At 46.0% G+C, this 144,179-nt stretch overlaps 2 long non-coding RNA genes across 3 annotated transcripts; both read right to left on the reverse strand.

Moving 5' to 3' along the window:
* Positions 1 to 10,469: 10,469 nt before the first annotated feature.
* On the reverse strand, positions 10,470 to 13,341 carry LOC136301301 (uncharacterized). Its single transcript, XR_010723837.1, has 2 exons — positions 11,219 to 13,341; positions 10,470 to 10,908 (listed from the first exon to the last, which is right to left on the reverse strand). It is a non-coding gene; the product is annotated as an uncharacterized lncRNA (long non-coding RNA).
* Positions 13,342 to 16,636: 3,295 nt separating this feature from the next.
* On the reverse strand, positions 16,637 to 106,275 carry LOC136301306 (uncharacterized). 2 transcript variants are annotated; one of them, XR_010723839.1, is made up of 4 exons: positions 104,871 to 106,275; positions 83,339 to 83,419; positions 48,170 to 48,544; positions 16,637 to 16,972 (listed from the first exon to the last, which is right to left on the reverse strand). It is a non-coding gene; the product is annotated as an uncharacterized lncRNA (long non-coding RNA). The 2 variants fall into 2 exon arrangements; XR_010723838.1 differs by lacking the exon at positions 16,637 to 16,972 and adding an exon at positions 31,790 to 31,809.
* Between the last annotated feature and the right edge of the window lie 37,904 nt (positions 106,276 to 144,179).

Raw genomic sequence — 144,179 nt, forward strand, 5'->3', positions numbered from 1 at the left:
CAAAGGGCATTCATTTTCAGCACTTTAGGGCTACTTATTTATTCACATGGTTGTTCACTACACCATGCTGCAAACATGTTGCAAACACTTACGCAGCTCCACTAAGCAGAGCAGTTCAGCTATAGCATGGCACCTCAGCCAAGTTTCATGTCCCTTCAGGTCTAGTTTTGTTAAAAAGCAGGAGATACAAAAGATGAATGAACACAGAAATAGGTTCAAAGAACATTCGGGACAGACAAAGGATCATCCTATACACTAAGCTCTCCGAAATACCAAAATAATCCCTTTTGCCTCCTTCTTTGTTTAGACCATGTGTCTTATGCTCATGGGACTCCATTTTAACAGGACGAAGATTCACCAATGTGCTACAAACAGGCAGGACCAAGGTCCACCTTCTACTTTTCAAGCCAGGCACATTTTTAAGCTTAGTGCCTTAGCCAAAGACATGCCAATTCCTCTGGAGATAACCTCTCACATCGGTGTAGACAAGCAGAGTGCTGTCGATCTCTTGGCTGACCAACCAGGCTACTTCCTATGGTGAGACAACTGTGTAAGTTGAAAGAAGTTTTAATTTCCATTTATCTGACACTTGTGAGATTGCATCTGGAGCACTGTGTTCAATTTTGGCTTCCCCAGTATAAGCAAAACATTGACATAATGGGCAAAAATACATTTCATCCATAATTCATCTGTGCTGGATTCCAGGACTGCTGGTTTATGAAGGATGAGCTTTATAGCATTGAATCAGATCAATTTCAGCTGGAATTTTAAGAGTAGAAAAATAGTCATTTTGTCAACAAGCATGACCAGTTTGACTACAGTGGATGCTTTTTATCATTCCTAATAATAAAATAGACACTAGTACAGATATGTACAGACATAGCATAGACACTATTATGTGACATGCAAGACACTGCACAGCAGGTTGCATATCATTTGTGTTTAATATTCCCATAATTCTGAGCTGTCTTTCCTTCTGTGCCTTCTTCCTCTTCTCACAAATAGATACACCACACTTTGCATCATCAGCAATATATGAATCTCCTATAATTTGCCTGTAGACCAGAACAAAACTCCTCCCCAGTCATTTAACATTTCTTTCACATTATTTTATGTCTACCATCTGAAGTCCAAGGGTTTCTTCATTCCTTGCCATGTGAGAGCAATAACAGAAGTTCAGCAAGCACAGTATTTTCAAGAGAGACAGTATCTGAAAGCAGTACTTGAAAGTTTAATACAAATTGCAAAATTCACATCTGTTCTACCTCACCACTGAGGCTCCTTTGTTCCAAAATCCTCATCTTGTCCATACATGTAAATAAGACAAGTTGGTTCCATCCCTTGGCATTGGAACCAACTGCCCAGCAGCTCATATCCAGACAGCCAAGCCCTTTCACATCCTCAGAACAAGGTGCCTGCTGCCTAATTACTACTGGTGATGGCCTCTGGCCAGTGTGCATCCACAGATGGTGCCCAGGCACTGTCCGCAGAAGCTCTACCTGGGGCTGGAGCCGTGCTAACAGCTTACAGAACAGACAGGTATACAGCAGTGCCCAGGGTTATGCCTTGTCCCTATTTAACCTACTGGGATAAACCTGGCCACAACCTCCTACAGCTCTTGCATTTGCAGACTTTTCCTCTCCCTTTTGGCCATCACAGAAGAATAGCATCTGCTAAGGCAAAGCTAAACTGCTCGTCAAGAATTTTGTCAGCAAGGGCTGGAAAACAGCTGGTCAGTACATAAACTTTTCAAATTTATTGTTATTATTTATCACACCTGGCTGTTTAAGGTGTCTTTAAAGGGCTAAGGTGACTGTTGTTTTTTCAGGAAGCAGACTGGTAGTCACATGGGGAGGAACAGGGGGTAAAACCTGAAGTATGTGTCAAGTTCTGGAAATAAAATATTAGACAAGAGGTGACAGATCAAATACTGCATGTCTGTAGCAATCAGGTCTCTAAAGCTCCAAAAGACACAGCTCTTATTTTAAGGTCATGTTTCCACACCCTTCTACAGTATCTTTGCACAACTTGATTGAGACACATGCCTGAGGGGCCACCTTGTACACACTGGCCCTGCCTGCCATTTATCACTGTGCTGGAAGTGCTCATGAATTACTCTCCACATATACTGGTTTATTTAGAGATAATTTGAGTTGCTGCATGTGTGAACAGGGCCTTTCATTGAAAACCTGCAAGCAGCCAGACAGAGGGAGGGAGGGCTTGTGGGAGGACATGACAAAGTGCTTCAAGTAAATGACACCCCAAACTATTCCACCTCTGCTAAGCCAGCAGGTAGCCCACAGCATGGGGGAAACACCAGTGCAAATAGCTGCCACTTCTTGCTGGGCCAAAACCAGGCATTCTTTATGTTTATGTAGACTCAGCTGACTATTAATGTATACACACATAATACTGACCACAGGTGTTGCAATGACATGTTTCAATGTTCCAATGGAATCTTGTTTTCTATTGACCCTTTCCAGACAGACCAGAAACAGGTAATTCTAGTGAGGAGGGAAAAAAACAAAACAAAACAAAACAAAACAAAGCAAAACCAAAAAAAACCAACAAAACCCCAAAAAACAAACAAAAAAAACCCCAAAACCCCAACAACAACAACAAAGAAACCCAACCAGAACAGAAAAATTAGGAATAAAAGAACAGTTCCCTTCTTAGTATCTTGAAATAACTTGGGGTTGGTATTAACAGAGCCTGGGTGGATGCCAGGTTTCCACTCTCCTAAAGGGAAGGCACATAGCTACCTGCTCTGTGAATATTAATAACAGTGCTAAGCAATGTCATGTCTGTTGCCTTACAATTACAATTGTAATTGCAATTACACCTTAAAATTTGAATCCATTGGTGCAGAAGAAGGACACCCATGTGCAGCTGAATGTTAACAAGTCACTGCCTAGGAAGACAGTCCCATTCAGAGGCCTCACATGAACCTCCCTGGTCTTTCAACAACTTCCTATTCAGCCCTTGCTATCCTCCTCTTGGTCTTCCCAGAAGCCACACTGTGACCCACCAATTGATATATGGACTTGGGCACTTGTTGAATTGGAGCATAAAGACCCATCCTTTGATGGTGGTGAGAAGGTATTTCCTATGTAATGTGGTAATTATAAAAACGTAAAACTCAAGTTCCAATGCAACTACTATGGTATCATTGGATAACTCCTAGTATTTTGAAACTGGAAAGTCTGAGCTAAAGATGTATATCTTGTTTTGAAACATCGAAGAAGCATACAAGTCTGAGAGTGTATGTTGCTGTATATTGGGGTAATCATGCCAAATAACTGCATTGACTAAACAATGTATATATTGATATATATAATTATTGATATCAATCTAAGTCCAAAACTAGGCCACATACTGCTTGGTCTGTGCAAACTTCACACATTCCTTTCACCTAAAAGAACTCTACATCTCACGAGGTGAAAACTCCATCTAAGGACCCCATCATCATGGTACCAGTCAGCTGCATGCAACATCACAACAGTCCCTTGAAACCAAGCTCACTCTTTGGAGAGACCTGGCTTCCAGGTACTGGCAGACAGGCCAAAATTCAGACTGCTGAATGCATGCAAGACCAAAAAGCAGTCCCTGCTAAATTAAACTTGCAAGAGCAATATTAAAGATAGCTCAAGCTACACAGAACCGCACTTTAGTTCACCTAGATCTGCAGATAGGATTATTTCACCATCAACACGAGCACCATCAACATAAGCACCTTTAGAATTTAGGTCTGGGCTGATGAAACACAAAATGGCTGAGGAACTGAATAACTGTTTGGTTCAGAGGCTCAAAAGTTAAAAGGCTCAAAGTCATGTTGGCAGCTGGGCACAAATTAATTTCTTCTGGAGTCAATGCAATTCAGCTTTACAAGTGGTCTGGAAGGTAGGGTTGAATGCACTGTCACCAAATTTGAGGATGAGCCTAAGCTGGGTGAAGAGGTAGCAGTGCTGGAAGAAAAAGTCACCATATAGAGACCTCAACGGGCTGCTGAGATTTGGCCAAGAAGAATGAAGCTTAACATGAGGTTCAGGAGAGATAAATGTCAAGTCCTGAACCTGGTATGGAATAATCCCAAGCAGAAGCACCAGCTGGGCACTGGCTGGCTGGACAGTTGCTCTGCTGAAGAGGCACAGGGTGTCTTGGCAGACAGCAAGAGGAACATGAGCCAGCCAAGTATCCTGGCAGGAACGATGGCCAACACCATCCTGGGCTGAATTAGTGAGACTACTGCTGGTAGAGGAAGAGATGTGATTTTTCTACTCAGCCCAGCACCTGTTAGGCCATACCTGGAGCATACTGTCCAGTTTCTCCTCAGTTCAAGAGACAATGAAAGCCTGGAGATGGTCCACAGGGGACCAAGAAGATTAGAGGAGTGGAGAACTTTACAACTGAATGCATTTTGCTTGCTCAGATTTTAGCAGGGAAGGCTTAGTGTGGGGAAATCAAATCACTGCCTTCCAATACCTAAAAAGTAGCGCTGGAGGACACACATCTCTTCACAAGGATGCACTATGATAGAAGAAGAAGCAATGGGTGCAACTGGCTTCTAGGGAAGTTCTAGGGAAGTTCCACCAAAATTTTCCTGAGCTTTTCAATTTGGAGCAGTGAGCAGTAAGAATCCAACAGCAATTTCCTTCCATGGATGTCCAACATACAAAGATCTTTAAGATCTCTCACTAACTCAGACAGCAGCTCCAGCCCTCACACACCCAGACTTTTAATGCACAGGGTTGCACCCTAACCCGGACACCTGGCAGACACTCTCTCTGCCAGGTGTCTGCCCAGTCTAACCCTGCCCAGAGGGGCTGTGAGTCTCGTGCTTCTTGCTGGCCATGCCTCCCCAACCATGGTTTTGTTTTATGCTCCATGTCACGCCTGCCTAAAGCATGAGCCCTGCCCTTCACCTCATGGGCATGGTCAGGCACGCATGGCCTGGCCTCTCACTGGGAGCAGCAACCTCTCATGAAAGAGGAAAAAAAGGTAACTGCTACCAGTAAAGGCAAAACTGGCTGTGACCAAAGGTCCCACCTAAGAGAAACATCTGTCATGGCTTGAGCCATGAGCCTAAGAGACAAACTGAGCCTCACAGATACCCTACTCTAGGGAGAGCAGCCAAAGGGTTAACTGTGGTAGCAATAACAAGGCAAATGATTGAGCTGTCTAATTTTTGGCCAGCCACCTTTAAACTCACTCTCCCACCCACTGCCTCCCTGCTAGGATCCATACCAAGATGAGCATGATAAGGAAGATGGGTTTATCAGTCACGCCAACGTTTTCTTGTCTCACTTGTGGCAGACAAGCAAGGTAGCAAGTAGGCTGGCAGTGAGCTGGAGCAGTGCCGGGGCCATGTGGCTGGGGAGGTGTTGGGGCCACCAAGAGCTGTCACACACCACTGGGGATGGCTTCCACCAGTGTGAAATTGTCTCCATCATGGAAGTCGCACCTGAAATACCTCTCCAAAATTGCTTCTGATAAGCAGTGATTCCTATCCCGAGGAGTTGGAGGCATGTCTAACCCCAAACTCCTCCCTTTCCTGGCCCCAGTCACTAGCTTGCTGTAAATGAGCGTGATGCAGACACCTCTGTTGCTGTTAAGTACAGTGAGATATCTGAGACAATGGAAACCTACTCGCTGCAGCAGTCTTTGAGGTACTTGGGATGATGCCCAGCTGTGTTTTACCTGGCCCATCCACAGGCTTGCAAGAGACCCTGCATCACTGCTCCCTGTCCCAGTAACATGCCAGGGCAGCAACACAAGCTGGAGAGGAAAACAGGAACATTAGCAGCAGGGCAGGCAGCAGCCAAGCAGCCACCATGGAGCCACCTGGAAATTGGAAAATAGGCAACGTAGGCACCTATTTTTATGAAATTGATCTGCAATTAGATATTAACTGATACAAACAATGCACAGGAAGACAGCATAGGCTTGAAAACAGCACAACTTCACAAAGGCAGGAAACTGATGTATACTCGTACTTATAACCAGTTTCCCACATAAAAATATCCACACAACTTACGCTCATCCTCAAATTTGGTGACAGTGCATTCAACCCTACCTTCCAGACCACTTATAAAGCTGAATTGCATTGACTCCAGAATATTTGCTCTTACTCAAGAAAATCTTCCTGTGTCCTGTCATAGGAAATTATTTCAAATATTTCACCTATGATAAAGGGGGGAGTATTCTAATTGAAGGTTAAAAATGGGAATTCCTATGGCTGAAAGAAGAACATCCATCAAAAGGAGATACCACCTGCACACTGAGAGAAACAACAGTATCACAAGAATTGAGACTATTCAAAAAGTGCTATATGCTGAAGTTTTTCTTGGACTTGGGATGTTTTCTTCTTAACTTAGCAGACCCTGAGGTCCTTATCAGTGCTGGAAGCTTAGACGACTTGGCAATCCTCCTGAACATTTTCTTTAAAATGAATAAACCTGACAACCACCATATGAGTTACAAACTGCCTTGACTTCCAGGAATAAGAGGATGGTTCAAAGAATGCAAGCGTGGAGTCCGATAGAAAAAGAGCATATCTTACAGCAGAGCCTTCCCATCCCCACCCACATTTTTTCAGTCAATTTTCTACCCCCTGCACTTTCATTACCAGGCAGTTGGGATGTCTCTGTGCAGCAAGACTCATTCCAACTGGCAGGTCTGGATCAAAGAGCACTGGAAGCATTAATCAGTGTGCCTAATCATTTCCAATCACAAGAAACTTTTCTCTGACCTGGCATATAAACACCGAGTCATTTTACTCACTGGTTGACGGACCAGAAACCAAACAACCCTTATCATGCCTAATTCATCTTACTCCTGGGGGTTATAGATGGATCAGCCTGCAACCATCCAGCAGCAGTGGCAAACTTTAGGTGCTTTACTTAATCAAACTGATTAGCAACCTGTCTGTAGTGCCTTTTATCTGTTGATGGCCAAGCAGTTTACCAGCATTAAGTGCACCTAATTTTGTGATAGCAAAGCAAGACATGGTGACCATATTTAAAAGCACCTCCAGTGATGTGGGGGAGCTCTTATTTTAAGGGGGTGAGGACGTTCAAGGCAGCAAGTTTTGCTGATGCATGAAAACCACTTTGAAAATTAAATGAGTGAATGGCGGAGTCAGGGAGGGAGCCCAGGAATTTTGATTGCCAGATATCTGTGCTGCCCATAGTACCATATGGTTTGTTGCAAAAGGAAAGGAATAATCAAACCGGACATCTGTGCCTACAGCCTTATCTATTTGGGCACCATGCTCTGGACAGCCACACTCTGAGCACAAACAAAGAGTAATGAGATCTCCTCTACCCTTGGTGGATCCGCAGGGGGACGTGGTGCCTCCTGCACTGGTTCAGGTTAATGTGTGTGTGATTGCCACCTGTTTGGGAGTTTGCTCCCATGGTAACACTGATTTCTTACTTAATGCCAAGAGCAGAACAGTCTTTTCTTGTTGCAAGGAGAGCTGACAAAAAGCTGAGGTTGCTTTAGCTTTCCTCAGCTTTCACTCAGGTGTCCCTGACTTGGGGGAAAAAAAAGGCAGAAATAATTATGCCGAAGGTCAACCTGTTCCAGGGCAGTTTGTTCCCACCTTGAAGGAGAGAGATGTGAGGGGTGGCAGAGAAACCTGCTGCTACACCTGACAGGCTCTCATGGATAAGAGCTGGTGATGGAGCCCTGCAGAAGCCGTTTGCAAACTTAAGTGACCTGCCTTGAACCTTGCCTAAAACTATTCCATTATTTTCTTCAGTGCATGGTGCCAGAGGCAATCCAGCTCCCTTTCTGCTCTCTCCTGGACACCGAGAAGTATTTCTTCACCTTGAGGGAAGATGCCTTCAGGGAGAAGTGTGGGGAGGTGGAGAATGGGAAGAAATGCACAAGCGCATGGAGACTTCCCTCCTACATCGATGCAACCCCATCTGCTGTGGTGGAAAGTTAAATGAAGGATTTCCTGGTGCAAAGGCTGCCAACTCGGAGCTTGGAGAGCTGGTTTTCAACACCTGCTCAGCCACAAGCTGCCTGGCCTTGCACAAGTCACTCAAGACCCACATGTAAAAAGGTACTGACATATCTGGCTCCTGGAAGGAAGTCCTCGACACCGAGCTGGTTGGCTGCAGAGGATTAGGCATCTGTGAATAAGTTTGGCATGAGGCAACACGTCCAATGATGGCTGCCAACCAGGGCAAGAGGAGGTGCCAAAAGTCAGGAGCAAATCCCCTCCAGGTCTCTGCTGTTAGAATTGCACATCTCTGTGGGAGCCTGCTGGTGGGAGGGCAGCAAGGGGTTGGTTCACCCTCTGTTGATCCAGCACCTGCAGTGGCTTTGCACATTATCACTCCTTGCTCCCATCTTCCTGCCCCAGATTTCTGCAACCATTCACAGACCCCAAACTGTGCTTTATCCCTTTGATTCCCAATCCCAATCTGCTGCAGAGGTTTAATAAACATGACTGGACATGCAGGGGACACGCAGGACATCTGGAAACAGTAGCACTTCCACGAGCTTCAGGGAGCAATGCCAGGGCTGGTCCCTGGGTAACTCCTCTCTCTGCAGATGGCTGGGGATGGGGATTTTGTACCTCGGCTTGTCACCTGGTGGTCAGGCACCAGGAAAAGGGAGGCTTTGGATTTGGAGTTGTGCACAAACTCTAGGCAGCTCTAAAAAGAAGTCAAGCAGAGCTGTATCTCCCTCCAGTTATAGCAGAGAGTTCTATTTCTTGACCTGGCTGAGACAGTGTTAAATTTTGATAGTAGCTCATACCCTGGGGCTACAAGGTCCAAGGCAGCCAGGAGAGAGCCACTCCAAGAGTGTCACTGCCATGTTCTCCTGAGGCTGGGAACTCCCAGCAGCATCACTCTGAACACTGGGGAGCTATATCAGCATCCCACATCCCTTGGGTTTGCTCCCTTTTCTGTAGCTGCTCAGCCAGCCTGTTTCCTATCACCAAAATGGGAATAAGGACAGAAGACAGAGGCTATGCCTCAATCTCACAGTGAGAAACGCAGATAGGCAGAGACTGCAAGATTCCCACCTATCAATCATTCAAAAACCATTGCTTTTCATAGATATCCAGCTCACGTTGCATCTTTCTTAGACACTGGCTGAGGATAACAGTGACAAAGATCTCAGGAGATGCAACACTAAGACCACCCTTCCCTACACCTGACAAGTGCCAAAAAAAAATCAGGGACTACTGGAAGAAAAAGCGCTGCTGCTTCTGCTGTAAGGCCAAAGCTGGGAATGCCAAAGTTATCAGACAGTGAACTGTTTTGATAGTGATTAAGAAATGCCACTAAGCTCTCCTGAACCAAAGACAAACCATACAGCCTAGATCCATCAAGGTCCACGCAGAAGCACTAATTTCCTAAGGTAAATCAAATGTGCTTCTCCAGGAAGAGAGCAACTGTGGAGTTGACTTTTCCAAACCCAGAGGAAGTTGTTGGCATCCCTTCCCTGCAAAAGCAGACCTGTTGTGGAGAAGAGCAGCTTAGCAAAAGCAGACCTGTTGTGGAGAAGAGCAGCTTAGCAAAATCTTGGATAAATCATACCAAAGGTCCGTCCTCCCACAAGCCAGGAGAGTATGGCGAACTCAGCAGGCCCTGGGAGTACTGCAAGGAGTTCCCTGTTGCTAACTGAAGGTGATGTACCCCCCCTCTGGGTGAGGCTTTTGTGCTCAGCCTTGGCACTAATGGCAGGCTCCAGAGCTCAGGGACCAGAGCAAGCACCCTCTTGCACTTATCTGCACTGATGGGCTCTACACGAGAACAAAGTGCTTGATGCAGCTGCAGTGTTTGTTGGATGCACACTGATGACATCTGAAAGGGAGCCAAGGAAAATGGGGAAAGGAGCGCTGGGGGCTCCTTTTTCCTTATCCCCTTCCAATCACTGGAAATTTATTATTGGTGACATAAAAAATGTTGCAGAATACACTAAAACAACCCAGTCTGGGCAGATGGTCAAAGCAGGATTGTTGCTGTTCTCTCCTGTCCTGACTTGCTGCATTTTTGAAGTTCACGTGATTATCCTTCCCATTCTGTATGCATTTGCTAATGTGATTTGAAAGTGGGTCAAAATGAAACAATTGCCATTTTGCTGTAGCTTAAAAGGACAAAATAGGACATAACTAAACCTCAGTGTTTGGCCTCTTCACATCTTCACTTTTCTTTTGACGCTAACTAGTATATGAGAAATCATATTATAACTTGTGGAGTGAGTAAATATTTTGATCACCAAAAAACAAAAAAAACCCCAAACAAACAAAACAACAACAACAAAAAAAAAACAACAACAAAAAACCCAACACTGAAGAAAGAAAAGGGGAAAAATCACAGCTTTCTCAGTCCCATTAAATGCATCTCATTCATTCAAAATTTAGAATAAAATTCAGGCATTAAAAGTTTATTCCACAACCCCCACCACTGTCATGTTTTCTGTAAAAACTCACACTTTTCACATGGTTCAAAGATACATAATGGACGTGAGGTTTATAATTGCATCATCACTCTTTCAGTTAAAAATCAAACACAAAACCTTCTGCCATCCATTAGTGAATTAATGTCAAATAGGTGAAAGAGGATTGTACTTCAGACAGCCAAAAGAAAAAAATATGAAAAAACACCAGCAAATCAATGTGGTTTGTGTCCAGGGAGGAGGTAGTTTTTTCCCCTCACTGTTCTGGACAGCCATTCAAAGGCCCTGGAGCATCGCTCTGCCCGGGGAGTCTGGCCAGGCCTCAGCAGCCCAGGAAGTGCCAGAGCCTTGCATCCTCCCAGGGTCCAGCAAGGGCTGCAGCCAGCAGGATGGGTACACACAGGAAGGGGAAAGCTTGGTGCTTGTCTGGCAGCTCAGCAGCCCTTCTGAGGAGCACATGGGAATCATCTTCTTCGCAACATCTACCTGGAAAGGAGATATGGGTTATAGTTTGCGACAAATAGCCCACTGCTATCATCCTCTCAAAGCCCTGAGGTTTTGGATTTGATTTTTACCCACTGCTGTTTATCCACTCAGATGCCCTAATCTGAAGCCATGGCTAAGTGGTAACATCTCTGGGGAGCTTAGAGATGGGAGGCTGGGCACATGATGAGCCATCATGGGAGGCCATCCTGACAGCAAACTGGGACAACTGGCAAAAGACTCATGCTGCTCCTTGCCAGTAGCAAGAGCCCTCCCTCCATCCCTGCAAAGCACTCTAACCCAGGACAGTTACCATATTAGAACTCAGCCCTGAGGAGGAGCTCACAGCTGCTTCCCAACCTGGCATGTCTGGAAAGACTGGGATGGGACGAGCTGGGGTGCAGGGAAGACCTGGGAAAACATTTGATCAGGTTGAAAACAAACCTCTGTGAACACCTCTCTCTTTTCTGAGCACCTCACGAGAAATACTACAGAGGCGAGTTTGCTTTTAATAATGAACAAAATACCCCAGCCCTTTTTTATTAAAGACTTACCACTGATTGCTGTCCCCTGTACTTGTCTCTTTTTATACTGCTGTCCTTTCATTCTTCTGAAGGCAGGCAGAGGAGTGCCCGGTGCTGCACTGCTGGGGTTCAGCAAGTGGGTCAGGTTTGGTACAGGACCTCCAGGGACTGCTCAGCTGCAGAGAGCTGATTAAAGTTTCCATAGTATTTTCATCTCAGGTGGTGTCAGATGGTTCTTTGTTCCACTAACTCCTCATCATGCACACACGCAGTGAGAGGGGCATTCACCTTACACAGCTTCAGACATCCAAAGCACAGGAGCACAAATCTCAGCCAAATTTCTCGTCTCCCACATAGTTGCTAGAGGACAACAGCCACTACCAGAGGGAAAGTCAGATATCTTAGACATGTGTCTTAAGGTGAGATGGCTCCAAAGCATTTTGTCCTCACAGTTTACGCTATGCCCAGTGTTGTGGCAGAACTTCCCTACCCCAGGGGGGTAGAAAATGCCTCTCTTCTTTGAGGGAAGAAGGTGCTGGAGAGTACCAGAGCTCTGAGCATAAAGGCAGAAAGACCCAAATCATCCATCCTGCCTTCACTACACTTCATAGCAGTCCCTTTCACCAAAAACCTCTACATAATAAGCCAAATATTTTAGACTAAACCTGCAATGCTAGAGAGACATTCCCTCTAAAATCTGGAAAAGGACATAGAAATTCTAAGGGTTCCTCCTTACGCCAAACCTGCTGATCAAAATTTTCTTCCTCTAGATGTGGCAATCAAGTCACCCCCTTGCCAGCCTTCATCCCAATTAACCAAATACACTGCACTCCTCAAGCCTGTGCAGTCAAAGCAAACCCAAGTCATCTGTGGCTTTCCATGAATTCTTCCTGGCACTTCCCCTCCCTTCTTCCAAGTACTCACCCCTTTAAAAGGACAAAGCCACAAGTCACATCCCTGCTCCTACTTGCTCTGCAAAGTTGCAGGGTTCCTTTCTGTCTCACAGCCCCATCACGAGCTCACTTTCACATGATTACACATGAGGATCCCATGGACTCTGACACAGTGCTCCCCAGCTGGGCTCCAACGCTCTTCAGACGGAACCTGAATTCTTTGTTCCCAACTACACACATTTAACTGCCACAAGTGAGTGTGGGGCTGTTTTTTTTTCCACACTGTGCTATTTTATCAGATACCAGCCTACAAGGGCAGATTACATCCTTACTACTAAAGAGTACGAGGAGATATCCCCAGACAGTGTCTTGCTACAGGATCCCCCGGTACACAATTCCCATGGGCTATGCTGCAGTGATGAGTTGGTCCTCAGGTGTTTGTTAAATCAGGGCTGGCAGAAGGCACCATCCATTCCTGTGGTCACAGGAGGCCCATAATAACCAAGGTAGAGCTCCTTTGGCCACCCATACTGAAATTTAAATAACAAGCCTGATTTCATCCTCCGTATGGAACAATTCAAAAGCAACACAGCATGATGAAAGGACAAGAGAACAGATGAGTTTTGTTGTCTGCATGCTACCAAGGCAAACTTTTCATGGAAACTCAAAACCCCCCCTCAGAACACCCTGACTATGTGATTCATAAATTCTAAGAGCTGAAAGAAACCAGCAAAATTATTTTGTCTGTCCGCCTGCCTAATAAAGACCACAGAATTGCATACAGTGATTTCTGCCCAAAGCCCAGCAATTTGTGGTTCAAACAGAGTATCTCAAGCAGCCCACTGTCCAGCTTTGATGTGAGGATATCCAATGAGGTGCTAACCACTTCCCATGCTGTCAAAAACTGGCTCTTCTACAAGTTGCCTGCATCTCTTCACTACTCCATAATTTTTGTAGCCTTCCCAAGGACATTAAAACTTTTAAGCAATTTTGCCCTATCAAAATTCTCAAACCATCAAAAAGAGGGAAAACAGAGATTCTAAGGCACAAAACACTTAGCAAATACACAGAAAAAGAAGAATAACAGAGAATCTCTAAGTACTCTTCTGCTGTGATTAAATGGATGAAATCTATATTAAAATGCAACTTAAGGTCCACTCATTTTCCCACTCCAGATAACACAGTGGAAAAATTATTTTGGTACAAAACAAAACAAGAAAACTCCAAATGTACACGTGTGTGACTTTAGGGAAAGCACATTTGTTTGGTTACAAAAGTAGTTTTTCCTGCCGCTTATAAAGCTTGCTACAGTTTCACAGCAATAAATATTTCCACAGCAGAGACCTTGAGTAGACAGAACAAAATCCACTCCAAAGCCTATTCCTGAAAAGTCGGCCTAGTAAAAAGACAGCTCACTGCTAAACACCCCCTTCTGACTTTTTGTTTCCCAAAATCACACTGATGGGGAAAGAATTTTTTCCCCTTTTTCATGGAAACAAACCCAAAATGGCAGCAGTCCAGAAGGCTAGAAGACCAGATTCCTCTAAGATGAAAAATAATTATGTTGAGCACAGAATCAACACAAGCACTTCTTCCTTGTATCTTGTAAGTGCAGCACTTGACAACAACCCTGGTGATTAGGTTCCTCCACCCACAGACCCACAACAGCCCAGGCATCAGCCTTGAGACTTCTCTGTAACATCAGCCTATGTTGGAGGATGGGAGGGGGCTTCAGGAACCATGTCCTAAATCCACTCCAATTCCTGTTCACCACCAAGTAACCATATAGACATTTAATAAAACCAGGCCAGAAGGTTCATTCCAACACTGTCTCTTTTATTGCCACTTTAAAAGAGATGCTTTCTCACCCTCTGTCTGCATTTGGCTCCAGTCAAACTTGAGCTGAAAAGAAACTCTCAGGACGGATATCTGTGGTCCCGTGGCTCAGACTCTGCTGGGATGAGCCTGGCTCCATTTTCCACTCCCCCCACAGAGGGATTAGTCTCACCTGTAGAGCAGGTAAAGGTGCAGCTCCAGCTCGTGGAGGTGCTGAGCTGGCTGTGGTCAGCATGTGCTGCTAATAAAGCTACGAGTATTTGTGCTGGGTGTCTCAGGGGAGCTCAAGCCCACATTTCATTGCACAGTTTTACAGCCATACTTTTTGTAAGGTGATAGCATGACCTTTGGTCATGGCTTTGCCATCTGTCCGTGAGATCCTGCTACTACACCAGACAGAGGACTATGGCAACAGGAGCAGTATCCATGTGGAGAAGAACAGGACACATAGGCTTATGAATTAGACACTCACGTAACATGGCAGGTCTACACAAAACACCTAGTGTTTTACCGCATGTGAAACACATGTTTAAAGGAAGAGCAAAGGTGCTCTTCTTTAAGATTTCAGGCAGCACAACTTTGTGCATTGAAACTCTTACATCAATTAAAACTCGGTGTTAACGTGTACAGGTGCAATCCAAACCGGCACAACCTGTGTGGAACGAAAGTGCACCTGAAGCAGGAACAGCTGGGCCCCATTTCTGTACACACAGAGTTGCAGAAATCATCACATAAAGATGCTGTATGGCCACATAACTGCACTGACACTGAAGGAATTCAGACTTAACAATGGTTCAGCTGAAAAGGTATGGCTTCTGAAAAAACCAAAAGCACTGTTTTTTGACGTCCTGGGTAACCAACAGTTAAAGCTCTGCTTTCAAATCATCCATCCTGAAGTGGTCATAGCAGGTAAAAGTAGCAATCCTCACAGCACAACAGCGCAGAAGATGGAGTGAAACCCCACAGCCAGTTTTAAGTATAAGCCTCAGTTTCCATTACTGCTACTATAATGATTTTGCAACTCTCATTTATATTTTTGATCATTTCAGCTCCTAGTTTGTGGCAAATATTTGGAGGGGGAAAAAAAAGGAAAAAGAACCCAAAACCCCAGAGACTGCCCATCCTTGACAGGAACAGTTCTGGCATGCCTGGAATGTGTAAAACCACAAAAGAGCCATTTCTGTTCATATTACTCCTTATGAAATCCCCTTTTAAAGAAGACTCAGCACTGGAGGCTTTAGGCACTCAGCAGAGCCCCTATAGGATTGCCTTTTACTTTGAAATGTGACTTATCAGCCAAAGCCCAGGCAGGTTTGGGTATCTGACTGTTGTGCCCTTTGCTTTGAACTCCGGGACCGTTACGTGCACGGCCGCCAAACTGGTCAAGCAATTTTTCTCCCCTCCTTTGTTCTGAGGTTCGGGATAGATAAAAGCTGCACCAGGCCTGCTGCCTCACCAATGCCAATTTGACTGTTAATTTTACATGTAAGGAAAAAAAAGCGAACAATAAAACCCAACAGCACACACAATGATTATCACTGTTACCCACACAAAGGCCAGAACAACCACAGCATGATTCAACAAGGCCTGGGCTGCACTGGCTATCTCTGGACATGCATGAGAATGTTCTTTGGCAATGCCATTCTGCAGCTCTCTGACACATCCTTTTCTGTTTCTGAGTCTTTTTTTTTTCACCCTCACAGCCTGCCGTAACATCAGCAGGGTGGCAGCCTGGTGAGAGCAAGGCTTTGCTCAGCCCCATCCACTTATAGGGATGCCTACAGGGCACAGGCTGAGCAGATGCCCAGGGAGGTTATGGATGCCCAAACCTGGAAGTGTTCAATGCCAGGTTGGAAGGGGTCCTGAGCAACCTGGTCCGATAGAAGGTGTCCCTGCCCATGGCAGGGGAATTCAACTAGATGACCTTTAAGGTCCCTTCCCACCCAAACCAGCCTGTGATTCTATGTGAGTTTGCTTTGCTGGAGCAACAAGGTGATCAACTCGTATTACTGCATTAGTGCAGCGCTGCCCACACCATCTCCTGAGGTGCCTCAGGTCAAATCCTGTTCCTCTTTAAGTTACTAGGTAATTTTTTTGCTAACTTCTTTTTGTTTTTTGTCTCTCTTTTTTTTTTCATTCCTGAGGCTTCTGGGATCACCTTTCCAGGTAGATCATCACTACAGGCACGTGGCAATCTTAGTGTGAGGCTCATGTCTGGCTTGAACTTCAGAAGTCAGAAAACAGATCAATGCAAGATCAAGCTGAAACACAGGGACTGTTAACCCCAATTTCCAGCACTTATTGCCTTTTGTTTGTGCAGACTGACATGGAGCCCTGCAAACTGCAAGCACTGTAGTTCATAAGCAAGAGGTCTGGCAGGACAAACATTAAAGACTGTAAGAAAGCACAAGCAAAGAAGTATCTGGTAAAGAACTGAAAAAAAAAAAAAAAAAGATAAATGATAAGCAGGAATTCCCCAGTGGGCTGAGTTTATTGGTGTGATTGCTTTCAGGACTTTTTTCTTGTTGCACCACCTTGATTTGCATACAAAGCATCTCTAACAGGAAAAAGCATCTGTCCTGGAGGGGAAAAAAAAAAAACAAAACAAAATACCAAAAAAACCCAAGAAGGATAAAGCTTTTGCTGCCAAGAGTAAAATGTCTTTCAGCACCACATGACATGCCAGAAAACCTCTCTCCTCAAAAACGCAACTTGCAGTGGCACATCACAGCTCTTCCTCCTTGCTCTGTGTCCCATCCCAGGGGCAGCAGCACATAATGCAGCTCCTCAGGAGAGCTTCCATAGTTAGAAAATCTGAAAATGAAAGAAAAAACAAGCAGGTGAGTTGATTTGCATTCCAGATTCACAATTAACACTGCACGAAATTAGTTTGTAGGAAGTGGAAGAGCAAAAAGGAAAACCGCCAACTTGAAAATGCAAATCTTCACCCTTCTACAATCACACGCCGCAGCCAGGATTCCTACAGGCTAGGAAGGCACCAGTAAGAACCCATTTTTCACTACTTTTTCAATGTGGTCACTTCATGAACTTGACAGTGACTTGTGATATGTGGTTTCAATCCTATACCATATATAGCCAGTTTCATTTCCTGAAAAGAACATGAACGGAAAAGCAGAAAACCTTCAAAACGATAGTACAGGTCTTTCTGTCTTTTCTTTCTCCTTTTGGTCTTTTATTGCTACCTTCCTACACTAAAAAGAGACATTTATTAAATTAGTGCAGCATAAAAAATTGATCTTTTTCCAAGGCTCTTGGATCGTCAAGAATATACGTTGCTGCTTTGAAACTCACACACTAACTTGGCAGCACAGCATGGAATGGCAGCATTTTGTTTGAGAATGGTATACATACACAGATACATACTATTCCTCTGCACATGGCTCCCAGGGGTCGTGGTTCAAGCCCAGCGGTGAGCACAGTGAAGTATTTTCCACAGCCCTGTGTACCGGTATTGCAGGACCTCAGCTCTCCGTGGCCATCAACAGTCACAGCCCCACGGGAAGCATAGCAGCAAGTAAAATCTTGCTTTCCAGATGAGTAAGTGAGACAGTGGTAGTTAAAACACTGCACCTCTTTGCTTTTTTCTGCAGAACTCAGGTCATTGCCTCATATGTCTGGGCTATGTGTCTCTCCCTATGGGAGCCTACACCATTATCAGGGAGAAGTCTTTGCCACCCCAGGGCTCCTCTGTGCTCCTCTTCCCTCCTGGCTGCTGAGAAACACCCAGGTTTTCCAAGCACACTTATAGGGGTCCTATTTAAGTGATCATCTAGGCACAGCTCCATGTCACAGCAGCTCTGCCAATCTTCAAAGGCTGGGACAGTTGTTTGGACCACAGGCCAACTGGACCTTAGGAAAGAAACTGCAGCAAAGACCAACAGCAATACTGGGCTGCAGGAGCAGAAACAGCCAGGAGATCTCAGCATCCACTACACCCCATCTAGACACTGCATCTTGTTTTGGTACAAGAAACACATGGACAACCTAGAGCAAGTGCAAAGGAGGAGCACTGGTGGATATGCCCAAAGAGAAGAGGCTGTGGGAGTTAGGCTTGTTCAGCCAGGGTAAGAGATGGCTTTGAGGGGTGCAGCACCCCCAGCACCTGCAGGCAGGTGACTGGGAACACAGCCGAGTTCACCTAAAGCAGGACTTGACCAAAGTCATGAACAACGGTCTGATCTCACAGCTCACCCACCCAAGAATCCTTTGAGCCTCTATTATCCTACAGGCCATCCTCTAACTGCCACCAGTGCAAAGGCTTCAGAAGAAAGGGTGGGAATCACTTGGCACTCAAGGACCTCAATATCCCCCAAGTGAAAGAGTTAGAGAAACAACCACATCCCAAACCGATGAAGGCCCAGAAGGCACCCCTGGGCACTGTGCCTTATGTTCCTCTCAGGACATGAGAGACCCCAGTCCTGCAGGCAATTCCACAGTGGCCCACGTGCAACTGTTCATCTCAGTTGGGGCGTCAGTGGCCAAGGAATCTGTCTCCATGTCCCATCTGCAGCACTCTGCAGCATCTGCAGTCCATCTTTCTCCCCTCTGTATGTGCAGAAATACACACATCTAGTTACAGAACAAGCAGGATTCCCTAGGCCCCATGGCTAGGCCAATCACAGAAGGGATCTCCATATACTGCTGGAGGTGGCAGCCTCTATTCCACAGGATGGAGATGCCTCAAGAAGCCTTCCCTCTGCCCCACAATCTGCACAGTTTTGGTGCAGGATGACCCAGCTACACTGTCAACATAGCCATACCATCCCCTCCATCCCTTGGGTCACAAAGAGTATTGGAAAACTGTCTTCCTTTCAGTCAAAATAGCTTTTGTTGCTAAAGGACAGAAAATGTTCACAACTGAGAAGATGAAAAGGGACTTCACCAATAGCACTACCAAGTTCCAGCTTTTTAGAAGGACCCATACAAACTACAAGGCAACTGCACATGTGCTGGGTGGGCAGAAGAGGAGGAGGTGGAAAAGGAGAGGTTCATCGCCCCAGGCCACCAAGAAAGTCAGTGGGAGAACCACAAATCAACTTCCTCACCACTGGCCCTGAGTCTGGATGCTCCCGTCCTCTTCACACCTCCGCTTGATAGCCGAGCTGTGACAGGAGGTAAAGCTGCCCTCCTCATGTTGCACATAACCAAACTTCTTTTTGGAGACCATTGCGTAAGGGATGCCAGCTCCCCACCAGAAGTCAGCCCTGACCAAAAATCATCTTTCAAAAATGCAAACTTGCATCCACATTAAGAAACCCATCCAGCTTTGATAATATGCTCACCAACATTCTGAGTGTGTTCTGAGATGTGGTCTTGTCTCACAGGAAGACTCTGTAAGGGTTTATACACATGTGAGCATTTTCGTACTTGGAAGTGAGACCAGCAAGCATTTTTACACTTACCTATTCAAAGAGTTTTATTTTCAGTACAAAGAGGGTATCAGACCACTCAGTTTCAACTTCTGCTGAAATTCTTGCGTGACCCAGGACAGCTCATTTCAAGCAGTTCTGAATCCTCATAGTGACTTGTGCTAAACTAAATTTCTGTAACTGCACCAATACCAATGTCTGCATAAATCAGCAAGAAAACCACAACTTCACTTAAAATGAGTACCTTTGTACAGAAATAAAGACTGAAAAACCCCACCTCCAGCTCCTTGTTGGTAGGTAAGCTCTTGAAGCCAGATATACCTTCAGAAACAGACTCCCTCTCCTCTTTCCACCCTCCCATTCCTCCAGTCTTTGAGCTAGGCCTCAGGGCAATACTTTGCAACCTTGTCTGCCAAAGGAGAAGGATGCTTTCTGTCTGAGAAGCCGGGAAGACTGTGCTGGAGCAGAGCAGACCCCGGGCATGCAATTACCCAGGCAGCAGCAACAATATGTTAATTCACTGGATCACTCTGAAATGAAGCACAGTGCAAGTCCCTGGAAAAAGTGAAAAGGAGCCTGTTAAGGAAACTGTGTGAAGGCCTTGTGCACAGCAGCCCCTTGGAGTCCAGACAAGGATGGACTTTGCACAGACATCATTTTTAGACCTGAACTGGCAGCCAGGACGCCTGCTCTTCCCACCGCAGGGCATCTAATGGGAATGACGGGAACCACGCTCAAGGCTGACAGGGGACATCGGGCAACATCCTTATTTTTAAGAGCTGCAGACACATGAATTAGCCCCTGCAAGGGGCATCTGCGGAGCACTCATCCAGGGCAGATTACAGTCATAATGCCATGCACACACTCTGTCACTGTCCAGAGATTTCTCACACTTTCAGGAGAGCAGTCTCCTCCTTGGTGTCTGCAGCTGCCAAGTTCACATCCCAAGCTCAGCTCCTCTATTCAGTTGCCCAGAGCTCCTGAGGTAACTCCTGTCCTCCAACAAACAACAAAGCCAACACAGCAAGGAGAGGAGAAGGAGACTGAAATGGCCCTTTGGTGAATTTGTTATGAGAAGTCAATGCCCTCAGAAGGTCTGCACTGACTGGCTACCTCCTGGTGCCTCATCCTTCTCCCACTAATTCCTGTAACACATAGTTGCTAGACAGAAACTATGGCCTCGTGACAGCATCATGACAGAAGTAGTCTTGCACTTCTAAATCAGAAGGGGTGCCTTGCTGCAGGCAGGAAAACTGGCTTCCCTCCTAGGGAAAAGGGACAGAGGAGGAGTCACAAAGATCTCCGCCACCTCTGGGTTGGACAAACTGCCCACCTGCACACTATGAATACAGATTCCAGAGATCACAAATCTCCTTGAGGAGCAAGCAATTATTTAATCAAAGGCAAGGGCAGCTCTAAACCTGCATAGTCTCTTGTAGAGAACTTTCTGTTGTTATCCATACATAGATTAAACTCACCAAGTGGAAGAGTTGCACACCAAAGCTCTTTCTGCATAAGGCAGAAAGTGTTGACCACTGAGCTGATATATTGAGGTCAGAGGATCATCTGTGCCGACACACTTCTTGAGGAATGCGAGTATGGCTTTCATGCATAAATACAGCTGTTACCCTGAGGAGCAAAGGGTGACCAGTTAAATGCCAAGAAGTATAAATTCAGTTCTTATGTTGCACCAAAACTCCTGGGTTGCTGCAGAAATAGGATCAACAGCAGCAAACATCTGGAGAAAGTCTTCTGCTAGTTTCTGCTATGCACTGGCTTTTTTGGAGACAGTTTTTTGCGTGTAAAAATAAGACAAATCTTGTTTAAAAATGCATCTGTTTTGCACAGATTGAGTTTTGCTCTCCAAGGAGATGGGAAAAGTAAAACACAAAACTAAGCTGCAAAGACAACAGTGCCTAGCCATGAGCCCTAGCCATGAGAACTGATGGCTGCCCCTAAATGGGAGCAATTCGCTGCCAAATGACGTGTCCCAGATGAGTTTCCTGAAAAGCACTGACAACACGCAGTTAAAAGCTCAGTTCAGACAAGCAGCGAAATAAGTCTGTTTTCTGGTTTTTGAGCTGAATATTCAACTCTTTCCATGTTTGCTCTCTCACAGGTTATCTGGGCTGCACAATCAGCAAAACTGCAAAAACACTTGCTGGGGCTCAGCTACCAGGCAGTCTGTAATGGAGCTATTCTGGAGGAAAACAGAAGTGTTATTGTGCTCGCGGCTGTCCCAATACAATTAGTCATATGTGATGGAGAGATACGCGTCCTCACAAAGCTCTTACCACCTTGTCAACAGATGAAGTCAAAATGAAAACATCCTAACTATCAACAACCGACCTGAAAGCTGAATCATGAACCCTGAAAGCAGCCTCAATGCTACTGATTTCTTCTCTGCAGAAGAAGACAGCTGGATTCCTTCCATCTGTCCTCATTATCTTCTTCCCATGTAATTTCTTGACACTGCTCAATGAAATAACGTTTCTTCTTTCATCTCCCCACTCAAGCAACCCTTCTCTCCTCCAGCTGAGCGATGTTTTAGCGCCAGGAAAAGAAACCACACTTGAGGCAAGAAGAGGAAAAGGCCAGAGCTTGGGTGGAGGGAAACAACATGCCAGTTGTCTTCTCTGCATGACCTCAGACAACTTTCCCAATGCTGCTTTGTCTCATTTCCCCACTGAAATAGCAAGTTCCCCACCATAGTAGGTGACTACCTGGCCTGGTGTTACCCATCTCAGCTTAATACTGACAATAATCAGAGGAGGCTGATGGTGTGCCTAAGACTCCCTTACATGTCAGCATCTCATTCAGTCACACAGTGATATTCACCACAACCCAGACCAAGGTTTCACACAGGACTCCTATACTTGTGCACTTCACAAACACCTGTCAGTGTCTTCAAGCTCCAGAGGTCTTGGCAAACACTCCCTTATCACAACAGCACCACTTCTATGCTGCAAGTTAGGAAATCCACATTCTCTCTTCAGCACTTAACAGACATGGTTTGACAAGATATATTTTTGTATCTACACTAATGAGAGATGGAGAAGACTGCCAAACAAATGCGTGGAGTTTCGCTCACGGCTGGTACCAGGGGAAGAACATCAGAATGCCACTCAGTTGTTGGGACTTCTCTAGCTGGAATGTTATTTGTCCAGGAGGCACCACACTGATCTCAAAGGGATCCTGTGGTCACTGCAGGGAGGGATCTGGATCTACACATGCATTGCACGATGGCAGACCCAGGAGCAAACACCTAGCAGTTCCTCTTGATAACCATTACGGAATTCATTTAGAAACAAATTTCTCTTTCAGAAGCCTCTTTCCCAGCACGGACAAATCTTTCGAGATGCAATTTGCACTGCCAGGACTCCAGCAAGGTACAAGGAGAAGCATGTTCTGCTCCATGCTGAGGGTGGCCAGCAAGACAAGGTGCCATTCAGTGGCTCCACATCCATGTCAGAGCTCATAACAGAAAACAAATCTTCCAGATTCAGGTGATTCCCAGGCCAAGTCTCAACCAAACCCACACATCTGCACTCACACCAAAGAGCAGACACACATCAAGACTGAAGAGCAATTGCCATAGGTTGCCATGGCAGTGTGCATGGGTGATTTTATCATCCTTATCAGCTGCAACAGCATTTAGGCCCATTATCAGAGAACACTGGTGTTTTTTAAAGGGTGCACTAGGTGGGAGAAACAGAAAATCGGTGTCAGCCAGAAGACAGAAGTCAGCACACAAAGCAGGTGCCTTTGCTTTGAGCAAGCTGCCTCCCAAGGGCACACAGACATTTACCCAGCCCTGGACTTGTGCTGGAGATGACGGACAATGTTGGGCTGACCAGCAGCCCCCAGCCCAGTGAGCTCTCCCCTGCACAGAAGGATGCACAGCCCTCCAGGGAGCACAGCAACAGCAAGTGGAGGGCACTCGCCTGTGCTCTCCATGGAGCCAAGGGAAGTAGGTCAATCCTTCTGCTTTGCTGAGCCTTTTGGCAGGTCGGTGCTGCGCTGCCGTCACCGCTCGCAGCTCGTCACTTGTGCTGCGTGACAGCCACGTCGTTCAGAAGTTAACAAATTCAATACATCTAATTAAATCAACATTGGCATCCATTCAAAACTCATCTCGTGGCTTTTTGGGGTTTTTTTTCTGCCTTTTTATTCCCTGCTGTTGGTAGTAAAGAGACCCACCGAGGAGAGATGCAAGAGAAGGTTGCTAAGGAGCGAGACAGTTTTTATCTCTTTCTTTATCTCAATTTTTTATCTCTTCTTTATCCCAGTTTTTATTTCCCTGCTGCTCTCCTGTCACAGAATCACAGAGTCATTAAAGTTGAAAAAGACCTCCAAGATCATCAAGTTGTTGCAGAGATGCTTTGTTTTCCTCAAAGGAATGAAACAAATCCACAAAGCATCACTCCTTATGCCTCTTTCCTCCTACACTGCCCCAGACAAAATGACCTTTTCCATCTCCTTACAGGCTTTGCAAACAGAATCTAACACATCCTGGCAATCTTTTGGCTCTGCTGCTTACACTTGCCATGCTGAACATGGAGCTGGCAAGCAAGCCAAGCTGGCACAGCTGGCAAAGGGAGGGCACATCAAAGTGTGACCCACAGCCTCTGGCCTGGGCTGGACAAACTGCAAGGTGGGAGCACATCTTTCACCACCAGACTGAGCAAAGCCAGAAAGCAGCAGGGAGACCACTGGAAATGGTTCCTGCCAGCCCGGGTCTCTGGTTGCTCTCCCATGCAGTTCCTGACTTACACCATATGGCAGCACTGCTTGATAGATGTGGTCATGAACATGGATCACACTGGAGAAGCCATCCAAGACAGGCTAGTGGATGGCCACAGAGCTCTAGACAGAGCACAGGCTGAGGAGCTGCCATTTGCACGCCATGCTCGGTAACATCAGGACACACTGGTGAGATGCCCACACCTGCCCTCCACCACAGACTGACATGGACACTGGGATCACCCTGTCCTATCTCTCATGTCTCTTCACTACAGCAGATCCTTCCTCTTCCATCAAATCTCTTACTACTGCCACAACCTCCCTGCCCTGCGGCCATCACCTGGAAGTCAGGATGGTGACACAACCGGCTGCCTTCCTGTGCTGTGACTAACAGATGCCAAAAACTGCCATTCTCAGTTGCAGGAGTTTAGTTAAAGACATTTGGATCATCCCAGAAGAACAATCTTCTGGCTTGGATCCTGGGAGATAGTTTATTGTTTTTCCATATTCATGTTTTCTACAGCCTTGCTGGCCTGGGGAACTAGGACTAGGGAATATGCCAGGTGCCACCAGACCAAGCCTATGCTGTTTCTTTCAACCAAGCATTGTTTCCTCCTTAGATTGATGTGAAAGATCTCTCTGTCAAAGAGAAGTACTTTGTATCTGTATGGTGGCATTACACACAGAAATTCATCTGCAGTCTGTTCCCTGCTATCACCTCAAAGCCATACTTGTCCTGCCTGATCAAAATGCAGCTGCTTACCTTCCACGTCTGCACTATTTCCTCTCCTTTAATCCACTCTCCTTCAAAACAGCTCCCAAAATACTCAAAACAATTCTGGGTAGCTCTTCCTCCAGACTCCTGAAATGACACTTGTGCTGTGGTGCTGCTTTGCTGGCCAGCAAAAGTCGGTACAGTGGAAAAGCTCTGGCTCCCAGCGCTGCAGCTGCTGCAGTTGGGTACCGTTCTCCTGGCAGGAAAGGACATTTCATGCAAAACCTACTGCTCATCCCTTCCTCAGGACTATGAAAATAGTCTAAAAAGCACTTTGAACTCCTCTGGTATGAAAGGCACCAGAAGAGTACAAAATATTCCTCTCCCCCGTGGCAGAGGATGTCACACGAGTCTCTTCAAGACCACAGGAAGTCGTTTCTCTGCAAGAAAGCTGCCCCTCCTCACACAGGAAAAATGATGTGTGATGCTCTGCCAGGCTCAGGATGAGCAGTCCCCTCTGACCTCTTCCTTGCCTTTCGCATGGTGGCCATGCACGCCCCAGGCTGCATACCTCCTGGGTTGGAGGAAAGTAATGGCAGTAGAGGATACCAATTCAGGGCAATTACCTTGGCTACTGTGAAACAGCACATCTTCCCCAACAGTATCACTGTCTGTGAGAACCTCTCCCATGTGCTGACTACTTGCTCTGTGAAAAATACATTTACATTTCTATTTACATTTCCTTCAAACTGATCAGATTTGAGCATGGCAATTATGTGATCTTGTACAACAGAAGCCTTCCCAGCCATGTTGGTGGCACTGGGAGCTGTATGAATGCAGAGGAATGGGCAGCCTTGGAGGAGATGCAGGTGACCACAAGAGAAGCCAGGAAGAGAAAAACCAATAGTTTCAAGCAGTGGTTGCTCATGCTGCCCAATTAAGTTCCTTTGCAGAGCAAAAGTTAGTGAGAGATCCTGGTGGGTTAAAAAAGGGTGCATGATGGGAACTGCTCTGACTTCCAAACACAGAAAGAAATGGGGTAACCACTAAGGGCAGAGAAAACACCATGGTCTATGGGGTTCTGGGCTCTTTGCAGTGGGTTTTACAACTGGCTTTCTTCTAAGGATGAAGTGCAAGAAAGTTCCATCTCTGTGTCGCACGTTACTGCTCCGATCATTAATGATACAGTTTACAGTGATGTGGTTTGGACTGCTGAAACACATCAGATTCTACAGCACAGACTTAGGAGCTGTTGGAGCACAGACAGGAGAGCAATGATTTGCACTTCCAGGGTGAGAAAGAAACCAGAAGCTGCCTTTGACATTCATACACATACAGCCTGTTAGAAAATGCAAGAAGAACAGTGTCCTTAGAGGAAGAGCCATCAGCTCAGCATCATCTTTGTAATCAATCTTCCATATTTTCTCTCGAATGAACTTCTGATGCAAGAAGTCCAAAAAGATAAACTAATTCTAATGTATTTGCTCTTTCACAACATTTAGGTAGACGAGGGACCAAACAGTAGGACAGGTGAACAACCCATGTGCCCTTGGAACAAACAGCATCAGCTTCACCATCCCTTCAGTAGCAATTTCTCTTTCTTGCATCTTCCCCTCTCCCAGTCCTAAATGGTGGGTCCAAGGGAAATCACTGGCAGAGACAAGAGAAAAAAAACTAGAGAACCAGTGTTACCAGTGTTCCCAAATCCTGTGCACTCTTTCATGTCTTCCTGGTAACAAAGCAACTAACATCAGCCTGCTTCAGGGCTGGCCTGGGTCTCACCACGGCTGCTTCCAACCCCAACTCAGCCAGAACCAACCTGCATGGACTCCCTACGCTTCCCCCAGGTCCTGAAAAGGATCCTCATCATGCCCTTGAGCTCAGCCAAACCAGCAAAGCATTGAGACAAGTGAGCAGCACAGGGCAGTGTGAGCACTCAGCCAGCCCAAGGCAGAAGGCTGAGACATTTCACACCACTGCTGCCAATGTCTCCACTGCCGGCAGGAACACTGTGGGGCCACGACAGGAAATTGGGTCTTAATCACCATCTCACTTTTCATTCCCCACTTCAGTTCTGATATTTTAGCAGCTGCTGTGAGCTGGCTCCGCACTTTCAGATGAGCAGCCGTTGGGGCACAGGGTTTAGCTTGAGTGTTTTCAGGCTGCCACTCCAAATGCAAAGAGAAAAATGAAGCTGGGGGAGGCTCAGGGTAGTGATCTGACAGCAATCAAGGCTTTAAGACACAACCAAACAAGCACCAGTCTCTTGCACAGGCTGACACTGCCTGGGACATGCAGCCAGGCTGGTGAGGCTATATGGGCAGGACACTGGCACTGTGCAGACCTACTGACTGGGCTTGCTGCCCACTTAAGACAGCTGTGTGACATGGTCCAATGCAGATGTGTCTCCAGGTGCTTCCCCTCCTCCTTGTTCAGAGTACATCTATAGATCTACTGCAATAGCAGGGCCAGCTGTAGCAGCTTCCTGCTCAAGCTCTGCAGCAGCCATGGAGAACCCCTCTTGCAAAGGGGGAATCTGCTGCCACCATAACCAGCGCAGATGGCAGAGCCAGCCCCAGGCACCTGGACCAGGGATCATCTGGAAGGGAGAGGGTGCTGGGACCTGGAAAGAGACACAGCCAGAGTTCAGTGGCACAACCATCCCTGTGCACCAGTGTAAGAATGCTGACAAAGTGCCCATCAGCCTGCCTATACTCCCATGGCCTGTGGACCTCCAGAAGGCAAGTGTTAAAATTATGAAATCCTTGAGCCAAGACAGAAAACAACCTTTGCCACAAAACTAATTAAATCTTTGAGGAAAAGGACAGTATTTAGTGTCTCCATACTGCCTCAAACAACACTATTCCTGAAAAGATCCCATGTGCCATGGCCTCAAGTCCTACTTTGCCTCCTCATCACATCCACGAGTCACAGATGCAGTAGGTGCACAGACTGTGGGTGACTCAGCCACTGCCAAATTGCAAATGACCTAGAGGAGTTATCCCTTCTCCAAGCTGGCCTTCATCTGACCACCATCTTTATCAGAAATGGAAAGTTAGCTGCAAGAAGGGCCCACTGCCTACTAAACTTGCTTTAACACCTCCCTCTCTCCCCAGACAGCTCACCACAGCCTGGGGCATGAGCTCTGCTGCAGCAGGTGTAGGATTCGGCTCACCTACCCTAGAGCTATTCAAAGTATCGTACCTAGTCAGAGTGCGCTGGCTGGGGCATGCCACATCTCATCAAAGAAAGGTGTTTGCAGCCTTGGCATCCGCATCCAAACAAGTTGGCACCAGGTGTTTTTGCAGGTGATCAAGAATCTGCCACACAGCCACAGAAGATGAAGGTGCAATTTGTCCCATTCATCAGGTCCATCACACCTTAAACCCTGTGGACAATGTTCACTACATCTCCCCTGGCTGCAGCATAAACCAAAAGCTGCACTGCTGACCTACATGGGGGAGAGGGTGCCATGAGATGACTCCCACCTTGCCAACCAGTCAAATGTAAAAAAGCAGACACTTCCAGAGGGCAAAACTGCTCTCAAAGCCTAACTTCAGCACCTGACATGTCACTGCGTCCACCTCAGTGCACTTCCAGTCCTTAATCCTCCACTGCCTCAGTAAGGGGAGGCAGAATAGAAATGCCCCATTTCAGCTTCCCACCTGATGCTCCAGTTCCCCCAGTAAGCAGAGATGGGTTTGTGCTCATACAGAGCAAGGGATAAGGGGCAGATGCACATTAGCTCATCCTTAGCCCTGCCTCTGTGGGTAGCAGCTTTTGGCAATCAGGTAGGTTGGGAACTAGGGAACTAGGAGCAGCAATGTCTCAAACAGCTCCACCGGGATTCATTTCACATGAGGATGGTTATCAGAGCATGCAGACAAGTAGTACCTTCAGCACAGCTGTATTAATACATCTCAGTAAGACTCCCTGAGACTCCAAGACAGAAAATGCCACATGGGCAGCTAATTTCCACCTAACAGCACATTATCCTCTGGCAGAAGTTATAGACTGCAAGTGCTTCATGAGCCATTTGCAGGAACATTAGTAGGCACTATTGAGGAGCTCAGAAACTTAATTATCTCTTTTAAAATGACCCCTGTGATTTAAAAACCTATTTGGACTTCAGGTGCCCTGGGATCTGTAATCCCTGATCTAGTTGCTCAGCTGGCACAATCTTGAAGTTACCATACAGGCCACTCACATTGCTATAAACTGTTCTACCTACTCACCAAACCCTACAACATGGCCCCAAATCCACCATCCCAAACTGACAGAGAGAGAAGCAAAACCCCAACAACCACTTGCTTATCCACTACCTGACTGAGCTTCCCAAATGGTGGCAAGGGTACAAATCCTCTTTACTGGGGTCAGCAAACTTTCAGCATGAATAAATGTCCAAGCATCTTTAGACATTATATATATATATATATGTATATATATATATACATAGGGAAGTTATTATGCTTCTCGGAAACTTTTTGCAATACTCTTACCAAGGCTCAACAGCAGTTTTTAGAGCCTGGTGGTAGTTCACAGCTTGAAGCAAGACACACCACACAAAAACCCTATTACTAATAATGGTCTGCAGGGCTGGAAAGCCCCTATGCCTCTCTCAGCCTCAGTGCTGTGCTGAGGTGACACGCCTGGGTACTCGATTTGAATATGTATGGCTGAGACCACCCACGGGGAAGCACAGATCCTGCCTCCGAGCTGCTATACTGACCCCAGTGACACAAGGTGAATGGGGCAGGGGCAAGTGTTCTCATTTCTCTATCCCAAAAATATTTCCACCAAGTGATGGTTAAGAGCATTCATCAGAGATTCGGGGCTTTTTTAGGTACGTCAGTGCAGGAGGATATGCCCAAAGTGGAAGAACACGCTGGTAAAATTCCTGATGCCCTGACCCTTGCATTCACTGACTGATGCTACACGATCCCCAAAAGTCTAACTCCCACCCTTTCTACCAAGACCAACATCAGATTATCACTAAAAAAAATTTAGTCCTGAGGTATTTTCATAACATGTGAATATCTGTGACGCAGAGCCTAAATGGAGGAGGCCTTAAAGGCATTTTCTACTTTACGGGGCAGGGACCTAACTGAGACTATGTTACAAGCCATCATGCAGGGGGTTCTGCTGGAGCCAGATGCAATATATGTTTTTTATTTCACACATGAGCAGGACCCAGCTCTTTACTCCAAATTGCTGGAACATTCTGAAGAACAGAAGCTCCAATGAATGGATCAAAGTAACAAAATCACAGAACCACAGAATGGTTTGGGTTGTAAAGGACCTTCAAGGATCATCTAGTCCAACCCCCCTGCTATGGACAGGGACATCTCTCACTAGATCACATTGCTAGGAGCTCTGTCCAGCTTAACCTTGGACACTTCCAGGGACGGAGCATCCACAGCTTCTCTGGGTAACCAGCTCTAGTGCCTCACCATCCTCACAGTAAATGCTGAGACCCAAATCATGCTGTTGGGACACAGCACAGATCCTCAAGCAACGTTTTTTCATCCTGGGCTCTGGTTCATGTTTGCTGAGAAATCATGTGCAGCACCTGACACATCTCCACTGCCCCACTGGAAGGTCCTGACCGAGGCTACTGCTGGTGAAAGGGACATAGTGCTCAAGCCACAGCTTCTCAGTCATAGCCCAGCACCTTCATGGAAACCAAACATCCTCGGCCGTTTAAGGATGGTGTGAACCAAAGGTGATGCCCAGGAGTGTGGTACAGGCGGGGTCCCAGCCATCCCCAGTGACACCACCCACACACAGGTAGGTACATCAGGCAGAGCCACATATGCTGCCATCACTGTCATGGCCCACGCCGCAATGCTCCGTTGAAAAATTTCTCCTTTTAACTCCACATTTCCCTCATTGCTGTATGGTCCTTTGCACCCATCCAAGCTAAAGCCACCTCGATCCCCAGCCATCCCATGTGGGTTAATGCCTCCCCAGCAGCTCCATACTCCTCACCTCCACAGCTCAGCTCCTTTTGCATCTCCCCCAAGGGCAGGTTCCTTTGTCTTGCTCATCACTTCTCAAATCTCACCATCTACTGCTCACACAGCCTTGAAGCCAGTGGTTTTGGAAGCAGAGGGAGGTTCAGACACATGCTCTCAGATAGCCTGCAAATTCGTCCCTGAATGTAGCAATTCCAGGGCCTCCCATGGAGCTGAGTACCTTGGACACAACTCTCGCTTGCCATGGAGTCAATGTTTTCTTTCTTTGCACTTTACTGCAGACAGTATTCTGCCCTTAATGATTCAAAAGTAACATGCTTCAACAGCAGTTGCCTTACCTGTTTTTGCACCTTCTGGTTTATTCTACTGAAGAAGGGGTATAATGGCTCTGAAAAAACACAAACAAAACAAAAAGACCCAAAGAATCGAGGAAAGTCACTAATGGCATCTATTAAAAACACAAATATTGTATGTCCTGGAGAAAAGCTATAAAGCTGCAGCCTTTCAACACTAGCTTTCATTTCAAGGTGACATGAGCTGCCCCATACCCTATACCCCATGAGGGAAGCAAAAGTACCCCTGAAGTACCCCTGTGAACCCTTTAGATGGACAAACCTAGGAGAAAAAGTGCCAGAGACCCAAAGAACATTCACGGAAAAGCATGGATAGTGAAATTAAGGTTCCTGGCTCTTGGCATCACACTACAGCAGTTATAAAACAGGATATCCATCTCAGCAGCACAGCTATCAATACTCCAGCATGAGTCATCTGCAATACTTATCTAATGGTGAGTAAGCTGCTCCTGTCGGTCATACTTTCCAGATAAATCTGTGAAGAAAACAAGAAGGAAGAAAAAAAACTATCAGAATGTGTTATCAAAGAAATAAAATGTAGGGGGTGGTATCTGGTCAGCAAGACAGCACCCAAAGTGGCAGAGGGAAAGGTGGTTTGGGGGTCACTGGATGAAACATACACACCAGAAGCTCCAAGACAAATATTAGGGTCCATATGGAGTATGAGTGAAGTACCACTAAATCAACCATAATGTGATCCTTCCTGCTGGTGGATGCTTCAGCCAACACCTATGGCAGGGGCTGTACATGACACAGCTTTTTGGACTGGGACTCCAGCATGCAGACGTGTCAGTCTGGGGGTTTGTGCCCATCACTTCCTTGCTTGGCAGTGAGGGATTGTCCAAGTGAGGATACAGTGCTCAGGAAGAGTTGCTTGGGGTCAGTGTCTTTAGCATCCCCAACAGCAGGGAAACCCCAACCCAGCCACACACTGGGTGTAAAACAATCCTGAACATGGGGGATGCTTCCTCACCTCCCCTTGTTTTAACTAAAGCACAACTAAATTGCAAATAATTTAGTGATGAGAATAATGACAAAAAAGATAAAGACACCTTCTTTCAAGTCTGCTTGATGAAAGCAACCCTGAATGACCACACAGGCTCATTTGCACGCGACCTTTGTGTTCACTGCCTGCCTGTGCCTTGTAGACTCTGGTGAACCACAGGAGCTGAGGCCAAGCCTTAGAGAACTTTCTCACAGAGAAATTGCTGCTGGGGAAGTGGAGGAAATACCCCAAGGGTCTCCCAAGGGAGGATAGGTTTCTCACAGAGATTTCAGAGAGAAGCTGGGGAGCGGGGGCTGTGAGGAGGAAAACTCCAAACACCTCCCCAACTTCACATACCAGAAAGTGAGAGAAAATCCCAGGTGTGAATCACCCTGTGCTGGTATCTCAGAGCCACTAAAGTGTTTCACACAGGCTGCCATGCAGGCTCCTCCCAGAACAGAGGAGCCTATTTGCTGTTCTTGCAGCCCAGCTGTGAGTCTTAGTGGGCAAGGGGATCCCAGGGTGGGCACAATGCTTCTGTCAGCTTGCCTGCAAGTGGGGAGAGGCACAAGAGCATGGCTGTGGGAACCAACACAGATCCACCAAACCCCAAGACCTCCACACCCAAGAGTGAAGCCTGAGATGGCCACCTTTGTCTCCTCCTGCCTGGAAGGGATAGAAAATAAGAGCTCTTGACAGGGCTAGCATTTCATAGAATCACAGAATGGTTTGGGTGGGAGGTTGACCTTAAAGATCATCTTGTCCAAATCACCTGCCATGGGCAGGGACAGTTTCCAGGCACAGTAGACCAGGTTGCTTAAAGCCTCATCCAATCCGGTCTTGAGCACTTCCAGGCATGGGGTATCTACAACTTCTGTGAGCAAACTGTTACAGCATCTCACCACCCTCATCATAATAAAATTTATTCCTCCTGTCCAAACTAAACCCAGCTTCTTTCAGTATAAAGCCATTCCCTCTTGTCCTATCCATTCCTTGTAAAAACTCCCTCTTCAGACCTCTTGTGGCCCCTTTAGGTGTTCTGAAGTCTCCCCAGAGCCTTCTCCTCTCCAGGCTGAACGACCCCAGCTCTCTCAGCCTTTCCTCACAGGCGAGATGCTCCAGCATCTGATCATCCCTGTGGCCTCCTCTGGACGTGCTAAAACAGGCCCATGTTTCTCTCATACTGGGGACCTACTGCTGGGCCAATTTCACACTGCACCCCCAGCACTGCCTAGGGTGACCTCTGTTTTCCCGACCTGCCCTGGGGACAAAGGCAGGTGTCAGACAAATGCAGGAACTGACGCAGTCAAGAACAAGCTAGACTGTGTTTTTCCTCTGGGTTAAATTTTGTTCAAGTCAGTGCTGCAGTGCTGCAAGATCACGTGCAGCCAGGCAGCAAGAGCAGGGCTGGGACAGAAATCAGTTTGAGAGATTAAAGGCAGTGGCACTGGCACGCTCACACCAGGTGAAAAGGGCCACATAACCACACCCTCACATAGCCACTCTCAGCACTTAATTTTATCAGCCTTGGAATAAAAGTGATCCTTTCATTGGAGCACAGGCTCTGTTATGGGGACAGCCACTTAGGAATAAAACCAGGCCAACCTAATCTTTCCTGAAATCTCAAACTTGTTTTCATATACACATTTTTCTTCCCTTTTATTTTTTTTTTAATAGGATTTAGAAGGGACTCCCTGGCAGATGAACTCCACAAGCATCCACCTCAGGCAAACACATAATCCTGCCCAGAAACAAACCAAACACCTTAAACCAAACACTCTTATTAAAAATCTTCCCCAGAAATTAGAAACTTTCCTTTTATGTTTAGACTAATTACCACCATAACAGGTGAGATCCATTTGCTCCTGAAGCATCAGCATCCTTCTGTCTCAGCAGGTTGTCCATCTCCTCCCTGACACACGTACTGGGCTGAACAAGCAACCTGCTGCTCCAGACCTTCCCATCCCAGGTCTTACTGTCCACCTCTTCCCATTTGCATTTATCTGAAGAACGTAAGAACTGGACCCAGTAAGCACTCTTGGGGAAAGCAACTTGCCTCTGAGAAACCCTCATGTTTTTCTAGGCTCTCCTCTAAGACCTCCCTACTAGAGTTTTTTAATTCTGAGTTTGGGGCTTGGTTTGGTATTTTTTTGTTTCAGTTATGCTGTATGATCAAAATTGCCTTTAAAATGTCTAAACATGCATTTCATACAAAATTAGTATACATGGAAGAGGTGGAAAAACTGTCATATCTTCTTGCCAAGATGCAAATGAAGTGCTGAGTAGGAACTGAACTGGCCACAGATGTAACCTAGCCCTGTCACTGCTTTGGAGCATGTGTGATACAATATTAGACCCAAATTAGGAGATTCCTGCAAATGAAAACACCATTTTGCCAGCTCAATTTTTGGGTTAAAGAAAAAAAAAAAAAAAAAAGAGAGGTTTATTTGGTCTAATACAGCATTTAGCCTAGCCAGTTTTGTGGGAATAAAAAGAACAAAATCAATAATAACCTATGTAGCAACTTATTACAGTTCTGCACATTTCTATCAGTAAATAAACGTAGCTGTATTACAAGGATTGCCCATCTGTATTATGATACAAAGGCAAACAAATGTGCACTGCCAGCTTTGGACCAAGGCTCTGGAATTTACAGAAGCAAGGAAAAATCAACAGGGGCTTTGCCTGAATAAAGACCGCTGGTTTAAGCATACATGTCTTGTGCCAGTGTTCAGTGAACCAGCTTGGCTTGCATGCGTGTGTGCACAGTTAAAGATAACCATCACAATATATTTATATCAAAGAGGGAGAGCAAAAAAAAACCTTGCATGCAAAACATGGTGACGTTCACACAGATCTTGCAGATCAGGAGGCAACCGAGAAGTGCTCTCACAAGAGGTCACAGCTCTCGAGTTAATAGCCCTCTGACGTGGGCCTTTTCTGAAACTCTGAAACGGGAGCTCATTTGGCTGCCTCTACAACTGCTGTTATACACAGAGCTGGTGCAAAAGTCACATAGCAAGCATGCAGTGAGGTGATGCATAACAGCAGTCACCCAGCTCTTCATTTCCTGCATACTAGTGAACATTTCTGGGTTCCTTATTTTGGGCTTGGAAGTTTGCAGATTGGATTCTTAAAAGAAAATGTGTGAAAATAGTCTTCTCCTTACTACTAATGTGCCTGTTTGCTTAGGTAGCACCTTTGTGCTGGTACTGGTGAAGCAATTGTGTTTTTAATGGAGCAAAATTGCAGTCACTGGTGGAATTCAAGAGAACTGCAGCTCAGCATCATCTCCTCTGCAGTCATCTTCTGGATTTGCATCTGGTTTGGTCACTCAGCTCCATGCAGCTGTTCCAAGTACACAACTCAATCCCTACAGTAACTAGTAATTCTCTTGGGGTGTAAATATAGCTGTCACCTAAGACGTTTGCAGCCATTAATTAAATTTCCAGCTCTAGGTACTGTGAGATGTTATCTCTCTTCGAAAGCAGCAGCCTTGACTCAGCACACGCCAGAGAGAGGGAGAGACCTTGCTTCTTCACTTTCTTGAAAGGTCAGCAAGGGAACGCCCCGGAAACCCTGAGTAGTAACACCTCGTCCTTAACCCAAGTACAGGCGCTGTGTTTAGGCAGCTGACTGATCACAAGAGCTACAAGGACACGTGCCTGCTCAGCAGCAACCAACTGGAAATGCGGATGCCTTTTATTAGCCACCCTTGTATTTAGCTTGGCTCGGAAAAGCGTGCTGCTCCACTGGTGGGTCCTGCAGCGTATGGAAGAGCAGTTATTAGGGAAGCTAATTACAAACAACGTGGCTACTTAGAGGGCTAAAAATAGTGTGGTGTATTAATAGATGGAGTGAAAACTGGGACACGGAAGATGACGATTCTGGTCTCGAGCGCAGCAACATCCTACGTGATCTTGGGTAATTCTCTTCATCTGCGTGTTTTGTTTTCACAGTTTACAAAGCAGGCAGGAAAACCTCTTCTCAGAAAAGCTGAAGCTGAATTCCTCAGCATCCAGGAGCACTCAGAGGTCCTCTCTTGAATCTCCACACAAGTGGAAAACACTCCTGTGTCAGCCAAACTGGCTCCGTGACAATAATTTCACACCATTTATGTGGCAACTCAGGTGACAGTTCCCAGAAAGCTGTAACATTTACCTTGAATACTTGAGTTCACTAGTCACTGATCAAAGGAATGCAGCCTTTGGAAACAGTTTCCAGTTGACCTGGTGCTGTTGGAGCACAGTGGCAAGTGACGCCCTCGGTGCCTGCCACCGATCTGCAGACAGGAAGACCATTAGAAACAGGGAAGCGTCTGACTCACTTATTCCATGCAAACTTTAGCCAATTTAAAAATCTTTTGATTTGCATCTAGCTAATGACCAGAGACACAAAGACTTGTAATAACATCATAAACCCCTCTGCCTCACCACCAGACAAGCTCAGTCTCAGTCCAGCACCTGAGAGCACACACATGAGAAATCAAGCTCTTCCTTCCCCCTGGTCTGCAGCCTCTCAGGTAATCTAATAACAAAAGCAAACAAGGCCCTGACTACCCTCCCAGGCTGGACAAATACCACTGCTGTGCTGGAGAACATCTGCTGAACAGCAGGACAACACCAGCGATCAGAAGGAAAGGACGCAAGGAGCCACAGCTTGTGTCCCAAACCCCTCAGGTCTCAGAGAAGCTGCAGTGCCAAACCTGGCCAGTCTTGCAGGCACCACGCCCCATCTCCCCAGCTTCCAGGCCTTCTTTGAAACTTCCCAGTGCTGCTGACTACATGCAGGCTAGCAAGATGCGTGCAACCCCTTGTCCATACATGCAAAGCTGTATTTGTGCGGATCAATGCATTGCTCCAGGATGCCAAACTAACCCCTCCACATATATCCCTCTGATACAGCTGTTTCTATGAAAAATAAAAACAAAAGGTCTTCAATAATGATGCAACTGCTCTGTTACAGGAGATCTGCGTGACACCTAATAACTATAACGCAACATACCTTAGTGAGTAAGAAAAGGGAGTGGAAATTTAATGTGCATTTGCAGAGGGATTCATCTATTTATTTAAAACAGAGGGCATGCCTCTGAAATGAGACAATGCAATCCCACGGTCAGTGACCGTTCTACCTTTGCACTGATGTAGAAGAGATAAGACTCTGTGCTTGAGTGTTTTGTTACCTCCTGCTCAAGAGTTCAAGATGCTAAAAAAACACCCGCCAAAAAACAAACAAACAAACAAACAAACAAAAACCACAAAAACAAAAAACCCTACAAGAAAACATAAAAGCCACAAACCATACCAGTTTCAATACAAACAAACAGGAGTGTTTTCTTTAGCCTTTTCTACCATGGAAGGAGTGAGATAAGTGGACCTTTCATATGAGTGTTATGAAAACAGCTGCAAGAAGATAACAAAAATTGAAATATATGTCAGATGCAACTGTCAGCGACTGGCATCTCAGGCTGCAACTGTTCCCACGCTTAATCTCCAAGATGAGCAAACAAAAACATCTAACAGGGCTTCCAAAAATCAGCATCTCTCAGCTGCACAACTGGCTTCCTGACCAGGAGGGGTGGTGGTGGCACCTCCTTAAGTGGAGGTTGAGTCTCAGAGGCAGAGTGCCAAGCAGGAAGAGGAAGGATGGACAGGGGAAGGGAGATACAGGAAGGAGCAGCAGTCTCCTTCCTCCTTGCTCTCATGGTACTGAATTTCTCAAGGCCTCTGCCACCTATTGTGTTTTCTAGTGGACATAAACTCTCTTACCACCCTCAAGAGCAGAAGCTCAGTGAAACTCAAAGATGCTTCAAGTGCCAAGCATGGCCCGACACAGCCTGAGTTCCCCACTGAGCTCCAGCAGCCGCAGGAGAAGACCCAACCCAAGGCTGAGGTGCTGGAACTTCAGCAGGGCTTCAAGCTCCAGATTTACCATGCCGTAACCCTCCTTGGGTTTGGGTGAGGTGTTTTATCTTCCAAAGAACTCCACAGCAGGAGGGATGACCCACTCTTCTGCATTTTGCTACTCATAGGAACTCAGCTGCAGGCCTGCTGCAGCCCAGGACCCGGGCAGACACACAAGGACTGCCCAGCACCGAGGGTCTGTGCTGCTGATGGGTGCTCAGAGGTGGAACTCCACAAACCACCAATGGAAACACGAAAAGAAAGCAGCACCAAGTTATGACCGTGGAAAAAAAGAACAGACACACCTGGTGCATCCTTCTTTTTCACGCACACTTCTTTTTTTATTCTAACCTAGTATTTAATTTTTTTCTAAAGTATCCCCTTACTTTAGGGTAAAGCAATTTGTGGAGATGGAGATGCTCTCTTAAAGCCAATATCTACTGCACCTGTGACAGACCAAAGGAGTTTTATCTATTTAAAAGTAGAGTAAGATGTTTCAAACTGAAAAACTATACAAACTGTCAAAAAAAGTGATTTTTTTTCTTTTCTTAAATAATCACCTAAATCATAAGCAAAGTAAATTAAATAAGGAAGGGGGAAACTTCAGCCAGACATTGGGAAGTATTTAACAACCTCATGCATCCTCCTGTAGGGAAAAACTTCCCATGAGGAGGTCAGCGGCGGGGGAGTGAAGTCACCACTAGCTTCCAAGCCCAGGGCAGCGCTGCCTAATCCGGCGCTGGCAGCATCCTGAGCCACGGATGAGGGGTCATTCCACGCTACTTCCCAGCTCCCTGCCGCGGGATGGGTCTGCCTGACTTCATCGGAAGTGGATCCCCCCTTTCCTTGCTCCCCCTCCGGCCCCCCATTCATGTTGGGAAGGAGCCTGGCAAACCCTGGGGGGATTACAAGGCAGGGGAAGCAGGAGGTTAAAACGCTCTGAGGCCCCTTTCAGTCTAAAAGACAAAGTAATCTCGAAGCTAAAACAGATGCTTTGCTGAAAATAAAGAGTCGTTTACACAATTCTCAAAGAGAAGCCAAAAAATGATAATACTGTACAGTCCCGGGAAACTGAGAGCATCCTGTTCTTATAAACAGCTACAATACTCGTGTCTACAATAACGTTATTGCAGCATTTTGAAATGATGCTAAAAAATTACGTTTGTTATTTGAAGGATGACTTTGAGATGAGACCATGCTGCTGAATATGATGCAATGAAAGCCCTGAGTTTAAAAAGATATATATTTACAATTTACTTGCATGAGTGACATGAGGACTGACAAGACCAGCCACCCAGGCAAAGGGACAAGCAACTACCCATTTAAATGAGCTCTCCACAAACACAACAAGAGATGCCAAGAAAAAGCCATGGAGAGATTAAGTCAGGAAATGCCCCTTATAAATGCAATTATTGTTGACTCCTGTCACATTTGGTAGGCTGACCTGTTTCCCTGAAGAATCAGAGAGGAGTGATTTTCTGAGAGAATATTTCTGTAGGTTCACTAACGTTTGTCCAGAGCACTTCATGGTGCTTTGATCCAGCTCACCTGTGTAGGTGAAAGGATGCTATACTCAGGCTCTGGGCTCAGTCATTCCTCCACTTCCTTCCTACTGAACCTGCCACCTCTGAGTTGCAGCAGTTGCCAGCAGCGTCTTGGCAGGAGCATGTCTCTGGTGCTGAATGGACTGAAAACATCATGTTTCTTCCCTCTCAACTAACACAAATGGATCAACTGAAATAGGAGATCACAACTTCCAGGATTTCAAGAATCACAAAGTGGTTTGGGTAGGAAGGGAGTTTCAAAGATCATTTAGTTCCAATCCTCCCTGCCATGGGCAGGGACACCTTCCAGTAGACCAGGTTGCTCAAAGCCCCATCCAGCCTAGCCTTGAACACTTCCAGCTATGGGGCATCAACAACTTCTCTGGGCAATCTGTTGCCAGTGCCTCACCACCCCCACAGTAAAAAGTTGTTTCCTTATGTCCAACCTAAACCTGTCATCTCTCAGTCTAAAGCCATTCCCCCTTGTCCTATCACTCCACGCCCTTGTAAAATGCCCCTTTCTAGCTTTCTTGTAGCCCCCTTTAAGTACTGGCAGGCCCTGTAAACTCTTCCTAGAACCTTCTCTTCACCATGCTGAACAACCCAAACTGTCTGTGTTTTACCTCACATTAGAGGTGTTCCATTGGGACACCAGAGTAGATAAAAGCAGCTCTCCTGGAAGTGAACCCATCTCTGGAGTTTGGGTTCTATTTATTTATCTATTTGATCAACACCTCTGGCTGCTGCTTCAGAATGGCTAAAGGACTCTGATTTGTCTTCCTCCCTCAGTCTCTGGAACTCTACGTGAGGAGCAAGTCTGCCAAGTGAAGGAGCAACAAAACCAGCAAGATTTGTCTCTACACTGTGTTGCTTTCCAGAAAGTTTGAAACACCTGCGCAATTGTCCTGGGACCTGCCAGTGAAACTGTGCTGTAGCTGCTCTTTGGCTATTCACACCAGACCCTGCCTCACAGGTTGGACATTCACTGGCTACTTAGACTGAATTCAAGTGTCTTGAACTTGGGCATTTCAAGTCATCTCTCAGCCCACTACCAGCACAGCTTTTTCACAGACTTCCACTCTCTGTCCACAGGTGATTTTTCATCCCCAGGTTGAAGCCAGACTAGTACAGAAGTGACAACCCCTTTGTTTAGTTATTATGTGGTCAGAATACCCAGCCCTCAATTACAGCCAAAAACTGCTACCTGGGAAATGAGATATTCACTTTTCATATACAGAATAGTGGCAAACAGCAGAGAAGAAGGGAAAAAAAAAAGATAAGAAAAAAAAAGGAAAAAAAAAAAAGACCAGGAAAAGGAAAATAAAGGCAAGGGGCAGGGGGGAGGGAAGGAGACATGGAAAAAGGGATGGAAAGAACAAAAGGACTGTGTAGGATGACTCTAGTAGGGTTCAGGCACTAATCCAGGAGTTGTTCACCTGGCATACTGCCCATGGCGAACAGGCACTGCATTAGGTACCAGGTCTCCTGCACACTGCTGGCCCCAGGCTTTAATCTTCCTCCTGCACAGACGGCTCCATGATCACGTTTCAAGCCTTATAAATTATTTACATCAGATATGAGGAAGCAGAGACATTAGAGATGGAAAAGATGCACCAGCCCATCCCCTGGGGAAGAGAGCTGGATCCTTCCCCATGTCACACGAGCAAAGCCGTGATGCTCTGTCTCTCCTTAAGAAGGTGTTTTGCTGCTCCATGCCCTTATCGGGCTGAATTTCCTCATGAAGTCTTTGCATAAATTGCATTTATTTTGACCTCTAATCCTTTCCTGCTGGCATTACCACTGCCTGCACCCTCTGCAGCCCCCTGGAGTTGTACAGCATCACCAAGACACTTCCCTCTTGAAAGTTTGCCAAAGACATGAAATATCCTGCAAAGCCCAGTTAAAGATACCTCAAAGAATAATCCAGCGATCGAATACTTAAAAGAGTAAAAATAAAAGTCAGACCAATTTTGAAAAAGGAGGACTTTCACCTAGAACTTTGCTCTTCCTGCCTTCACTCCCAGAGTGGGAGGGCAGTTGCTAGCTAGCAATGTGGTCAGCAGGAAAATATTTCCTGAGCTGTGGACTGACTGCTCTGTAAAGTTACTCCTGCAGCACCAGAGTAAATAAAGGACACCAGAGCAGCTTCATCCTTCCTTCCACAATGGTCAGCCAGTTGGATTTTGTGGGATGGGGCAGCACCCATCCTCCTGAATGCTTGGCAAAGTCCAAAACAAAAAAGCACAAAAGCAAGCACAAAATAACTCAGTCCCCATCCCCAGCACCACATTTTAAGAGCTAACTCCCTCCTGACAACTGAGATAGAGTACATAAAGGAGCATGTCATGCTTTGAACTCCACGGTAATTCACCTCCTTGCCAGGATTTACACATTCTTTCTGTTGGCTCCAAGAGTTGCCAACACTTCCTTCACTTACAGAGCTCCATGCAGATGAAAGACTCCTGCTGAGAGTCGTCAAGATTTACTGCAGTTTTGGTTCAGATCAGGAAAGCACTTACGCATGCTCTTAAATAATGCCGAAGTCAAGGGCACCCGGCTGCACGCTCCCATACTCCAAAGCAATCAAGAGGAACCCCTTCTTTTTCATTGGAATAAAAAGGCATGTAGAATCTTAATTAAAGCTAGATGGAAATTACCTAAATGAGCTGCTTGTTGCTGTAACAAATCAGATGGGAAGATAATCAAGTACAAGACATGAGGGCAGAAACTGGATGGGGAAAAGCTGGCACTGAGGGTTTGCTTGAGCAAGCACAAGGTGCAGGACACATGGCTTCCCCACAGCACCTCTGAAAACAGGCTCTGTTTTCAAGACACCAAAGTCAGAAAGGAGAGGTTCCCATGTACGATTACTGAAGACTCCCCTTATAAAAGATGTATTCTAGCTTGCTCAAAATGGTAGGGACCAAACCAGTCTGCTCTTCCCCATGTATAATGCATCTCTGCTGGCTTGTCTGCTATGCTTGCACAAGCCTATGCCGGTACTGGGAAGCACTGAGCATGGAGCAGAAGTTTTGGAAGCTCTTCTATATTCCATACCTGGCTGGCAGCATCTATGATGAAAAGATTTATGGATATGAGTATTTGGGAGTATTTGGAAGTTCAGCCTGTTCAGTCCCCATTCCCATAGGGACACCTGACAGTCACCATCAACTGCAGAGCCAACAAGAGGGCTGTAGCTGCTCCACAGGCATCTGCCACTACATCACCCATGACTGCACCAGAACAGGACCAACACTAGGCACTAACAATGTTCCAGCCACATGTTTGAGCCACTTCAACCTTCCCATTAGGTGTGTCAGTCTAACCCAGATAATGGTTTCCAGTAAGAGCACTGCAGGTTCTAGGTTGACTGTGCCTTAACAGCTTCTAGAAAAAAAATTACCTCAGCTAACAAATAAAATGACAGGTTTTGCTTTTTTTTTCAACTGCAAACTCAGTATGGGAACTGAAAGCAAAGATGTGAGCTTGCATCACCCCAAGCATTGCCACCCAGCGCATAATCTTGACAAGCTTCAGTGTGCATGGAAATGGATGTGCTGGGTGTGTGGGGCACATGCCATGGGTACATGGGCTGCATGTCATGGGTGTGCAGGATGCTTAGTGTGTGTGTGGGGTGCAAGCTGTGTACATAAAGGGTGCACCCCACAAGCATCTGGGGTGAACTCTGTGGGTATGCAAGGTGCACACTGTGGGTACGCTGCCGGACTCCAACTCACTGAGGTTATCTGCAACAATTCAGAAATCACAGCCAGACATGATGCCTGACACCATGGTCAGACAGTGAATGCACTCAGCAGTTGGAGGAAACCCTTCTGCTCTTTCTTTTAACAAATCAAACATGATCCTGCAATTGTATTAAAAGCAGGCACCCAGCTGGACAGGCTAGGCTGACAACTGGGAGCTACCGGCTGGTCACCTCAGATGGTCACTAGTCTTAAACACAGCACTTCACCATAACCTCCCCAAACCCCCACTGAGGCAACCACCTAGTCCCACGGGACAGGAGAGCACTGCATCCAAAGCAAACAGTCAATAAACAACCACCTCAGCAGGAGTCAGGTAATGGGGGAAAGCATGACCGTGGTGCGCTGGCATGCAGACACAGCTGGGAGCGAAGCCCAAGGGTTAGCTGGTCATCCACTGCCCTGGAGACCTCCATCCCGACATGACCTCAGGGCAGTGGTTGCTCAACTGCTGGTGCAGGGCCAGAGGCTGATGGGCAGGCCTGAGGTTGCTCCACTGAGGTCAGGGTGACTCAGCATGATTCAGGGGGAGACTGGTAAAGAGAAAAGGTCTGAAGGAAGGAGGACCCAGCCCACATGTGACAGCACCTGCAGGTGCCTGGGACCCCCATGCAGGAAGCTGTGATAGATGCTGGGCTGCACCATGAGAACACAGGAGGAAGGACATTGAATAACCTGAAGATCAGGCTGTGGATGCTGTTTCAAGAGGAGGAAGATGGCTGCACATCCCCAGGGGTGTCATCCATGAGAAGGGTGGCACTGTCCTGCTCTCTGACCTCTTCAACCCTACTTTGGAGACGGGGCACCCTGGGGATGGTGCACCCATCAGCCCCAGCATCTCTTGACAGCTGCTGCAGATGGCAGAGGAGCCTCCCCACAGAGTCACTCACAGCACAGCCTTGGCCCACCGCCACACCACAGAGGGCTGTTATCTCTGGGCATCTCATGGGGCACTGCAGAAAGCAGTGCTGGTGGTTTGGCTCTGAAATAAAGGGGTCTTCCCTGGGCAGCATCGCTCAAAGATGTGTCCCATGTTTCCAACAACATGCCACGATTGAGCCAGGAAGGGAGCAAACAGTGGGACCTTCAGCCACAATGTCCTCACTGTACTGGGCATAGTTACCACTCTTACACTGATCTAAAGAATGGTTTCTGCTGGACACCCAGGACTTGACCGCCTGCTGTGCATTACATGGCTGCCACTGGCCAGCTTGGAGATATTGTAAGTAAATGGGAAGTGAAGTACCTTGCCATGGTCACAGATGAACTGAAAAATTCATCTGAGACCACTTAGCAGAAGAAATTGATTCTGCACAATAAGTCTCTCTCTGTCAAAGATGGCATTTTACCAGATTTACTTTGATCTGAGATGATGATCCTGTCCTTAGTACAACACTACAAGAGTATTGTCCTGTGGAATACACCCTTCTGCAAGTAAAAAACATGCTAATTTAGAGATACCTTTCCTAGGAACCTCTTCTGGGAAGTTTGACCAAGCTTGAGTGGCTGGGTGGGTAGCTAGTCTTGGTTCTTGCCCAGGAGGACTCCTAGGAACAAACCTGCCTTATGCGGACAGTGCTCATTTAGGGGAGTTCACCAAGTCCACTAGAGAGCCCCTCCACCCTCCATCAAGAGCTCTGCCCAGATGCACTGCAGAAGCTGAACATCCCATGCAATCAGTTCTGCTCTAAGAGGCAAAGACAAGGCAAAAAGAAGGCGCTTGGCCTTGGTGGGAGAAGCTTCTCTGTCTCTCTCCAACCTGATAAACACCGGGACAACCCCTTGACTCATCAGCAGCTACCAGGTAACCTCCAAAGACAGAAATGGAAAGAGAGGAAGGAAAATAACCTGTCCTTAAAGAGGTGGGAGGATGGAGAGATGCAAGCTCTAAGTCTGGAGAAATGCTGTTGCTGTCAGTAGGAGGGGATGGCTTTTCATACCACGGAACTGGAAGCAAAGCCTTTGTCTAGTGGGAGAAAAGAGTCCCTGGATGTGAAGCCTAAAGTTATCAGATGTGCATATGAGGACTTCCAAGAGAAGATGCATTTGCAGAGCTCTAAGATGCTCTGTTTAAGTCACATGAACAATCTCACTTCCCCTCCTCAATCCCACATCCTCCCAAGGCACACAGACAATCCTCAGAGCTTCGATCTGCAACAAAACCTTGACACAAGTACCTCTGACCTACAGACACAAATCCATTTATTGCTGGGCTGGGAGGCTGGACAAAGAGGAGTGGTGTCTCAGAGCTGGGTGCCAGGGCTACTCTCTGATTCAGCAAAGCCCTTGATAAGAAATGTCATCCTCCATTCAGTAATTTTAGCCCATGAGATAAGAATCTCTATCAGCCTCAAACATATGGCTGGCTGCAGTGCACGCAGCAAAATGAGACGGGTAATTTATTTGCTTGTGCTAAGAGCACTCCCAGACCCAGAAAAGCTGATGCAATGAAATAATAAGTGCCAAATTACACTCTATTCTTCTCTGGAGACCTGGAGGAGGCTCCTGTGAGATACAAGGGGCTGTATCTCTCTCCTTTAAGCATCAAGCCACCAAGGAAATAACAGTCCTACATGACTAACTGAAGATTGAGCTTCATGGGATTTTCTAAGGTCTGTTCTTCTCATTAAATCCTATTTGTCACACAGGAATTCACACCCACAGATATGACTGGTGCTCTCTATGAAGTGCCAGTAGATGCTTCCCAGGGGAAGAAGTGGAGGGGGTTAAATGACAGAATTACACAGGACTGAGGGTGAACTCCAAACTCCTGGTCATTAGAGCAGGATCATCAGCCCACCAGGTGCTGTGATGTCCCCTGGCCAAATCCAATTTAGCACCTCTGATTTAGGTGACCTTGGCTAATCCATATAAACACAACACTGGGCCAGGGACTGCATGGCTTGGGCTGCTTAGAGTAATGAGCTCAGTAACCTGAGCACGACAGAAGCATCTGATCCATGGGGACAAATGGGCATAAAGGACACTTCCAAGAAACACTTAGCACATTTAACCACTGGATTCTGCAAGGATCTGCTGAGGAAAGCTTCTTCCTAAACCACTCTTTCTGGTACTCTTTCCTCTCTTAACTATCACCAAGGGAGATATCAAACTAGAAGGTCTCGCTCTGTACCGCCACTTCTACTCGTTTTCACCTTTAACAGTGTGGCTGCTGTTCAGTGTGCATCACACATTTTCTCACCTCACCTTGCATTTAAATGGGGGAATTTCAAATGCAAGATTAACATCTAAACATCCACTCTGAAACAGAAACTTAGGCTTAACGAACAAATACTTAAATATGGTTCTTCCAAGGAACTGGGCCAGACCCAAACTTTAAAAGAGTCCTTCCTCTCTCTGATTCAAATCTGCTTTAGAAATGTAGCAGCTACACACTTAGTCATAGACACCATTGATGCTTCCTGGACAATGGTACCTTCCCATCACCATATCTACCCATGTCACTGGCATTCACACTGGAAAAATCAGCAGTTAAACCAACAACTGAATGAGTCACGGAGGTTAAAAACTTCTAATACAAAGTGATGGTCCTTCCAGCTCAGTGCTGAGACACAAGGGTGAGAGACAGCTGGGAAACCTCTGATCTGAAAGGGGGGATTTTCACCTCAGTGGAGTTCAGTTCACCTTCTTTCATCATTGCCAAATTTATTAGGCAATATTGCCATGACAGTGTAGGTCCCCATGCACACACACTGGCATGGCCTTCACGACAACATCACACATAACACACATATTCAGAGGAAGAGTCTGATGAACCCTTTCCACCCTCAACAGCACACAGCCTTCAGAGTGCACAGAGTGCATGAGGTGCAGCAGAGGAGAGCAGTATGCCCGTCAAGCCCGTGGAGTTGTATTGCTGAAACAGACCAAGCCTGACACCCCTCTGTCATCCTGGCTGGCCTTCTCCTCCAAGGAGTGCTTCCAGCACTCCAGAGCCCAGGGTCCAACATGGGAGGAGCTATGCATGGTTATGAGGAAAAAGATTTGCAGCAGGAAATAAGCTAAAAACTAAATCAAGCTTCAAGTTTCTTTTCCACGACCAATGTTTTTCAGTTCTCTGAAGGTAGTAAATTGAAAACAGGTAATTTTGCTCTATTTTCTGCCTTTCTCCTCTCGTGGCTTTAGACAAAGCAATATGATAAGCCAATACATTTCAGCTCTCTCTGTATCTCATCAGTTTGAAAAACACATCACTGTCCTGCTCTGGAGCTGCAGAGAGTGCAGTGCAAACAGTGTGAGGGACTTGTCATCTCCTCTGCCAACAACAGAGCAGCAAGTTCCTCAGGCATAAAGTAAAGGCACTAGTGCCCTCCAGAAACAACATGTTGTGTGTGTGTGTGTGTGTGTGTGCACGTGCAGAGATGTCTGAAAAATTAAGTCTTAGATATGTGGACAACTAAGGCAGTTGAGACTTGCTGTTGATTTTTTATATGAAGCCTGCTCAAAGCATGGGTGATGCAGGACACAGGAGGTGGCATGGGGAACAGGACGGAGACTAGGGGCACTAGGAAGAAACTATTCAATGCATGGACTCATCACTCATCTCATTTCCTGTCTGATGGATATTTCAGTGAGGTACAAAGGAAAGAAAACGCTTTGCATTTGTGGGTTTTTTTACCTTGTTACCAAGCTTCAGTCCCACTGGAGGTCAGGAAGCTGGCTTGTAGCATCACCTCTTCTCCTTCTTCCTGTATCTTCCCCTGGACACACTCTTCCCAGGCAAAATCTGTCTCTAAACCAAGATCTATATGCCAGGCTTTTCGGCTTTTGATCACTCCTTCCAAGAGCAACACAGCATTGATTTTCATTACTTGTGCAAAGCAGCCAACTCCATTCTTTCTCCTTGTATGATGCTGGAAATATAAATTTAAGCTCCTCTGTCCCCAAAGTCTAGGGGGAGGGTTGCCAGGCAAGTCCAGAACGTCTTCTGAAATACTGTAATCCAAGTCAAATTGCAGCTCATCAAGTTTTATCATCCAAACAGTGGATACATCTATAAAGAAAATACAGTTTTAGTATCTGGATCAGGACAGACTGACAAACCTTCACGTTTTATGCATGATTTCTACTAGAATCCAGAGAGTGATGTCTGGTTCACCCTTCAAAGGACACCCCGACCTTGCAGTACTGACAAAAGAACATCTTGTTGTTCCCTCAAGATTCAGCCAATAGAAGGTACTACTCAAACAGAGATGAATAAGAGATGTCAAAGAAAGCTGAAAAATGCAGTTCTATCATCCTTGTGGGATTTAAAGATCTTGATTTCTTTTCTGTACCATTCTGAATAAGTGGAAAGAAATATTAAAATCTTGAAATTTTGAAGGTTGCTGACTCGGAACTCATTTTGACTTGAAGCACTTTGTTTTAACAGTTGGAAAAATTCCCTTTGCAGTCAAAAACTTTTACATTTTGTATTATAACTTACATTAGAAGCAAAGACTCCTTTCAAAATGCAGACAGTGACAGAAAGTTTAGATGTACTGTCAGTAGCCAATCCTCTCCAAATTTTTACTATACTTTTCCCAAAAAGGAGGAGTTACTGAAGCTGTCTCCTGAGGGTGCATTCAACTGCAACACAGCACGGGATTAGTGACAAAGTAACAGTCAGCTCAAATGCTGACAAAGGAAACATTGAGCTACTTTAATCAAATTAAGTGGATTTTAATACACAATACAATACAGTTAGCTTTCCATGTAAATTCTACCCTAAGACAATGTAAGTGTTCAACTACAGACTCTCACAGACTACCAAAATGGCTACGCTGTATGTTGATTAATACTAATGCAGATATTGCTCTGCTGGGTATAACATACTGCTCCACTGAGCAGGCAGGAACAACTCCAGAAATCATATCTAGATTAAATTTTAACTTTTATCAAAAATGGCCATTTTTTTGTGTGTGCAGAGAGAAATGGAAACACAGCATCTAGGTACTTTATCTAAACTAAAAACTATCATGATGTCCAGGAGCTCCTCCACTGGACACTGGCCAGACACAAGCAGCCCAACATAATGGTCCTGAGAAAGAAACACCCCTCATCTGTGTTAAGGGGATATTTGAAAGAGACAGAAAATAAACACAATTGAGATGTCCACAAGATTTCTTTGAGTGGGAAGAGCTGCAGAAGAAGAGACCAGCAGCCCTATCCCATTAGGGAGGGGCTAAACTAGCTCCAACTCAGCAACTGAGAAGGATTGCCAGGGTGGGCTGGTGACATAGAAACTAACTCAGGTTTAGGAAGCTGCTGGGAATAACCTGTAATTTAGCTTCATAAAAGAAGAGCTCTCTTATATCAACAGAAGCTTGGTCCTACCCAGATTTAATGTTCCTAGTTACAAAGACCAACAGTGAAATGGGGCCCTCGCCCTACAGTCTTTTCCAGCCCAGGCCTTTCTATGATATCATTCTATGAGGAGCAGGAAAGCTGGTCTGTGCTGCTGAAGAAACTTCTTCCTTGGGTGCAGGATGTGGCATAGGAGGTACAAAGCCCGTGATGCTCACACACACCTTTGCTAGGGAAGCCAAGCACCATGGTTCATTGCCAGAAGAAACAAGGTCATAGCTGGTGTGGTGGAATGAAATGGCTCTGGCATGCCCTTGGAGCATAGGAGGTACAGCTAAAAAGATGGCAACTGGAAACAAGATGGACCCCAAGCCATGAGGGTGGCAATGCCATCCATAGCTCCAGAAAGGTGTCTCTCTGACCATCTCTTGCTGCTTTCTGTGTTCACGTGACAAACTTTTACAAGCCACGTTGTCTCTTCTGCTTCAAGACCTGCAGTGCTGTTTCAGGGTCTTTACTCTCTGAAGGACCACACACACAAACCAAGGGGCGGCAGGCTCCTCTGGGGCTGTACAATGTCCACCTCCATCCTGTGAATCACCCAGCTGGGCCACTCACTGACAGGTAACCAAGGGCCGATCCTTGGCCAGCTCATGGAGCTGTGTCACTCATTAGAGAGGAAGAGATAGGAATAGGATGAGATCTACACCTTTGGGCCATTCATCTCACAGGCACCTACCACACCAACATCTCCTCCTCAGAGAAGGGCTTTGCCACATCCAACCACATGTTTCCACCTTCTTCCCCCATTTTAACCTGCATAACCTCTAACATCATCCCACCATCCCTGGAGGGAGGCGACACAAAGAGCCTTCATACAAGGAGATGAGATTCTTTTCTTCTTCAAAGACCTTGTGGCTGCCATCACAAGACCAGGCGTCCACGTCAGTACTTGTGAGCACCACAAACTGGTGTGCTCTGGAGACACGCTCTCTGTGACACTGAAAATCAGCCACCAGCAGAAGTCATTGAGGAAGAGAGAGGGAAGAGCAGCGTGGTGTAAGGAGCTGCAGTGCTCACCAGATCTAAGTCCACATCGCAAGGGCTGTCACCCAGGGCTTGAAGTGTGCAGCCTAGAAAGACACTGCACATCTCAAGGCACTGGGAATGATGGAACGTTGTCCTCAGGCTGCTGGCAATATTCCCTTGGGCAGGGCACAACGCTGACACAGTGACATTAAAAGCACAGCTCCCAGCAGCATCCTGGCTGCCCAAAGCCCTGGCATGAGGCAGCTGAGCTGCCCCAAAGCTGACCCTCCCTGGAGGAACACCACATGCTGACAATCCTGACGCAGGGATTAGCAAGGCAGTGTTGAAGTGCTAAACAGATACAACCAGGGAGAGAAACAGCTTCCCACTAATGAGAGGACAGGCAGGAGTATCTTCTCACACATCAGTCGCTGCACAAGGAGAGCTTGCCCTGCTCTCAGCTGAAGTCGATGTTCAGACAGACAAATGTCTTGCCCACACGGCTAAGTTGCAACAGCACAGGTACACAGTGACCTGGAACCAGGCAAACCTGGGGCACAGTACTTACAATTACATGCAAGACTACTTCCAAACACCCTACACAAATGGTAAAAGCAAGAATAATTTGGGTTACAGTCTGGATTGCCTTCCTTTCCCACGCTTCCTTGGCAGCTGCTTGTCCTTGCTTCTGCTGCTAAACTTCCCCCTCCTCCATTTCTGCATTACTCATAAATTAGCATCACACACAGCAGCAGGCAATAAAACACACCAGCAGCACTGCTGAAGGCATTGACTTCAACAGTGGCTTAAGCAGATGTGCTAAGGAAACATCTGGATGTTATTACCAAAAAGCTTTCTAGGTTCCCCATCAGATCAACACCTCTGTTTCCTCTGAATCATAATACATAAGAAACAACATAGAACCAATAATAAAAACGCCTCAGCTGGAAATACAGTTAACTCTCTGTGTCTAGTATGTAGAAATTCACCAGCACTGACCCAAACCCCAATGGGAGCAGCCAGTCCTCAATCCCCAGGCAAGAAGCTTGGTGCTACACTCCATAGCCAGCAGTGACAGGTTTGACTGGCAGAGGGCTTGCAGGTTAACCATCTCCATGGTTAATCTTCATGGGAGAAAACAATCCATCAAGATCTGAAGAGGTCAAAAAAGCCTGCAGGACTTTGGAGCCAGTGTTATGCATCTGTCCTGTCCCACCATCGATGGAGACACATCTCAGTGTTATTTTCCTCTTGAGAGCTACTTACCTTTCCCCAGCACCATAAAACACATTCCTAGCAGCTCTCAGCTTTGTAAAGATTTTTGATGTGTGGCTGGTACAGGGAGAAAGGTTGGACTAAAACTCATTTCAGAATTCAAACCAAGGAAAAAAAAAAAAACCAAAACACATCAAAAAGATTAAAGAGACACTTGGCACATTAAATAAATGGGTGCGTGGAAACTTTTTAAACATACAGGACCTACAGGACTGGCTGAGGCAAAAGGCATAATTAGCCCAAGGCGAGCTCACAAGGCAGGTCCATGGTGCTTGGCTCCACAGACAATGGATGTCACGTACCAGCAGAGGCCCGGTTATCTTCGGGCCTTGGGCTGGCACGGCTGATGGGAGTGTGAGGTTTCATACCTGTACCCACACTTCAAGGATACTGCTGGAAAAACTGGAGAGAGTTCAGAGAACAACCACAAGAACAAACCTAGGCTTGTAGCAAGGAGCTCAAGGAAATCAATCAAAGAGAAAGTTAAAAGGCACTTTGCAGCCTGTAGGTACCTGTCAGAAGAGTGCTCTCAGCCTGCCAGACAAAGGCATAACGAGACCAAAGGTTGAAAGTTGAAGCTCAACAGAAAACCAACCAGAAACGACACCATTTTTCAACACTGCAGCTAATTAACAGAGAGAAAAGTCCTCCAATTGGCATGGCCAAGGATCCAGCATGAGCCATTTTTAAAATAAGATGGGATGCTTCCACCTTTCTTCTCTTGCTTCCCCAAAAATGTATGCTTGGTTTCATTCACAACTGCTGACTGCAGAGTGGAAATTAATTCAAGGAATCCCTGTAATACAGCAGGTCAGACTAAACAAGCACTATGACCTAAAAGCCTAGAAATCAATGAGGTACAAAGAAGAGGCTCAATTACTGGTGGTACCAAGAACTAGATGCCCCATTATCAGTGGTCAGGCTTGTCCTGCCTCAGACATCCCTGAACCATCCAAAGGTCCTCTGCATCCCATCACTACCCAGATGTGGATTTTGAAGTGCAGCAAAAGTGCCAGATCCATACCACAAGCAGCAGAATAAAATGCTGTTAAACCGAGAAACCAAATCTGATTTTTTTCCCAGCTAAAAAAACAGAAGAAAACATATACAGACAAAAGTGAGTAAAAAAACCCAATTACACTCACAAAGCATAAATGAAACAAGAAAGAAATAGAATAGAAATAGAATAGAATAGAATAGAAACAAAGCATAATGTAAGAAATAAGCATTTGATAGTGAGAACAATCAATCACTCATTGGAATAACTTCCTCAGGGAGATGGTGGAGTCTCAATCACTGGAGGTCTTCAAGATGCAACTGGACAAGGTTGCTACAATCACTTTGGCTCCCTTTCCCACAAAAGACTGAACCAGACGATCCCTTCCAGTCTGGGCCAGTCTGTGGCTCCACGAAAGGCACACAAAACTCTCCTGACTACAAGCACCTGAGCCAAAGGAATGAAGCTTCCAGTTCTAACACCCTGAAACCACCCACTGATGTTTATCATAATTATGCTAGCAGGTTCCTTTTGTGCTTCTTGATTCCAGGATACTCACATCTGCTGGGTTCCTCTAAGCCTCAAAAGCATATCCCAGGACATAGTCCCTGACTGCATTCTCTCTAGAAGAGCTGGAAAGCCCTCCCTGTGAACAGAAAGTAAATTTCAGCTCCTGTCTAGTTTTTTTTGAAGTTTTCATCATCATGGTACTGGTTCATGGTTGTGCATTTGCAATACTTTCCCTCACTCCTGCCTCTTCCTCCTGTAGGGCTTAAACACTTAAAATCTCACTGTGACAGCCACAGGATTAAAAGGATAACTAATCAGTGGCACAAAAATCAAGGAGCTGTTATTGCTCCCTAGGAAACCTGGAGACTGCAGTCAAAATCCAGCCTCCACCAACCCTAAATCTGTACTTGTAGCTGGAAAATACAGGGGGAACCAGGGATGGGGATAAACTTTGGGGGCTGCAAAGCACAGGAATCGCTCCCAAAGACTTAAGCACCATTGGGTCACTCAGTCTGAATCTTGCATAAGGGAGGTCACAAGTTTCACTCCTACCTTTTATTTGAGCAGTACTGCTAATGTTTGCCTAAGCCCCACCTTCCAGGGAGGCATGCAGGCTCCATGCAAAGAGCTCAAGATATCGAGATGGTAAGTCACCCTTTTGATGGCTGGCTAAAATACTTAAAAGCCTTTGGTATTTAAAAAAGGTACTTTAACTCTGATTTATCTGCACTGTATTTGAGGCCAGGGGTGCCTGTGATATAGCTGCTGGCTGCGGGAGGTGCTTTGCCTTATTTCCTCAGCTGTTCACAAAAACCATCTCCAGGAGAAACCCTGGGGCCTCTCTGCTCTCTTCCCCTGCAGACAGACTGTCTTCTGCCTCCACCCTTTTTTCTGTATTTATAATCGCCAAAGGAGAAGAGGAGCTTTCAAAGGATTTAGCACAAGTGCCTGTCAGGGAACTGCTTCTGCGGGTGGCTGGTAAGCAGAAGAGGGAGGAAAGGAAAGGCAGAGCAAACACTTTCATCCCCACTGTTTCCATTCCAAGGTGAATCCACACATTTCTCCATACACATTTCCCCCCACCCTGCCAAACATCTGCTCTCTTACCAGCTTTTCCATGTACTCACACAAATAAGGCTGCCCTTTCCCAAATATCCTCCTCAGATGCCTCACAACCACAAACTCCTATGACCCTGTGCCACTCTCCCACAGTCTCGTTAACAATAATTATTACCCAAGTTACTGAACCTGCTTCTCAGTGCTCACCTCTCAAAGGACAATTCTCAATTCTAACTTGGCTGGATAAGCAGCACCCACCACCAGACAGGGAAACCTGGGCTAAAGAAGATGCTCACATCAAATACATCCGATAGAAACAGGGATCACATTCCACTGCTCAGTGCTGCATCTGCACAGAGAGCTCCTCTCACCTACCCTAGCTGCCATCTGCAGCACCCTCATCCCATTTGCAAGGGCACAAGTTTCAAGAGCCTTGTACTGAAGCTTCAGCACTTCCACAGAGTCTTTGGTATTCAAAAGGCTTATTTTAAAATTGGGTCTGTTTATCTCTAAGCACAGATTCATTTCCAATTTATGTCAGCAAAATAAAGACCAAAATGCAAAACAAAAATGAAAAAAGAGCTTGCCTGACTTGGAAGCCTAAAAATAGACCTGTGTATTGCAAAGAGTGAACTGTCAGGTAAAGGCTGTGGATTGAAGGTTCAAATGAATAATGTGTTTGTTTTTCCTGCTTCAATACTTTCCTGCTGTTATCACTGTACAAATAAGTCAGCACACGCTAATTACTCTGATGGCAATTTCCTGGGAACTGATACTTAAGTATCAGGCCAAATTTATTGCCAAGCATCACAGACTAGTCCTCCCCCTGCACTCCCAAACAAACAAACAAGCCCAGCTGCCAAATCCCCGTCCTTTCCTTCATCACTGCAGACTCACCCCTTCCAGCATGGTCCCACTCCTGGCTCCAACCTAAACCATAGGATGTGCCCAGAGGAACAAGTGTTTCCTGACAAGCCTAGTTAAAGCTAAGATGCTAGTGCAGAATATGGATCTGGCAGTGCCAGAACCTGGACTTATATCCTTTAAAGCATCCAACATATGAACAAGTTGTGGATCCCAAGCAGTATTTGTGCAGTAAAAGGAGTTTAATCTTAGAAGCTGAGAGTACAAGCATCTTTTCTGCAAGGCACACACATCAAGAGAGAAAGGATGGTAAGTGAAATGTCTGTGAAGTGTTTTTATAAGGCACCAAACAAACCAGTCTCAAGCCCCTTTTAGCCCAAAACCATCCCACAAGGCTAACAGTTTATATTCATGGGTGAAATACATCAAAGAACCACCTAAACAATGCCTGTGGTTTCTGCTGCATTTTTTTCTCCTCCACTTGGTATTTATATAGCCATGGATTTGCACTGTAATTCAGTCAAACGCATTAGAGCAAAGATGAAGGGAGGAGAGAGAAGAGGGAAAAAATGCTATTACCTGTGTTACATCCCAAATGGCATTGAATTTCTGTATAAACCTTTGCTGCAACCTCAATCCAGATGCAGGCTGTTTGCTGAACATGCAATATAAACCCAGCATCCTCCTTTGTGGGTTTTTTCAGCTTTCAGGTTCTTTTTTTTTTGGAGGATGGATTGCTTTGGATTTATTGTATTATCATTTCTTTCTGCTTTCACTGTGAGGCAAAGGGTTAAGCGACCTTTCAGATCCTCCCTGGATGCAACTCCATGCATAACAAGAAAGCTTCCAGCCCAGTGAAAACAACTTGAAAGAAGGGCAGTGACCCAGCCACAGGCTTAAGTTTCAGGTCACAACACCCCTGCTCAAAACCATCCATCTTCTTCTGGCCACAAGTTTGCAGACAGTCACCTCCCATTAGTGCGATTTGTCTCCAGGATTTACAGGAAAACACCTTTTGGGGACCCAGCTGTTGTTAGCATCCTCTCTTGCACATGAGATGAGAGCTGTGAGCTAACAAGGGACACTGCAGGTACACACACTGATGCAACATCCCCTTGCATCCAGTAATAAGTGCTGAAAACACATGGACTGTTAGGGAAAATAAATAAATAAATAAACAAAACAAACTGCAGTTATGAGCTTTGCTTTCATTTACTCTCAACTTTTGCAAGGAAATGGGTGTTTACAGCCCCTGTCAACCTGGACACATGTGCACCACACTGCATGGCAAAATCAAAGTGATTTGGCTAGCACAGGAGCATCATGCTGCTCTGTTAAAAGCCCTGGATCAAAGGAAAAAGAGGGTTTGGTGTTACCAAACACTGAGCCAGGGAACAGTGCATCTCAGGAACGTTACATGCTGGAAGAAGGCTGTGGAGAGGAAGCATGTGCCTGTTCTCCCTTTCTCCAAAGGGGGTTCCCTCAGGCCAGCTAGAAATATTCACCTGCTGGACCACAGAACTGGAGATCATAGAATCACAGAATGGTTTGTGTTGAAAGGGACTTTTAACAGCCATGCCGTTCAAGGCCCCTGCAATGAGCACGGACATCAATGGCTCCATCTCCACACTGCAGCAAGGATGCTGGCAAGCAACCCAAGCTGAGAGGAGTCAGCAGAAAGTTCAAAACTCAGCTCCACATAAGCCAAACAGAAACATGGGTCCTGAGAGGGGCATCTTAGCTCATCTAGGGCAAGAAGGACAAAAAATGTAAGTGCAGCAACCAGCCCCAAGTCTGGCATTTGGCCCAACTCCTCCCAACCTCACATCTACATGGAGTGCCCTTGCTCTGAACTAATGCTAATAGAGAGTATCAGGATAGGAGACAAATACAGAAAAAGATGAGAATGTGAAAAGAGTTATCAAACACCCTCTCAACCTCTACCATTTTGTGCTGCTAACTCTAAAAGCAAGAGCACAAAGGAACAACCTGTGTGTGCAGGGAACTGGGTGCTGAGACTTTCCCATTTATCATCATCAACCACACCACCCTGGGAAGTAGGGCAGGCACAAAGCCCAAGGAGGTTCCCAGTTCAGCTGCAGCTCCCAAGTTTTCAGTGTGATTAGGCCAGTGACTCTCCCCCACAAGCTTTCTTTCTGGCACTGGGACCAGCCCATGATATTGCTCCCATTAGTTCTTCCCTCTCAGCCAGGCCAGTGCATGCCAGTTTGCCATGCGAGACTGCGAACTGGACTGGGGAATCAAATCTACAGAACAACAACCCAGGGGAGAGAAAAAGTGTCAGTTGGTAGGTTCTCTGTTGTGAGTGTGTTCAAACAACATCCTTTGTTGTCAGCACCCAGAGAGTGCAGAAGGATGGCCAGATCTTACAGTAACACTGCTCAGCTGCCGAAGGAATGAACCACCAAATGTCACCTTGGGCTTTTAGTTTTTTAGTGACTAGCTGTATTTACGTGTGCTATCAAAAAAACTGGACTGAATTTGGTGAAGTGATCCCATTTCTCAGCTGACTGACTCACTGTGCTATCCTGCAGCACCAGAGGAACCAGCCAGAAACATCAACTTGCAAACCCAAGGCAAGCTGTTTCTGACTAGGTGCTGAAGAGGGAAGTCCTTGGCTGAAGCTTGGTATACACAGGAACAATACAGGTATGAGCTGAAACACTGTCAAAGAACATGACAACTTCAACAGGCTCCCTGACCAACGAGCTATGCAGGAGTAACAAGATGCTGAGCCCTTCAAGCACAGTCATCTTCTATTGCCTTGCATATGTACTCATGTGGGATGGATAAGTGTATTTTAGTATTTGCTGAAAGTATTCACACTATGTCCCAAAAAATGCAAATATGTCCTTTGGTGCTCATAAAGGCATGTCTTGTGGGAAGATTAAAAAAACCCAAACTTGTTTTGCCTACCCAGCCTGTTTTCAGACTGACATACCCCGCTGTTGAAGAGCAAGAACGGGAAGGTCTGTATTAATTAGCATGAGCCTCTAAAAAGGTCCTGAGACACCCATTTAGGGAGGAATTTGTAACCGAGCAATGTGAGTACTCGGATCTCCCCTCAATGCATGTAACTATCCCTTTGTTGCTGGGTCAGCCTCTGTCCTCCACTCCTGCAGCTGCAACAAGGTCAGGGGGATGCCCTGCACGTCACCTGGCCCTCTGGATTAGCCAGGCTGGGGATTCCCCTCCTCAAAACATTTGGGTTGTGAGCGACCTTTAAAGACCATCTGCTCCAAACCTCTCAAGTGAGCAGGGACATCAACTCAATCAGGTTGGTCAGAGCCCAGTCCCACCTGACCTTTAATGTTTCCAGGAATGGCGCATCTGCCACCTCTCTGGGCAACCTGTTTCTTCCTGCCTTCCTCCTCCTCCTCCTTGGAGATGAGTGACCATCCAAGCTGCATCAGTCACTGCACCCTGATAAAGCCAAAGTATAAATGATGATGACACAGTCAGTGGGAAGATGTGGGGACAACAAGATCATGGTGTGTTACCCAGTAACCCCAGTAACGCTGGGTAGTGCCAAGGTGAGAACCACCTCTGGGGAGATTCTGAAGGACAGATCTCTTCACTTGGTTTGGAGACGGCAGAACAACTCACTCCTTGTTTCTGGCACACATCTCTACCCTTCTTCCACTAGCAAAGTACCCAGTTTGTGTTTTTGAGCTACACCAGGGCCACCTGCTCTAGGAGAACCCTGGGGAACAGCAGCACTAGAATTGGGGACTGTGACATTTTCCCTGAAGATGCCTTTCACTACCACAGAGTACATAGGGAAACCCAGGGCAAGGGATGAGATCCCCACCCCAAACCAGGGCATGGCTCCGATGGGGCACCTGCCCAGGGTCCAGCAGAACAGCTTCCAGCACACACAGGAAGGGCTCGGCCACCCAGGCACTGCCGCTGTGCCAGTGTTAATCACCATGCCATGACTGACAGGGCTGCCAGCCACAGCCAGCACCAGTGAGAACAAGCCCTGGGGAAGAAACACAGCTCTGTGTCCTGGCTTTGCAGCCCAGCTCCTACGTGGAGAAACATAAAATGAGAGGCACAGCTCACCCTCTCCAAGGAATACGCCCTTCCTAATGAGAGTCGACCCAGGAGCTATGCGGGAGTGGCGCCCATTCCCAGGCAGGCTTCAACGCCACTGAAAGCCAGCGATGGAGACAGGCAGCCTCCGAGGAAAGAGACAGCAGTGGGAAATTTTGCTTTGATGCCAGCTTGCCAGCTCGCTCCGGCACCAGGGAGGAGGAGGAAGGACTGCCGGCTCTCGCGATGCTCCTCTGCATGTGCACACATGCAGAGCTGAGCTCAGCCCGAGATCCTGGGAGACGGTTGCAACAACCGCAGAGCAAGTCACCAGCTGTGCCCTGCCTGACTGGGCAGCACATGGCTGGCACAGCCTGAGCGCCACAGTGGCAGCCAACCACCCGCCATCGGACAAGGGAGCCCACGGAGAAGAGCTGGCACTGCAAGGACGCTGCGAAAGGACCGTGTCGTACAACCATCCATCGTCCCAAGATGTCGGTAGGAAAAACTCCATTATCTGTAGCTAAATCTGGGCAGAGTGCAGTGCCAGGACCTCTTCTCATCCCAAAGAGGTTATGTTCCAGGAGACACAAATAATTTTTATCAGCCTTGCTGCTGCTGTTAGCACAGTAAATGATGTCAAGCATAACCCAGCAGCAAGAGCAAGGTTGAGGGTCCTGGATTCATGGCAGTCTTGATCTAGCTCTAGAAAGCCAACCGTAGCAGTGGGATCAGAATAAATACAAAGGTGATACGATGAAAAAGATTTCCCAATTGAATTCCTGACACTTGTATCCCTTCCCCCACCTCCTCTCCTTATCTTTACTTCTCTACCACAGATCCCAAAGCACTTAAAACTACTTAAGTACTGTTAGTGTCATCCAAATGGAGAAACTTCCACTAGGTTGAGCAATCCTTAAATTGCCCAACAACCTGTTGGGCGAGGAGAAAGCAAGACTGGTTGAGCACAAGTCTATCCATCCTTCTTCGCTGTCTAGCTCCAGGGTATGAGTTACTGGCAGGAAGGCAGGGCGGTTACATGGCACAGCCATTTCCCAGGACAGGGTGTGCCCCACCTTTACAGGTGCTGGAAAGCACTGGGCACCAAGGGGGTAGTTGGAAATACATCATTATTTTTTTCTTCTGTTTCATGTTTGTTTGTAGCTTTCCTCATTAGAAGTTTTCTGTGTTTAAAGCTCAGGAGTGCAGACTTTCTGCAGAGCGCAAGGGCTGTCAGGGCAGGTAGCACACGTAGCTCAGTTTCTCCATAAGTGAAGAAGATTGATTCCTGCAGGTGTTTACATGCGAGAAAAAAACACTAAAAAATCACCAAGGATTTTTGTTCTTACTGTCCCAAACCCTCTGTGTCCAAGGTCTGAGTTATACAACTACACATTATGGTGACTGGGAGAGGGCATTTCAGAGAACCAGGAGCTAGCAGGGTGTGGACCTTGCCATAGAGTCCCTATCAAAGCTAACAGGACCTTACGAGTTGCTGAAAGGTTGCAAAGTTGGATCCCTCCAGCAGCAGCAGACACAATGCCAGGGGCTATGGCTGTGATAGTGCTTGACTTTTTGAATCACTTGTACAGGTGACCATGGAGGACACCCCATGGTGAGCAATCCACCCTGATTGGAGGATCACCAAGACAGAAGATGATGCAAAGTATTTCTATCTGCTATATATATTCTCCAGTGTGCTGTCAAGCAGCTGCTGTCTCTCAGCCCAGGGCAGTGAATGTGTTAGGTGGAGAAAGTAGACAGAAAAGTCTCTCACCTTGCCACAGACTTATCTGCTCTTCTTTAATTCCTTCACTTGCTCTATTGGACCCAACTTGTCCATCCCATCCTCTAATCTTCCTCAGATTAACTCATCTGGCCTTCTTGTAAACTCTAAAATTACTGTACAAATGAACAATTAAGGGATTATCATGGTAGCAATTGAGGATATGTGTCCAAAGTCACACCTTCAGAGACGTCCAAAAGAGGAAACTGAATGGGAACTACCTACTGATGATACCCAAAACTGAGTCTCAAAACTGAGGCTGATACAGAGCATGGAAGACCACTTCTGCCCTACCTCTTGCTGTACAACTGTGGACCATGGGCATGAAGCAGTTTGGTGACTTGACCAAAATCCAGAAGTCGGGTACCAAAGCACTGCACCTGAGGACCCCAAACATGGGAATGGGGGGAGGGGGGGTGGGGGGGGGGCGGTGGGATAGGAAAACTCTTTACCACTTAACTTTCCATCGCCCAGTCCTACCAAGAGGGAGCATTTAATTAATGTTTCAAGTACAAGTGCAATTAATAGACTCTGTCCAAATGCGTCCCAGCTGCTGAAACACAATTAGTTTCATCTCAGCTTCTAGGAACAGGCTGTCTTCTCTTCAGCACTGTGCAGCAGGTGAAACCTTGAGGTGCCCAGCTGACGGCTGGGCCCCAGCTAATGAACTGAATTAGGCTGCTTCCATTCTCATTACAGACCCATCAAAACAGGGTCCTTTCAACAGAGACCTTGAAGCTACTTTCAATAAGACCTTCTCCATGTCTCTGTGCCTCAAATTCAACTGTACTGGCTTCTATTAGGTCAGCAGTGCTGTTGTACCCAGGGTGCTCACTTCGGCTGACAAATTCTCCAGCTGCCCAGCCTGTGCATCCACAGCTCACACACAGTACTCGTCTTCTCATTAGGGATCCAGTGCTACCAGCTCCCTCAGCTTCCCAGGCCCTTCATGTGAAACTCCAGCAGTAGAGCTGAAAGTGGTGAAGGCAGCAGCTGCTACAAGCAGACAGGTTATGCAGAGCAACACATTCCTACTCTGGGAACAGGCAGCATGAATAAACCCAAAATCCGATTTTATTGCATCTTTCAAATTCTTAACAAGCCAACAAAAATTACTGCTGCCTTTTTTTTTTTTTTTGTATTATTATTTCCCATTTTTAAAGTGACAGGGCTTTTAAAGTCAATAGTTAAATTTTAGATGCTAGGATACTGCTAGATGTATTTGGGGATGGTTAATCAGAGGCACTAAACAAATAATAATCATAACAACAACAATAACAACAACATGAATTCCCCAGCAGGACATGTAAGAGTGAGGGAGTGACTGTCACCCTCTTCCCTGCCCAGAGTCAAGAGCAAAAGAACCATAAGTCTCTCTGCCCGTGCTGGCACTGGGGCAGTCCTACAAAGGCAGGGAGGCCCAGGACATGCAGAAGAGGCTCTTTGGAAAGGTTGGACCATTCAAACCTCAGCCTAGGTCATTTGCAGGGCTGAAGGCTTGTCAGAGAGAAAGCAAAGAGTTTTTTTCAATCAGGCAGCTGCCCACAGCAGGCAAGTCTGGGAAGGGGTGTGGGTAGGATGGGATGCAAGATGGGATGCAGGGCGGGATGCAGGATGAGATGCAGGGCAGGATGCAAAGCAGTGGTGGAGCGCATCCCAGTGGGAAGGACAGCCCAGCTCCAAAGCATTAATCTAAGCTTTCCCAGCTCCAGCCTTCCTTCCCAGCACTGTGCCACACACATCTGTGTGGGGAAGGCCTGTGTGGCAGAGAGCCAACTCAACAACTCAAGAGGTGCAATTATCATTAAAGCCAAGCAGGCTGGAGCAGGGGAAAGGAGATGCCTCCCTGCCAAATGAATAGGTTTAATGCTGCTCACATTCCTGCATTCCTCTGCTGAAGTGTAATGAATAAACCCTCACAAACTGCTAAAAATGAGGTGGTTTTGGTTAAGCTTTGCGAGTGTGTGTTTTGTAATCCTACACCTTTGCAGACAGAGAGCCGTGCTATGCTGGTAATCTAGGAGCTGAGGTTTTCCAGAGCTGGCTTGTGTAGCCAGGCAGAGATATCAGCACATGCCTGTTTTATGGAAACAGCATCCCCATCTCAAGTGGGGAGATGGGATAGAAAGCACTGGAGCCAGACAGATCCCTTCCCAGGCACAAGTGCAGCAGGGGTCTCTGGCCAAAGCACACAGAGACACTTCTGATAACAGAACAGGATAGGATAGCACAGCACCAAACAGGATAGGATTAGAATGGAACTGAATGGAATTGAACAGAATAGAATAGAATAGAATAGAATAGAATAGAATAGAATAGAATAGACCAGACCATTTCAGTTGGAAGGAATCTGCATGTAGTCCAAATGTTTGGCTGCTTCAGGAGTGATCAACAGTTAAGGAATATAATCAAAGGCACTGTCCAAATGCCTCTTAAACACTGGCAGGCTTGGAGCATTGACTACCTCTTTAGGAAGCCTGTTCCAGTGTTTGAGCACCCTACTGGCAAAGAAATGATTCATAATGTCCAGTCTGAGACTTCCCTGATGCAGCTTTGGACCATTCCCACACATCCTGCTACTGGATCCCAGGGAGAGGAGCTCAGCACCGCCCTCTCCCCTTCCCCTCCTCAGGAAGCTGTTAGAGAGCAGTGAAGTCACCCCTCAACCTCTTCCAAACTAGACAAGTCCAGAGCCCTCAGATGCTCCTCACAGGACATGACTTCCAGCAATTTCACCAAATTTGTTGCCCTCCTTTGGGATGCATTCAAGGACCTTCACAACCTTCTTAATTGGTGGGGCCTAGAACTGCACACAGAGCTCCAGGTGAGGCCACACTAATGCTGGCGGAGTAGGATAATCACCTCTTTTGCCCATCTGGTTCTGCTGTGTTTGATGCACCCCGGGATGATGTTACATGCAAAGCTTTTCCCTGTCAGCACTGGTTTATCTGCAGAGGATCCTGTCTGGATCTGGAAGCAATAATACTATTTATTCATGATTCCACCAAAAAAAGTAGTGGCTCCTTAGCCAAAGGTCAGAATCCATATGTCCCTCTGCTTGGCCTTGGCTTCTCCAACATGCCTCTGTCAGCACAATCTCTCATCTCTCCCTTCCTGCCTCTTCATCATCCTCCAGTTCAACTTCAGATTTCTCTCCCCATGGGCCCTGCGGTTCAACCCATGCACCCATCCTTCTCTACCTCCCTTTCACCTCCACCAGAAATTTGTATGATGGTCTGTGTCCTCCTCCATGCAGACTCTCTTCTCTACTCCAGACTGGTTTCCTTATGTTTGAAATAAAATTTCAGGACATCTTTTGAATACTCTTTCATCCAGCATCCAAATCTGCCATTGTCATTGAAGCTCTTGTTTTTCCACATCACAGCCAACACCCACCCTTCCCTGAGACACCTAACTTCTCCTGACCAGCAGAGTACTACCACATGGGTCATGGCTTCTATCCCACTTCATTTTCTCAAGAATAGCCCCTTTCCGTATCCCATCACACAAGAGCTCTGTAACTCTCAATGCTTACCCCAGGCCCTACAGTACCCACTATTTGCTGTTGACTCTTAAAATGTTGACTGTTACTTAGGAACTTGGTCTCCTGAGCCAGTCAATGGAAAATGCCTTTGATACTGAATGACATTTTTTCCCTTCCTGCCTCTTGTCTGGTAGAAATTCATCTCAAATGTCTGCCAAACCACCTCAGCGACTTCATCAAAACTTTCCTTTGCGTGACATTTACAAGAAAACTCAATAACTGTGAGGCTGCTGGTGTTCTGAGGCAAGCCTGTCAAGATGATCAATAGTGTCCTGGCATTTTGATTTTACTCTCCCATATGCATGTACCAATCACAACTTCCTGACATTGATCCAGACCATGAGCTCCCTGGGGGGTGGACAGTCTTTGATTCAACATTTGTACAAAGGACAATAGGCTCTGGGGCACAGTTAGGGCTCCTACTGTCACAGTGGGGAAAATGACAGTTTTAAACACCCATCAAGGTCAAGAGATATCTGCTTGCACTAGGTATAATCCCCGGGCTTACAGCAGACAACATGACCAAGAAGCCCACCTGCATAATGTTGTCAGGAAGGCAAAAGTTACCTGAAGACACTTCACACTGCATTGAGACCCAAGTGTCCTGTTATTGCATCTACTTACAACAACATCCTATTTGTTCCCAAGCAAATCACAGCACAAGGTGCTTCCACCAGTTACTACCAGCACCCCTTGAAACACCACTCTTGGTAAAATGGAAGGCATCCCATAATGATTTCCTGTACATCAAAGACCAAAGCGTTACCCTTATCTGCAAGCACAAGCTCCATGTTGACTACTCAACTACAACCGCACTGCAGTGATGTTCTCTCTGCCAGACTGGAAATTGTGGAATAGACTGGGTTGGAAGGGACCTTTAAAGGTCATCACCCAGCCCAACCCTCCTGCAATGAGCAGGGACATCCTCACTTTGCTCAGAGTCCCACCCAACTTAATCTTGAAAATTTAAAGCCATTACTCTCCATCATTACAGGCCCTGCTAAAATGTCTGTCCCCGTGTTTTTTATAAGCTCCCTTTAAGTATTGAAAGGCCACAGTAAGATCTCCCAGGAGCCTTCTCTTCTCTGCACTGAACATCCCCAGCTCTCTCATCCTGTCCTCGTCAGGGTCACTCTGAGACTGAATGAGCTGGTCTGGATCCCTGGATCTTCGCCCTCCCTCCAACTTTTGTCACCTAAAGGTGACTAACACCAAGCACCCTTCACTACTGTTTGGCGCCAGGAGCAGGAGCAGCCTTGAGCAAGACCTCAGAGTATTCTGGTCCAAATTATGCCAGTATCTCCACCCTCAACATGTGCACTGGCATCTCTGCTATCCAATCAACGAGATGCCCAACTGGCCAGGAAGACAACTTGTGAATATCATATCTCACACCCTGGGCAGCTCTGACACAGAGATTCTACCAAATTGCAAGACATGGGAGGAAAAAAGCAAGCCCACATGGAGGTGACTTTCCCTCCACTACCCAGGAGACTTGCAAGGCAAGTTCTTCCACCAGGCTCCAGGGCTGGCCATGCCGTGGGCAGGGCTGAGCCTGCCCTGCCTGACCACCAGTGCCAGCAGCACCAAGCAGGACCCGCTGTCTGAGGAGTATCCACCAGCCACGTGGGACCTGTGCACTGCAGCACAGAACAGAGATGCACACACAGCAGGGATGGGTTTGCTCTCCCTTTACACTCATCCATTAGATGAACTTGACCTGAACTAATGCTGCAGTGACAGAAGCCAGGTGTAAACCACAGACCTTACAGACTTCAGACACACAGGTAGAGCTCCCCTGCTTCCTTCAGTGCTTCTCACTGGGGCTAAGCTGCATCTCTGCAGATCCAGGATTGATTTGCCCCATAGAGACGGACACCACAGCATCTGCACTGCACAACACAGGCCCTGCCTTCCCCACTGGGAAGCACTTCCAGTGCTCACATCAGACATTTTCCACATGTGCACATGGAAAACTTTCTTGGGCAAGAGCTTGTGCCTGCCACCTTGCAATCACATGTGCTGCACTTTTCATCAGGGTTTCTCCAAGGACTGCAAGGCTGAAAACACTGTTCTCTGAGAAACAGGCATGACTCTGCTTGGTTGAACACAATTCCTTTGTTTTTATTAATGTTACAATTTCACATCACATGCATTTTCAGGCTCCCTGTGATTATTTTGTATATACAGTGCTACACAGCTCACAGGCACAGCCAAAGACGAGAAGGCCCCTCCAAGGCTCAGATGAGCAGGGATTTCACATGACCCAAGTGGGATGTGTCCACCCAAACATGTGCAGACAGACCTGGGCTTGCTCTGCTTGTGTTTAAAGCTGACTGGGACTTAATCCAGCTTAAGACAAAAGCCACAGAGGCACATTAGTACAGCACTCTGCCCAAGCTCATATGACCAAAGTGGGCGCCCTGGGCAAACACCAAGACCTTTGATTTTGCTGTCCACAACAGTTATACGAGAATGGAAGGGCTATAAATCACCAAGAGCATAGAAAATTCCTAATAACCGTAACTGGTAACTACTAGAAAGAACAGATTTAAGTGAACAAGTGGGCTACACTACCCTGGCTGAATGATGGATTTCAAGCCATCTGGTCCTTGGGGAACAATGTTCCAAATTGTATGGGTCTGCAGAAAATAACACAAAAAATGCAACTCTGTTGTCAGAAGGCTTCAATTTCTTTGAAAGGATCCTACATCTTCATTAAAAAAGAACAAAAAAAAACCCCCAACAACATATTTAGAAACTCAGAAGGTGAGAAAGGCTTGGAAAACCAGTCAGAGGGTGCATAATGGAAGGAAATCCACCCTTGGGTGGAAAGAGCTCTTAAAAACCCAATCACCCAAACCCCTCACAACATCAGGGACCTCACTAGTATGGTTTGTGAGGAACAGTTTATTCAACAAAAAGGAAACTGTTCAGAAGGAAGAAAGTGAATTGAAATTTAGCCAATACAAAGATAAATGTGAATGTACAAAGAAAGGCTTTAATATCCTGAATGATCATTAAAAAGCACCTCCAATAACAAATGTCTCATACAGGTGGGAAAACAACCATTCCCTGCACCATTAATGTCCTCATGTACAAATGGCACTTGGAAGCACCCTATAACCCATCCAAACAGCCACCAGGCTCAATCACATTTAGCTTGAATACACCAGTGAACATAAGAACAAAGCATGTTTCTACGTGTGCATGGGTGACAAGACAACCCTACACTGAAATGAAAGGAGCTGACGGTCTACTAGGCTCTTCCCGTCTCTTGAAATAAAATTTTACTCTATGCCATGATTATCTGCAGAGGACCTCGGTTACTTTCAAGATAGTTTAGAGGAGAAAAGAAATCAATGACCATCTATCTACACCTCGGTGCTTTCAGGACTCTCAAAGCAGTTGACGTTTTTGGAGAGAGGGAAAAAAAATACACAAAACTTTTTCATCTCTCTAAGTGATGTGGATGCAGCCTTGATGAGTGAGGTGGACTGGGTTGAAAGCTGGACAGTGCATGCAAATCTAACACTTCATCACTGAAAAAGAGCAAGTAAACTTTCCTCACTTACTAAAGCCACTGCTGGCTCTGGTGCCCACCAAACATCTCCAGCTGATGCAGTTCACTGACCAGCAGGAAGCTCACCCAGTACAGACACAGGCTGACTTTCTATCAGCACAGTGAGCTGTGGGTGGATCAGTGCTGGAGCAAGCACAAGGGCTGAGGAGAGCTGGAGAAAAGAGCAGCGCCATCCCCATGGTGGCAGGAATGGTGACAGCCCAGCAAAGCCCAGCACAGCCAAGCACACAGCCAACAGCCAGCAGCAGAAGGGAGAAGCGGACAAGGAGGAAGAAGAAAAAGGGAAGATGGTAACAAATAAAACACTCGTTTTGGGGAAACTACCTATAATAAAAAACCCAAAGCAAACACAAACTTGGCCGCTGGAGAGAACAGTACCGGGTTCTGTTTTGGATTTGCCTGGCATTGATCAGCTTGGTTGGCAGGACACCTGTTAAGTAGCTCATCCTAAGGGAAATTCCTCTGATTTTCCTAAAAATTCCAAGCTGCTTCAAACAAACAAAACTTTGCTCAGGTATTGCCCATACCCAGGTTTCCTGATCAGATAAACACGTTTATCTTTGAACAAATATTTTCCCAATTCCTACCTCTGTGTGAAGAAACCAACTAAGGGAAAGGAGGATACCTGCTTAGTCCAGGAGAAGAGAATCAGAATATGCACACAATGCTTTGAAAATTGCACATAACACTCAGGTGGGAAAGAAAAGTAAGTGAACTGACAGGAAAGCTGCTCTTGGCCCTGGTACTGGCTATGGTACCATGAGCTCCGGTTGCTCCTGGAGGTTACCTACAGCTGGTAACTCCTGCCTTGCAACCTGTCTGTGCCCAATGCTGGGCTTTCTCTTCTGTTCACTAAACAACACTGAAACAACCTTTTCGAAGTGATTTGCCAGAAAAGGCTCTGACAGATTTGAGCTATGGCTCCAAGACTGCTCTGTCAATCCAAATTAGGGATGCTGCCTCCTGATTCACATCCAAAAGATGTACCACCTGTACAAGACGATGCTTAGGTTTCAGAGGACTCTTCTGGCTGTTTCTGTGCAGGGTGGGAAACACACCCCATAAAGAAGGTCCGCACTGAGAGAGGCACTGCTGGGTGAGAGTGGGTATCTATTACCGCTGCTATCCCTATCCCTTGGGATATCACTGAGGGAAGTCAGCATGGTAGAACAAGGCTGATGTGTGGCACAGAAGTCCATGATGCTCCTACCCAAATGTGTCAGCTGCAGCGCTGGGAAATGGAAAGCAGTCTAGGAGGAGGAGAGGGGACAGCATGCACAGAGGAAAGGTACAGCAAGTGGGAAATCTGGACCTATTCCCAGTTTCCAAAGGAAAGGGTTCAGACACATCAATACATGTTTCCCCTGCAGAGCTTCACCAAACTCCCAGCCTCTGCTGCTGATTGCCCCAAGGGGCTGCCACTGTGATGCTCAGCACTGCAGTGCCCTGACAGGCAGCAATACTTTGGGGCTCACGTGCATGCCCCAAAGTCCCTGCACCCACCACCAAGTAGTCTGCTGGACATCCCACTGCAAAAGTAACAAAGTGACATATGTGCCATAAAAATAGCTGAAATCAGTATTCCTACCCCTTTAATCAAAAATAACCTTTTTATTGCCAAGGTAAGACAGTACAGATGCTCAACAAGGAGTCATGCTTGAATGCATCAGAGGTGTGATAGGCTTTTTTGTGGAAATCTTCCTTTTTTCAACAAGTATCTTTGAAATCAAAAGCAGCCTGTGGGAAGACTTGGGAAAACCTGAAATAACAGCAATGATCCAACCAGCATGCACTGCTCAAGACAGCAAAGGCAAAAGCACTGAAACTCGGTGCAGTTAACAGCACACCTTGGAGGTTTGTAAGCAAACAAAAAGTTAAAGAAGCACAAAGCAGAAAGACCCAAAACTATCAAAAGAGATGGACAGGAAACAGGAGAAATGGAGAGAAGTTAAATCTTTCCCATTTGTACCAGCTTTTTGTATGGGGCCATGGGTACCATTTCAGTAACTTTTTCAAACAACAACTTTATTTCATGAATGCATCCCAGCGCACTGGCACAGCCCTCCCACCACTAAAACTTTCTATAAACCCCTGTTTCACCACACTAAATACCAGAAGTTCACGGGCAAACCTCCCGGCAGGCTCCTGCCCAGAGAGGAGCAGACTCAGCACTTTGTCCAGGGAGCTCTGGCAGATGTTCCAGCTGTGGGTCACTATCCTAACTTCAGACTCTTGGAAAGACATCAACCAGTGTAAGCAGAGTGTTGTAAAAAAAGCTGAACTCATCCAGGGAAGATGAAGCCCTTTTCAGTCTGGGAAGTCTCCCACTCTGTACTTCTAAATCACAGTCTTGCATGGGGAGGAATCCAGGCAGAGGGGTGGAGCACAGCTCCTGTGTGTATGCCCGTGGCTGAGCATTGTGGGGAATGAGCAACAGCCCCAGCAGCCTGTTACAAACTAAAATGGTAACAACAGAGGCGGGGATGAGGGTGGATTCACTGCAAACTAGGGTACTACCAGCCAGAAAGAAGGTACACTGTAGCTGCCTCCTACACACCACCGAGTACCCCAATATCATGCCAAACTCACTTGTTTGGATCAGTGATGAACTCGCTATGGAGGTCAGTGAAGGTGCAGGAGGAGGTGCTTCAGGCACCTGCAGCCTGTGGTGCAGCCCATGGTGAGGCAGCTGTGCCCTGCAGCCCATGGAGGACCACAGGGGTGCAGAGATCCACCTGCAGCCCGTGGAGAAAACCCACACCACTGCAGGTGGGTGACTGAAACCGGGCTGTGAACCTGTGCTGGAGCTGGCTACTGACAGGGACCTGAGGACTCAGGGAGAGAGGTGTCCACACTTAGAGCAGGTTTCTTTGTGGGATTTGTGACCAGGTGAGGTCCCACGCTGGAGCAGCCTGTCCCTGAAGGACTGCACCCCTCGGAAGTGCGGCCCACATTGCAGCAGTTTGTGAGGAGCTGCAGCCCATGGGAAGGACTCACACGGGAGAAGTTTCTGGAGGACTGACTCCCATGGCAGGGACCCCACACTGGAGCAGGGGAAGGACTCCTCTCCCTGAGCAGCAGCAGACACAGCCTGTGATGAACTGACTGTAAACTCCCTGTGCTGCCCAAGGGAAGGAGCTAGAGCCTGGGAAGGAGGAATTGCTGGGTGGAGGGTCTTTATAAGATTCATTTTACTTCTCATTATCCTGCTTTGATTTTGATTGGTATATTTTCACTGGTAATAAATTCAGTTAATTTCCCCAAATTGAGTCTGTTTGGCCCATGACAGTAATCAGTTGATGACCTCTCCCTGCATGTATCTCAAATCGTTAGCCTTTTGTTACTATTTTCCCTCCCCTCTCTGTTGCAGAGGGGAGTGACAGAGTGGCTTTTGGCATCCAGCCAGTATCAATTCATCACAATAATGAAGGTTGTATGGGAGATCTTGAAATGCTCTTCACCAAGGCACCCAAGTACCTCTGTGACAGCTGTGTCACTTCATTTACCCACCATGCAGTACTGTCTGTGGGCATTTGAAATTCAACTCTACAGCATTCCAGTTGGGATGGATAAGATGGATAAGATAGCTCTATCATGCTCAGAAAACAGCTCTGATCTAGCAAAACTTACCAGCCAAAAGTTTGGCCCAGAACTCTATTTTTAACCACAGGCTTCTTTCTTTCTCTTCCAAAACAGAAGCATAAAGTCCAGCCTAGGATGCTGAGCCTCTGCAGATGGGCAGAGTGAGGGATGAGGAGGAGAAGCATTTCACTGATCCACCTGGACCCAGAGAGAATCTCCTGCACTGTTACACTCCTGCTACTCCTCTCAACAACTTTTTTCACCAAGTGCAAGTAAAGCTCCAGAAGGATTGTCAGCACTGATTCAGAGCCTGTGAGGTATTTCCACATGATTTTATTTTTTACTGGCTGTGTATTTCTGGCTAAGTCAACAAATCCAGTCATGGCTGTTACACATTGTCCTCAGTCTGACATTTATTTTTGCTCATGGTAAAAGAAATTGCAGTTCTTTCTGATTAACTCCACAGAAATGCCTATTACTCAGACAGGAGTCTGAAAGTTGGCTTGAACTAATCAGCAAATTGGTTTAAAACTATTAGGTTTTGAGGATGAGCATCCTCTGGCATCCAAAATGCAATTCTCAGGGGTTTATTTGCTTCTAATGTTATTTTTTGTCTTACTGTCCCTATCAGGTTTAATCCCAGACAGGACAGAAACATCATCAAACCCAGGCAGCCCATTGTGGTATAACTCAAAATAGCATAATTAGCTTCCACAACGGGCTTCTCTACAGAGGCAACATATCCTGTTTCAGTCTTGGCACTTTAAATGCCTTGCGATTCAATTTTGAGGGGAAGAAGTTCACAAAGAAGCTGCATGAGTGAGTGCAAACCCCAGAAGAGAATCCTGCAAAAGGCAGTAGAGAAGACCCTAAAGGCGACTGCACAAGTCAATGTTTTGCCGTACAAATACAGAATCATGAACTGTCCTGAGCTCGAGGGGACCCACAGGGATCACTGAGTCCAACTCCTGACCCTGCACAGGACAACTCCAGGGGTCCCACCATGTGCCTGAGAGTGTTGTCCAAACATTTCCTGAACTACAATAGGCTTGGTGCTGTAACCACATCCCGGGGGGGGCCTGTTCCAGTGCCAAAACACCCTCTGGGTGAAGAACTTATTCCTAATAACCAACCTATCCCCCTACCCTCCTACTGCCCCAACTCAGCTTCATGCCATTCTCTCAAGTCCTATCACTGCTCACCAGTAAGAAGAGATCAGTGCCTGCCTCTCTCCTTCCTCAGACTTGCAGCAGGCTTGGCCAGCTAGCCAGGCACAGCTGTTTGCTAGTGATCCAGTCCAGGACAACTCATCCATTAAAACAGGATGGAGTTTCTGCAAGTAAGCACAGACTCCCTAACATAGGGACACAAAAACGCCCTAAGAAAGACTTACAGCACATAAAAAAAGTCAAGGCTGTCAAGCCAAAGAGTTGCTCAGTGCCCTTTCGTACACCATTCCCCTGTGTTTGACAACAGAAGAACGTGAAGCTGCAGCTGGGCTTTCATGGGAGCACAGTGCCTGTGCTGTTGGTTTCAGGTTGACTGAGGGTCAGTGCAGCTTCTCAGTGGGAAAACAGCCCTGAAGGACTCAACACAAAGCACAGTGACTCTCATCTTCTCTCCTTGTTGTCAAAGCATCACTTGAAGCAAAAGCTTGAAAATGTGTTACCTGGGAAAGCAAAGCAACCACATTAGGGAGAGAGAGCACAAAGCACACCATGACATTTACAAGTGAGCTTGAGCTCACTCATTTGTATTTCAAAGGCCAGGTTGACACAAGATATTTTTCTTGTTCTAGTTCTGGCTGGGAAGGGAATAATACACATTTTTGAGTGCTACTGCCACTGTGTCAGCTTTTCTGCAGAGTCAGCCTGCTTCGCTTGGAGAACATAAGGACCAGTCTTGGAAATATCCCCCTTTGACTGACATAAACAAAACCAATTTAGGAGGCTTGATCGTGTCCATACACTCACCAACCCATCCTCAGCTTCCTATGGCTCCAGCGAATGAAGCTAATTGTGTTGAGTGTCTCCCCTTCTTCAGTAACTTCACACTATGAAAGTTTTCCATCTTCAGAGCTCTCACCGACTGAGGGTGACATTTAGTGACTAAACAGGCTGAACAGTTTAACACCTTTGTGGCCTCCATCACATTGTGAAATGTACTCCATTGCAGGAAAGGGTCAGTATTTCTGATCCCACCACCAGCAGCAACCCCACCAGCATGGATCAAGCACAGCCCTCCTGGTGACAAGCCACAGTGCTCCTTAGACCAAGTGCTGCCTCTTCAGCCCAGAAAACCAGTGTAATACTGAATAGAAATCCAATTTACAGCCTTCCCTGTCATGCCAGACCCATCAAGACCCTTGTTGGAGGTGGCAGTAATCTGCTCTGGTATAATACCCACCTCAACTGACAACCTTGAAACTGGCAGCCAAGGTACACAGTGCACTTACCTGCAATAATTTCAGCCTCACGTCTTCCTCCTAATAAACACCCAACTGTCTCAAAGGAATAACCATCCTCCCCATTTTTCAACTCACCTATTTTATGCCTCTGTTTACAGGTCATCAGTCCAGGAACTCCAGAGCTTCTTGAAAACCTCTAATTGCATACAACAAAGCTCATCACAATTCAGCTGGGCAAGTATGTAAAACTGACAAAGCTACAATGAGCCAGGTCTCCATCCCCTTGGTAGAGACCATCATGACAATGTGGAAGCCTTAAAGAGATACCGTCATATAACAAAGACCATGAATGTCCAACCAATAGAGATCACCCTCTTCTAAGCAGGGCCAAAAGACAGGAACATTAAGTGGTCATGTTGCTCCACTGGTTCCCTCAAGTCAGAGTTGACCACAAAGTTTCACTCTTCCTCCATGACTGGATCCCACAGTTAACTCTGGCTCCTTTCCTGTTCCTAAACATAATGGCACTGTCAGAGTCCTTCTACGAAGTTTTTGGGTCCATGCATGTGACCCAAGCAGGCACACTAGGAAAGTAAAATAGCAAAGTAAGGTAAGTGTTCAAGAAACTACAGGGGAATCAATTTGCACAACTAATGATCTTCATATCTGAATCAGAATTTTCCTTTTAAGTTTGCCATCCAGTGCAGTTTCTCACAGTGATCTCCTCCACCCACCCACAAACTCCACCTCTGCCCTGGCTGCTGTCTCCAGCCCTCATCCATGCTTGTGACACACTAGTCATGGTCCAACACATCTCCCCCTCTATTTCAGGGCAGTTTTATCCTCACTTTTAAAGCCATTTTCTCCACATATACTTTGACCACATTTGCAGACCCATGCTCATTTGCACACACAGCTCAAGAGTGTGTGTAACTCAGGGATCTGGAGACTTCCACCCAGCAGCTCCAAAGCCCCACATCCCACACCTGCAGCCACCTGAAACATGCTAAATAGTTTGTGTCTTCCCTTGCCTGGGTGGAGCAATGGTCTTGTTTAGGGATGAAGGGAAGCAAGACAGACCTGGCAATGGACTGGTTGGACACAACATATCCAAGCCAAGATCCCACCACAAAAGTGAGAGTTATTTCCTTGTGACAGCACAGACAAGACAAGCTTTATGTAAGTCACATACAGTAATGCACACTCACACAGAGCTATATGTAAGATATATATATAGTACAAAACAAAATAACACCAAGGAGTATGGATGCCAAAGAAGGGGTAAAATTAGCTATTAGGGAAGTGGCAAAATCTTCTAAAAGAATTGAAAAAAGGCTTTTTTTGAACAGTAATGAACACATTTCAAAAATATTGGATATTATTGGCTTGGAGTCCTACATACCACAACATATAACAATCACATCAGATTGAAGAATGAGAAAAATCAGCCAGAAGGTCCACTGGAGACATCCCAAGAAAAACAAGGATTGCATGTGGTAGGGCACTGCAGCAAATTATTTCCTTGGCATCACGGAGTGCACCAGTGTTCTGTCTAGTCCAGCCCGCTGCTGAAATGCAACTTTCTGAAAGTCACACAGCCCTTACATGGCAAAAATTAGCATAACCTCAGAAATAATTTCTCAAAATCTATTCCTTGAAGGTTAATCCAACATTAACGAGACAAAAAGCAATGTTGGCAGGGAATACCAGGATGCCATCCTTGAGACGTAACCCAGAGAAAGCTGAAATGTCAATAATGTCAAATGCATACAGACTGGAACCAAATAATACTGTTGTTAGCTCAATGACCTCATAACAATCAAGTTAAGGAGGAAAAAGATGACGTAAAATGAATGAAAATGGGCCAGACAGCTTTTACCACAATTGGATAATGTGTCCAAGGGCATTGAAGGGGGCAAATGAGCATCCTAAGGTTAGGAATCAACCCTGGGACGACTTAACAGATCCTCTAGAATGGAAAAACCAATAAATGCAACATAGTACTAATATGTAATAAAGCCCATTATAATACTCAACAAGATTTAATTAAATTCAAACAAAGGCACTACATATATTGATCAATAATAAGTGCAAAATGTAATCAGAATCATAGCACTCAAAAATTAAGACCTACTACCGAGATGGGGGCAACCATGGTGCATTTGAAGACACATGTTCCGCTCCACTCTTTATGGACATCAGCGTTTCAATGCAATACCTTGGGTAAAATAACCCCCCAGCACTTTCTGAGGAGAAATCTGTGCTCAAGACACCAACCCAGCTCTGAGCATCATTTGCGCAGCTCAACTTACAGCAAAAAAATTTCCTAACTTTCCCATCCTTTTGACACCGTTTTACTGGATTATTTGGCTATAGGCATGAGGGATGAATTGCAGACAGAGAGTAACTCACTCCCTCTCTCCCTGGAGAAGTTCTACTGGCAGCTTGAAGTGAGGTGCTGACCTTGGTTACTTTACCCTGGTTTTTTTCTCCTGCTAGCAACCACAACAGAAACCTCAAGCAAAATTGTCCTAAACTCTCCTGGAGATTTGGAATTCAGTCCAACATGGGTGCTATTGAACTTCATGAAATGAACACCTTAAATAAAAAGGTTTGCGGTGGTGTGCAGCAGTAAAATTGATTTTAAAGCCTTAACACGTCAGCTCATCAAGAGAAATACAAGCACATTCATTAACTCCCAGCATGCTGGCAGTTTCAAAGATGCTACCTGTGGCCAAGATCAGGCTGTTATCCCAAACCCAAGCATTCATTTGCTCCTGTAACCAGGAAACAGCTCCAAGTTTTATATTTATTCTCTGTTTCAGGGAAACAAGGACTTAATACTAAGCTCATTTTACATACAAGCAACAGAAACATCAAGAAACAAGGTGGGACTGCTCTCTCCCTAATTTTAGCTGTCTGGAAATTGGGCATCTAATATAAGCCAAATGTTCAGAAAATTTCCATGACTATAGAGCATTCTGGTCTAAAGCATTATTTGTTCCCACTCTTCCCACAGAATGAAAGTGGTGTTTACATGGGATTTTTTATTTTTTTTTAAATTTCACACCCAACCTCACCTGACTCCAAACTACAGCTTTTCAGGAGCTGTGAAGTTCACCAAACAGCAGTTCAGACTGGCACAGTAATGCTGGTACAACATGTCCAAGTGGGGCAGCATTTTGGATGCCTAGTCAAACATTTCTGGTCTAGCTGTCTGATCTGCCCAAGGTCACTTGGGAAGTATGCTGCAACACCAGGATGCTTCACACTCAGGCTTGAGCTCTTCCTTCTTTTGGAAAATGAAACTGCTTTCATAGCCTTTGTTTGTGCTCTCAGAAAACACACAAAAATTAATCCCAAGAAGCATCATGCTTTTTGAAGGAGTTGTTTTTTTGTTTTTGTTTTTTTTTCTTTTAGCACAACTGTTAAAGAAATATGAAAATTCAACTCAACAAAATGATCCATTTTCCTCCATCATCAAGACATTTCTGCATGGGTAAGCTATGGGGTGTGGGATTTGTCAGCAATCAAACACAAGGAATGCCCTTTCTGGTTCTGCTCAACTGCCCAGCAGCCCTGCCCGCACCAGTGGCACCATCACAGCAGAGCACATGGAAAGGGGCTGCAGCCTCAGATGTTCATCCAAAACACCAAGGCACTGGGAATAATATAAAAGAGTCGGAACCATCCAATTCACAATCTTTGGGACTATGCCCAGTCAGGAAATCTTCCCAGGAAAAGATCATTAGTAAAGCACTATCAATGCAGTAAGGTCTAATGAGTTAATCCCCATCACAAGGTATGGCTGATGCCTTCCACAGAAGATTGCAATCCAGCAAGGACGTATTCCTGGCATGTCACTACACATTCTCAATTAGAACGAACATCAGCTCTCCCTGTCATGACCACAAGGAAAGACAAGATGGAAAACCACCATCCATCTCATCCCAAGTCAGCAGCTCCCAGTCTGTCTGCTTGGCCCAGTAAGGGAAACCCTTTCCTCCACAGATGAGCTCCCCTTATTGCTGTTAAAATCCATTTTTTGTGGAGGAATCCAGTTGACAAGTACAGGCAAACAGACCCAAACAAAAGAGAAAGGGAAAAAAAGCAAACCAAACATCAGCAGCCATTTGGCAGTTTGGATCCCTGTGTTTTCCTGCCCAATTTTTAATTCCCCTTTCCACGGGGGTATAATGGCATCACGTACCCAGCGGCTCCATCAGTGTGGACTCCTCATGCCTCTAGGCTCCAGCTTCCACGCCAGCTTCTCTAATGTGGCACTGCTTTGGCTGGAAGTCGCACTGAGGCAGGCAGTTGTGACTCAGGGTTACAGCTCTGTAAGAAGCATTACCCCCGGGGCACTGGGATGTCAGCAGAATACACCCCAGTCGCCATAACTAACCCTTCTTGACCTCAGCCCCCTTTACTCCGTATTGGTTTTCAATACATGACTTCATAATTCAGAAAACGAACACTGTTTTCTTCAAAGGGGTCAAATTTATTAAAGAAAAGCATCCACACAAGGACAACATCTCCCCAAAGGAGCCAACTCTGCAGGACATGCTGCAGATCAGACATTCAAGATAAAAATACAGACAATACAAACCACTTCTGAGGGCAGCTTTTTCATGCATGTGAGAAAATCACTCATAGACACCGTTAACTTTAAGGGGAAACACCAGGGCCAAACAAACCATTGATGCAAAACCTAAAAAAAAAAAAGACCAGAGAACACCTGGTTCAACTAAATATATGCAGTCTGCAACTAGATGCCCTCCATGAACACAGAGAATTGCGCAGAAAGACAGAATGGGTAAGGCTGGAAGGGACTGCACAGCCATACACATCATGCAGCTTTTCAAAGGAGACTGCACAGACCCACAGTGATGCCGTGCTCGAGACACTGTCACCACTGAAGGTGGCAAGCTGCTAGCTGGCCCAGACTACCCCGGGAGCTGCTGCTGAAAAGCAACTGGATCTTGAAGAGAAGTCTGCAAGGAGCTGAGGGGAGACCAGATGGAACAATGTCACAATTTTTTTTCCCCTCGGATTTATACCAATGGCTCTGTGAGGATATAACACCTCAAAACCTTTGTTCAAACACCTGTGTGCAAGGATGGAGCATGCAGAGAGCACAGGGCTGCCCAGCCTGCTGCTCCCTCCCCACCTTCCTCCAAGCACCCCTGTACACACTGATCGTCCCATGAAGCTACTTTAAAGAAGCAAAAATGTCTGAAACAGGAGACAGCTCAAACAGATTTTCATCACCACATCCTGCACATAATCAAGTGAAATCAGAAAGAGGGAGGTGCAGTCCACAAAATAAATAAGCAATTAACCCTCACTAAAAGAGTCAACGTCTTGGCTTTGGGGAAGGGGGGGAATGGCAGCTGGGGAAAAATTCATTAACACCGGGGAAATTAGTGAAACTATCAACGAAATGAAGCAGGTCACCTGCAGGACAGGAGAGCACAGGTGAGAGGTGGGGGAAGACCAGCCATCTTCGGCTACAGCTGAGCTGACAACACCCAACAAACACACGTGCAGGTCCAAATCACAGGAAAAATACTAACTCCGTTAAAAGCTCTGGTGGGGTGTGAATCCAGGTTGGGTGTAGAACACGACTGAGGCAGAATCGGGCAGGATGGGCAGAGCAACAGCTCAGCACTGCTCCACCCTGCACTCAGCAACATCAGGCTGGCCACGGAGGATCCTAAACCCACACCAGTTTCGAGCTAAGGCATTGTCCCCACTTGAGCAGCCACCCCTTGAGCTGCAGCAACTGGTTGGATGCATGTATTGCTACGGCATCAAACATGAGGCAAAGCAAGGCCTGAAAGGCATTCCAGGTGGGTTTAAACCAGCCAGTCTCATGTGGTACCTGTTCGGGCAGCAGCTCCCTTTGGGCCCTGCTCATCCCGTGTTCCTCACACTGCCTCCATCAAGAAGGGTTTAAGCTGCAATCCACACACCGGACTGCGTGTATGGACTTAGCTGGACTCCTGTGAAACCTGGAGGAAGCAGGGACCTCACAAGTGCCAACCAGGGGACCCACCTCCCCACCAAGACAGAAGAGCCACAGCCCACCCTTTTCTCTCCGTATCTCTTGGCTTCTGGGCTTTGCTTTTTTCGCCACTTTGCAAGGTCATTAGGTTTGACAACATTATCTTCTGTTGGACCGAACTGCTTTTTCTCAGGGTTGATCAACTTGTGTCATGCAAATTACCCAGGGTGGAGGTAAACCAAGAAAAGGGGCATTCAGATGGTTCCTTTTATGTTTCACAGATGATTTGCATCCTTATTCTCTGCCTTTAGGGCAACTCTCAGTTGACTGAACACCTGCTTTTAGCTGCCGGGAAGCGCACAACAAACCTCCTTCTCCACCCACCCCCAATTCACACCCCTTCCGAGTACTTAACTGGTGTCACTGAGGCTTGCAAAACCCTCCTCACTTCAGGCAGGCTGCTCATTTCATATTGGTCAAGATGGAGATGACAACATTCTCCTGCTTACTATGTCCCAGAATCCCAATGCAGCCCAGCTCAAGGAAACCCCAAACTCAAAGAAAGCCGAGAGCCTCACACCAGGCCACCAGCTTCCTGGCTTTGCGCCCATGAGCCCTAAATATCCTTGCTGATATCCACGGTGTCAGCCCAGCACAAAAATGCTTCAAAAAAAACAAAAAAAAACCCCCCAAAAAAAAAACCAAAAAAAAAAAAAAAAAAACCCCAGAGTGATAAAGAAAGAAAGCCAGATGGAGTGAACCTAATTGTGAAAAGTCTAGAGAGACGTCCAGCAACCAAGTAAAAATGAGGCTGTTCCCTGGGAACCACTGATACTGAAAAAAGCATCCCTCCTTCTTAGACACAGCCCTTGTATCTCCTATTAAATTGCTCATCCTTAATGTTAATTCTCATGGCAACTCCAAAGAATCCGTTTATTCCCGCTCTCTGGATGGAGAATCGAGGCACAGATTCAGAGCAAAGAGACCAGTGGCACAAGCAAGCATCAAATACAAGGGGCACCCTGAGTCCCTGCAACGTCTGCTGGTCCCCAAGGCAGACAGACAGAAGGCAGGAGAGGTATGTGTCAGGCTCAGGCAAAGGGCAGTGCCCACATCATTTCACTGTGACAGCTTCCCTTGCTATAAAAAAAGGAGAGATTCCTCTCTCCAGGATGGCACTGAAAACACTCCAATTATTAGTAATATAGAAAAGCTAACAGTAAATTGCAGAGAAAACATTAAATAAATGAAGACTAACACACACACATTTCCTTTGCCCACTTAAAACTAAACAAGAGTGATGCACTACAGCAAAATATTTGTTCTTTGACTTAAAGGTGACAATCTTGATGATGGACCATCATCATCAATCCCTATTTCTGAACAGACTGCCCTCAGAGAACAAACATATTGAGGGCATTAGCAGAAGCATACCAAAAATCTTCCAGAGTTACCTCTGCTTAGGCACAAGACCTTGTGCATCTAAATTTCAACCAGTGTCAAGATTTATCCTCACTGCAGTAGGGATGAGCCAGCACAGGCTGAGCACTCTGCAAACACAAGCAAAAAACTTCTCCATCTCTCAAAGAACTAGGAGCGGAAGCAGAGGAAGTAGCCTAGCAAAGTCAGGCAGACGTCTGTGGCTGAGAGATGCAGTGATGTACACAAAAGTTCTGGAGGGAGATTCTAACCAACAGAGAGCTGACAGGCAGTGTCATGGCCCCAGTTCATCACAGAACCACACCTGGGGGATTCTGCACCTTAGCCAAGGTACCAGGATGTGGAAGCTCCCTCTACAGGTGTCAAGTTCCCATGGGGAGACGGCAAGCATTGTTCCAAACCTTCCTGTGGCTGAAAAGCCACAAGCCACATCACTCAAAAAGCCAAAGAGCAGAGCAGCTCCAGGGCTGGTTCCCAGGAGGTTACAGTGCAGCCCAAGCAGCCTCACTGGGTCTGAGTGCAGCGGCTCCTGGGGCTGGAATAAACTCCTGAGGCTGGATTCATCTTGCTGATTCTCATTGGGGCTGCAACAGCCAGTGTAAGATGACCCAGTTGGACTGAAACCTCCTCAGCAATCATACCCTATCCTTCAGGAATGTACATATGCTGCCAGTCAGGGTGTATAAATGCTGAGAGCAGGCTCAGACAAGTGGCTCACAGATTTAAGCTGTGTCCAAACCTTGAAGAAAATTTAAAGGCAGCTTAGGAGAGGCCAAGCTTTCATGTAGTGGCTTTGGACACCTGAAACCACAAAGCAAGCACCCTGAACTCCAGTCCTCCTACACAGGGTACCGACATTACACATGCCTTGCAGACCCTACAACCAAACAAGCTGCCCCAGCTGTGCTGACAGTGCAGAGAAACAGGTATTGTAGGGAATGATTCAATCCATTCAGATGCCTACAGCAGGTGAGGGTCAGGCACTTCCTAAAAATATCCATTTCACTCCAGCGACTGTGAAAGGAGGCTGGGGGGGGCAGGATCAGTAGCAGGTAATTGCAGCAGAGTTCTCCAAACCCAGAGGAGAAAAGTCCCCTGCTGTGAAGCCCAAATACAGCCAGAAATAAGGCCTGTGTGATGCACAAACCTCAGCCTGTTCCAGGTAGTATCCAGCCCTTCTGAGACTCCCAAGCACAACAGCAGTCTACAATCCTACCAGCCCCGAAGAGGCAAAATACAGTGAAACCTGTACCAAAAGGAAATCTGGAGGATCAACAGAAGAGATCTCACACAAAAGGTGCAGGGAAGACCAGGAGGGCTTCTATCTCCAGGCTTATGACCACTGAAAGAGATCACCACTCACCTCATTTCCCAGGAAACCCTGGCAGGATCTGACCTCCCTTTGACACACTCCTCCCTTCTCCTTTCTGCAGTCAACCGAGACCTATATGACATTACAACAAAAGAAATGTCAGCAAGCTCAATCTTGTCCCCTCCCTCCGAACAAAAACCTTCAATTTCCTTAATTGTTCAACATAAGGCGGCAATGGAAACCAGTTATATATAAATTACAGCTTATATAAATTGCAGTTTATGTATGCATTTAAATATTTATATATCTATTTAATATATATTACCTATTTAAATATACACATACATATATATATATATAAATATATAAATTACTGAAAGGATGGGGCCCTATGCAAGTGGCTGAAGCAGCAGCACATTCCTCTGCAAAGTTCAGGAATCAATGATGGAGCCCTACAGCCTGTCCCATGCTGGACTCCCACAATGACCCAGCAATGTGGCATAAAAATGTATGTCAAGCTCCTCCTGAGATGTACACTGCCAGCTCTAGAGCAATCCCACAAACACTCCTAAGGAGTAATGGGGAAACACAGACAGGAGTGCGAGGGAGCCTGGGTGGCCCAGAGCTGTGAGGAAAAGGAATGGAGGCAGCAGACTCCTCTTTCATGAACCAGAGTATCCTGGTGTCATCATGGAGAGGACATAGGCTTTTCCTTGTGGTGACCTCCAGACATTGCTGTCCCCTCTCATTACAGCCCAAGGGTCACACAGGACAAGCCAGGTGGACATCAGGCTGTTATTCAGGTTCTCAGTGCTCTGCTGGGTGATGGTCCTCGTAGACTGTTTTCTCCCACCATCCAGGTCCCCATCCTCTCCTCAGGCCACAGAGCCCCCGTTGGCAAAGCCATAAATCACACAGCCATATAACAAACAGCTTTCTATCAAACAGCACAGGCTGCTGGCAGTGTGAGTGTGCGGCAGAGGAGGGAAGGGGACTTATATCACCATCAAAATCTCCTCCTCACTCAGCCTACTTTAGCCCAGCCACATTTACACTGCTAAATTTGGGAGAGTATGAGAAGCATTCCCTCATAATGGGAGGTGGAGGAGGGACAAGCCGGCTTCTGGCCTTCTCTAACTCCTGCCAAGTGCTCTGTAATTCAAAGTCCATGTCAGGGAAGTCACCCCTGGCTGCACAGAAATGGCCTAGACCCAGCAAACCCGGAGATCAGTGCCTTAACCCCTTCCAGTCAGCACCTGAGCTTGCCTATTTTAAGAAAAAGATTGAGTCAGGCTTTGGGAAACAGGTCCTCCTGAAGCAGCAGGTATCCAGGAGGTATGTGGAGGGAATTCTGGACACCTCCACACAACAGCTTCAGATAGTGAGTTTGAAGACCCTGCCCTGAAGGGATGCAGTGCTCTCAGCCTGGTACCAGCTAGCAGCAATCCTCACCTTCAAACTGATTTAAGAAGCTGTGAATGACTTTTTTGAGTGCAAAATAGATGAACTACTCAGGAAAGACAGCATCAATACCTGCAGCAGGAAGGGGTCACCATCCCAGCCAGCATCTAGAAGCACTAGCCTACACAAGCACCTATAAACAGTTCCCACCAGGCTTTGCTTTTGAGATCACAGGAGCAAATTAAACCTCTCTCTCCTTGATGCTGGCAGGTACAGGAAGGAAAAGCAGGTTACTGTAACCTTTCTGGGCCTGTTCTCCACTTACACCATCCTCACCTGCACCCTTCTGCATATGCCCAGAGAAATCCGCCCCTGGAAACACAATCCATGGAACATCGGGGGGGAGGTGTAAATGTGTTGCTGCCCACACCCAACAAATAAACATTTTAATTAATCCCAGCGGGTGCCAAGTCTGGTGGTGTACATGGTGAGCCAGAAATTTTCCTCAGCATCCACAGACATTCGAGGGAGCTTTTGAGGAATCCAGGCATGAGCCTGGGCAAACAGCTGGAGACATTTCCCAAGCAATTCACATGCATACAAAAACAAAACAAAAAAACAACGTGGGCTTGTTTTCTGTAGAAGTGGGCATCAAACGTTCTGACATCAAGAAGGATGATTAAAGACAGCTGAGGTGCAGGAAAGATTAAAAGAACTAAATATGCCCAACCTGGCTAAGCAATGAGTAAGAGGAGACGTGATAAAAGACTCCAAGCATCTGAATGAAGGGAGTGGCATGGCAATAAAGGACTGAATAAAATATCTTTCTGAGAAATGGATCCATCAACGATCTCTCAAGAGATAAGGGGCAAGACTCATATTTTAGGCATTTATAAAACCGGTCGCCAGAACTGAGGTTTTTGAGGAGAAATCCACATTGCCCCGAAGGGAACATACACCAAAGCTTTTTATCTCTGCTATGGGATGCTGCAAACAGGACCTCGATGCCACCAGGGAGCACAGGAAACTTGGGATGGGGCAAGTGTTTCACACCATCTCACCCAAGAAGCAGAGACATGCCTTTTCACTGTAAAATTAAAATATAGAAACATACTTATTTTTCACTCCTTATTTTTATTCAGCAGCCTTAATCCATAATGTTTCAAGTTTAGGGGGAAAAAAAGAAAAAAAAAGGAAAAAAGGAAAGAAATATCCACCAATCTATTAAAAATGAACAGGGCTGGGGATCTAACAAGTACTAGATTTTTTTTTTCCCCTGCAATAAATAAAGATACATGGCATGGTACCAAGGAAGCAAGCGCCTGGATTGAGCTGGGCAGTGGTGTTCCTGACATCTGCCAGCCCCAGCAGCTCTCTAGACACAGCCAGACACAGCACACACATGGACAAGTGACAAAATCCTGGGAAGTTTTCAATATCTGGCTCTGATGAGATCATACCCTTCAGTCAAAGTACCCTCTGACCCTCTGAAATCCGGGGACCTGATACACCTTATAAAGATCAGAAGTGAGCCCTAAGGCCTGAGTAAACCACCTAGGAGGAGAGTGAAACCTGTTACGCTGGCTTTGCCCCAAAAAACCATGTAATGCACACGTAAGTATCAACTGTGTGAAGCCAAAACAGTGGATTCTGTGTAATTTCACACCATGTCCAGCCATATGAGGGTCTTCTGAACATTTCCCCATGGCACAGAGTGGTGCACCCTAGGGAAGGAGCTTGACCTGGCCAAAACTATCTACTGAATGCAGATATATGCATGGTCAGGTTTCTACCAGCACCAGCTTATTAGTTCATCTGATGTGCCAGGGGATTGCAATTGACCCCAAAATGTTCTTTCAGGTTCTTCTGCCCCAATTTTGCTAATGGAACTCAGCCATGGGGTGTGATTTACAAAGCTCAGTGGTATCCCAGATTTGGGTACCTAGAGACTTCTTCCCCAGTTGGGAAAGCCAGAAGACATTTGCCAGTGGTGTAATTTTAAATCACAGTTAAATTCACACAATGGTCATGTATCCTGTCCCAGCTGCCCCTGCCCCCCCAACCTAATGTGCCAAGGCACGGCAGTTGAATCTAAGAGGAAACTAGATAGGAAAAAACACAAAAGCTGAGTGACTTTCTTCTAATTAATTCCCTAAACCAGTTCAGTGGGGCTCAGGCAAGTACTAGAAATCTTTCCCCTTTTGGCATGAGCGAGATCAGCTGAACGGCAACATGTGACTGCAATCCAAGGCAACCTTTGTTTGCAAGACCAAGACTGGATCTTTTTAATTTTATTTTTCCCCTTTCCCACAGCAACCTCTTAAGTCTGCAACTGCCTTTCTCCATGGGAACAGGAGATCCACCATTAATTGACCAGTGAGTTTTATTGCAGAGTTGAAACAGGATGTTCACAGAGGATTTTGTTGTGGGTTTTTTATTAAGTGGGACATTTTAGTAGGCAGTGTATCTTCTTGCTTTATGCTTGCTTGTTTCTTTGGGAGGCTGAAGTACAAAACCAGCTGCCAGATTAATTTTATATACTGAAGAAACATGATTTTGTTCTACCCAATTATAAAAAGAGAACATAAAAAGACCTGTTCAAAGTGGAGGAAACTCTGCTCCTTATGTTTGGGATGAAAAGGGAAAATTAAAACATCTAAGATAGATTATTATACCTTCCATCAAACCTTCGTCTTCCCACAGAATCAGCTGCTTCCATCACTGCAGCAACACTGAAGCTGGAGATTATCTGGCTCAGGGTATCATTGTCACACAGAATTAAAAGTTTGCAGGCTGTATTTGGACCAGCCCCTCCTCTCCATTTGATGTTAATTTTGAGTATCCCTGCTCAGGCCATGACTGCAGTTTTACTCTGCCCTCATCATGCATTCAGACTGACCGCCAGACCTGGCAGCTCTCACAGCAGGTGTGGCAGAAGGGCACAGCCCCTCTCTGACCCACAACTCATCCTTCCAGGAACGAATTTGGAATCTGACGAAGGGAATGTAAAATTTTGACTCATGCAATTCCCACTACAGGGAGTGGAGGTTATTTTTTCCCCATTCAGACAGTTAATAAGAAACAACTCTCTCCCAAAACACAGATTAGTTTCTACTCAGAACAGTGGACTGGGGATAGTCTATGTGTTAAAAAAAAAAAATGCAGAGAGCTCCCACAGGATGAGCCCCAGGAGGGAGCTGTGTGCTGGGAAGCAGCCAGTTCTCCATGTTCTTCCCAAGAAATGCATTTCTCATCCTGACACATACATTTTGATATACCCACTCCCACTCAGCAGAGCCTTTGCCGGCATCCATTTCCCCTGGACATTTTACAAATGCTCATCCAGAGCCTCCCATACTCACACTCTCACAGCAGTAACTGCTATTCTATTTTTGCTCCAGTTTTGAAAAGATGTGAGAGACAAATTAGTGTTTTTCACGTTTCAGAAAGATGGGAACCTCTGTCTGAGCTGGCAGCAGCTCCTCTGCTGAGGGAGAGGGAATGCACTTGCCCTATGCACAAAGCTCTTGGAGAGGGAAAAGGAGCAGGATGTAAGTGCCTGGACTGCTGCTGGTAGTCTGGAAAGAGTTACTGCTGAGCTGGGGTGAAGAATGCAAGTGACGCAGCAGCATCCTGCAGGGAGAGAAGGGAAAATGTGAAGAAAAAAAAAAAAAAAGCCTTACAAAACCTCCAGCTCCTTGGCTGAGGTTCAGGATGACTACACTTTTACTGTAAGTGTTTAGTAACTCAGACTCACATAACCCTCTCTGCCCACTTGGGGCCACAAGATGCAGCTTACAAGCTACAAGAAATGCTTCACACACACACACGCCCAGCCGAATCCCTGTCCAAGAGAGGACAAAAAGCCTTTAACAAATTAAGCTGAGTTTCCCATTTAAGCAGAACTCCATTGCTATTTATTTAACAATTTTAAAGTGCAATTTTAGCCTTCCTGGTTTGTGTGTGTTCAGAGACTGTTCCTGGGACAGGAGCCAAAGTTGCTTAGAGCAACCCGGCAGCCAGAGAGGAAGGGAAAGGCACGATAGAAGAGAGGAGGAGGAAAGTGCCAGGGCAAGGCTTCACTGTGGTCACTGTAGCCCCCAGCCACAGGGCTGGAGGGAGGTAAATAGAAAACTGGGGACAATGATGGAGAAAAGAGCTGGGGGGGAAAGCTTTGTGTGTTCTGTCACCATTCGCTGGCGGTTGAGGTTCCCTGCTTTCAGCACCCTGAGCAAGCATGTGGGAAGATGAGCAGGTGAAAGCAAAGCTATGGCAGTCCTGCACACACCAGCATCCACCCCAGGAAGATGCCCCACAGCTCTCTGCAGGTACCATCCAGGAGAGGTGCTGATCCTCCTGAGAGATGCTCTTCCAGGAAAACAGAACAAGGATGGATGACCACCTGGTCACAAATGCTGTTTGTTAGCCACCTGCTCAGAATGCCCAGCAGTACCAACAGCCCTGGGACAAATGCATCAAGGGAAAAACAACATTTCCTGTGGCTATCAGACAAGTCCCACTAAGACCAGCATCCTACTCCTCCTACCATGACTATACTTCCAGATTGGCTTCCAAGAACATCTCTTTGGATGAAGTACTTGTCCTGTGAAGTCATCAAAGCCAAAATTTCATCCTTACACATAATTATATTCACCACTGTTATTAACATAACAGATATGTTCCTTGAAAAGTGGCTGCAAAAGAGGAAGTTAGTTGCTATTAGTTTGTCTTCCTTAAAAACACTTTAAAAATCCTTTTTGCCAATGTCTTTGCAGTCCTACCTTTTACCCTGTCCTCTGAAGTCCAGCAGTTGCAAGACTCTGCACTTCCTCATTTAGAGTTGATGCTCTTCAGACACCTGGACAGCACCCTGGGGTTTCAGGAACGAAGTTTGGAGCCCTCAGCAACACCCATCTTTGCAAAAGATGGGTTTTCTGTGTGTCCAAAGACACATCCCTGAGATGCCACTACAACTTTGCTGACCCTACTGAAGAGGTCTGCAGCTCCACAATCAGCAGTCCTGCCACACCAGCCCTGCCACCAGTAAGCTTCATGTGGTGGCCACTCCTTCATCTGGTGACATTATATGGAACTGTCTGGAGATTTGACTTCTTTCCAGAGTAAGCCCCAGTCTGTCAGCCTGGAAAAGGCAATGATTAGTAAACTACTTGCTCTCTTCTTCACTTTCTTTGTACCCTTTTAAGACAAATTACCATGCTTCTTTTATTTTTTAAGCAATCGAGATCAGCACAAGTCAGATTCAACGCCAACATGTCAAACACGTCACAAGCAAACATAGTAAGCTTTTTATTTCCAGGGGAATTTTAGCATTAACAGGACTGGAACTGAAGCCTAGATCTTCCCAGTAAGGCTCACATCTATATCCTCCAAGATCGCGGACACAGATGCTGTGCTTTGAGCTGTGCAGAGATGCAGCAAAGCAAGGGAACCCTGCAAACCACAGGGGAAAGCTCTGCAGCCTACAAAAAATCAACCAGGCGTGTCCTGTAGGTCTGCCTACCTACGATCTCCCTCTTCAAGGCACTTCTATATCCTCCAGTGATTTCAAAACCCAGCACACACTGTTTCGGCTTTGATGCTCTGTGTACTCATTATCAACCAACCAATACCAGAATATCCTTTCTTCTTGCAGTAAATCCCCTTTTTTCCCTAGGGGTAGAGCTGGTTGGACAGAACAGACCAGGCATTTAGCATTTAATCATAAACCTAAGTATCAGCTTGAATCACTAAGGCTTGCACAGCTCCAGCACATTCCCATCAGCTGCAAACGCCAGCCCAGTATCATCCCCGTCAGGCAGCAGTTGCAGGGGTATTTGGTTTAGAATCCACAGCGGAGGAAATCATCAGCTTACATCACAGCACAGAGTGACCAATTTGTGGTCAACCAAACTACTCCCAAGAGCCAAAAAGCCAAGTGCAATGTAGTAATGACAGAAATTTGGATTCATAACATCAAGAGGCGTTGAGATACTCAGCCTCAACAGCACTGACAGGGTCAGAAGCCATGCCAAAATCTGGATGCAAGGACTGCAGAAATGCTGGGCCAGGAGGGAAGTCAAACAGCCACCAAGCCCTGAACCCTCTCTTGGCTTGTCTTTGTGCTGCTCTCCAAGGCAACATCAGCACAGCCCTGCCAAGAGCAATCAGGACTCAGCTGCAGTTCCCAGCGACGAGCACCACTTGCCCCACGACCCAGGAAGGGCTGCTGCGCTGCTAACAAAGAGGTTTCTAATGCTTTTTGGGTCAGCTCCAGCATCACTCATTCTCCTTCACCACCACCACCACCACCACCAGGAGCTGAAACCTAAACTTTGAGAAATGCCAGCCAACCCCCTGCTACCAGGCATGACGGAGACAATGCTCTGGAAGACAGTGCCCAGAGAAGGAATTCCCTGTCTGCAAGTTTTGTCTATTCCTGTCTTCAGACATGGAGAAACATTGTGTGCTGCACTCTTCACACCACCTTCCCAACTGTCTCAAATCTGCTGTGTTCCCCTCAAGTCTCAACTCTACCAGGTGCTCACAATCTCCAGTTTCTCTCCTTGCCCTCCTTCCTCCCGCATGCCATCTGTTGTCTGCGTGGCCATACTTTGAAATAAATTTGGAGACACTTCAGCTTTTTCTATACTTGTGAGAAGTTCCTTGTCTCAGCTCACAGAGTGGACACAAGTTGTGACTACACAACTGACCACACAATGAGCTGCAGCACATTCAATATCAGGAGAGCAGAGATACTTAGCTCCTAAACTACTGCTGAAGACAGCATACCATCAAACCACAGCCTGACACCCGTGGGCTGGGGGTTTTTTTGGGTTTTTTTTTTTTTGTTTGTTTTTTTGTTTTTTCTTTTTTTTTCCCCCTAGGTTTAACGTGTGCAAATTTTCCAGCTATTCCTCATAAGTAAATTTTCCCAAACAGAAGCTTCCTCTTCCCAAGCTGACTGCTTTCATATTTAAAATAGAGGGGCTGAGACTGGATGTTATGTTTCAAACAGGGTTTTATAGGGCAACAAAGACTGAAGAGCTGGAATTATTACCTCTGCCATATTTGTCTGGGCTATTCAAGATCTACCTGTCTTGTAACAGCATCTGACTGCAATTCACAACCAGCTTGTGACTCACTGCAGCTCACAGATCCCTTTCTGTAGTTACCCTGCTCATTTTGAGAGTTACTGCCCATTTTGGGTACATGCATACATTTTCCAAGAGTGCTGCTTTGCACTTGTCTTTATTGAATTTATTTTTCTTATCTTTAAACTACCCTTGCAGCTCATTAAGGGAACTATAAGAGAAGATGTTATGACCTGAAGTACCTGCAATGTCCCTGGTTGCATTTCATCTTCTGTATCATCTGCAGTCTAGCATCCCATCCTCTACTAACCCTGAAAATGACTTCCTGATCCAACAGAGAACTATTTCTTTTAGCTTCTTAAGTACCAACTTACAATGATTTCATCTTCAGCACATTTCCCAAGTTTGTTTACTGAGCTGTTGGGATTTCCTCAAGAACTACTTTACAGCTTTCTGCACTTCTTTGGTAAAGTCACTGAAATTCCAGACTTGGTATGAGACTGCCCAGCAGTTCTGCAGGCTCTCCATCCTTCAGGAGAACAGGAGGTATTACAGCTAAGGGCTGGCAACTGAAGACAATACGACTTCTAAAGTTACTTGAAATTTTCTTTAAAGTCATGTCAAGCAAATCATCCATTCCCCATTTAGGATCAGCATCACAGTTTTTCAAGTCTTACCTACCCAGCTCTCTGTTGCTATTTCCTGTGGCTGAGCTAAGACTTCAGGGCTGCAGGCACTTACAAAGAAAAGCTCATGCCAATGGGTTAAGAGTTGTTATTTTCATTAACTTTAAATCATAAATATGATTTCCACTTGAAAAGGGAACACTTCATTTAACAGACACTGTGGCTCTTATGGGTAATGAAGGGTTTTGAAGGAAATTTAAAAAAAAGGAGGCAAGGGGAAAAGAAAAATAACACTTCCAGAAAGTTTTCCGAAGGAAATGAGTAACCACTTGTTATTAAATGATAAATCACAATCCTCAGGAAGTGGCATTGTCTGTGGTCTATTTTTAATGAGAAAATACCCATCACTGGCAGAAGGGCTATATGGGACAAGTCTGTGGACAGTGGGAGTGTTCTCTGGGAGCCATCATCTCACTGCTGCTATTCCCATCACTTATCAGCAACAAAAACAGGATGAAAAGAACATGGCTTAAAGAAAAAAAAAAAAAGCATCCAGGGCAAACAAGGGCTACTGTTCATGGATGGAAGACTGGAGGAAACACTAGAGACCAAGTCAAGGCTGAGTGTAGTCTTAGACTTTGCTTGTTTTCCACGTGTGAGGGATGCACATGAAGCCAGCAGGAAGTGTATCTGTGCTGACCCCAGAGTCTCTGTAGGGGGTTAGGGGACCTCCCACATGCACCAGCACCCTCTCTGTCCCCAAGATGGGGGCACATTAGGCACACAGCCACAAGAAACCTCTGAGCCTCTCTTCCCCAGGGTGTGCCACCAACACAGAGTTTTCAGGCGAAGCACCTGATGCTGCAGCACCACTGATGCTGAACACTTCAAAGGTGTAATTAGCCTCAATTTATGCTGATAAATGAGTCTCAGATTCCTGTGGCAAAGCGACTCACCAGGGAATAGGCACACAGTGTCAAGGTAAGCAAATGACAGCAGAGCTGGCTGGAGGGTCAGCTATAAGCATGGCCTCAAAACCAAGACAGAGGGATCACAAGCTCCCAGACCCAGCCAAAAGGCAGCAAGACTCCCTGCACACCACTGAAGGGACCATTTCTGGCATCTTATGCCAAGCCCAACTCTCCCAAGCCCCAGCCAAGCACTGCCAAGCCCAAGACACCGGGTACAGCTGCAGCCCAGGTTCCCCACGTGCTCAACACATTCTGTCCCAGCACCACACAAGGCCACAAACTTTACAGACTGCAACAGCAACGAGCAGGAACCTGTGGCCAATGTGCTGAAATACCATGCACTATGCCTCATCTTACTGTGACGGTGACCAAGCTTGATCAGGAAGATTGCGGAGTCCCCACGTGTGGAGATCTGCAAAAGCCATCTGGACATGGTCCTGGGTGTTGGGAAAGGTGAGACAGGGAAAGCCTACAAATATGATTGCCTGACAAGAAATACTGAAAATATAAAACCTGTGAGTGAAATAGAAATGAAAGCTAGCTTTGAGATGTAGGCATGGCAGGCAGGAAGACAGCGAGTAGTTGGTGATGGGTTGGGTGATAACAAAGGGACTCGAGGGAGTAGCCCCCCATGGTATTAGGGAAAAGGTAGATAAGAAAAAGTAGTCTTTAGAGTTTAGAATACAGAATGATATGGTAATATAGTAGTTCTCATAGGCTGTATGCAAAGTTTGTAGGTTTTGTATCTTGCGCCCGTTGGTCACTGTAAAGTAGAATACTCAATACAAAAGGAGATGTAATGTATTGTAATGGGGTCCTCTGCCCTTTTCTTGCTTTTACTTCTTATCCTTCTCTCTTCCATACCCTGCTCTTACCTTCCCCTCTTACCTCACCTCGCTCACCTCCCTTACCGTGCTCTCACCTCTTACCTCTTATCTCTCTCACTCTCCTTAGGGCTTCCCTCCAACCGAGACTGGTGGCTGAAGGCAAGACCCTTTTACCCACGACCCTTGCAATAAAACCACGTGTTTCTATTAGTGTCTCAGGTTTGCAGAGTTCCCTCTCCCTGCCATCCACGCAGGGCAACACACCACCTGCACAGGTCCCTTCCAGCTTCAACCATCCTGTGACTTTTTAATTGCAAAGGCAACTGCATTGCAATCCTTTGCTTTCACTGACCCACAAAAAAGACTGTAATTATTCAGTTTCTCAACTATTTCTGACATTCTTTCCATAGATGAGGTTTAAGCCTTTTTTTCCCCTTTTTAATAGGAACGTAACCCCACAGTTCACAGCAGATTATAAAACATGCACACACACATCAGTCTTCCAAAACAGCATTTAAAAGTGTTTGTTTGATTTTTTTTTTCCACCCACCCATAAACCACCACCCTGCTGGTCTCATTCATTGTGTGGCATTTTGCAACGAAGCGTAAAAATGGTATTAATCATAGCTCTGAAAAAACACAAACTTCTTCTCTGAGGTTTGAAATAACCATTTGGAAGAAAAACTTCCAGGAGCCAGAAGGACTGACAGGGCTGGAGACTGAAGTCCTTGTTTTCAAAGGCCAAGTGTATCCCAATATATCCCTTGGACAGTTGCCCCAAGCCAGAGTTATAATACTTCATTCTTCAGTTCAAGTAGCAAGAAGGAGATTTGGTACAAAATCAGGACAAATACCTAAATGGAACAGGGAGGAAAATGTGTGGTAAATCTAATGGGAGGCCTGAGCTCTAACCACAGCTTTGGTGAGAGTGTCTGAAGGCTCAGCTGCCTCTCATTTCCAGGATGTTGCAGCCACAAAGAGCAGATAAGGGTACCCATCTCTCACAGGCAGCACCTGGGCATCATGGACAGTGTGCTAGCACTCACCCATGGCATAGAGTTGCTTCAGCCACAGGCAGAAGCAGAGATCTGCAAATGCTATGCCAAAAAATTAAACATCATTATCATCTTTATGTTTTCTGGCCAAACACCACTGGAGAAAATTACCTGCTACATAAATCAAGTTCTTTGTCCACCTCTGTAGATTCAGTGCTTCTCACAGAAGGGGAGCTTCTGTCAAAGATGGAGTCAGAAAAAAAACATTAAGCTCTTTTTTAAGATAGATGCTTTAGGAGAGATTTGCCAAAGGCTTTGGAATCCCTCTGCTTCAGTGCTAAAACATTAATAATTTAAACATCTTCTTTTAAATTAGGAAGGACACTAAAAGAAACTATTGAAAGAGAAAAACCATCAAGCTTGTCACCACCTCCAACTCAAATACTGACATTTTCTCTCAAACCTCAAAAGTAGTTTCAACAACCTGACAAATGAGAAATTTACGTTTTTCTCGCCTGTCCTTGCCTCACATTTTCTCCTCTGCCATTAATCTTCCAGGCAAAGCAGCTGACCACAAGGACAGGGCACACCAATCATTCTGGTGCAGAAAGACCCAGGATGCTGTAATCAGGGGCAGGGGCAGTGCAAACAGTTGTAAAATGTTTCACAGGGCCTGGCAAGCATTTTGTGTTTACTGTTACATTAGTGGGATGGGATGGGACAGGACAGGATGGGACAAGACTGTGATAGGAGGGAATGGGAGGGGATGGAATAGGATAAGATAGGATAAATAGGATAGTTGGAAGGGACCTAAAACCATCATCTAGTTCAACTGCAAGTACTTTGTGTTAGACGAGCAACACAGAGAGTACAAGACAGAGGGATAGACAAAATAATCAATTATTTTCTCTTCTTTTTAATCAATAATCCCAGACTTGAGCATGGTGAAGTTCCCTGCTTATTCAAAGCCTGTCTCGGCTACCAATGCCTTTCCTTATCAGCACATTTCATTCTTTCCTATTCCTTACAGTGCTCAGCAAAGTGAAAAAAGTGTATTATCTCCCTATTTAAGAGACAAAAAAAGACTGGCAGAGATAGGTCTACCTCACTATCAAGGTTTCTGCAAGAACAGGAACAATGTGGCAGCCCAAGACCAGTGCTGTCTACACAAAACCCCATCAGGGACCCCAGCTCCTTCAGCAGCAGCTGGCCCACACACAAACCTCTGTCCTGGTATCAAGGTGGCCAGATAAAAGCACACACTTGGAGACACATCCCCCTCTCCCATGCAGATGTATGAACTTCAGATGACCAATCCAAATTTGCAAAGATGTGTATGGCCAGGGTGCACAATCCATTTATTCCACACCAGGTCTTCTCTTGAAGAAAACCTATTTGATTTGAGTCCTCAGTGCAGCCATGTAAGCACTGGAAAAACGCAACCTTATGCCTCTCCAAAGAATGCTTAAACACATCCTCTTCCTCAGGGAAAGAAAAAGAGGATTTGCTATTCAAAACCTACATGCCAGGCAATCTGGTGACCAAGTGCCTTCCTCCAATAGCTTTTCCAGACAGTCATGAACTTTAAACTATTTTTTGTCTCCAACTCCCAGCAGCTCCTAAACAGCGTGAGCTAAATATTTATAGAAGAATCACTGTTTGTTTAAGTTTCAATCCATACTCCCTGAGGTCCAATATGCCCAGATCCTGAAGTGACAGCTGATTACAGAAGAGCCTGAAAACACTGCAGAGGGGACACTGAGACTTACCAGATCTTTCATCTGGATGCTTCCTTCACTGGTTCTTTCGGGGAGCCTTTCCCAGCTCCTTTCAAAAGAAGAGGAACCGCAGCTCTTGCCAACCAAGGTCCGTGTTTCATTAGACACTTTGGCACAGCTCTATGACACAGAGCCCCAGGTTTTGGGGGGCCCCCACTGCCCTCCAGTTAGGCATATGAATTGCTGCTGGAAATGCAAGTGAAGCACCTAACCTGCTGAACAGCAGGCACCAAGGCACGGTGAAAACACCCAACACCAGTGCCACAGGTGGGGCTCAGACAATGACTGTCACTTCAGCTTAACATTTTCTACCCTCACCCATCTCTTCTGGACTCAGCAACAGCTCTTCCAATTTACCATAGTGTCCACTCCAGTAGAACAAAAAAGTCCTCCCATACCTTACAAAAGAACTAAGGATACCCAAACTTTTTGCCTAACTGAACAACCTGTCAGGAGTTGAAAAGACACCTGTATGAGCCAACACACTACTACTATAAGGTAGCCAGGTCCAACAAGTCAGCTGCTTATATGTATGATGTTACAGTTTCATGGGTGAGGCAAGAAAAAAATAAGACTGTGCTTCATCCCCTTTAATCATGTGTGACCAGAGTCGTGCTTTTGGAATGTAACTGGGGACTGATCACCACAAAGGAGCACACAAGATGCAAGGCTACCAAGCAGGCACAGTTCTATGCCAACACATCCCAAATGAACACCTCACCCCACAGACCTCAGTGCCCAGCTTGGCAATCTTCTACAGGGACAGCAGAGGCTGGGAGACAACACCCGAGTAAACACACTTCCAATGACAACCCAAGGCTGGTAATTCCCCTTTTTTTATGGTTTCACATACAAGCTCCTGCATGAAGGACAAAGCAGAAAGTGCTTACTCCCCTCAGATGAGTGAGAGGTTGGGGTGTCTTTGCTAAAGTCCTGCAACCTCAAACCAGCACCTGCTTTGAACAGCCCCTTGGATGACTGGATGTTGCTGAAGAACTCAAAACCCACACTGACACCTTTGCTGTGCCTATCCCATCAAGATGAATTCTTCCACTGCAGCAAGATGGGACTCAGCAATGTTGCTCTGTCCTGGGGTTTTCCAAGGGATAGCAGGACTCTTCCTCCCTTGCACAGGGTGTTTCAAGGCATTTAGCCCCAGTAAAATAGAAAATGTGGTGTTTCAAGCACGAGGATGACTTTTATCATCTGGTTGATCTCAAGGACAGGTTTGCACACTCATCAGGAGTCTTGATATCCAGCAAGAAGGCCCGTGCATGGATGAAGGACCAACTCTGGAAATGTCTGTGCCAATGCCACACATGCACTCACAGCCTACACCCACCCTCACACGTATTTTCTATCCAGATGTGCCCTTGCTCACACATGGGAAAGTGCCATGAAGCCTCCTCAAGTGTTACATGCATGGGAATATGCAGGAGTACAGAGGCCCACCGCAAGTCAGCCATGCTGGCAGACGAGACTAAAGAGGAGACTGCAACAAGAAAGCTGGAAATAATGACAAGCACTTTCACCTGTAAAACTGCAATTACCCAGCCAGAACACAGTCTTGCATCTCTGTGGAGAAAGCAAATCTACTTATTAGAGAGATGCCTCTACTGTGATCTGACTTTAGGAGAAAGGGGAGGAACTGCCCCAGCTTCTCCATGTTTTATTTCTCTGACTCTCATTCCCTGTTACTGGAAGCACAGGCATCATCACACACATCACCATGGCTGCTGGGTCCACTGGAACCAGACACGGCTCAGAGGCTGAAGGCACAAACCTGCAAACAAGAGCCTTCAAAACTGCAGCTGGTCTCTTCCAGCATCATCCACACATTCAACACCATGGAGTTGGCTTTACTGACGCTTCATGGAAGAAAATTTTACTAGGGCATAGAAGAGAGACACTTTTCTATTTTAATTCACCTGGCCCTAAAAAAGAAAAATAAAGGGGAAAATAAAGAAAAAATACAGCCCCCCCTCTTTTCCTTTTTACATAAATATTGGATCTGAGCACTTTATGCTCCTAAGAAGTTAAAAATAGGAAATAATATCAAGTCTGTACACTGCATCTTTTATCAAAGCCCTTTATAAACATCAAAACCATCTCCTCTACACTCTTTTATACTTTCCTGCTGTCAGTCACAATTCATAAAAGGGGTCTACAGAGATACAAAGGGTAAGGCACTTTCCAGTACTGTCACAGAGTGTCTGGGACAAAAAAACAGCTTTTCCTCAAAGCTCTGAAATCTAAGAGCAATTTTATGACATAATGTCACTTTTAGCACAAGAGATGAATAATAGATATTCAAAACATAATAACACTTTCATAAGTAAACAATGCTTTGCAGTGTCAAAGCTTTTGAGCAGCAGTGTCAAGCCTTTGCAGAAGGATCAACAGTGCAATCACCGAGCACCACCAGGAAGCAAACACTGCAAGAACACACATATGTTTAACCAAAAGGCAGAGTCTCTCTGGGCAAACTCCACCTGCCTTCTCTAGAGACACACATCCAGATCCCCTCTACAAGAAAAGGGAGGAAGGGAGACTAACAAGGTGACCCAGAACCCCTTACACATGAACTCAACTTTGACCCTGCCATCTCTGAGAGACAAGTGACAAATCCAAACCACCTCCCCATCTGAAATATGAGCAGGCTTACACTCACCTATATTCAAGAGATATGAGCATTAATGAACTCCAACATGAAGAAAAAACACATTTGAAAGATGATAGCTGCTAGAATATTCATGACTCTTACCCAGTCTGTTTATGTAACTGGCTATGAAGCAAATCCTCCATGTAAACCATTGCAAACCTGACAGCATCACTTACCGGTTCAGCATCTTTTCCACAGAAGACAAATTCCATAACTTGTGGTCATCACTATTTTTTTTCCTGCCCTGCACATAAGAGTTAAGAATTCGTAGGGAGGAAGTGATAAACCCATGATAAAAAAAATTCCAGTGAACTGTCAGCATTATCCTAACCAAAAAAGAATTTCCTCTTTAGTCATCCACAGGCAGGGTAAGCCAGCTCCCCCATGAACTACAGAAGAGCAGCGAAAAAGTGCTTATCTGGGAAATTACTTCTCTTCCTAGTACCCTGGTACTTAATTTTTAAGCAGGGCAAAGGTCAAACAAAAACCACCTGATGGTGATGCAAATGGAGCCCTGGATAAAACTGCACAGGGGCCCCACCATAAAGAGTTGCTCTTTGCAAAAAAGCTTAATGAAAGCCAAGAAATGGTGCCAGGGGAGAGGAGGATGGCAAATCCACGTCCATGTGCCACAAGAATGCTGCCAGTGGCAGGAGGGCACATCCAAGCTGTGGAGCAGGCCGACTTAGGTCAGTGTGGGGGTCTCCAGCATCACTCAGTTCCCCAGGGAATGCCCCCAGCCAGGCAAACTGGGCTGCTGAGCCTGGGCTGAAGGCACACTTCTAATCAGGATAGTAAGAGATCCACCTTCCAGAGGCACCAGGGCTGGAATGCAGCTGTGCCTCATCCCCCAGCTTGTCTATAATTGTAATAAATATAGGTACTTTTTTTGTTGCATACACTCAGGCCCTGTTTCTGCTGCTGGAACCTCAGGTCTCTAATCTGACCTCCTGGCTTTGACACTGCAAAGATAAAGAGGAGGCAGCACAATGATGGTACCCTGCAAAAGTAGAGCCAGCAAAATCACAGGATACCCAAAACAGTGCCAAGGAAAAACTAGGAGGCTGGGTTTGACTCCAGCTCAGGAAACACTCTGAGAAAAAAAATATTGCCCAAAATGGCACTTTGTGTTTCTTAACTGGGCTCCACACTGCAGGACAAGAAGATTAGGCAGATGCCCTCCCATGGTGGCAGACTGGCCCCATAGCAGCCATTCCTACTCAGCAGTCTTTGTCTGCTGCCCTATGTAAGCAACCAAACCAGCTTGGAGATTATTAAATCTTAATCAGAAACTCTCCAGATCACGTCCAGTTCACAGCTTTGGGACGGTGCAAATCCTGCCACCTTTACCAAGAGCCCCTCCAAGGGCCTCTCACAGCCCTGGGATGCTAGCCAGCTTTGGAGGCTTTACATTTTCGTGGCATGAGACAAATTTCACTATGAGTTCCTCGATGCTAATCCATGTAACGCTGCTCAGCAGCTGGGAGCACAAGAAAACAGCCTGGTGACACCTTCAGCTCTGCACGGACCCTCTCAAAGCAACACAAAGGATTCAGAAGCCGAGCAGATACCTCTTGCTTTCTTGCTGGCATTAACAGTATATCTCATGATAGGTCACTGCTTCTTTGCAACCTGAAGAGCACAGTAAGTCAGCAAATAGTTCAGTATTTACTGTGCATAGTAAGCCAGCACCTGCAGATGCAGGCACTCATGGAAAAGCAAAGATCACACATAAAGAAAGATTTTTATTCTGAAAGTAATGACTGAGATGCTTTGGTTAATATAAAATTCCTCTTAAAGCAATCAATAGAGGATCATCAAAGACATACTAGGAGGATTATTCCAGATATTTTAAAATACATAAATATTTATTTACTTATATAAATAAATAGAAATATGGCCTAATGTATCCCCAATAACATGCCCTACAGTAAGGGCACAAAGTTTGGGCACAAATGGTATTCCTTAATAAATGCCCCAAAAGAGAGACAGCCTTTAAAGAGAGAAAATGCAGGCTGCAAAAGGGGTTGATGTTTTTAGCATGAACTAAGGACTGAGATCCACCATTAATTCCCTTTGCTCATGGTGACTTTCGCTGCTGCATGATGAGCAAAAGCCAGCCCAGGCAGGATGAGCACAGGTGGATCAACATCCTTCACCCTGGGCACACTCGCCTCCAAACTCCCCAGGGACAGGAGAAGAAAGACCAAAGCAAAATTTCAGCATCACCAGCTTCAGCATTTTCCTCGAGCAAAGGAAGACGTGAATCCAAAGATCCAGCTGGAAATATTTTAAAAGTGGCAAATGGACTTTTGGCAGCCAAAATAGGAATCTTTAAAAGCACTAGCATTTGCTGCCCCCAACACAAATCCAGCCTGCTGAAGTGCTAAGTGAGATTGCCCACAAACTGAAAGCTGAAACTAGCTTCAGCCCCAATTCCAAAAATCCTGGAAGTAATTTTAGAAGCAGGAAACTATCAAGCAAGAGACAACACCTGTAGATTAAAACCTCTTCCTCTGTCAGGCTTCGACGCATCTGACTCACAAAACCATAAAGAAAGTAAGACTCCCTTAAAAAAGCCTCATTGTCAAAATTTTTTATAGCTTTGAGGTTATGTTTTATCCTTAAACCAATAAATACTTGCAATTCCTTAATTTGCTGCCAGCTGGGGAGAGATTTAAAAACTGCAAACCTCCAATTTCAGTGCTGGTCTGTGCTGGGCACTGAAAAATTCCACTGGGGTGAGAGTGAGGGGGTTAGTCATGACAAGAACATCCCTGCAATGTGCCAGGGCTGCTTTTCACTGTCATCCAACCATCCTTAATACTGACTTAGACCATCAGTGATTTTTATAATTAGTTATGTGCTTTTGAAACACACACCCACATACATAACCCTCACAGGCAGCCAAACAGAAGCTTTCTGTATTTTTTAAATTATTATTAATAACATGCATCTGTGTACAGACCAACCCCCTAAAGGTCATTTTGATCCAAGGATCTGCAACCTGACTCAAAGCAAACCTTTTATTTATATTTATTAATAAAAATACAAAATAAAGATATTAACTTTACCAGCAAATATCTTGAATACTGATGGGGTTCATCTTTTAATTAGCACCTAGGGATGCAGCTGGCAGCCCCCTTGCCTGGACACTTACACTGACCAAGAGCAAAGTCCTCAAACTATTTACCTTCTGAGGCTGCCCTACATCTACAGAGTGAGACCTGCTCTGAAGAAAACCTGAGATGATTTTTCCTCCCTGCAAAGGACAGCTGCACATTCTCAACTGAAACATCATTCCTGGCCAAGCTCCAATTCCTGGGCCAGCCCCAGGTACCCCAGGTGCCTGCCAGACTGTGTGTGACCAGGGAGTCACACTGCAAGGGGCAGTGCAGAACGCAAAATTCAGGGTACATCGACCATGGCTTTTCTCCTTGCTCGCTGTGAGTGCAGACCCTACAAAGCAGAGGTCAAGCACCCTGGGGCTGCTCTGGGTTATCCAGGTCACAGGCAGGTTTTGTTCAGAGTCCGGAAGGCACCTCCAGAAGCACCAAAGGGCCTGGCAGCACCAGAGCAGAGCAACTGATGCCCCATTCGCACCCAGTTACTTACAAAAGATAAAGCTCATTCCACTGCAATGTGCTGCTGACAAAGGACTTTTTCACATCTTACAGCAACAAGGGGAGATCTGGCTTGCAATATCTTTATCGAAGAACTGACCAGAAAAAAAATTTAAATATCAATGGTGTTTGCTCTAATTGTAGATAAAAAGAACTACTGCAAGTGATCTGTCTTTCTTAGGTGCTTTAGAAGTTGTTAGGAGCTAGTTAATAAAACACTAGGGATTTCCCTTATGGGAAAACTGTTAATTCAGGCTAAGGAAGAAAACTATCTGCAAATGAAGAGCTGGTTCCAGGGGATGCCTCTGCAGCTGAGCACGAAGTCCATGCCAGCACACAAAGGGTCTGGCACTGCTGGGCTGAGCCTCCAGGCAGTGCTACTGGAGAAGGCTCTGCCTTGACTACACTGCACGGGGCTTGACCATGGACCATCCCCACCAGGCTGGCAGGATGCTGCTGTCCACCTCCGAGCCCAAATCCCTGCTGTTAGCTCCAGCCTCTCTTACAAGCACAGCAAGCACTTGACTTTGCTCATTGATAAAGCAAAGAACATCTTTACCCCCAGCCTTTGTCTACCATCTCCATCTGGCCTACAAGTCACAGTCAAACTGAAGAACGAGGCAACTGATTATGTTTCCCACTGAACATGCTCTATACACCCTACCCTTCTCATTTCCGTCCTTTGATGCAAAATTGTGCTTACAAAGCAAGAAGATGAAACTTTTAATGCCTCACAAATGCTGAGGGGAATGCAGAATAAAGGCACTGCAAAGCATTTTCAGCCCTTTTCCTTCAGCACTTCCTCTTTGTATAGTAAAAATTAAAGTTAGAGACAAACAGCTAATTTTTTGTCTACCCTGTAGAAGGAGAGATCTGTTCAACACACCAGAGCATCTGACCAAACCAGCATAAGATTTTCACAGCAAATTGATACCCACAGACACCAAAACGATTCAATTCTCTGCCAGAAAGAATGGAAAAAAATCTTGTCACCTTCACAAAAATATCTAATTCATTGCAAATGACTCTAAAAATGCATATTTGGTTGTTATCACTAGTGCTATTGACTTATACACATCTACATGGAATAGGAATAGTTTAATTTTAGAGCTAAAGGCATCTCCTTTTTATGGGAAAAGTCATCCTCAAAATTATGTTCTTCAGCAGAAATTTGGTTGAACTAAGAGGAGAAAAAAATGGATTCAACACCTGTGTCATCTTTTTTGAAATGAGACGATGAAGCCCAGTAAACTGATCCACACACGGTTGATGGCAGCTGTGGGTTACAAACACAGCTGCCCAAGAGTCCTGGAGGATCCAGGTGGAGGAATAAAGAGCATCAGATCCACCCTTTCCTCCACGTATGAGGCTATGGTTGGTCATCAAAACCTCCAGAAGCTGACACCACTGCTCCATGAGAACCTACATCTCATACTGGGTCTGACCCAACAAAGAAAAGCCACCTTCACAGTATTGCACCAGGGACTTTGGAATGTCTTACCTTTAGCAGAAGCCAGTAAGGAAAAAAAAAAAAAAAACACCCAAAAAAACCCTGAACTGAAGGTCAAGAAAACAAACTCGGCAGTCAATGAGAAAACCATTTACATACCTGCTGGACAGGACTGCTGCTGCAGTGGAAAAGCTCTGGGAGAAGAGGAAATCTCTTCCAGCTGGGTAAAGCAATGGCTCCATTTCAAGAAGATGCATGGGGAGGTATTCCAGACTCTGTGCTATAATCCTCAGGACAGGGCCACAAATGACACAGGGTGACCCAGGAAAAAATAGGATAAAAAGATAGTAGAAGGTTCCAGACGCTTTTATCCACAGCCAGCATTCTCCCGAGGGTTTTGTGGGTCCGTATGTCCATGCATCCCATGCTCCCCATGATCCTAAAAATCCTCTGGAGCTACAAAAAGGATCAGACTGCCAGACTCCAGACGTTATTCCAGACCAGTGGGACGCATGGGGTTGAGACCTTCAGAGAGAAGAAAGGGACAGGCCATTACACAACAGCTCTTAGCACACTGGACAAGGTTTATTCCCATGGAAACTCCTATCTTTTGATTTATTTTTGCACAGAAGGAAGGTTTTAGGGTGTTGTATTTTTCTTTTTTCTTTTTTTTTCTTTTTTAATTTGCATGACTTATTTAAATTAATACAACAGTGAGCATAGGCACAACATGGAGCACCACCTCCTGATGCCTCATAGGTTCTAGGTGATGTGAAAGGAGGAGGAGGACAAGCCAGCAACTGAAAGAAGTTCTCACCTAACCAACAGATCTTTCCAAAACTCTTTTCTCTTTTTGTCAGGTGAAAGGACAGTTTTCCTTCTCTCCTTTTTTCCACGCCTTCTAAACCTAATGACTTATTTTCACTGCCAAGGAAGAGAAGGATGGAAAGGGTTGTAAGGCAGCAGGTCAGCAGCACCATCTGCCTTCCTGACTTCAGTGGAAAATGTCTATCCACTATCAGGAGAATGACACCTTCAGCAACCCACAGCAAGGTCTGGCACAGCCCATCAGTGACAGCAGAAACAACCCAACGTGACCTCCCACCAGGCACAGCCACAGTTCCCACCTCTACTTTCAGAGAAAATAAACACGTCCCAGCAAAGTGGCTCAAAATACCACAGGAATTAGTCATAAAGATTCTAGTATTTGACATACATAAACCCATCATGATCTGGGGGTTTTGGGTTGTTTGTTTTTTCAATTCTTTAAATCTGATCTTACTAATTGTGCTGGGAATAGACTTGCTGGGATTTTTGTTTGTTATTTTAAAATATGAAAGCCGTCGCATAAACACAGGCAAGTGCCAGGCCCAGATATAATGCCCAGCAAGTGCTGAAAGGAAACTCAAATAACTCTTTGCCCGACATTGCTTTCTAGTTCATCTGTAAAAAGAAAACAGCAGAGAGCAGCTGAGAGCCAAGAGAGGTTTTTTCACTTCATTTTAGCTGCAGAAGCACAGGAAGGTGATAACATTGTGTGTAATGTAACCAAGCAAAAGAGTAATGAAAGTGCAAGCAAATAGATCAAATAGGACAGGGTTAAGGAAAAGGTGTGATAATCATTTGTTTTGCTAATTGTGTCAATAAAGTCTATCTACCCTCAAACAGCGGAAACGTCATCAGATATTTAAAAGGGAAAAATCAAGCAAATAATTAAACGTACAAAACCCCAAAATTTTTTCCCCAGATGTTCTCTTTAAAGGGTTGATTAGGAGAATCACATGTTTATGTGAAATAAAATTCCACTGGCTTTGATCATGTTTAAGCCACCTCACATACAGAATCTGCTTTGAACCAAAACTTCTTCCTCCTTTGGGAAAACAATCAAAACTGCCCTTTTTGCAGGAAAAATGCATCATTACCTTAGCACAACCCAGGCTAAGCTGGCTCGTGGAGGATAACACCATAACCCACAAAAATCTGGTGCCTCTGCAATGTGTTTTTGTTGTTACAAAACCCAGCATGCAAATCAGTACAAGGCAACTGGAAGTCTGCAGACAGGCTCACAGATGAAGCTGCACTTGAAATCTGCTAATTAGTGGGAAAAGAAATCTGAATTGCCTTGTCCTTGCTTCTAGTGTTTTCAGTGATGGGGAGGATTAGGAAATGAAATATTCCCTAACTTCCCCCCAGTTAAATGAACTGAAGTTGAAGAAATCTGACCCAAGTCCCTGAGCTGATGAAAACATTTTGGAAAAGGATTTAAATCTCCCAAAATAACTCCCATCCCACTAACTTACACAGCTAGTATCAGCCAGTCTGATAACTAAATGACATGGAAAATGCCTGTAAAACCTATTTCTCTACAGCAGAGCACCTGCCCAAAATCCTCGAGCTAACTGTTTTCTCTATAAACCAATTACCTGTACAGTATGAGCACACAAACAGAGATGAATCTCTGTTTCCAGAGAAATGAGGCTTGTCCCACCAATCCAGCCCCTCGCTGTGCTGTGCCTGGTGCACCAGCAGGGCTTTTTCTCCAGGCTCCAACATGGATGTGTCAATATGTACTTTGCTCAGTTCTCCTGGGAGACGAGCCCAGCAGTGCTCACTGTCCATCAAGCGAAAACGTAATTTTTTTGTTTTCTATCTTTTACATTTCCCCCCATCTTGCATATACCACACCACTCACAGCACTCCCATCATCTGCCTTCAAGGCCAGCTGAACGGCAGCAGGGGTCCGACCAGCATCTTGCACAAGTTATGTTTTTACATAAACATATGGACTTTTCTAGTCAGATTGTAACAGATAAACCAATGGCAGATGATTAATATTCATTTTAAGCATCTTCCTTTGTGGTATGGAGGAACTTTAGTACTTTCTACCCCCCGATGTAAGGAGAAGACACTATCTCATTGCTACCCTGTTTGAGAGGCAGATGAAATTCAAACCCTCTGCCCAGCACATGTCTGAGAAGACAACTTCCCAGTTCTCTGGACTCTACCTTTAAAATGCGCCACATCCTTAAGACTGAGCACACTGCCTGCTGGAAAGAACATCACTCCAGCTCACTCCACTGCTGCTTCCCCCTCAAACTGGAGGGTCTTCCTTGCAGACTGACCATGAGTGTTGTCCAACACCAACAGTTTAGGTCTTGTCCTTAACAGCTCACTGAAGGTCACGCAGCAAAGCCCTGAAGCACATCCAGATTTTTCAAGTCATGGGCCAGCACTTGAAAAACACATTCATCTTCCCCATCCCTTGACAAGAACTAACTCCATTACTTGTACACAACACTGGCACACAGAAACACCACGGACGGAGCACATGTCAGCTCTGAGCAAACAAGGCATCACCCCCAGCACGAGAGCAGCACCCTGAGCCCTCAGCTCCTCTCCAAGGGCAGCAAGAGCCTGTCAACACGAGCTGTAGGAAACCAGCAATGAGCAAAGCGTGCCCTGCAATACAGAGATCCCCAAATGATTAATAAACACACAAAAAGAGTTAAAAGACTTGTTCCTCATTAGTTGAAAAATGCGTGAGGAAGAGAGAAGGAGTCCCACCTGTTAAATTTTGAATGTTAAAGAGTCCCAAGTGCAATGGCTCATTTTAAAAAACAAGGGATGTTTTCTGTGCCTGTGTTTTATTTGAAGGAAAAGGCTGGTTTTTTTACACTCTAACACGTTCATTACAACCCAGCCATGTGAGTTAAATGCAGTAAGGGACCTGTTAAACCTCATGATCACTGCAGTAAGCTCCAGCAGTGACTTTATTATGAGCAAGAATGCAATTGTGCATTCATGTCTGCTGCTCCTGCCACCAGGCATTGTGAGCAGCATGTGCTTAGTTTGCCAACACCAAAATCCCAACCAAAACACAAGGTGAGCATCCCAAAATGGCTCTGTTACATTCCCATGCAGAAGAACATCTCCAGATACAGAGACTGCTTATCAAGGTCAATGTTACCCAGCAGAGAATAAAAAGGGAAAAAAAGAGAAAACAATTCAACCTTTCTGATTTTTTATAAATTCTCCAGCAAATGGCTGCAGATGCATTTCCTGGTAGGCAGCAGTTTGCTGCCATGGGTATCTCAGCTACCACAAGGGATTGCATTTCTCCTGATTTAGTGAGCCAAAGCAGTCTCAGCACCAACCCTGGCAGAAGGAATAGGACAGGATCAAGCCCAGATTGTCCCCTGCAATAACATCCAGCTGATGAATCAGCTCAAGCCACCTCTAAAACCTCTCCTTGGCTTCCTGTTCTTAGGCATGAAATTTTAGAAGAGCTATAGACTGCATCTGACATAGCACTGAGGGTGGCAAAATCAGGGAGCTCTGGGTCAATAGGACTTACGTTTTGTATGAGTGAGGAAACATGAAGTTGTTTGCTTTATGGAATTATGGAAGGACACCAGTTAACAATCTCCTATATCATGTGCCCATAATATTCATGTCCTTATAAAAGATAGGTAAGACCAACTATTTCCCAAAGAAACACAAAGAAAAAAACTGTAAAGGCTGCTGAGCCTTTTTCTCCTCACTCAGCAACACCAAGTTTTTGGAGTAACCTGGCTGCTTTTGAGGGCTTCTCAAGCTTGGCCAACATCCCAGGCAGCCCCTAGAGCTGAGGCTTTTGCTCCCAGATAGAGAAAAAGCAGCTATGGCCAGGACATGATTAATGAGGGGAGGGCACTTCGCAGATGCTCCACCAGTCTGTGACCAGATGAGGACACATGCACATCCAAAGCCTGAGTATTTGAGGAAAATGAGATGGAGGCAAGAACCATTTATCTTGCCTCACCCTATCACTTTTCATCCCAAAAATCAATTCCTTTCTGGGAACTCCAGTGATATGGGGAGGGTGGAAAGAAGACAATCACAGAAGGATTGCCTGGTAGAATGGGAATTCCAACCTACACTCTGCCCAAAGTGGCATTGTTTGGTAACGCATAAAGTGCAACACAAAAATGCCACCAAGAACTCTTGTAACAGAACAGTTTCACCATAAAGTGTACATTTTGAAATGTTAAGTCTAGCTATTTCATTGAAGGTATCATCACACAAATTTGTGTCCCTCACATCCATCCAGGACTCCTTACCCACACTTGGGTGGGTTCTGCACACCAACCTGAACCAATACCCCAGTGACCAACAGGCTGTATATTTACAGCTCAAGTTCTCACACAAAATGCAGGTCATGCTCTTTTGACTTCACAAAATGACTCCACATGAGGATCACAAGCTGGGATGCTACAATTTGAAGCACTCCTAAGATGCTTTACAATTGACTTCCCCCGTTAACCATTTTTGAAGACAAAAAGTAAAATTTTAAGCAAATGTCACACAATCTGACATTTTAAGCAACTAATGTCACCTTGGACCATTTTCAAACCAAAATTTCATAACTTTATTCTCCATCTGCACTGACAGATACATTAAGAGAAAAAATCTTGAAAGAAGAAGTGGGGGAGATATACTCCTGATAAATAGCAGACTGTTATATAAAAAGACCAAAGGAACAAACTGTAAGACAAATATTATTCGCCTTTTTATAGTATTCAAGACATTAATGTTTCCCAACTTGGGTAATTGTACCAAAAAAAAAAAGTCTATTTCATGCTATCAAAATCACCTCTAATGTGAAACACAGCATTCCACGTATCCTCCTCTTGGAAAAAAGATGCTTTACAATGAACTGAAGAGTGGAATTCTTAAGAGATACTAGACTGCCTCACCCACAAAAAATTGAAAGATCAGAGAGAAACAAAGTCCACAAAGAAGGATCATTTCAGCCTTGAACCACTTGCAGCTCAAGAAAATGACCACGTTCCTTCTGAGATGCAGATGAGGAACATCCACCTGGACCACTCATTGATCCAGGAGTGTGGGATACTCAGTAACAGACATACAAAAAAGACCAGTCTGATGTCAGTTGCTAAACACTGATGACACAAGACGCGCATCAGGGGAAAATCAGACCTGAAGATCCACTGAAGTGGACGCAGTAATGCAAGGGACAGAACTTCAGGACAGCACTTCATGCGTCCTGCTCTCCCAGCAGACTGTGCATTCTGGCTTAAAAGGGGATTTTTAGAAATGCTGCTCCCAAGTCTAATCTTGCAGAGATAAGTTGTAACCTTCAAGTGCAAGAGGGAATGGATTTTTGCACGTTTTTTGTTTGCTTGCTTGCTTAGAATGGGCTCTTAATTATTCTACCATCTCTATCACCAACTTCAACTACCACAGGAAGTCAAGACCTCAAGACCTGTGCATCAAAATGAACGTGGGTGAAGGAAGGGCACTTCCATCCTACTGTTCACACCCAGGGGGGTACCACTTCACCTCCCATGCTGCCAGCAGGCTCAAGCAAGAGCCTCTTTCTTTCCCCTGGCCCTTTACACAGGCACACAGCAACTCTGCCACCAAGGGCTCTCCCACCATCCCATGTCAAGCACCAAGGACCTGCAGGTGCTCTCATAGGTGTGACATGGAGCTGCTGCTCCATCTCCAGAGCTGCTCCACTGCATACCAACACAACCCAGTGCCAGGTTCCCTTGCTGGGCACTGCTCAGTTCACAGAAATTTGGGAAAATTCACTGCAAACTCACTCTGTGCCTTGGCCAAAATGACCCACAGCTCCCCAGACACCTGGCTTGGTCACCATGAACCATCCCAGCTTCCCAGAGCAGGGCTCACTGCAGACACTTTTTGCTACCTTTTGTTTAGGATTTTCAGTCTATAGCATTAGTTACCAGCTTGCAATGAAAGCAAAGAAAAATCACTATGCCAGCTGCAAAAATAATCCTCCTGCTCATTACATTTTCAGTTCTTTATCTTAGACCTATTCTTTAAGCCTTCAGGATCGAGGCTGTCACCATGCATGCTAACAACATGCTTTGTAGTCAAATAAATGCTGAAATTCTCACAAGACTACATCGCTCCAGGAGCAAAGGAATTGTGCTAAAATTATAAAAGTGGCTAACAGAGAGATTAATTGGATGCTATTTAAAAAAAAACAAAACACCAAACCACAGAACAGAAGACACCAGCCCCTTACTTTTCAAAGATAAAACCAAACAACTCCAGGCATCTTGGTCGCAGACATTCGCTTTCATTAACCCCCCACCACTGCAGCCTCCTGAAATCCCTCTGTTAAAATGGATTTGCAATTGTCTCCATTCATGCCACCACTGTCCTCATTTATGCCATCTATGCTGCCCTGCTTCAGCTCCAAAAAGGCAGAGTTGGGATGCTGGGCTTGGTCCTCTGAAGGCACCAGTGGGACAAAGACTGAGCCAATGGCTCCAGTGCTGGTGAAGTTTGATCCCTGTGGCCCTGGACCAACACAGTGCCAGCCCTATGAACACCAAATTGATTTGCTGGCCAAGAGTGGACATTCCTGAGCCCCTCTCTGTAACCCTCTGGACCTCAGCTCCTCAACCCACAGGAAACCACACTCTGCTCTTGCTGGGAGCATTTATTGTGGGCAAAGCAAATCAGCACAAAGCTGCTGAGAAGCAGTGAGGGGATAAAGGCCAAGAAGGAAAAAGACTTTTTTAATGAGCTTAAGTCACCCCTTGCAGGACTGACATTTCCAGCTTAACATCTGGCTCCTTTAAAAGCTGAATCCTTGGTGACTGCCTCCTCATGCAAGAACAGGACAGAAGCCCAGTGGTAATGACTTTCCCTGTGCACTGTCACACTTGGCTGGAGGTCCAAGCATCCCTGTGGAGCCCAGGAGAAGCCCCACGTGCTCCGGGTTTGGCACAAGGCTCTGCAAAGGCAACTGAGGTGAAGATTTCAAAACAGCACTGGGAATACCAGCACAGAAACATTTTGGCACATTAGGCTCTGTCTTCCTGTTACTTTTTTGAAAGGTCCTTCTTATTAAGGGCACATGTTCAATATTCAGTAAATAATAACAGAAAATGTTTGCCATTAAACCAAAGTCCATGGAATCATCTTGACTCATTCCAGCTGTCAGATCCAAGTAAATGCCTGCCCTGCTGTTGCAGGCAGCTTTAACAGGCAGCTCAGTGATTGGGACCTTCATGGGGTCAAAAAAGATACTATTATTAGAAAAGATTTTGTAACAGTGTAGGACTTTGCTTCATCTAAACATAGATGTTGTATTGATTTAATTAAATCAGCATGGAAAGGTTCTATTTATTGCATCACATAGTCACACTATTAAGTTACAGGCCAGGATTCACTTTTCTGCTGATATCCAAGAGTAAATCCTGTTTCTGCTGATGCAAGGATTCCTATCAGAGACTGCACTCCAGCTCTACCTGTCTTATCCCATGTGTTTGTGAACAGATGTTTTGCTCACTGTCTTATACTCACAGAGCACTCCTGATGTGTTGTAAACCATGTAAACCATGCACCAATTTAGTTTTAATTCTGCTAAACAGAAACAATTCAGTCCAATAAGTCTGTTCCTACCACTCTGCTTTCACCTCCATCCTTAGTGATTATTATTGCAGCAACCTCAAGAGGAAAAAAATAGAAACACAAAAAAACAAGACCTCTGAAAAACTGTCTGGCTCCTGTATAACCCTCACCATGTTTGCAAAACAAGCACAGAGCCCAGCAGCGACAGGGAGCTGCAGAGAATCAGCTCTTTGCTCCTCAGCCCTGGAGCTGCCTCCCACCAACTCTGCACCTCACACAAACAGGGCATCAGCCAGGGTCCAGTTCAACTGCATGGATGGAAAACCTCCCCAGGGTGCAGGTTATATATTATTATATAAAATAATTTATATATTATTATATAAAATAATTCCCATTATTTTGATGCCTGAATGTGCTCACAAATTCAACCAACCTCCCTGTAACCCAAGTATTTCTAAATTTTTATTCCAAGACTGACAAAGTATTGCATCTCTTCTCACTCATTTATCGCGAACAGTATTTTTATTTTAATCATGTCTAGGCTCTTAAATACTTAATGACATGACTTTCTCAAGAGCTTACATGCTGTGAGAAAAATAAGGGAAAAAGAAGGGATTGTTTTATCACTACATTAGCAAATAAAGGCATCAAAGGAATTCCTAGCCACATACCACTTGCTATATGGGAATGCTGTTAAACAGAGTATTTACATACAAAGCCTGTGAGACTCAGGAGAACTTACAGTCACAGAATCAGAGATTCACAGAATGGTTTGGGTTGGAAGGAACCTTTAAAGGTCATCTAGTGTAACCCCCCAATGAGCAGGGACATCATTAACTCCATCAGGTTGCTCAGAGTCACATTCATCAACATTTTCAGTCCAAAAAGTCTCTTCTCTTTTGCACGGATGATGCTGCCCTGGAGGGTGCAGGGTTCTCCATCCACACACCCCACGGTCTGGCATTTCTGTCCTCTCTGCTCTGCCACAGCCCCACTGATGGAAGCACTGCCACTCCTTCAAATCGCTCACCAGCAATGCAGGTGAGTGCTCTTTTACTGCTCCAGAAAAAAAAATTTAAAAACCCTATGGTTAGATGAAGCTGTTTAAGCACCAACTTGAGCTCAGTGGACAGGGAGGGAAAACCTGGAGCCTGTACAACTGGTCCTGCAGCAGTGACTGTACAACAATCCCATGGCTCCACTGCCAAGACTCAGCCAAAGCCTCCACACAGCCTCCCTGCAGAAGGAAAGCCCACCAAAAAGTCTAACAAAACCCAGAGGTGAAGTCAGGGATGTCTCTTCCCTGCTGTGCAAATCCTTAAGACCAACAGCAGATCCACCTGTAACTGCACCTGCCTGTGAAGCCGCTGCCTGAGCTTATGTCTCTGCTTCCCAAGAGCTGCTGGAGAAGACCAGCCTTTCCTAAGCATCTGACTTACCCTTGCCGGGAGCAAAGAGTCCCACTCCTGCCTCTCCCCAGGATTTCTCTGTCATAGTCGTAATCTGCTCCAGAGAGAAAAGATCTGCTGTCATGCAGATGTCCATCTTTTATCACAAAGAATGGAGAGAGATCATTGAGAGTGACACTATCTTTACATAAGTGAAGATACTGCTAGCCCCAGTTTGTAAGTACTCAGAGCTATTTGGCTGAAATACCTGAAATAACTTCTTTCTGAAGACAGCTCATCAAGACATCCTTTTCACCAGTCTGCTCCCTAGGCTGAATTCAATTCTCCTGGGGAGGATGCTGCAGCAGAAATCAGCGCCCTTTCCAGACCCCTTTCCCTATTTACTTAGGATGGCAAGTGCAGAGCTGGTACTCACAGCAGATAACTAGAATGCAGGATATAGTTGAAGAAGCTCCAAGGTTAAAGAAGAAGAAAAGGAGGAAGGAGAGGACACTAAAACACATCAAAAGTGTCATAGGAAGCACATACTGTGGAAATGGAATACTGACAAGTAAACTTCATGATTCAGGGCTAAAAAACAGCACTAATAGTTAAAACGCTAGGAGATTAAATTTAATCTTTTTTTTTTTTTTCTAGAGAAGATGACCCCTTTTGCCCCCCTCCAACCCAATGCTGGTTATTTGGGAGTCGGGCTATCAGGTTAGGCAGGTTTGTGGCTGATGCAACCCTGCTGTAACACTGCGGTGCCCAGCGCTGCTCCTGCAGCTGACACGGTGCTCACGATCCCCTGCCCGCTGATCCCCAGAGCAGGGAGAAGGGTGGCAGCTGCAGTGTGATGCAGCAAAGATATAAAAAGCTGAGGACTCAGCCTGGAGAGGGGCAGCCAACCTGCACCAGCAGCGTGCCAGCATCACCTTTCACCTACAACTGCCGAGACGCCTTCCTGATAAGAGATTATCTCGGGAAAACAGGCCCTGACATGGCTGTTCGCTCCAACTGGTCCCAGGATCAGAATTATGTCCTTCTAGAACAGTAAGCTAAGGGCAGGAGAGGGGGACCCCAAGACCAAAGCCATCCCCAGTGATAGGGGGATCAGAACAGGCTCTTCTGGGAAAGGAGGCTTTCTTCCCATCCCCAGTGGTTCCTGAAGTGCTCAGCCCCATCCACCCCTCCAGAGTCTGGCTCCATGCTGGGAGAAGCAGAAGCCCAGCAGCCTCAGGCAGGGGACTGATGCTCCCTTCCCAAAAAGGGACACCAGGGAACAGTGCTGGCATGTCAAAAAGCTCCAGTGGCTTTTTCAGCTCCAATTCCCTGGCTCTCCAGCCTGGGAGCAAAGCATGACAGACTCAGGACCTGAGAGCCAGCAACAAAAATCTGGGAAATTCAGAGAGGAAACACCAGAAATCATCAGCCACAGAGGCAGGCACCAGAAGCCACCATCAAGAGAATGTTTAGAGCCAAATCTGATCTTGGTTCCATCAAAATGCTCTCACTGCCTCCTGTGCTAGATCACGTTGTGCAGGCCTGGTCATAACCAGGTTTTGGTCTCTTCCACATCCTCCCCAGGGCCCAGCTGGCTCCGGCTGATGTGCTCACTGCAGCTCTGTCATCCAGCAGGCTGGAAGCTATCAGAAGTGCTGGAGCTAGCCATTAAGAAGTCAGAAAACCCAGGAAGAAATTATTCCAGCTATTTATTTGCTATGTTTTTGGTCTGCTATCTGGGTTCACATTAATGGCAATTTCTAATTTGTTTATTTATTTTGCTATCTATCTTTTAAAGTCCTTCTACAATCCTTTAAATTCACCCACATACTGTCATTATATATATATCACCATACCAGAACAATGTCACAAGACTCTTGATTACACAAAAAGCACCAAAACCCAGCTTTTTCCCAATTGATAAACTCGTATATCAAAGCAGACTGGTCTATCTGGCAGAAAAGTCAGAACTCCTTAGGAACATGTTTTCAGGAAGAAAGTCGCAAGATCGTTCTAGATATTACCATTTTTTCCTGCCTCATAAGCTGCATGAATTAACAAAGAAAATAAAAATGACCTGAAAACCTAAACTGAAGTGCCTTGGCCTTGATTTTGATCTTGAAACAACCTGGCCCAAGACCAAAAATTGTTCTTAATATTTATTTTTAGAACACATTACCTTCAAATCTCCAGACCTGTGTTAGATACCTTTTCTACTTTTTCCAGGAGGCTGAAAACATGACCTGTGAAGTTACGTTTACCATGAGAGACTTGTCCATCATCGCTATCTCAGTAAATACTTTTCCAAGGAAAGAGTGTTCTTTTCACAGCAGACGTGGGCTTTCCCACCACCTACCACCAGGAAATGCATCATGTCGATATCCAAACCTGCCAAAGCCAGCCTGCTCTTTCCAGAGTGACACCAAAGTTCTGGCCTTGAGTTAACAAAGCCCATTTAACTGGTAACTGTAATCCTCACTCAAACATGGCAAATCTGCGTAAGAACTCACCCTCTCAAGACTGCATTTCCTCACACCTGCCAACCTCAGTTCACCTGGCTACGCAGGTTGGATGCAAACTGCTTATTGCAAGCAAAAGGTAAGTATCTGCATCAACTCTGAGTGCACTTCTAACTTTATATGAGGAGGTCTAAATACTCTTAGCTACATTTAGAAACATGCACAGCTGCCGCCATGCAGTTCATGTACCAGAAACACCACTAGTAAGGACCTGAAACCAAGGGAAACTGTTGATTTTCCTGGAACTGAAGCAGTTCCATTGGTAGAGATGTGCATCAATGCAGCCAAGATGATATGAGGGCATCCAATCTCCCTGTCTTCTCATGAACACTCACGACAATGTGAAATCATTGAAGACCCACAGGGATTGGGAAGGATGAAAGGAGTCTGTTCTCTCCCGAACCTAACACAGTGTAATGAAGGGCTACAAACAGCCCCATTTGTGGGATACTGGGGGATGAGAGACTCTGTGAGCCTCAACTGCCTTAATGTCACCATTTCCTGCCACTCTCCTTCTCCACATGCCCTAAGAAAAGGACCTCTGTGAAACTGCCTTCTAAATCCAAGCCCTCAAGCACCACAGCCCAGAGGCCTGCAATAGTTTATTGTATACTATTTTAAGTGGTTGCTTTGCACTAATGTAGTCCTTTTCATTGGGATGGCCTGAGGCACATCAGGCGCAATACCTAAAGATCACAGCTCTGCCTATCTTAAAGGCACCAGGAATAACTCTGAAGAATGTGAACCCTCCAAAGACCATGTGATGAGGCTCCCAGTGAAAGGGATGTTTTTTAAACATGATGACACAAAAATCACCGGAGGGGATCGAACCCAACCACCACTCTTAGTCAGCATCCGGTCCTCAGATGTTCTGGAGCACAGACCCGTGCAGTTGGCAGGAGTGAGAGGACACTCCTGCTGGCACCCGTTACTGGCATGCACAAACTATTTGCTGTCTTCTCCAGCTTAATTAAATCAACAGTTTAAACTAATTCCTCAGCTTTGACTGGTAGCAGCTGAGAAGCTGACACAGCTCTCCTTCTGCCACCCATGGCAAGCACAGCAGCCTCCAGGATGCTGGGCAAGCAGCTGACAGAGATGACAACATCTACCATGGGAGTTGCATCACTGGGAGATCACCTGCTGCAACCTCCAGAGGTCCACAAAGCCACTGCTTAAACCAACCACTTATTTCCAGATAGATACACAGACCTTTTCTATCTCAGATATCTCTATTTTTGTGGTTTTACTCCACCACTCTGTCCAATGGGGGGATGTATGGATTCAGGGCAAGGCAGGTCTTGAGAATGGACCTTCTCACCTTCAAGACAGAGAAGTAATAAAAGTTGGATGAGGAAATGAGGAGGAAAATGAAACAAACACCCACAACATCACATCATGGTTCATTTGTTGTTTCAAACAGATGCAGCAGAAATTCTGCTCCTGTTTTTGCTGGCTTTTCCCTCTTTTTTTTTTCCCTTTCCTTCCACACAGATAAAATGAAGCATGGAAAGCAAGGGCCCTGTCAGCATCTGCTCTGCACTGACAGTTCAATCCTAAGGGCCAGCCTGTATGATGGACCTCAAACTACAGTCTCCACAAGTACAACAGTACAGATAAATCCCTTATCTATGGCAGAGTAATGCCTACTGCAAACTTCACCCCTGCAAAAAGCTTCTCTGACCCTCCACAGCAGGGTCTAGTCCTGACTTGAGTGCATGAATAGCTGGAGCTGCAATAAAGCCACGGCGCTGAGGAGCACCCAGGAAAGCCAAGTGAACCATGACAGCGCCTAAAAGCTTTGGTGTTTCACTCCAGCCCCTATGCCCCCATTTAAGAAGACACAACTAGTTTAAACAAAGAACTGAAGCATTCAAAATCTGCAGAAAATTTGGAGTAAAAATTTCAGCTTAGGAGCAGAAAGTCTATTAAGAACAAAACCATCACAGAATTACAAGTGTACCTTCTTAGTCATCACTGCTAAGAGTACAACCATAAATAAATAAGTTATCGTACTTTTTGTAAGATGTATCTGTTTTTTATACTGCATATGGTCCCTTCTGGGCACAAATTTTTTGCAGGGTCTGTTGTGATAGGACAAAGGGCAATGGTTTTAACCTGAAAAGAGGGTTGATATAGATTAAATGAAGAAGTTTTTTAGAATGAAGATGCTTAACACTGGAAAAGGTTCCTCAGAAAGTGCTGAAGCACTGGCAAAGGTTGCTCAGAGAAACTGTTGATACCCCATCCCTGGAAACATTCAAGGCCAGGCTGGATGGGGCTTTCAGCAACTTTATTGATAGAGTTGATGTCCCTGCCCACAGCAAGGGGGATGGACTTCACAGGATGACCTTTATAGGTCCCTTCCAGCCCAAATCACTCTAGGATTCTATGACATTGCCAAACAATCCTGCTAAAGAAAACACAATCATGAGAAATTAACAGTCTTCATTGTTGGTCCTTTAAAGTACTGCCTCTCTCACAGCCACCAAGCCTGGGGCTTAGAATCAGAGCTGGATGAAAGTTGATTTTAACTAAGTCTGGTCTCACTAGAAACTTCACCTCTCTCTGCAGGTGAGTTCAGGTGGACTGGGGACATTCGCATGGCAGGCTTTCAAGGGCAATGACGCTCTGCTGGCAGCTGGAGGACAAAGTATTTCTGGGAGACCTAAAGATGTCAGGCTGCACCAGCAGTAGCAGGAGAGCTTGGCTCCGAGGTGCTACGTTCCCCCCGGGAGCTCAAGTCCAAGAAGGATGTGTTTGAACAGAGCCCGGTAAAGGATCCAGCCGTCAGAAGCAGAAGGGAAATGGCAAATCCTTCTTAGACAGAGGATAGAGTGAGGTCAGACCTGCACAGCTCAGTGGGTATGTAAAGGTATGAGGTATGCTGTCTGCATCATGGAAACAGGGGTTTAAGCTAAAGGACAACACTGACACAAGAACAAATGAGCATCAGCTGGCTATGAATGACTTCAGGCTGCAGCACAAAGGTCCCTGGCCATGCCAAGCTCTGGATGCCTTTCAGCAATCACAGGGCAGGCAGCCCAATCAGTCTTAAGATGCAGCTTGATAAATTTGTTAATGAGATTATACGCCTCGGCTGCTCATGAGACTAAGGAAGAGACCCTCATGATCTGTGCAGCATTACAACCCCACTCCTCCAAGGACAAAGAACTACCAGAGCGTTCCACTGATTTTTGTTATTTTGGTCACCACAAGCACAGCTCCACTGCCCTTGTCCACTCCTGAAAGCCCTTCAGATGCATGCTGCAATAAATCCAGTATCTTCTCAATGTACATAGAGGGATGTTGTCCCTACCACCTCCCAGTGCATCTCAATCTCATTGCTCTGAAGTCCCTCTGCTACATCAGACACTCTAGTTTCTTATTCCCTAAATACTTCCAGCATTTGTTTAGGCTGTCTTTAGAGATTACTGCACAGTGTTCTTCTAAGCCATTTGTTTTCAAAGGTACTCAGATAATTTGCCTGTACCTTTGATAGGTTTCCAGCTTTCAGATCCCTGTGTTTAGATAAAAATTACTTTCAAGTCCAAGATTCATAGTTCAGCCTTTCAGCTGCAGATTTTCAATGACCAGATCTCAGCTAAGCCAGTAAATGCAGCTGCTGCCTTGTCAACATGTGACACCATTTCCTCCTGGACATCCCCAGTGGCTGTGATACAGCTACCACGATCCACGATGGATTCATTTCGTGTATTCCAGTGCCTTCTAACGTAAGGCTGGACTGAGCTGCAAGGGTGCTCGTGAGACCAGTGGGTTTGTATCAGCCAGGGCACCCCCAGATCCCTGCAAGGCAGGGAGATCTCTCCATGCACATCTGCTGAGGGGTCCCATAGGCTCCACAGAAAATTTGGGACCCCAGTTTTGCCTTCATACTCTCAGCCAAGCAAACAGGAAAGCCTGTCTGTACACAGGCACAGCTGCAATACTGCCTCTACCTAAACTGAAATATGTCTCACTAGCACTGAGGACATAGGAGAAAACCTGAGCACAGGTGCTCCAGCCTGCAGGAAGTTCAGGGGCAACCAGCTGGAGACAAACCTCAAGCCACCCCAGCACAATAAACCACAGTATATATCCCCTAAAATGCTCCAGCTGCAGCTGGTCAGAAATAACCAGGAGTTCTGCTTTCAATCCAAATTCACACAGCACCCAAATTTACTGCGGAGTCTGAGTTTATACAGGTCTTGCTGTGCATGGCTGGGCTGTCCCAGGTGGAGGTGGTCCAATCTCTTGGAGAAGCTCCACCTCCAACAAAATCTCATCTAGCACAAGGCCCTCCCACCCTCCAAGACAAGAAACGATGGCCAAGGATAGCTCCAAAGTGCTGAGGATTACTTAGTATCTGGATAACCACTTGCAAGCGAGGAGCCCTGTGAAAGTACAGGGAAATATGCAAATATAAGACAAAGCAGAAACATCAGCATCTCAGAGAGGTTTGCCCTCATTCTATCAAAGCCTGCAGCAGTGATATGTTCCCCCTCCAGTAAAGCTTTTGAGATTGTGTCACCTGCTTTAACACACTCATCTTTGGTCTTCTACATGCCAGGAGTGCATGAATTTAATTAGTATCCCCATTTGTATAGATTTTGTATAAAGGATGGGGATGTTTGCAAAGGGAATCCACTTCTCATTTCAGACCCCTGACCAGGCTCAGCTGGATGGATATTTACTTAAGACATTATCACCCTCCCTGCCTGCTCATAAGGCATGGGCTGCTACCATCACAGCATCCCAGGTCATAGAAGGCAAGGCGTGCTGAGACTGCAACCCAAAACAGCAACCAGACAGGCTGGGGGCATGCATGATCCTGTGTTAAAGTGCTGGATTTGATTTGGAAAATGTCTGTCTGCATTCTAGGTCAGCACGGCAGTGTAAGAGCACTTACTTCAACGTCTGCATCACTACAGGTAATGTGGCTAAAACAGATCAAGAATTAAATATCATCAGTGAAGACTTTGCATATACAGAAATGCTGCAGTATTTAAAAATTAAAAATTTCATTTTAATATACAAAGACTTCCTTTCCTTCTTAAAACTCATAAGCACAACAGAAGAAAAAAAAATAATCTGTATCCAGAGACTTGCAAATTCCCTGTCCTCACACCCAAAAGCATACCAGGTCCTTTCTACAGACAACCAACCAAGGCATCTCATGTTTGCCTTGGCTTGATCCATACGTAAGATGTCTCAGGAGCCTGTGAAATGATGAAAAATAAATTAAAATAAAGTTCAGAATACACCCACAGCCACAACCTCTGCAGTTCTGCTGAGGAAATGAAATCAGTTTGGAAAGAGTACTAAGGAGGGAGCGGGGAAGGAAAAAACAGAAAAAAGCTTTTTTTCTGCTGAAGAATTTTTTTTTTTTCCTGCTTTGGGCTGCACAGCAGAAAGGCTGTGCCCAGCAACAGGGGAGTGGATAATAAACCCTCTAACAAGTGATATCTGCATCACCCAATCATGCAATGCCCTCCAAAATGCTTCCTCTTTTCCTCCAGAGAGGCCACAAATACTATCAAGGAAGCAAAATATAACCTTACAGAGGAGGAATAAAACCCGAACAAAACAACATAGGAACTTCACAGTGTGGACTGTCACTCTATCTGAGCAGTTTAAGGTGTACAAAAACCAAGGGAAGGGGAACTCAGATCCAGCACTAGGAGCTCTGAGCTGCCACTCCTGGATGAGGATGCTACCAGCTCTTCTCTGGGGAGGAGCATTTACCCTATCACCAATACCTGTGATAATGAAAAACTGATTAAGGACATCGTAAGGAAAAAGAACAGCCTCATTTTCCAACAGACAACTTTGCTCACTGAAATTACAATCTCTCGCACCACTTTTCTGTGTGTGAGCAAGTACAGATGTGCATCCAAGTTTTCAATTCTACACTCTTTAAGCCAATAAAATACTAAAAAATATTTTTAAAATCATACAAAGTCTAAACCAGCAGTTCATATTGGTAATATAACATTAAAAACATCAATCAGTTACTACATCCAGGAAATTAACTTAATCAGTTAGAATAACAAGACAGTCAAAACTTGGCTGCCAAGGAGGAAGCTGCCTTTCCTTGGGAGGACCCACTCTGTCACCCACAACCTGGCCCCCTGCAGCCTCTCAACCACATTTTTGGGGATGTCTGATGCCTCTTAATGCTGCTGCCACTGCTGACAAGACCAGTCCCAGAGACTCGGTTTAATACTCTATCCCTGGCCCCAGTATAGTGCAAGAAAAGGGCTAGGGGCAGGTATACTTTATTAAGTAAGTATTGATTTTATGTATGCCTTCTGGGGAGATCTAATCAAAATTAATTTAAGATAAAAGGAATCATGGTGCCATCTGAATCCAAAAGTATGGTAAGAGCTGGCTGACAAAATAAAATGGCAATATTGACACATCCTCTAAAAATCCACAGATTTCAAATTTCTTGGGGTCTTAGGCTCAGGTATGCTGTAGGAATATCTCCAGGGAGATGACAGCTATTTCACTTCACTTCAGTGTATTTTTATCACTGAGCTGTAGGTGCTGGGTGGCTGCCACCATGCTGAACCCCCTTCATAAATCAGCCTGAGATTCTCAAAGAGCAGGTGCCCACTGCAAGATGGGGCATTTCAAGGTTGTCCCCCTGCTGCCACTGGTGGCAGAGCTGCAGCGGCACAAACAACTGCTGGCACATGGTCCTGCCCTGGCCTGTCCCCTCAGCTGGGAAAGTACCAGAGCCCACCAGGCTGCCACTGGAATTTGGGGGGTTTTGAGGAGGGTGAGTGGTGCTCAGCTGTCTGGGAAGCAGTGGGACTCCAGGCTTGGAGTCATGGAGGGAAGGAGGGGGACACGGGACTGCATTCTTCATGGGTGAAAGATCAGAGAAAGGGCTCTCACTGTTTCTCTGCACATTAGTCAGCACATAGGAACATGAAAACAGCCCAGAGCAAATCTGCTCTGTAGTACTGGGGATTATGACTCAGAGATTTTGTATTCCTCTCCCCGTGACTCATCCGGTGCAGCCTCATGGCCCAGATTCAGAACAGCCTAACCTTTTCGGGCTCCCTCTGCCCAAAATCCTATTAAATAATTGCCCTTTGCAGTCAGTGATGAAGAATTCAGGGGGGTTTTCCCTTCCTTCCCCACCAAGGCAGGGGCCAGAGGGAGAGAGTGCTATATCCCAGGACCACGTGCCTGTGACGGGGCTCAGCACTGGCAAAGCCAGCACAGCCCCGTGACCAGCTGTCAGCACAGGCACAGCCCAGAAGGGGATAAATGTGGTGTTATTCAAGGCACAGGGGACAGCTGGCTGCCAAGTCCCAGGAGGTGCAGAGCTGCAGCTTTAGAGAGGTGGCAGTCATTTGCCAGTCACAAGAAGGTAACAAGGAGATTACAAGAAGCATCTGGAAATGACCCAGTTTAGCTCCTGGGATGGGTTAGAGTTCACTGGGAAGGAATCCAGAAGCAAGACAGTGGGGCTACATGTGAGGTTTCTGGCTAGGAAAACTACCCTATGTCTCCCCTGCCCTTTCTGCATCACTGGTGATGAAAGATTCCTCAGGTAACAAAGTCCCCAAAAGCATCCTGTGCACTCTCCCACCTTACTCACAATTTTTAGAGGAATAGGATCTGTAGCTGCAGAATAAGGGGAAAAGCATTATTTTGCAGAGGATGTAGCCAGGGCAGCCCCATCCCACAACCATGATCCCCAACACAAAGGGATCCAGGCTAGGCTGAACCAGAAGAGTTTTGTGGCCCCTTTCTGTTGTGATAATAATAGCAGCAGATGAATTCCACATTTCAAACAAGGGTAAGATATTAAACAGAGCCTCTGTACAGAGATTAGGTGGAATAAGAAAAACAATAAATCCTTAAGTTCTTGGACTTGAACGGATTGGCAGGGAAAGCCAGGGAGTGGGGCCTCCTTCCCCCAGCACCACCGCAGTGGCATGCATAACCAAGTGCTTTGGGGTTCAGCAGCCTGACCAAAGGAGGAGGACTATAAAACACAGAGCACAGAAAAAGCTGAGACACCTTCACCCGGGTCCACTCCAAGATCACTACATTCCCAGGCTGCCACATACCTGTGAGGTCCCTGCTTGTGCTACCTGCACTCACACCAGAAAGACACTGTAAGGGCACTCGAGCTTCAGATGTCAGGTGAGAAGCACCTCTTACCTCCTCTCACCTCTCACATGAATGAAACACAGTGAAAAGGTAGCAAAGAAATTGTTTTCCCTTATAGAGCTGTATGGGGAGAAGTTACAAAAGCATGAACCTTTTTCCAGGCTCCTACTGGAATGATTTTAGGTCTGAAAAACAGAAATAAAGATTAGTAAAGGTAGGAAGAAGCATGAATAAGAGGTGAAACCTCTTACCTAGATTTCTTTTTCTAAAGGGTATTTCTGTTCTGCTTGCTCTAGAGGAAGGAACTGACTCCTAGTGTAGTTTTTAACCTTTCCACAAACCCCTTCGAAGCTGAGCTTCTCACATCTCAACCTAGCCTGGAGGCACTTCACAGTCCTCCTGTCCACCTCACCTCTCAGGACCACTCTGCATGAGGCAGACATACAGTTTCAGCCAAAAGACTGAATATCAACAATTGAGAGTCCATCTAAATACCCTCTTCTTTAAAAATAGCTTTTAGATTAATAACTGAAGACAACTACCTTTGCAGACTGAATTTACTATACGGAGGTCAGGCCAAGCTTCACCCACAGATGCTGATGTCCTGTGGGACAGCAAGCAAGCTAAAAACTACACTTTCAAGTTTAAAATCACACCCTGTAAACAGTACTTCTGCTGTGTGCAAAGGATCTAGTAAACCTAATTGGTGCAAAGGGACTCCCATATTCTGCAGAGGGAAATCTACCCTGACACAGCCACATTATTTGTTAACAATGCCTCATTTTGCAATAAACCTCAGCTACAATACTGCAACATATAGAGGAGAGATAAGCATAACTAATGCCAGGGTTGTTCATGCTTCCAGTTATCTTTGACAGTAATATAAAGAACATAACTACGAATAACATTTTCTAGAAAGAGCTCTTAAATGTACTTAAGAGCTTCTAAACCTTATTTCCTTATCCAGATTATTACATCCCTTATGTAAGCCCTGGTGACACTGAAAATTAAGTCATCTGTCTAAAACCAAAGTCACTTCACCCTTATGCAACCACAAGTCACTTTTATCAAGGGGAAAGGCAGCAGGAGGGAGGACAAGCACTGACTCCAAAATGACAAACAGGAGCTGGGAGAAGACAGGCAGCAGGTGACCAAAGGAGGAGAGAAGGTATTCATAGCTGTGAATCACACATTTCCCCAGACATCTTTCCATTAATGATGAACATCATAATTTCCCTAAATAATGCAAGGAAAATTAGTTTAAACATTTAAAGGCATCATCAATAATAAATGTGTCAGATCCAGATGCTAACCTCCCCATTCCTCCATCCTCAGGGACTGTTTTAGGGAAAACAGTAAGATTGCTGTCACATTTTAATTTGGAAAGATGCTTCAGTATCAGGGTCAGGAGAATGAAGGCAGAACCTGGGACTGAGGACTGTCAACCTGAGCCCTGCTGGGTGTAAAAGGTCTTTGCACTGTGGCTGCCATTCCTGTGTGATAAAGCAGCAATCCAAGTGCTGTTCTGGTTTGCTCAGGTGAAGTGCTTGCAGCAGAGGTATGCACCGAGATAGCGGGGGGCAGATAAGACGAGACCCCTTCCCACCTGCCAGGAGAAGGTCCCACCAAGGACCTGGAAGGATAAGGAAGAGGCTGCTCTGGAGGCAGCACATCCATCACCTGCAGCACAGCAGGTGCAAGGGTGGTGCCACATCTGAGTGTACCCAGCTGCTACATCAGCATCTGGATGAGAAGGGGAAGCATTAAATGATGCATGGCCACCACTCAGTACCAGACTTCTCAGGAATGAAGAGCAAAAGACTTAAGAGCTTTGAGCTCCATCGTTGCAATGCTGCTGGCAAAACCCACCATGCACCCAGGAGCATCCTCTATAGCACAGGAAAATCAAGAGACATTTCCCAGCTCACCTTGACCTGGGTATTGTCTCCTCTGAGCCATCTGCCACCTCATCAACACACAAGTCACACCTTCCCTGAGGTGTAGACTCTGTTGCTCTGCCATGACAAAATCATCATCCCAAGGGCTGCTGCTGCCATGGCAACGTCAGCCACTGAAAACAAAGGTAATGAATTGGTTGTGCAGGACTGGTGGGAGGAACTGGGCCCATCTGGGGATGTCCTAGGCACAGTACGAAAGAAGGGAAAGGAAAAGGGGTCAAAGCCCAAAATCATGGGGACATGATGTTTTCAAAATCCACATTTTCTAGAAAAGCCTTTTGCCTGCAAATACAAGAAGGATGCAGGAAGCAGGAGAATAAATCTGCAAAAAACTGGCACGGTTTTGACTTCCAAAGCCATATTATGACATCCTCAAAATGAAAGTAGGGTGACAACCACCAGAGACAGAAACCCAACTGTTCAGAGCAACCACCAGAATGTAATTCAGTGTCTCATGGCAAGGAAACCCAGCCTGCTGCCTCTGCCAAATTTCTAAGAGAGGCTGGGGTGGTGCAAGAGGTTTGTGCCACCAGACCACGATTTCTATTGTTTCAACTTTTCTCTCTTCCCCTGGATTCAGAATCTGTGCTATTTTAAGCAACTAAGCTAAAAAAAAAAAAAAATACTCAGAATGTAATGCCTGTTAGCACTGCCCATAAAAATCTTTTCCACTGGAACAAAGATTTAAACCTCTGACTCAAAATTACTTTACAATGGGGGGCTGATTATCAAGAGGGCCAGAATATCCTCTTATTAGAAAAATGTTCACCGGGTTTCCTGAACTTTACATGGTGGTATTAACTCAGTGGCTTGTTTGGTTGGATGCAGGCAATACCAGCTGTCTCTGACACAGGGGAAAAAACAGCTATGTATTTTATAATACAGAAAAAGAGCTTAAGGTAGGTGTGTCAATGTATGGCATGTGTATTCATACATGCACATACATGAATGGACTCATTTGTCCTTCTGACCACTGACAAAAAAGATTCAGGAAAGAAGAACACAAAATCACAACAAACAAAGGATGGGACAGATCAAAGGACTCACTCCACCTGCTTGTCTCAAGTAGAACAAACCTAAGGCACTTTTTAAAAATTATTATTATTTGTCTATTGCAGTAGCAAGCATCATGGGGGAAGATTCAAGCCCTGTTTGTACAAGTCCGATGCAAACACTTAAGGCAGTCTGGAAGAGATTCATCTGGCTTCAGTTAGGATGACATAAAAGTACCCCCTATTCATTTTAGCCAAAATCTTTTTTTTTAGAGACTTGTTCTATTCGTACAATATTTATCTGCAGACAGATTATGTTACAAAAAGGGAGGGTACGTAGGCTGGGCAGCACCCAGGCAGAGGTCCATCCACAGACTGGCTGTCTGGGGATGCCTGTCCTGCCACCATCCTTAGGAAGTATCTCCCAAGCCCTGTTGGTTTTTTTAGGCTAGATCAGTTCCAACAGTCCCTGATCCTGGGCCTGGCTTGGGGTGAGCTCTATCCCGAAGCTTTGCACCAAAGATGGCCAATGACAACCATGTGTGCCCTGTGCCACCTTCCAACCTGCCCTGTGCCAGCAGCTCCAGCAGCAGCTGCCCTGGAGAAACCCTGCCCTTGCTGACCAAGCACAGAGGGGAAAGCATGTGTAAAATTCTCTGCTCGCTATTAGGGAGTGGCACAGATTAGATTTTAAGGCAATGAGGTACCAGCTATGAGCCTAAAACTTGGCTTTATACATGTCAGAGCAGACTCCTGTCATAGACACATCTTTCTCCATCCCACTGACCCAAATCTGAACCAGAACCCATCACGGAGAAGTTCTGGAAGGGTTCCTAGGTTATTTTTTAGGTTCCAGAGCCAACAGATAGTCAGAGTTTGGCCTCCTGGCAAGCAAAGAAATCATATCCAACAATTGCATCCAAATTAAAAAATAATAATAATAATTGCCCCAGGGAGACTAGCACAGTGTAAAACTCTTATTTACAAGTTTTTTGGCTGTTCTTTCATCACTAGAATTCACTGGGAAAACTCAAAAGCAATCATCATTTTACAAACATGTTTTGCTCTGCACAGTTCCTGCACCCAACTTTACAGGGAGAACATCAACAGGAAGACAGGAGTCCACTGCCGCCCCAGGAAGCTGCAGTGTGCACTCCTCTTGCCTTGTCAAAACCCCACCTCTCAATTTATATACTCTGCAATAATTATTTTGCTAATCACAGGCTGCTCTGTCCTTCTCAACACGAATTATTATTATTAGAGCTGGCTCAGCTGCAAACGCGCTCGCTTTCCAAACACACGGAGCTGGACTGGAGGACAGGGGCGGGGGGTTAATCCTTTACTGGATGCAGCTTAAGGCAGTGAATGGTATTCTGGCCTGTAATTTCTTTAAACAGGAAAAATAACATCTTTCAGGAGATTTTCCATTTTGAGTAAGCACAGAATCACCACAGAAAGAAAAAAAAAATACTGGGTAAGGCAACATAACACATACTATGGTCTTCTTTCAACTCATCAGCTATATTTATCTCTGAACTCTAGCATAGAAGCATATTTCACTTAGAAAAACTTTTAAGCTGCTTAAAAGAGACACTGAAGTAGCAAAGGCCACACACTTAGATACTGGAGGGGAAGAAAGGAAAGATTTATTTGTTCAGATGCTGTAAACTAGCTGGAATCTGCCACCTAGAACTCATCACCCAGCCCTCTGGTGAGTAGGCATGACTCGGGCACAAGCCAACAGGAGCTTGAAATGTTTTGGTAGAAAACTGCTCATATGACCCGGCTACTTTTTAGCCATCTTATTTCACTTTCACCCACAGTCTGCTTTGTTCTGTTTTGTTCTGTTTTGTTTTGAAGCACCTGCCTTTGACCAGGGCCAGAGACAGGAGGCCGGCTAAGAACAACATGAGCATCTCTCACCATACAGCAAGTCTACTCCACTTGAGCCCAAAAATTTAGGACCAGCAGCATTGCAAGCCTCAGCAATGAATCTGAGAGGACCTGCACAGTGACAGCTCAGCATCAGGTAGACCTGGCTCCACAAACAAATCTTCTGAGCTGTCTGCCAGGTTACTTCAGCCATGATCTGCTCCTTATGCTTTCCAAGGCAAGGTTCTTGGCATCCCCGAAGCCTACTAGTGTCACTCAGTGTCCCATCCTGAGGCTGTAGCTATTAGAGAAGTTCAGGTGCCACCACTGTGTTCAGTGGACTGACAGCACCAAACTCATGAGGAGATAAACAGCCCATTCATGAGCCAAACTAAACCAGGGCAAGAAAAAACTCAAAACAAACATTTGGGCAAGCAAGAGAAATGGGATCGGGCCAGAGTGTCTTGAAAATAGCACATCACCCTACCAATTCTCACTAAATGATCCCAGGGTGCAAGATGCATCAGCACGATCAGGTTATAAGCATGACCTGAAATAGCCCCACATCCAAGGGGGCTGAGGGGTGGGGGTGAGAGGCACAGGACACTTGCATGACTTGTGAAAGTCCGCATTGCAGAGGGGAAAAGAAAGGAAAAAAAATGAAGTGTCATCCTGGATGAAACACAACACTGAGTGTTCACATTTCACGTAAGAAGTCCTACATATTATCATCAGCCACATGCAGGGAACAGTCTGGAGTATGATTTCTGTTTATTCACCTTGATGACACCCCTTGAAATTTTCTGCTCGGGTTACATCTTTCCAAGAAACAAAAAAAACCCTCTTTCCATCTATTGGAAGGAAGGCCCCTCCACAGGTCTGCGTGCCTAAACCACACTCAGCAGAGCTCACCCGATGTGACCCCTGGGGAGAGCTGGCTGGGCACGTTCAGGAATTGCCATGCACAGAAAATAACCAATGCTACAAACAGGGGGTTAGGAGCGTCAGCTTTTCAGGATGGGAAATGCAGTGCTGAGTCCTGGGATTTTTGGGGAGGGAAAAAAAACCAAAACAGCTGTGCAAGCAAAATCACCCAACCAATGTGCTTGCTGCAAGGCTGATGCAGATGAGAATAAAATGTCTGCTGTCAAGCGATATTGAGCATGTTCTGCAGATCACCAACATCAAAGCCTTTCCCATTCCAGGTCTCCCTGCTTCTACAACTGAAAGCAGTCAAAATGCTGTTTTACTGTCTCCAAGTTAACTCCTAAAAGAGGCAGTTTGGCAGCACTCACTGCTTGGACAGACTGGGAAGTGCTATGCAGGACACATCCCCAGTTCCCGATGCTGCCTGCTTGCCCTTCCCAGGTGGCATCTTCTTAGGGGGATGGGGATTGCTCAAAGTGAGCCATCACCAACGCACACACAAACCCACCAGCTCAACTCTTCCCACAGCCAAAAGCTCTGCCATCAGGGCATGGCAGCCCTTGCAGAACCACCACAAACCAGGGCCTCAGGGCAGAAATATGGCTGAAAACAGGTAGAAGAGCCCTGGGCTTGCAGCATGACGGAGAAGGCTACTAAAATTAGCGGCAACAAGATAAGAGGTAACAGAAGGAATGCAGAGTCTGGGCTTGGAGTCCAGACTGAACCCACCAAGGAAGGAAACCACTGATCCTGAGGTGCAGGGGATAACTGTGGCCATTAATCTCAATTTTACTGTTAGCCATCAGATCTGAGAAATATCTACTCAGCCACAGCAGCTGCAATCCAGAGCAGGCAAGGGAAAACAAAACATTCAGGCTGAGAGTAATTTGAAAGAAGGGAAATGAGAGCAGCTCCAACTCTCTTACTCCTTTTTTCCAAGAATTAAGGGCACAGCTGCCATCATTCTCAGGTCACCAACTCTTGGGGTGTTAACCTCAAGGTTAACAGGGTGTTTGGCCAACCTGCCCTGGTGAGAAAAAGGAGAAGCCATGCAAAACAGAAATTATAAACCAATCTGGAGGAGAAACATGTGAACAAGAACATAAAGACTGAAAAGCCAGAATAGAAAAGAAAGAGGAAAGAAAGTAGGGGAAAAAAAGGGAAATAGGCCTATGAAAACCACCATAGGCATAACACTCAAAGTAGAACAGAAACAAAGCAGAGAGAATCTAGGAGGAAGAAGCAAAGTTAGAGATATACATGCAATTTTGCTTTCACACATATATTTGTATATATATATATAAAATACAAGAAATGTCACTTATATATAGATATTTTCATATAAATACAAGTAGAAAAACTGTGCCTTGCTTCATCTACACTGCCCCAGACAAAAGCAAATTCTCTCCTGTGGGTGTTGTGAGACACTGGCACTTGTTGCCAAGGGAAGCGATGGACTCCCAATTCCTGGAAGTGTTCAAGGTCACATAGGATGGAGCTTCAACCAACCTGCCCCAGTAGAAGGTACCCTGCACATGGCAAGGGAGTTGGAACTATATGATCTTTAAGGTCCCTTCCAACCCAAACCATTTTACAGTTTCTGTGATTCTGAATCTTCACCACCAGCTAGGTCAGCACTGACAGCTTTCACTCGCATGGAAATGCTTTCTGTACACTTCTTGTACCAAGCTGGCTGCCAGTTTCACTGCTATTCAGAGCTGAAACAACACAGGAGCTATTGAAGCAAATTTACAGCAGAGTGTTATGGTCATCATGTGCATAAAAGAGTCACAGATGCCCAGGAGGAATATCAGCACTGTTAGTTATTGGCATTACATACAGCACCACCAAGAGCCTGAGATACCAAACGTGTCTGTGCTGGATGTTATGTAAAAATAGAACAGAAAGGTCAGACCCTGTCCCAGAGACCCAATGACCTAGGGTAAAACCAAGATATAGATAGAAAGCAGAAACAAATAAGGCAGGCTGACCAGAATGGAGCCATGCCAAGGGAGACACTGTCAACTCACCATACATGGCAATCCTGGATGGGCACATCTAAGAATCCTGCTTTAGACAGGAAGCTGAGCAGGGGTCAACCACAAAACAGCACGAGCAAAGACCCAGCTATTCCCTGTTCTCTGAACTCCTGCTTAAACCACTAATGGATATGGTGTAAAGATCTCCCACTACTGAAACAACCAGCAGAAAACAGTAGCCCACATCAGAACCACCACATCCATCAAACCACACAGAAACAACCCCTAACTAAAGGGCCCACAATGCCCATCATGATCTTGACTTCAAGATTCCTCTTCTAACTGCTGGTTTGTTTAAATATCACATTTTGAGACACACAAAACAGATGGGGACCAAGAGTCCTACATTAATTTACTTGGAATCTGTGAGACCATCCCAGGTAATGAATGAGGCAACACAGTTAAAAAAAAAAAAAAAGTTTAACATGTAACACATCTACTAGCAATAGTAGAGGTCGCTTGAACCAGTTAATGCAACAAGGTGCTACAAACTAGTCTTGTGACTGCAAAAATTTCTAATAATTAACCCTAGTTTGAACTGGCTGAAGAAAGGGAGGGCAGAGGTAAGGAGGTCTGGGCTGGTACCTTAATCATACAATGTTTTTTTTATATTCCTAAAAGTCTCAAATCACTGTGGGTAACCGGAATTGCAGACCAAGGCATTTTTCACAATGCTACTAAAACACTGCAGTCATCACGATATTATCTTTTGGGTACTGTATTAGCTGATGAACTAACATCTGACACATGTTCTTTCTCTTCCTTCCTCCAACCCAGCAGTGGAGGGTCTTGCTCTGCTTCTGTGTTCCTTAACTGTCTTTAAACACCATACAAAACATTGCTATATTTTTAGGAAAAGGACCTTCAGTTGAACATAACTTGGAGCAGAATACGATGAGGTTTGTGATGATCCTTATCTCTTGAGGTTGCACAATTTATGCAAAACTGGACCCTCAGAGAGCAGAGCTTCATTTCCTTGCAAGAAGTTCCTATGGCCTTTGGCACAAAGTTTTAAGCAATCTTCCTGCTACCTGAGGCAATTCAGGGAGCACACTAACAGGAGAACAAAAGACTTCAAAATTTTATCTGTATTTCCAACAGAAGCCAGCAAAGAGAGACACACAGCCAAGATGGGCTGCAGCTTTCTGGATGGGCTGGTGCTTCCTACACAGGAATGTCACTGCTGTTGTCAAGCCAAGACACAGCAAATGTCAAGGACAAGACCAGGACTCTGCCCATGAAGAGGTGCTGAACCTGCTAAACAACCAGAGATGAGAGAAACACCAGAAGAAAGTTTAACACCAGGAGAAAGTCAAGAGCACTCCTAACCCTTCCAACACAACTGACTACCTGTGGACAGCAGGCAGCAGCAGGCAGCAGCAGGCTCTTCACCCCCTTCCCCATGTTTTTGGACACTGCTGGAGCTCAGAGAGCTGTTCCTCAACAATGAGCCAAGAGCGTTCAGGAACTTGGCTCCCTGGCAGCAGCTGGGTACAAAAAGTTTAAACAGATCATCTTCACACTGTGGCCACCAGGGCCTGGGCTGCCCAGCCAGGTCACCTCCTGTGCAAGGTAGTGCAGGGCACCATGTGCCAAGACTGGTGGGAGGAGGCAATCCCATCATCTTTCCTGTGGTACCATCCACTTCAAAGAAATCACATGTGACTTCCAAGCTCCTTCTTCTGGTGCCATTGTGCCCTACCACTGTAGAAGGATGTCAGGAGTCTCTGTGCAGAATTGCTCTGCTGGCTAAGCCTCCAGTGGAACTGCAGCCGCAGGAGTTCAGCCTTAACGCTCGGCAGCTTCTAATGGGCATCGAAATCCCTGAACATCTTCAAATAAAGTATTAATGTTATAAACAGTATTTCATGGGTCTACAGGTTTTATCATACCTCAGGGAAGCATTAAAGAGATTTAGCCCTGATTTCCAAGAGAGCATGGATCCCACATGTCAGCCCATCCCTGATGGTATCTCATACCTTCACAGCCTGAGCTGTCTTTCTGGTGCCACAGTGGAGGCAACATTTTTACCTGCTCAGCATCCAGATTTGCTAGGCAGAACAAGATAGAGGTATTTATCACCATGAGCATTAGCACTCCTAATATTATTACAAGAAGGTGAAATGCATTATCAAGAACAACCATAAGCTCTCCCAATCTTAGTGGATCAGGACAAATGACTGAAGGTTGTTGGACCCCTGCCATCCATTCCCTTACCATACTGCTGTGATCCATGACGTGGTGCTAATAAACACAGGACTGTACAGAATTTAAATCCTATTTATTGTAATTTGCCTCACTAAAGTACCCAAGAAAAATAATCACTAAAAGTTATTAAAAATTTCCTGCAAAATGAAGTATTTGGTAAAAATCTCTCAGGTCATCAGGATTTATAAGGAAGGCAGGGACAGTGGGTACTCACAGAAAGGTACAGGCTGAATCCCCAGGAAATGCAATGTGGGTTATGCTAATGGCAACATCTTAAACAGGCTACAAACTATCTCAAAGATAGTTACACCCAAACTAGTACCTAGTAATCTGTAGATTGTACTTGATACACTTGTCCTTAAAATTAAAATTAAAGAATTACTGCAAATTTCCCTTCCCTTTTCTTCCTCCATATGCAGAATGGCCATAGACCATGCTATGAAAGATGAAAAGCCAGTACTCACTCTTACCTGTCACAGTAAAATAGGAGCTAGGGAAGGTCTGATTTCCAGACCTTCAACATTTGCACTTGAAACACGCCGCTGTTTGGGAAGAAGTTTTCAAAAGCTTTTTTTCTATCTGGCTGTGTTGGTTGCAGCCACTAGACCTCCCCCTCAAAGAGCACCTACACAAGTCATCATTGCCATTTCTGACCATTTCGAGCACAGGAGCTCAATCATTTCTATGAGCCTCTGAGGTCCACCTGACATTAGAGCTCTGCTACTCTAAGCTGTGAACAGCCCTATGAAAGAGAGTGGCTGCCCTGACACATTTGCAAGTGGAAGAGTCAAGCAGAAGAGTAGAAGCTCTTCTACTTGTAGAAGAAGTAGGGGGAAGAAAAATGGCTTGTTGAGCCACCAAACTCTCCCCATAGCCAATCACTGGGAACCCCATCTTTTCAAGGTGCTTGTAACAAGCAGAACTGGTGAGTCTTTGTGTTAACAACCCAAAATAAGAAAAACTTTTCAAGACAATTTTTCCTTCTGAATCTGTTTATCTTAATCACATTTATTTACTCTTCTTGTGTATTCAGGAAAGCTGGGCCTCCTTCCATCTTTTTTCACAAATGGAGACCTGAAGCTCAGCTTTTCAGTTTTGACTCAGTTACCGCAAAAACATAGACTTGATGGTGGAAAGAACCCTCTGGGGTCTCCTGTCCAACCTCCCAGCTCATAAACAAGCTTATTTTCCTCTGCAACACCAAACACAGGTACATTTTTGTTAACATTTTTATTTCATCTAACAGTAGCCATTTTAACAGTTAAGAAATGTGTAAAGCTTTGCTCACCCCCAAAAGCTAACTAAGAAGAACCAAAACCAGATACAAGATACCTGTAAATCCAAGGATTCAGCAACTGCAAACATCATCTTCTAAAACCTCTGAGCAGCATCCCAGTTGCCTGTGCCACAGCATGACGCTCTTGGCCTTTGCTCCCCCCAAGACAACATCTGGGAAAATGTATTTCAGACTTTCTTACTCTTATGAAGGAGGATCAAAACTAACCAACCCATTATTATTATTATTATTATTATTATTATTATTATTATTATTATTATTATTATTATTATTATAGAGCTGGAAAGATTGCTAAATATTTCCAAAAGGATGTGTGGTAGCTTTCTGCTCTGTGTGTTAAATTACAGGCCACGGCACTGATAGCTGTGACTACCTATTTACAACCCCAGCTGAAGCATAAAGGGGTTTTGGTACATCACGTCTAGAGACTAGTATAGCTTGACTACATGATTGTACAATAAACATTATGTTTACAACACGGCTTATAAAACAATAATGGTGGTTACACTGATGAGGGTAATAATAATACCAAACATCAATATTAGTAAAGAGAGACTCTTGCTTTATCCAGTCAGGGAGATGTCAAGGGTTCAAGCACAGTCTGGGCTTTAGTGATTGCTCCACATCCCACAGGCTCAGACAGGAGCCCAGGACTGCTGTTTCCACCACGTAAAAGAGCACATGCCAGCATTGCACCACTGGCAGGGACTGCGATACCCGATCCAACACTAAACTGCAACAACACAGCACTCTCTGAAAGATGTCTAGGAAAAGCCACTTTCCCTAAGTCTCCAGTCTCCTGCACCACATGTTTCCTGCACAGCCAGCATGCCCATTCCACTTGAGCATTCAGGGCTCATTCCCTGCCTGGGAAGGGAATGTGTGTGCAAAGCAATGCAATGGATTTTCTTCTGGCTGGGATTTTGCTCAGCCAACATTTTCAAGATGAGATGGTTGCAGTATCATCAAATCTAGGCCTCAAAATACTAAGTGCTAATCAAGAGTTGCAGGCTGCTGCTTTTTTTAAAAAAATAATACACCTAAAATGGGATTTTTCTTCTCCTTTTTAAGTTGCTGGCAACAGCTCCCCAACACCAGTTGAGATCTATACAGGGCCTCACAGGATGCCACTCCTGCAGTACTGGTGAAAAGATCCCAAGTTTTTTGTTCTCCTGACAGGGAGGAAAAAAATGAGGCAAACAACCTCTTAAATCCAGCTGTTGGGAATTCAGGAAAGGTACAAAATTACCTGAGACAACAGGCATGCAGCACTTAAGCAGGCAGCAGACAACCTGTCCCATGCCTGCTTGGGAATGACTTCAAAACTGTAGGATTTGCTACCTTACAGAAATCCCCTGAAGCAGGAGAACTTACAGTGGTACTACTGTGATGGCTTCTACCAATTCCAAGCAAAGAATCAGGATGCTGAATCCACACCAAAGGTGTCACTGGGTTGACATACCCCTTAACAAGCTCCAATCTAGCAGTAAACCTAAAGCACAAATGAGGCAGCCAACAGGCAGGCACTCATGGAAGCCAGGCAGCACAGAACAGCCCTTCAGAGAAAGCCAGGGAGAAGTAGAGTGGACCATCCAGCTGGACAAAGGGAAGATGATGATGATGGGTGGTTAGGAAACCTGAGTTTTCCACCTTAAAATCCATGCACCAGACCTCTTCAAAGTCTGGGGGCTCCCAACGCATCCCACATTGTGCTGGGGGTCTCTACAAACTGCTTACAAAACTAGACGGTGGGACGTGGTCTTGCCACTCAGCTCTGTTCTGTACCTGCCTCTAAGGAAACAGCCTACAGCTCTGGGTACTGCTCTTGCAGTAGGGACCTCCTCTCCCCAAAACAGGAGAGCTTTTCAGGCCTTCTTTAGGCTTCTCTGCCATTCATTCTCTACCTCTAGAAGAGGAGCTGGGTCCTGTGCCTGGAAAGGCCTTCAGTTTATAGATTACAACCCCAGTGATGAAAACCTCTCCCCTCAAAAGTTCCCAAAACCCTGCAACTCTTGGCCAGGTACACGATCTGGCACTGGGTATTCCTGACTGAGACAACAAAAGAGGTGACAAAAGGCTGATTTCCAAAATATCTCATGCCAAAGACACTCTGCTGTGCAATGACACTCTTCCATGCAAATACACAGTCCTTCCAGGGCTTTGGGCTGCTCTTCCTTGTCTGACTGCTCCACACATTGCAGCTCAGCTCAGCCCACTCCCCAGCAGCACAGGTGGGCCCCAAACACCTGCATAACCCAACTTCATAGTGTGGGGGACATGGTCAAACCGTCCCTCTATCATCCAGGAACTTTGTAATGAGCTGATTTGCAGGAACCTACCCAGTAATTTTCATACAAAGCTTCTTCTACTACTTCTTCCAACTAAGGTTTTAAGGCAGAAATGACTGAGAGACAGAACCTGCCCCTTCTCTTGGTAATTTGTTTTAGCAGCTAATCACTCTTGCCTTTAATTTCTAATTTGCCATAAATTCTGATTCGAATTATTTACCAGGCACTGGTTCTAGCTCTGCCTGTCACTGCTGCATTCTAGAGCTCCTTCCTGCAGGATGCACTGCATCAGCAGGAATTCATGGATCATTTTTCCTTTGAGATGATGGGAAATTTAACTGTAGTATCTGCTGACAAATGTAAGACACCAATAGCAGCGAAGATGCAACAGCACAGGCATCAGAAGGGCTGGGACAAACCTGCCAGGAAAACCTGGGTAAAACTCAACCAGTACACCCCCAGTACTCAGGATATCCTACCCCAATTAGTAGGATAGAGCTCCACACTGATGTTTACATCCATACCTTGAATTCACATAAGGAATGAGACCATCCAGGCATGCATTAAAAGACATTCAGACCACGCCAAATGCCTGGCCAGTCCCAGGGTTTGAGTAGTCCCAGTTTTGAGCAGGCTGCTGTGTTCAACTAAGGAGAGCTTATGCTCCAGGTAACCACCTCATTGCTTTTATCTGGGAAAAAAACACCACCAGCAAGCCCTGTTTAAAACAATCTCTGGCACTTGCCAGATAGGCAGAGAACTGACAACGCTCCTTAACTGCAACACTGGTAGCTCAAAAAATGCTGTCCTCCTCCGAACTGTACCCACAACGTGAGCAAGTGGCAGGCACTGCACCCCTGCTATAATAATACCATATTCAGGCATACAGCAGTGCTGCTTGCCAGGGTACTGAGCACTTTGCTACATAAGATGGAAAATCTCAGGAGCAGATGCAGCCGTGACGAGGGAAAACATGCCTATATGCAATGATAATGAGTCCAAGAGACAAACTGTTTTTATTCCCTTCTCACTCTTCATAAATCTCACCAGGAACCATGCAGGTGTTCAGTACTAAAGCTACCAGCCATCAAGGAGACAGAAAACAACACGCTGTACTTCAAAATAAGATCAGTATCACCTCGTTGCAGAAAGGCAAAAGCTTCCTGACCAGGTATGCATTTTCCTCTCTGCTAGCTCAGTTTGCAGCTCTGCATCCCTCTTGGCTCACAAAGCAGGACATCACACCACACCACCAGCCCCCTGGCCAGCACTGAGAGGTCAGGGTGTCATGCCCACCATCTCAGCATCTCCATCCCAGCAGTGATGCACTGAGAGCAGCACAGACTCCACTGAGGCTCTGATGGACCCATTTGCACTGCTGAACTGCTTGGCATACAGCTGCAGTGCACTGCACCACAAGTTCCTGACACCAGACCTTGCTAAATTCATCTACTTGGAGCAAAAGACAAACTCCCAGTAATCCTGCAAGCAGCAGAAATGCCTCCCATGTCACAAAAAAAAAAAAAAAAAGAAAAAAAAAAAATTCCCATGGTTTGCCAGCACTACTGTCTGCATAGACCAATGGGGAAGAAATATTATTTAAGCTGTCACACTTGTAAGCACAACCTGGTAATTCTGAGCAGAGCTGCACCAGCATAGTTACTGAAAAAGCATGTAGAAAGAGGCCTGCAGAAAAAGTGATATTGTAATAAAGCACTGAACACATTCAGCTGAAAGGTGCTAAAGGAAAACAAGATGCATCAATACCCTGAAAGTACAGACACACGTTTCTTTCCCCTAGCCTTGTTCCACATCAGTTTCCCCTGACAGCAATTTCTCATAAAAAAAAAGTAAATTAAATATATACAGCCAGGAAGCATAAGCTGCCTTTGTAAAGCATTCTGATTAAAAACAGGAAGATATGGTTCAAATCTTGCAAAGAGTTAAGCATAAGATCCAGTCTTAGAAGATAAAAGTCCCTAATGAAACAAAAAGCTGGGCTGTGGTTGTGCAGGGGCACAGAGAGGAGAGCACACCATAATACAGAGCCACAACACCGTGGTTATCAGGACACACAACTCACCATCACCTCTGAAATCCATCAGCTCTACCCAAAGTTATATTTCAAGCGAGCACTTTCACCCAGGAGGCCAATATTCCAATTCACAAACTAACTGGAACACGATTCCTTTCTGCATCAGAGAGGCTCTTCGACGGCGGCAGGCCTGAGCCCTTCCTTATTCTGCGCCTGCAGCCGGCTCTGACGTGGGCTGGACATCAGCGAGCAGATGCAAACCATGCCAAACCCTCCAGGCCGTGCGGAGGCAGTGAGCTGGCACCGCTCCTGCTGCCCCGGTGCAGGCAGCCCCTCTCCCGAGGATGCGAGACACACACGCACATTTTACTCCAAACAGGTATAGAGGCGTTCCCACTGGCTGACAAACTGCACCTGTACCACTGATTACCTTTATATTACTTAAAGTGCACAGAGGCACAGTCAGACCAATCTGAATTACAATAACCTTAAGATAGCTGTAAGCCATACTCCTGACTTAATGCCATGAGAGACGGAAGAGAGAGGGGGAAAGAATAAAGTTAGAGGTGCATTCCTAAAATGATGCATAGTGAATATAAAATGACTTGCACCTCCCCGGGGCTGCAAGCTGGCATTTCTTGAGATATGCAGCTCCTAGCACAAAAGAGCATCCTACTGCCTCACGTGCTTGGAAAACACACATATTTGTTAAAGAATTTCAAAAATCACAATTGAAAGGAAACTGGATGTTTGACACATGATTAAGTATCAGACTGTATGCTTATCTATTAGTGATGTCCACACTTCAGAGCTGCATTTTAATATCCTCCTAATTTGCAACGATGTATTTAAGTACCCTCAAAATAATCCACACTAGTGGACTGCAGTTGGTGCAAACTGGCATTAGTGAGACTGCATTTCTGCTCTGGTGAAGAAATAAGCACTCTCATCTCATGCAGCTGTAACAGGTACGTAACATAATTGTGTTCTTTGTACTTAGCAATGGCTAACATATTCTAATGCACTCTCAGAAAAGCTCTTTTGCTCCAAATCAATTACTTAAATAACGAAATTTTTTTGACTCATTGATAAAGAGGAACTAGTGTAGGGCTCACAACTCAATGTGTCTAACCAGATATGTGGCCAGGACAACATACCTAAACTTGTCAACAAGGATGGGATTATAAAGGTCTCACTGAAGGCCTGGAGCTACACTCAGATTCAATTTTCAGTTCTGTTCGGATTTCTCGGCACAGTATTTTAAGATGCAGCAACCAACAGTTTAATAGACTGAGATCCAAGTCCTACAGCACCATCTCAATGGAAACACATCAGTATTATCTGGGTATAGAAATGAAATGAGGCCTATCAAAGTACTCAAAAACCCCAAAACAAGTTTTTGAGGAAAACACGGCCTAAGAAATCGTGTGTAGCAACAGTCTGTGGAACATGCAAAGAACCTTCCCCAGTCTATTCCTCTGGCCCTCCTGATACCCAGCTCTGGACCAGGCCGACCACACTAACGGCGGCCGAGCGCTGCGGGTTAAAGCTTCCTTGAGCCCGCACGAAGGCGGCAGCAGCAGGCAGAGGGCAGGCAGCGGGCAGGCAGCAGGGCATGCAGAGGGCAGGCAGAGAGGGCAGGCAGCAGGGCAGGCAGAGAGGGCAGGCAGCAGGGCTGGCAGCAGGGCAGACAGAGAGGGCAGGCAGCAGGGTGTGCAGCAGGGCAGACAGAGGGCAGGCAGCAGGGCAGGCAGAGAGGGCAGGCAGCAGGGTGTGCAGAGAGGGCATGCAGCAGGGTGTGCAGAGAGGGCATGCAGCAGGGCTGGCAGCAGGGCAGGCAGAGAGGGCAGGCAGCAGGGTGTGCAGAGAGGGCATGCAGCAGGGCTGGCAGCAGGGCAGACAGAGAGGGCAGGCAGCAGGGCTGGCAGCAGGGCAGACAGAGAGGGCATGCAGCAGGGTGTGCAGCAGGGCAGACAGAGGGCAGGCAGCAGGGCAGGCAGAGTGGGTATGCAGCAGGGCTGGCAGCAGGGCATGCAGCAGGCCGGCTCCGCGCCCCGGCCTGCGCGCTGGGCGCATTTTCCGAGCAGTTGCAGAGGGCTTGTCCAGCCCCGGGGGACCCCCCTCACCTCACTGCCCCGGGGGTTTCCCCACGCCGCGGGACGCGAGGGTGGGCATCCACTTCTCCGTCCCCGCTCCCTCCCCGGGTCCGGCAGCCTGGGGTGGGGGGGAACTGCGGGGGATGGGCGCATCGCCGCGGGTCACTCCGAGCCCATCGCGGCCGCGTTTGCCGGCGGACGGTACCCCGGTCCCGTCTCCTCCCCATCCGCACGGGTCTCGGCGTGCACTTGGCTATTTTTAGGCCACGGGCGACCCAGCGCTTTAACAAAGATAAATAAATAACACGAAAGGCACCGTCCCCTCCCCCCATCCACGCCACCCCCGCGCCCGGGCTCCGAACTGCGCCGCGACCCGCACGCCCCGCCGGGGACTCGGATAACAACGCGGGAGGGTTGGGGAAAGTAAAGGGGAACGTAGAATAAATAAATAAATACCCCCTGTCCCCGCACCCCGCTGCCCTCGCTGCGGCCCCGGTACTCACCGCGGCCTGCTGCGGGCAGGGTCTGGCGAGCCGGGGCCGGGGCCGGCCGGGCCGGGCCGGGCCGCCGCGGAGCGGAGCGGAGCGGAGCGGGCCCCGCTGCCCATGTGCTCGCCCGAGCACGCGCTCGGCTCAATGGAACGTTGTGCTGGCGAGCGGCTCTGTGACGTCACCGTCCCCCCGCCGCCCGCGGCCGCAGCCCGGGGCAGCGAGAGCAGCCCGCCCCGCTCTGCTGCCCCGCATCCCACCGCATCCCACCGCATCCTACCGCGTCCCACCGCCCCGCATCCCACCGCATCCCACCGCATCCTACCGCGTCCCACCGCCCCGCATCACACCGCATCCCACCGCATTACACCGCATCCTACCGCCCCGCATCCCACCGCCCCGCATCCCACCGCATCCCAATGCATCCCACCGTCAGCCCCGCGCTCCTGCCCTGCATCCCGCCGTATCCCAGAGTCCCGCATCCCACCTCCAGCCCCACTCTCCTGCCCCGCATCCCACTGCATCCCACAGCCCCGCGCTCCTGCCCCCATCCCACCGCATTGCACTGCATCCCACCGCCCCGCGCTCCTGCTCCGCATCCCACAGCCGGCATCGCTCCGCATTGCACCGCCGGCACCACACAGAGCAGCACTGCCGGCACCGCACCGCACGGCATCGCTCCGCACCGCCCGCGCCGCACAGCACCGCACCACACTGCCGGCACCGCACAGCAACGCCAGTACGGCCAGGCCTCGGCGTACCTTGAAATTTAAATAATTAAGTAGAAGACCAGATTTTTTTCGGCGGCACTCCGCAGCTGCGGGGAAAGCC

The sequence above is a fragment of the Chamaea fasciata genome, unplaced genomic scaffold (genome assembly GCF_029207755.1).
Source record: "Chamaea fasciata isolate MVZ Bird 193981 ecotype frontalis unplaced genomic scaffold, bChaFas1.0.hap1 SCAF_1, whole genome shotgun sequence".
Classification (NCBI taxonomy): Eukaryota; Metazoa; Chordata; class Aves; order Passeriformes; family Sylviidae; genus Chamaea; species Chamaea fasciata.